At 39.5% G+C, this 144,179-nt stretch overlaps 2 protein-coding genes across 11 annotated transcripts in view; one reads left to right on the forward strand and one right to left on the reverse strand.

Moving 5' to 3' along the window:
* Positions 1-22,737: 22,737 nt before the first annotated feature.
* On the forward strand, positions 22,738-96,463 carry INPP4A (inositol polyphosphate-4-phosphatase type I A). Of its 10 annotated transcripts, none has more exons than XM_042040939.1 (27): positions 22,738-22,779; positions 28,733-28,879; positions 47,367-47,429; positions 49,766-49,984; positions 50,816-50,860; positions 52,324-52,442; positions 52,557-52,673; positions 53,683-53,762; positions 55,192-55,303; positions 56,246-56,336; positions 57,014-57,161; positions 60,001-60,131; positions 60,477-60,581; positions 61,353-61,461; positions 63,104-63,121; positions 65,629-65,812; positions 67,300-67,518; positions 68,633-68,771; positions 71,659-71,691; positions 74,580-74,752; positions 76,490-76,613; positions 77,441-77,567; positions 77,948-78,088; positions 79,426-79,523; positions 83,071-83,183; positions 83,524-83,678; positions 93,496-96,463. In XM_042040939.1, the coding sequence occupies exons 4-27, from the start codon at positions 49,879-49,881 to the stop codon at positions 93,626-93,628; spliced, it is 2,820 nt and encodes a 939-aa protein (XP_041896873.1). In that variant the 5' UTR covers positions 22,738-22,779; positions 28,733-28,879; positions 47,367-47,429; positions 49,766-49,878; the 3' UTR covers positions 93,629-96,463. The 10 variants fall into 10 exon arrangements, with proteins under 10 accessions (XP_041896873.1, XP_041896826.1, XP_041896882.1 ...); XM_042040892.1 differs by having other exon boundaries at positions 63,107-63,121; positions 68,633-68,903; XM_042040948.1 differs by having other exon boundaries at positions 63,107-63,121.
* A 12,244-nt stretch (positions 96,464-108,707) lies between these two features.
* The window catches only part of TMEM131 (transmembrane protein 131), a 94,463-nt gene continuing 58,991 nt past the window's right edge, over positions 108,708-144,179 (reverse strand). The window contains 31 exon segments of the mRNA XM_042040969.1: positions 108,708-109,438; positions 109,440-109,712; positions 113,061-113,224; positions 114,444-114,541; positions 115,659-115,755; positions 115,863-115,984; positions 116,303-116,477; positions 117,151-117,309; positions 117,457-117,581; positions 118,892-119,019; positions 120,227-120,402; positions 123,525-124,120; positions 124,702-124,860; positions 126,816-127,001; positions 128,060-128,246; positions 129,377-129,519; positions 130,813-130,964; positions 131,888-131,954; positions 132,309-132,418; positions 132,511-132,649; positions 134,153-134,270; positions 134,373-134,448; positions 134,602-134,754; positions 137,863-137,949; positions 139,275-139,379; positions 139,818-139,952; positions 140,038-140,148; positions 140,401-140,571; positions 140,673-140,826; positions 141,535-141,643; positions 143,335-143,443. Of these exon segments, the coding sequence (XP_041896903.1) occupies positions 109,358-109,438; positions 109,440-109,712; positions 113,061-113,224; positions 114,444-114,541; positions 115,659-115,755; positions 115,863-115,984; positions 116,303-116,477; positions 117,151-117,309; positions 117,457-117,581; positions 118,892-119,019; positions 120,227-120,402; positions 123,525-124,120; positions 124,702-124,860; positions 126,816-127,001; positions 128,060-128,246; positions 129,377-129,519; positions 130,813-130,964; positions 131,888-131,954; positions 132,309-132,418; positions 132,511-132,649; positions 134,153-134,270; positions 134,373-134,448; positions 134,602-134,754; positions 137,863-137,949; positions 139,275-139,379; positions 139,818-139,952; positions 140,038-140,148; positions 140,401-140,571; positions 140,673-140,826; positions 141,535-141,643; positions 143,335-143,443 (4,665 nt within the window). The 3' untranslated portion in view covers positions 108,708-109,357.

Here is a 144,179-nt window from a genome sequence, read left to right on the forward strand (position 1 = left end):
CTTTATTGCATTAAAGAGGCTAAGCAGACCTTAAATACTTAACGTGAAGTAGCACTTGCTTCGATGTAAGAATTTATTGCCTCATAGTAAATGGTTAGTCCCTTGAACAAGGAAGGAAGTGACTTTCGAAGCCTCTGACTAAAAAGAGCTTTGTTGGTAGTGTCTCACTTGGGTTCCTGACAGTCAGACTCAAACTTTCAGGGAATGATATGTTCATCAGAAAATGCCGTTGGACCTTTTTCCAGACTGAAACCTATAGAGATCTTCATGGCTCTTCAGACAGCTGTGTCAGTGGAAAAGGCCTTGCTACTGTCAAGAAACATACTTAACTACAGCAAAGTTTTATGTACAGCCTTAAAACTCTTCTGCCTAAATTCAAAACGGGAGACTCAGCTGGAAAAGTTTGGGTCTTTTCCCCCAGAGAATTAGCAAACATTGTTTTTGTTGCCAAATAATACTTCTGTGAAACTTCCTAATGATCTCTTCCCAGGTCCTTTTGTCTCCTGTTTCTCCCTTTACTGTCACAGCTTTCCCAGGCATCTCTTTCCTTTTGTTCTGAGCAGCCTGTCAATCAGTCAGCTCACTCTTGCCCGGGGAAACGTATGCCTGTCTCTGCCTGAATTCCTCCTGTCCTGAATCCACCTCTTTGCATCTTTCTTCATCAGCGTTAACTGTGCTGTTTTTCCTGCCCTGCCACACTTTCCCCTAAGATGACTTGCTGTACACTTTTGCCATCGCGTCTCCATTTCCTCTTCTCTAAACGGGATTGCCCCATTAGTGAGCCACCACAGTGCTATTAAGTTCTCTCCTTTCAAGACCATATGCTAAGAACTGCTCTCAGGTTGGTGTTTTAACTGAAACTTGTATCCTGTTGATGGTAACATTGATCTTTGCCTTACTGAGAGTCTTGATTCCCCAGCTAGGACATTTCCTCGGTTTCTTATATTATCTTGTAAAAAATGTCATCAGAGATTCTTCCCATCTATGTTCTATTTTGAGCTCTGCTTCTGCTGGATGGCTGTTTGACTTAAGCCACTGCAGCATTTCTGTATATCTTCTGTGGAATTTTTTATTTGTTTGTAGGCCTGATTGGGGCATATTAGCACCAGCAGACTTCATTGCCTGTGTGGTTTTCAAGGGAAGCAATTGCCTTTATAGAGGTGATTCCTGGTAGAATCTAAGTCAGCAACATATCTCCTGCTTAGCTTGGGTGCTCTGAATTGCACTCTTCCCATCTTCTTGCTGAGAAAGTAGAGAATACAGTGTATTTCCTGACTCTCCTGGACATTCTTGTTAATGTAGTCTATTCATCCTCCACTTTGCATGTAAGAGGTAGTGCGAATTGTAGTAATTTTCAACCTATTAAGATGGTAAGAGGCATTGCAGAATTTTAAGTCATGACTTTTTTAGCTCCTGTTCTTAGATATTCCTTTATTGCTGGTTAGCAGGCTGCATCTGTAGGAGGAATAAATAGATTTGTTTCTTTAATGAAGTACTTTAAGTTCCCACTTTTTATTTTCCTTTTTTTTCCTTAATGGGACATTTGTCAATGAAAAACTTTACCTATTTCATCTTTTTAGTACTTAAATTACAGGAGCTTGCACATTGGAATAATAGACCTGGAAAGGCTTCTCTTAAAAACAAACAAACTAAGAGATCATAAGTAAGGTACCAAAAATATGTTGCTTTCCTGTGTGGAATTATTTTCTATGTGAGTAAAAAATTATTATTTCCTTTTCACTCTCTTATAGGTGCTGATTGCTACCAGTTTCATGCAAAGTTTGTTACTGTCTGTAAAAGGGCTCATGTCTTAGTTATATTTTTAAACCTGCAATCAGTTGTTTTTTGGGAGGAAGGGCTTGGGGGGAAAGAGCAGGTAGAAGAAATATGCCCCATTTTTGTGCAAGAAAAAGGCTTGTGTTGTCTACCTATTATTGTCTATAAAAATAAATTTTAAGCTTATTTATATAAAGATGACAAAGCGTCAAGTCCTTTTGAAATAGTGTTTAGGCAGTATTTGTGTGGTTTTAGCCTATTATTGGAATTCCTAAAAAAGGCAGGTTATTTAGAAACTCTGCCCAAAACAGGTGCTGCTTAAACCTTACCCTATTTTGGACCCACTTCATAAAAAAAGACACCCATACTTTTGAAACTGGTTTAGTGTGAGGATAGCTTTTACTTGTCTTTAATTTTAATGTTTCTGTTTCCTTTTTCATCTTAACTACAGCTGTAATGCTGAATTACTGCCTGTGTATTTTAAGTGCTTCTACAGTTATGGGTGTGGATCACGTCATTTCCATGCTCTGTGGTGGTGTTCTTTGCTCAACTTGCTGTCTCTGTTCACTATTCATATAATCAGCAAATATTAATGTACTGTAGCCTATTTTGGAAGGCTTTAAATGGAGGATTACTAGAATTGTTTTTCCCAAGAAAAATTAACAGAGAATTAGTGCTGTTTTGAAATATATAGCAATTGATGAAGTATTTTTATACTACCTGTCTTTATGGCTCTTGCTGACTTGTACTGGTGGTTTTGTGTTTATAGCCAGGTCTTTCCTGTAAGTCTTCTTTATCTCTAAAATGATTTGATGAGTTTTTGAAATCCTCAACTTGCAAAAGTGAATTTAGTTTGGAGTGCACCTTTCTGGGAATGTGGCTATCATTTGTTAAATAGTCCTTTGAAGAGTTCTGCATTGACTAGAGTCAACCTCACAAGATTTGGATGGGAAATAAATGGATATCTTCCTTCCAAAACTAAGCTTTATCCCAGAATTACTTAATAATACCCTAAAGAAAGCTTGTACAATATTAAGTTCACTAATTAGAGCTTAAGATTCAGTTCCCAAGACTCTTTGCGTAATGTCAGGCAAGTAATGAGTAAAATCATTACCATCTAAATGAGGTGGGCCCTGGAAACTTGTGCCTCTGAGCCTCAGACTCAATCTGCTTCATTTTGTCATTTGAAAAGAAAACCAAAACAACAAAATATAGCCATCCAGGCCCACACCTTCCCCCCCAGAAAAACCCAAAACGAGGTGGGGAAGGAAAACCCGCCTTCCTCTGGTCTGGGTTAAAAGCTCTGAGGTGATCAAGAGAACAGGTAATGAGGATAACCGTGACCTCATCTCCAGGTGCATTCTTTTTCTCTACCCTCGCTTTCTTTCAGATGCAAAATGCCTGCCGACAGACCTGTCCTTTTCACCAAACTAATCTCTGTGTGAAGGAAGCCTTGGTTCTGTGGCCCAGCCAGGCTGGAAAGGACAGCTGCAGCTCCCAGGGGTGCAGTGGCAGGACCTGTGGGCTGTGACCACTGTGACCATCATCAGGCAGGTTCAGGAGCAGCCATCAATTCCAAACAGCTGAAGTACATCACAGAATTAGAAGAAGGTGGAAGTGGGAGAGAGGAGGTTGATAAAAAATACTCGTTTTATTGTCTTTGTAATATAAAAAGACGATGCTAGTAATCTTACCAATTTAGATTGGTGCAGTATAACTATAAACAAGAGGTTGTGTGTTAACATAAAATTCAAGGACTCAAAGTCTTTTCCCTAAACACTGTATGATGCAAACATCTGTAATCAGATGGTCTCACCCTAGTCATCCCAAGCCATCCCATGCCAGAGGCCTTTTACTCTACTAGAAGGTGCAAATAATCTAAACATACAGCAATATATTAATGCATGCTTATGGATTATACATAAACAAGGGAAACTCATTGAAGAGAAAAACAGAAACCCATCACAGCACCTGCTCTTCCAAGAGATACATGGAAAAAGATGTCATAACTGGTGGGTCTCTTTGGGGTCTGTATTTTTATGTACCTGCCAGAAAAGAAAATGGTTTCTTTAATAAGGAGATTCTGAATCTATTCTTTATTTTAGTCATTATTACTTGCCTTCTTTTTCCATCTCTGTAGGCTTCCTGGTTGGAGTTAACTGTTCTTAGAATACGATATGTAGCCTTTGACATGAAGATTTTTTGAAATCCCATTGGAAACACCACAGTGCTACTTTTAGTGAACTTTTTCTGTGACCTAATTTTAGGAAAAATCCCAGATGATCTCAAGTCAATTAAGTTCTGAATGTCAAAATTTAGATTAATCATGAAAGAAACACTTCCATTATCAACACTTTTAATAAGCTTTTCCACCTTGGGCTCCCACTGGATGCACAGTTCAGTGTGTACAGTACCTTAGTCTTTGAGTGGTCCCATTGATTATTGGGTGGAACTAATCTGGAGAATAATTTGCAGTGCACCACAAATACATAATGACTTAAAAGTTGTGAGCTTGCAGATAACTTTATGATTGGATTGTTTTCTAATGTATTTTGAAAGAAGAAATAAAGAATTTTGAGAGAGATGAAAAATCATTTAACTCCATGGCCTTTCATTTTATTAGGTTTCTACTGATCAGCTTACATTTGGGGGTCCTCTTAGCATTTTGTGAAGTGCTGCACTGTACTGAGAGCAGGACTTTTTTTTTTTTTGCACGATGGAGGCAAACAATGCCAAAAGTAGGAATAAGAGAATGAGGCCTGTAAACATGTCTAGATAAGCAGTTACTTTTCATGGCCTTACTAATTAGGAACCTATCGAAAGATGACTTCCCTGCTGAAAATAGGGACCGGTTAACTTGCAAGGGACTACAGATGAGTTGGGAAGACAAGACAAAGCATTAGACATCTGTTGTGCAACCACAGAACTCTCTCATTACAGCTGCTCTTTCTTTGTGGAAATGAGGAGTAAATTTTATAACAAATGCTGCAGGAATAGTCATCAAAAATGTCCAACTTTGCATTCAGTCTTAGAGGGTTTTGATTTGGTTTGCCCAGTGCAGCAGATGGTACTGGGAAAACAATAAGTCTTTGCATCCACTTTCTCCAGCATTGACAATTGTTCTTTCTGAGGCATTTGAAGAACCTACCAGTCATAGGTCACCAGCATGAGACCTGCAAGTCATGCATTGTGAAGACAACAAGAAAAACTTTGGTTTGAAAATGTATAGAGTATGTTGAATGAGCAAAATGAGTGGATTTAGAGAATATCCATGAGAGTGTAGAATTTTGTTTGACAATACGAAGAACCATGATGTATAAGTCAGACATGCTTGCATCAAAATGAGTTTATGCCTGGGTTTGTTTGGGTGTCTCTTTTCTTAGGATTCACAGGATTCAATTGAAGTGATTGTATGAGTGCAGAAAATGGGCATGCTGCTTTGTAACAGAGTTACAAAGGTAGTTGTGCATTGTATAGAAAAACAAAGATTGTTTGGAATAAGAAATTTGTGTCTATATAGATAGAACAAATTTTAATGTTCTTGCAAGCCTGGGGAGACCAGGTATGTTCTGACATGCTTTGTCTGTTATCCAAACTGAACTCTATGGCATATATGTCAGATTTGAGATTACAGATTCTTCTGCACTTGCCCTATATTGGGATTTTTTTAGGAAAAAGCAGAGTTCTGAATATAAGGGGAATCAGAGCGGGCACACAAATTGTAAATGGTGCATTGCTTGATTATCAGGTTTAATGTGTCATTAGGATCTTGCTGACCTTTTCTGTCAATGCAAAACATGGGCAGATGTTAGCATTAGAGAGAAAAAGAGAGCAGAAGCAGATAGATGTGAGCAGGCCGGCTGCCAAAAGATCAGCTGACACTGCTGACATCAAGTGCAATCTGGAGAGTCCTTCTTACCCAAGCAAGCCTTTGCTATGTATTGTCTATATATGCAGTGTCTGTAAACCAGTCTCTCATCTGGTCGGTACATCTTTCTTGCTATGAGATATATTGTCCTTGTCTTGTTTACCTCATTTATCTTAGTCTCTGCAGTTTGTTGTTTCATTTGCTGAGAACAGACAATAAAGAGGAAATGGGCATTTAGGTTGTCTTTTGCATTTTCACTGGATTTGCAGAACTACTTCCCTCCGAGATCTGCATGCAGTGTGTTACTGACAGCTTGTCACTTCGTTGTCTCTTCCCAGTGCAGTCTGTGTAGCTCTGGATTGTTAGGGAGTAATAAAAAATACATTTTACGTGGGTCATAGCTGTAGCAGTAACTTGAGGAGGTGGTCTCGGGGAAGCGATGTACTTGTGTGGTGGAAATGGTTTCCCACAGCCTCTTGTGGGTTGCTTTGCTAACTGCTTTTTAGAGAGGACTGCAAGATGCTACGGAGTGGTGCATGATGTAGTGAAGGTAAAAAGTTCAACTGCTACAATGTGTCCTATTACTTATCTTCAGAAACTTTGAGATAACTGTGGTAAGTGCATCATCCTCTCCCCTCCCCCCATACCAAATCACTAAAGATCTGCTTTCATGTGTGGCTTCCTCTGTTCATTGTCTGTGCACGGTAAAGATTCTGGTTCTGACACTTTTCCCAGCAGGAGTCTTAATTTTCCTGAGAAGCAAACAGTGCTTTTGTCACGGCATATCAAAATACCCAAGAAAGGTAATTAGATAGAAGAAAGGGACCTGCTAGTGAGATGCACCAACAGAGATGCCTGACAGTCCGGTGAGCAAGACACTGAGATCTAGTTTCTGCATTTTGCTTTGCTGTGGACATGTGTCAAGTCAGTTAGCTGTGTTTGTAAGATAATGCAAAAAATATTTATCTTCTCAACTTTTTGCCTATATGTATTTTCAAAATACATGCTCCTTTTGCAGTGGATGTCTTCTACTCTGTGTGTGCATAGTGCTCACTTCCCTGTGCGGCTGCTCACTGGTACTTTGGAAAGAATTGTAATGCCCATATCAATGGTAAAGGGAGTATGAGCCTGTTCAGGAAATTAGCTCTGCTTTTCATCTTTAAAATGTGTGTCCGTGCTTCTCAAAAATTATCATCTCTGAACTCCTACCTTCGCACAGGGGTCAGAAAAACAAGATTATAAAACATTAGGATGCAACAGAGTGTGTAGCTGTTGCAAAGATGACTGGAAAGCTAGGAGGTGAGGGTGGATGGAGGCACTGTGGATATTGGCAGTTGTTCTCAATCTGCTTCTGTTGCTGTACTGCATCAGGAGCCAGGTCTGTCCTTGAAGAAAATGAATGCTTTTTAAAAATGTTTTCCATTCCCTCCCCACCCCCATTCCCAGACAGTATAACCTAAGAAGAATAAGGCTCAGAAACAGCAGCAGAGATTCATGTTCTCAGTAAGGACAATCTTGAGCTTTCATGAGAAAGCAGGTTAATAAGAAATTTGACAATCTGGAATAGGCTGTGGGAAACCATTTCCACCATTGCTGGCTTAATGATGACTTTTAAAAAAATTCCAAACAAATTCCTGGAGACAGGGAGATGAGGAGGAGGAACAAGATTCTTGAGCCTAGTAGCATGTTGAATAGGTACTATGAGAAAAGCCTTTGCTTGCTTGTTACCTAAAAGTGAAAAGGGAAAAAATATTGTCTGTAGACCTTAAAGAATATATAGTAGTTTACCCTGCCTCTTAATGCAGAATCTCTTGCAGCAGTGTTTAGTTCAGCAGGCTGTCCTAAATTTCATCCACATCTGTGTACATTTACTTCTGCTGGGTTAAGAAGCTTCAGGTTTTCCCACTTTTCAGCCCCTGACCCAACCCCTTTCTACTGCAGAAGATCCAGCAAAAAAGACTGATCAATTAAACAACAGGAAACTGCTGCCTACAGCAGCTAAATCACATCTGATTTGTAGATGAGGTCTTTTGCAGCTCAGGCAAGTATATGCATTTTACACAGTGGGTGTTTGCTCTTGGTGTGCTTTATCTCTTTGAGGCCTTTAACAGCTCTTTTCTTTGAGTCAGCTTTGATCCAAATCTATGCTCTTAGCTGGACAGCAGCACAAAATTGAATGTAGATATACAATTGCATGCCATATATTTTAAAGCAGACAAACAGAAAACCACAACTCCCCACCTCCCAAAAGCAAGCAACCATCCTCCAAACCCCCAGACATGAGAAGTATCATTCAGTTTTGTCTTCTTCTCTGCCTGTGTCATAGATGCCATTTGGACCATGTTAGTTTTCCTGATTAAAATCTCAGGGGTCTAGGTTTGTTTTTTTGTTGCTGCTGTTGTGTTTTTTGTTTTTTTCTTTTCCCTGACATGTCATGGTTCTTAGCATTCAGGCATTTAAAACACGAAAATGAAGCCTTGGAATCTTGACAGGAGCAAAGATTCACTGTCATCAGTAAATTGGGGGAAAGGATGGGATTCAACATGGGATTTTCCAAGCGATAGAATACTAGTGGTTTTAGGGGAAAGAGTTCAATTCAGTGTATCTTCGTAGATACCAGTGTTGGGGTTTAGTTTAGTCTTAGGTTTTCCTGTTAAAGGAATTTTCTCCCATATGCATGTTGCTAGGGGACAAATAGCTGTACTTAAGAAAGACAAAAAGGGGAGTGGGGCGGGCCTGGCTACTCCTTTGTCTACACCTGGGTGTGGGGTCAGTTCGCTCTGAGCGTCCGGAGAGAGAAGCTGCAGAGAAAGGAGCTGCTGCATCTTTCTTTTTGGCCGTTCTTTCTTCCTGCTGGAAACAACGCCGGGACCCCAAAAGCCGCTTTCCCTGCCCTGCTGGAGACCGGGCTGTGGCTGCCCTGCTCCGCTGCTGCTTCGAGCTTTCGCTACGCTGTAGCCCTGCTCGCCCTGCCTGCCTGGGCCTCCGTGGGGTTCTCCCATCTGGATACATCTCGCCTGCCACCCGGGATTTGCGTTCGTCCCTACCGCTCTAGCCTGCCGTTCCAGCCTGCTGTTCCTGAGAGCCCGGGATCGGCTGCCCAGGGGTTTGTGAAGCCTTTGTTCCATCCCTTCCCGGGATCCCAGGGCACCGGTGCCGCGTGCTCCCCGAGCTCGCTCCGGAGCGCCCCCTGCAGCCGCGGGGGAACCATCGCACCTGCCCTGCTCACCGGGAGCCGCCAGCGCCCCTGCCGGCTGCGAGCGGAACTGCACCCGAGGGGAAAGGGCCTGACAGCCAAGAAGGCTGGGACTGGGTTTGTGATTGCTGTTACTGCCAGAGTTATTGCTGTTTGTTTGACTGGTTATATATATATAGAGAGAGAGTAAAGAACTGTTATTCCTATTTCCCACATCTTTGCCTAAAGGCCCTTGATTTCAAAATATAATAACTTGGAGGGAAAAGGGGTTATATCTGCCACTTCAAGGGGGGCCTCTGCCTTCCTTAGCAGACACCTGTCTTTCAAAACCGAGACAACCAGCTATTCTTTATCCCCCTTGTTTATGCTGTCTCCATGACCATGTTTCAAGGATTGTTTTATTCAGCTTGGTTCCTTCTCATCTCTTGATCCCTGCCAAGGCAGTGTTCTTGGCTGCTTTGAGATACATGGAGCAATCATTTGCCATCAGTAGTACAGTTTGTTGAGCAGTTTTAACAACAAGATACCATACTGAAGAGTGCTGCACATACTTGGATTGAATGGGCAAGGGTACCTTTCATTTGACTGGGCTTTGAAAAAGAAGGAATTCTTTAAAATGACAAAACACGCAGACCCATGAAAGTCATGCTTTGATATTAGCCTTTCCATGAGAAATCTCAACACAAATCTGTTTATCTGGGTGATAGCCAACTGGACATTTGCTAAGCATGAGGAAAGATGTTCAGCTGTAAATGCTTTGACATAAACCAAGTGTTTTTTCCCCAAACTATCTGGGATGTTTATATGAGTGACTGTTAAGCAGGTCTACGCATTTTAATAGCATTGTTCCTTCAGCCAGCAGCTTCTTTTGACAATACTTGCTTGATTCATCCCACTGTAATTTGTTTCCATGTGCTTAACCTGATGGCTCAGTACTAGTTGGATTCATCTGCCTCTTTTGAAGGTTGGATCTGTTAAACACTGCAACTGCTTGGTATAATATATGAAAGGTATAACCTTTCAGAAATAAGTGGGATCAGTACAGCATTGCATATCAAAAGTGTCCAACATTAAGTGCCTAACTTTGGATTCATGATGCCTGTTCTTGCCTTTTTTGTGGTGGGGAGTCTGGCAGGCCTGGGAATAAATACATGATCAGAATGCTCCTTTGACTAGGTTATCAGTGCCTAGTGAGATGGATAGCTGTGGGGGAGGCTGCCAGATCAACTCAACCCTAAACCCAGATGCACTATTCCTGTTTATAATGCAGCTGTTCTCTTTTCCTATAGGCTCTTTCCCCTGCTAAACTGGTGTTTAGCACAGGTAAACTGGTGTTTACGACTGGTAAAAGGTCCACAGCATTTCTGCTCATGTGCATCCCTTCCTACAGTCATTCCCACAGTTCTTTCATCTCACTGCATTTAAGACCAAATTTGCCTTGCCCAGAGTACTTAATGAAATCAGAGACACTTTGCTATGAAGTCGTCACAAATAAATGGATGTTGCCCAGACTCAATACTTTTATTTTATGGTCTTTCCTGGGTTTTTTGAGTTCTGCCCCTAGTCTTGATGAGATACGTGAGCCCACAGGTATCTTGCAGTAGCACATCACCTGACGTGCCATGGTGTTAACTAGGTCTGCAGAGCAAGCTTTTGCATTCACGATAAATATATTTGCAGTGAAGAAGCAGAATTGCTATTCTGGAGTAAAAAAACCCAAACCCCCAAACAAACAAACAAACCAAAACCACCCAATTCTCCAAGATTATGCAGAGGATAAAATCCAACTTCTGCTGAAAGAACAAGCTGGGGTAGTGTGCAGGTACACAGAGACATGGGCAGGCAGTGAGTGCCTGTGTGACAGGGAGCTGGAGCAAGAGGAAGCCTTGAAACTTAAACTCCTCCTGCAGCTCTGCATCTGCTCTGAGTCACTGGTATGACTCACACTGACAGTATTCACGTTAGCTAGCGTTCAGATGGAGCAGCTCTGGCAACAGAAGAAGCAGGTTATATTATTGATTACCTGCTGCAGCAGACAGTTGCACCAAGATTTTTTTTTACGAGCACAGATGAAACAGAGGAGGCTCTACTGAGCACTGCTATTATTAGTAGTATTGTTTTCTTAAGGTAAGAATGCCTGCTTATTTATATACATACAAAAGGGAATTTGGAGCTTGTGAAGTCTGAATTTCTGTTGCTGTTGTTCTCAGAGGATGCTGATCTTTGGAGCTGTGTTACTGCACAGCTTTGTCTGGACTGTTTGCTGTGCCATATGGAGAATCATATGGCTAATGGGCAGTGCGTGTCCTAGGAAACAAAATAACTTTCTCATTCATTGATGTTATGTAAGGCATGGCAGCCATGTTAAGGACAGAAGACCTCTTTTGAAGAAACAGTGCTGCTAGATGGTAGGGCAAGGAAAACAAGTAGTTTTTAAGCAGCTCTGTTCTTTGGAGAGTGCTGCAGTTCTCTAGTTCTTGCTTACTGAATTCCTGTGTTAATAGAATAAAAAAAGCAGTTGCATTAGAAGTAGCAAAATAATTGTTTACCTTTAGAGTCACTGTGTTGTTTTGCCTTCAGCATTCAGGCTGGGACTGTGCATGTGATCCGTGCAGTGCCTAGATGTAAACAGTTTCTTCAAATACTATAAATGGTATTTTCAGATATTGGGGTGATTTTCATCTTGTGCCACTAAAAACACATAGATGTATATATATGTCCTGTTCTAACAATTAGTTATATGCAAAAAATGAGACGTATTCTAGTTAGTGTTGACATATGCAGAGTCGGTATAACATTTGTTTGTAATGGTTTTACTGCTATTTTACTCACTTTATTGCTATAATTTTAATGTAGGTTAGACTAGTATCACTTGTTAGGTTCACGTAGAATCCATTGAGTCTTGGGCATTTGCTGTATTCCCCACAGGAGATTTTATAAGCTAGGGATTCTGGTTTTGAACTGCAGTAGTGAATTTATCCTAATTTCTTTTTTTTTTCTTTTCTCTTTTTTTTTTCCCATTAATTTTGGATTTGCAAAGCAGTGTCCTTTTAAAGTGCATCTTACAGTGAGGTTGGCAGCTGCTTTCAGTAATAAGGGAGCCAGATCATTTGTGTTTGTTTTGCGAATGAGAGCATCAGGGTATTTTCAAAACCTGATAATTTACTAGGTTGCTTTCAGGTACTTGGAATTGCCACTCATTTCCTTGTAGAATTTACATAAAAGGGACCACTGTCATCTTCTCTTGATGAAATACAGTGCTGTAGTAATAGCATTTAAAAATGACAGCATACTTTAGGTTCTGTCTTGGGGTGACTGCACAGGTTCTTCTGTTTGCTAGTTTATAGCATTTGCTGATGTACAGTGTTTTCATTGCTATGACTTAACCAGATTTGGTGTTACTCTCTCTTTTAAAACAGATTAGTTTTCGTAATAAAATGGAAAGTAAGGTCTCTTAGTGCATTTGTAGTATCTTTTTACTTCTGGTGATATCCAACTTGGAAAACTACAGTGTGAGAGGCGCTTCTAAAACAGTGTCAGTCATGGATGCCCAACTCCCAGAGGAAAAATTTTGTTGACTAATTTTAATAACTTGTGTTTCTGATATTAAGTATTTCTCATGTTGCAGCATTATAAATGCAGTTTATACTATAGTAGTATAGTATAGTTTAAACAGTGTTAGGGTTGGTTTTGGGACTGTTCACTAACAAAGTTCTGGCACATGTCAGTCTCCTCTTCCCAAATCCAAAAAAGTAGAAATAAAACATTCTTTACAGTCTTAATTTTCCCACTGATTTGGATCTGAATTATTGTTTTTTAAGATTGTGTCAGAACTGTGTTTGCCTTCATGATTGCCATTAAGTATGCATTTAGATATGAATTCTGTATCGTCACAACAAATAATTTATTATAGTAAAACTCCATTATCTTCAGTTTAGTTTACATAATTTCTTTATTGTAATGCATTGTGGATGCAGTTAAATAATTAATGTTAAAGTTGATGTTTTCAAAAGACATTTCAAGAACATGCTTAACATCTGAAAACCAGGATGACAGCCCCTGAATCAACACAAACCTGAAGAGGTCCTCTCCATCCTGTTTGTCCATAGACTCTTTGTGTAAGAGCTGACCACCAGAGAGAACTCCCTCTGATTCACATCATCCTTGTGCTGCCTGCTGTGTCCCTCTGTCTGCTACAGGGATGCCACTAAATGAAAAAGAATGTCAGCTGAAAAAAGAACAAAAATTCCAGTCATGCAAGATAGCTAGACAGTTTGCGCTATGTGAATTGGAGAGCTTCTGGGAAGAACTAATGCAATTCTAGCACTGATTGTTGTGATACCATGTCAATAATTCCATGCCTTCTTTGGGATATATTAGCAAGTTACGACTGAAAACATAAATATCAAAGGTAGGAGAGATTTGTGCAGGGAAGTGAACGTATCTGTGTTAAGTGCAAAGGAACCAGCTGCATTTGATCCTTCCATGCAGGGATTTTGTAGTAAGTATAATAGGGTTTGTCAAAGCCTGCTGTCTAGGCACCCTGAAAGTTGGGGTTTATCACCTTAAGTTGGCTTTGCATTAGGCTGCAGAGGTAACAAGTGGCAGAAGTATTGGGATTATTTCACTGGTACTTTTAGCAGGACTTGAATTGTGAGAATTCATTATCTCCTTGGCCTTTCATTTCTGTAAACCCAAACAGAAGATCCCAGCTCTCTGTTCTCCCCTCCTGTTCCTAACCTACAGGATATCACAGCTGTTTTTCTTGTCTTTGCATTGCTACAGAGCCATGCTTTGTTATGTTTACCCTCTTTAAAGCTTTTGTGAATGTCTTGCTGAAATTTAAGCCCCCTTTTTGATTCTCACTTGAGCTGCTCTGGTGTGGATTCTCTCCCCTTGGTAGGTTTTCCGCCTGGGAAAGCCTTGAGTGGCACAAAGCCACAAAGATGATGTAAGTTAGCACTTCCCTTTTGCTCCTTGTGCTGCTTGTGTTGCAAACAACAGGTGGGGGGTGTTCAACTGTCCTTTATCTGTTTCTTCCTTTGTAAAACCTCCTGCTTTTTTTCATGACTTCTTTTGCGGCCATGCTCTGTGTTACTCTGAGCCCTTTGTCAGCCTTCCTGGCCATCAGGGAGCAGTGCTGCTGGATTAAGTCTGATCTCTTGGGTGTTCTGCTCTCTCAGTCCTTGAGCAGAAGTTTCAGAACAGACAGTAGCATCATCCTTGGGCATATTCTACCTCTCCCTGCCATGACAGTGGGAAATGACTGCAGGAAACAGAGCTGTTGCTGTGGGTAGTAGGTGGAGAAATGAGGGCCCTAGAGAAAATAAAGCATTTCTCTGAAATTCTTTAGTGGGAGGAAGCACTCTCCTATTTTATGCAAAAGCTGCTTCAGCAATGATTTATAACTAGCCTCGCCTGAGGGAAATCTGATCCTGTCATTGCAATTAATTTATGTGAGTCATCTTTAATATGAGTGATAGTTTTTTACTGTATTACAGTTTTAATTAATGATCAACCCAGACTGGACCACTGCTGTATCAGAAGCTTTTACACAGAGCAAAAGATGGTTCATGCACTGAATAAGGATTTTTATCTTTTCCCCAGAAAAAATGGTTGCCATATTTTCTATAGCGACATGCTGTTTGACATGAGACTTCCTGAAAAAGGACTCTGCCGTGTATGAAAATGCAGCATATTGGTGTTTGTGTAGTGCATCTTTGTCACAGAACAGCACAGTATTTCTATTTTCAAATAGGAATTTGAAATGGAGGGAGGGAGGGAAGAAGTTTGTATGAGTTGGGGTTTTTTTACAAGTTTTCATTTCTTTTTTTGCATGTTTGAAATAGGCCCATGTAAACTGGAGTTATATTGGAATAAAATCCTTGCATGTGAGCAGTATGAATAGCACCATTTGCAATACTGAAGCATCTTGTTTGTCAGAGAACTCTTCTTTTTATTTGTGTAATTTTTAGAAATGACAATTTTTATGTCAGTTATTTTGGGGGTCTTCTATATGTGTAAGCATCTAGAGGGCATCACCTTGGCCCCTTTTCCTGTTTTCTGAAGAAGTCTTCTTGTAGGGATTAGATTTGTTGCCTTGTTTTTACAGAGGAGGGGGAAAGAGCTGTTAAATCTTTGTTTACAGTGTGTCCTGAAAAGCTCTTCACCTAATCTTGGAGCAGTTCAAGCAGGGGGACACAGAGGGAGGCAGTGAACACGTCCTGTTTGCCCTGGTAGGTCTGAACTGCTAAGAGGGGCTCCACCTCATTGTGTTGCACAAGCTTTTGCATCACACAGAAAAAGTCGCGGTCTCATTTTTTGTCTGCTTAAACCTTTGTGCTAGTTTAAATAAACTGTGAGGGGTACAGCCTATGGGTATATAACAGTGATGGTCCTTTCATTTGCCTTCAGGGTTGGAGTTTCCACTTGGCTTCATGACTACAGTCCCCCTGTCCTGCTCCGGAGTCAGAGCCAGTGTAAGGATGAGGATAGTTCATTTTGCTCTGGTTAAATGAGGTTATGGCCTGGATTACGATGGCATGTTATTTCTGTGCAGAATTCTCCTTGTATTTTATAGGGACGCAGAAATCTGGGATTAGCTCAGTTTTCATTTCAAATTGATGCTTAGCCTTTAAAAGCAGCAGAGTACCTTTGACTGCTGTGTGAGCTTAAATAAACAGCAGCTAATTGGTAGGTTTGATGTCTCGCGTAACTGTGAATTGACCTTCTATGTTCAGGTGAAACACAGTTTAAAGGGAGTGGGTTCATGATCCTTAATTCAAATTTACTTTTTAGATAAATACCTGATAGTGCCAGATGGCAAAGCAGCTACAGGCAGAGGTGAATAACAGAGCATGCAGGTTATTTGGGCAGTAAATATGCTGTTAAAAAAAAAAAAAAAGACAGCACTGCAGTATTTTGGATTGCACTAAACGCCAGTAACTTCATCGGGTTTCCTGTGTGTGATAGATGAATGTATTATAAGTTCCAGATTCCTGAAATACAAACTGCTATAAAAAATTTCTTCTGTTTCATTTCAGAAATAGACACAAGTGGTCTGACTTTACAGCATAAGATTTATTTTTTTTCCTGGCTTCAGTCAAGCCAGGAAAAAAATTTTATTTCTCTCAAGCAATTGGGAGGGCTTCTCCTGAAGACATATGGAACAAAATGATAAAATGTTGATTTGTACAGTACACATACAAGGACATGAAATAAATAGTACCGTGTTGACAGTGTCCTTTGTTGTTTCAGGAAAACTTGGGAGAAGAGCTCTTTTGAGTTCTTTATGATAGTATGGTGGATTGGTATGAAAAGGATTGTGTCACAGGTATTACTATCACTAAATAAATGTTAGTATCATGGCTCTAAATACACGACATAAAAATGCATGCAACTGAGCTGGCTAGAGTGAGCTCTTTCTGTCATAAACTCTCTCAAATGTGGGTGTCTGGGAAAAGTTACTTAAATTATTCTCTGTTCCTGAGAGAAATAAATGGCTTTCAATTGTGTTTTGGTAAATAGGAGGTAGTGAGTAATAGGAAGAATGTGGCCTTTGTAGTTCTGCCTACATAAAGATTTCTCATCATTGTCCCATAGCTTTGTAGATTCTGATGAGAACATGAAATTATAACGCTGATATGTCTACAGGACACTGATTTTACGCAGAAAAGTTGCATGGAAAAGTGACTACTCTTTTGCTGGTACATGGTAAGAGAGGCAGATTTTGCTGGTACGTAGTAAGAGAGGCAGAGTGCATGGGGATAGTGGAAAGAGATGAGCACCTTCAAGGTACAGAGAGCAGTGAGGGGGGGCCCTGGTTGGGCACATGGAAGGATAAACTTCCATTTGCACAGTGGGAGTGTGAAGGAAGCAGCTCCTTTTGTGTGTGGAAGTGAGGGAAGGCTGCCAGTGTCTGTGTGTGTGTGAACTGAGGAAGGGAGGGGTTTGGCTTCAACACCCACATCTCAATTTTGACTTCCTTGTAAATGCTTTGCCTTTTTGTGGGATGCAAATATTTCGTAATAGCTCAAGAAGAACTGCATGTTCTTTCCTGTGCTTGTTAGTGGGATTTATATTTCAGGTATGTAAACATCACCATAGTCTTTAATTTCATGGAAAATCAAAATGTCACAGGGGGCCACCAGTACGGTTTTATTGAGGGCTAGAAAAAATTTGGCACAGGTAAGAATTATCTCTTTAAAAACCAAGGGTGTCTTTAAATAGCAATTTAATGTAAAATTTAGCAGAAAGACAAGTGGAGGACAGAACACTTACCAGTGAAGATCTGCTTAGCTGGTGTTATATTTGTGATAAGCAGGAGACAAGAGCTCTCCTACTCATTTGACTCAATTTGTGTGAAGATTTGATCCCCCTTCCGGTCATGAGCAAGGCATCCAGGATAAATGGGAAGAGCTGTTTCTTCCTAGCACAGTGCATTATTGTCACTAGCAACATTTGCAGACATCTAAAATTGATTGCTGAGAAGGTATGTGTCAAATTTGGGAGGGCTGTGGTACCTGATGAAGGAAGAATGTTATGGTGTGCAGCATTTATTTTTTGAAAGTATGACATCTTTCCCAACTTCCCTAGAACTTGCACTTTTTTCCCCCACTCCTTTGTGATTTATATTTCTGAGAAAAGAGCCTTCACAGTAAACATGACTATTTATCTGAAAAGTTAATAATGCAGCCTAGATTTCTCCATATTGTGCTGCACGTTTCATGGCTGAAGTACCCAATGTTCCCATTTACATGAGCTCTCAAGCTGCATTTGGGGGCTCATAAAATGAACATTACAAGGTCAGTGCGGTAAGGAAAACCCATTTTTATGTCTCAACATCTTGGGAATTTGTGTAAAACTGAACATCTTCAGAAAATGATCAGTTGGTTAAACTGCATGAATATAATTTCCAGCCATTGTTCCTTGGATGTTTAGTTTTACAGTGGAGTATTACCTGGCTTGCAGACATTGCCTCCCATGATAAAAAAAAAAAAAAAAAGAGAGAGAGGCAATGTAGGCATTTGGTAGCTAACTAAAATGTGTTTCACTGTGACAATGATAGAATAAATGAGAGAAGAGAGTAAGAATTTTAGGTACTGGACACCATTCATTTACTGTCAATACTATTACAAAACTGTTCACAGTTGGTGCACCATGGTCCTGGGTGTCACCTCATCTTTTCTGCATAAACACATAGCAGATGGTTGGGTCCTTAATGCTTGCAAAATGGAACTATGTCTTCTCTTTAGTAAATAGAAATATGGAATAGAATATGTAAATTAGAATATGAATAGTAAAATAGAATATGGAATACAGGATCCACTTGTGCAAACTGGTTTGACCTTGAGACTATCTTTTGTAATTTTCTCTTCCTGGCTTCCCATTTTGCAGGACTGCACTCTTTATCTAGACTGTGGAGGTGTGCATTTGACAATGTTGAGGAATGGACCTAATGCTCTGGGTTCTGACTCCATGTGTGTTCAACCTGGGGAGGTATTGCTGTGTGCTGTGATTTTCTTTTAATAAAAATCAGGTGCAGAGCAAGGTAAATTGTACCTGTGTTTCTGCCCAACTCATTCAAATTGTGAAGTTGTGACTCATTCAGGAACATGGCCTAGCATGAGGAATGCTAAAGCACTGCTGCAACCAAGTGATATAGAGTTGCAGATGTGTGTTTTATTTCTTCACAACCAGGAGCTGAGAATAGGTGAAATTTTAATGTTGTGTACATAATGCGCACAGTACAGGTTGCATACATAATGCAAGCAAATCTGAAATAATTCTGGGGAAGTCAATGAAGACAAGGCAAATTTCCTCTTTTTCTGGAGGGTGTATTTTGATGTAATGGTGATGTCTAATTACTGCAAAATGGTGATGTCTAATTACTGCAAAAAGAGGTGCCACATTGATCACAATAATGATTTGCTCAGAATGAAGTGAGTTTATCTTCTTTATGTTCTTATGTTCCTGTAAACTGGTATTTCAAGATGGGGAATGAAGAAAGAGTTCAGGAAATCATATATAATTGCAAAAGAGTTCAGAGAATGCAGTATTTTGTTTGCCACAAAGCAAAGGAGAAGATCAGAGCACAGCAGGACACACTGTATATTCTGCTTTCTCCACTAGGAACGGAACACGCTGCCTGTGTTTGTAGGCTGATTATTGGAACCTTGAGGCTTTAAAATATGTTTACAGGAAATATCTTCTGAGCTACACTGGATCTAACAACTTGCTTTGAATGAGTGTTAGTTTGCAGCTTTGCTGTCATGTGGTTCATCCTCAGCTTCTTGTCCACTGCAGAGGTTCTTGCTCCTTAAATTTGCCAGTATAATCAGCAAACAGTTCTTCCCCGTCTCGATCCTGTCAGCTTTGGTTTTGCATTGTACCTTTCTGTTTTGCTTTTTTTCTGTCCGGTTATTCTGGGGAGAAGTGGGGTAGGGTGATGGAGTCATGTTTTTGTTTTGTTTGCTTTTGATGTGGTGTGCTTGGAGGTTTTTTTAGAAGAAGTTTAGGTTATAACCAACATGTGCCATTTTGCTGACAGATGGAAGGGAAAATTGAGGGCAAGCAATGGGAGACAATAGTTTAGATTGGCAAAACTTTCGAGGGAATATCGCATCTGTTGGACTGTACCTGGATAAAAGCTATCAAGGCTAGCCTCCAGTCAAAGTGGCTGTTTTTCCCTGTTTAACTAATAGACAGAGTTACACCTGGTGTCATGGGTTGCAGGTACCTTCAGAGGTGTTGACACCACATTTAATTGCAAAGGAAAAGTGTTAGTTGTGCCTTCCTTCCTGGAACGATTTAGCGGCTATTCAGTGAGTCAGAAAGAAGGAAGAAGGGAACATGGAGGAGAAAGTGAGGGATTTTCCAGTGGGAGCATGTATACTCCCTGTTATTTTTATGTTATTTTTATCACACTGATGATTTTCTGCAGAAAATAGTGTCATGTGCTTCACTTTCTGCAGTACTTTGGAATAACAGTGTGGCAGATTTATTTGAGAACTGGTGTTCTCAGTTTGTGTAGTAACCCTGGATGCAAGTATAAGTGATTGGGGAGGAAAAAAGCCTCACTGTAGATAATTTCCTTGTAGTGAAGGATCTCAATTGGTTTTAAAATCTGACAGCAAGCTCTCAGGTTTGAATTGCCATCATCAGTCGATTGCAAAACAATTTCTATATGGTTTTAATTAAGTAAAACCATGCTGCAGTCTTTAATAGAATATTTTTTTTTTTCTGTCATGAAGATGTCTTAGTGCAAAAGGCCAGAGGCAGAAGGCAGAACATGTCAAGAAGATGGTCCTATGGTGCGGTCTACAGTAGTACGTTACCACACTCTGCTATGGTTTTACGGATATTATAGGGCAATATAATTAAAAAGCTTTACAGTGTAGGGTGCAAAAGGGTGGCTGGAATTGGTGCACAGTTAGAATCGTTCATCTGCAAGTGCCACTGGCACCTCTGGGAATGTAATACCTGGGCATATGCTGCTGGTCTTCAGTTTAGTTGCTATAGCTAAAGCTGCACTTTGACAATTCTTAATCAGGTACCAAAGTGCAACAGAACTGGAATACAGTGAAAAACTGTGGTTGTGTCAAAGAGGAGAATTTAAAGATGGACTCTAGAAATGTAGTTGAAAATCCAAAGTTCCTTTCAGAAGGGGGTGCAGAGCAGGAGGGCATCTGTGGGAGGTCAGAACTTCCAGAGACATTGGTATGTAGGTCTTGCCTTCTCTGCAGAAGTTGCAATACTTTTTAAAAAATCTCACTGATGGGCTGATTTTAGAACACGTCACTAATCTCAGTGTTGCTTCTCAAGATGGGTGTGACTTCCTGAAGGTAGTGAACAAGTTACAAATATAACTTGGCAGCAGAGAAGCTCGATGTAGTTACATCGTCTCTATTTTACAGATACATGAGCTAAGCCACAAAGTTGAAAAGGATTTTCCTGTCACCATAGAACTAATCTGGTTTTTGTCACAGTGTTGTAAATAGAATTTTTAGATTCCTTTATCATCTCTGCCATTTTAATTCCTTCATTTAAATGAAATGAATAATAACTGACCAGGTTTAAGTATTTATATTAGGTGTCCTGAAGGTGAATGGTGGTACAGTATATTACAGGATTATAATGTAGTAGGTCCATGGTATCAGCCCTTGATCTTGTGACTGTGACTGGCAATGACATGACTTGGGAGTGGCTTTCATGGTATCTGGGAGCTTTCACAGTACTTGGCCTGCTTTTAGAGTGGAAAAAGAAAAAAATAACCATTCTAAATAAATACAGTTGAAGTTATAAAGGGTATTCAATTGGAACTTTGCAACTGAGTTTGATGAAATAAAAATTATTTTAAATAGTGTGTGACTTTTTTTTTCTGAAAACGTGCATATCACACTTACCCTGAAAAGACCTCCAATATAATGTTAGATGTCTGTCCTCATGGAGGACAAAAAGCCAGGGTTACTTAAATGCTTTGTAACTTCTGAACTGACAGTCATAGAAGTGAACCTCGAGTTTGTTCTGCCTTCACCTTGGACAATGAAAAGAGAACAAAACCTAAGGTGCTTTACAGGCCACTTCTGTGAAGAGGTATAATTTTGTAAGAAATATTAGATGCTTTGCTGATGAGTCCATGAAAGCACAGGGCTGGATGGAATTTCCTGAGTTGTTAAGTCTCGTTTTAACAGGGGCGTAACACTCCTATTATATGGGAAACGAGGTTATCCTTGGCTATTAGGCTTATAAATCAGGTTAGGTTTGTTACTTTAACATCCTGTTTATCTTAACACTTTCTTCACCACAGTGGTGTAAGCCCTTGTCTTGTATTTCTGAAGAGCAAATTGTAACTCAGCTGAGCTTCCACTTTGCTGAGTTTAACAGTATTTTTGCAGAAGGTGCCTCTTCCTTGTCTGCACAAACCTTTCTCTACATGTTGCAGACTGAGCTGGACGGTGTTCAGCTTATTGTAGCAAGTGTTCCTGAATTAGGTTCATTGCTGCTTCTTGTAGCAACAAGAGCACACTGCCTGCTACACCCTAGTGCAGCTCTCTCCCTTTTTGTGGCTGTCTTATCTGACTCGAAGGTCTTCTTTCTTCTTGTTTTTTTTTCAACTGATAAGGTCCCAGTTGGTAGCAGAAGTTCTTGTTAGTCTGCAGTGTACTGTTTTATCTTAGTACTCTTTAACGTCTTTCTTTTACTTCAGTCCTCATTCTGCTTTGCTAGTTTTGCTGTAAACTGATGAATTGCATCTTGATTACTGCATCACAAATTTGAACATTGCTTTATGTATGAATCTTCCCTGAATTTAATGTTTTGAGGAGTGCTTTGCTTATGACTGATCAGTGCATTTTTCTGTGAAATGAAGATTTACCTTTCTTAATCTTAGTGTATATATTTCTATGTTTGCTCCATCTGTACATTTTGATAGTGAAGCATCTTCTCCATACTGGAACCTGTTGACTTGCCACAGTTTTGTGGTACCACAGTCAAAGATTTCTAACATGCTCTGTTGAAGCAAAATGGCAGATATTTCAGGTTAAAAATCACACTGGAAAGCATAGTAGTTGAAAAAGCTTGTGTTTTGACCTTAAGATAAATAGTTCGATCCATAGAGTTATTTGCTACCTCCCAGTTATACAGTTAATGGCTTTGTTCTGTAATTCTGAGTGTAAATAGAGAGGTGAAGGTGTGAAACTGAATGAACAATTTTGTTTCAAATGGTAGAGAAGCTATGTTATAAAATGTTAACAGTCTGCATTTTTTCACATGTTTTTAGTGGGGTTTTGTTCCTATATTTATTACTTACCCCCTCCCCCCCCCAAAAAAAAAAAAAAGATTCAGTCAGAAGTAATTTGTCCTTTTTGTGTCTTTCAGACTTCATTAAAAAAAGAACTGGATACACATGCTGAATTTCATTTCTGAAAGGTGGAGTAAGGTAAGATAATTTTAGTGATTACTGCTGTAATGTGTGATGATCTGTTGACACTGAATGCAAGAGTTCAAAGATTCATCATAAATTAGGGGCAGACAAATCTGAAGGAACTTCAGCCTGGGAAATAATGAAGCTGACAAGATCCTGTGTTCTGGTACCAGTGTCATGCTTTTACCCTATGGATTGTATTGGGGGTAGTTCATTATATTGGCCAGAGATTTTCTGTTCTTATTTGGGTGCATTGTCCACAGAAGGTGAGGTAGTTCAGTAGCTAGTGACAGTGTGATATGTTTGTATTTGAACCAATTTGTGTTTCTGGAAGTCTGTGAGATTTCAAGTACAGCCTGTGCTGAAAGGCCAATATTTGTCACCTGTTTCTACCATAGGAACAAACCAGTCATTCTTTAGTTTTCCTCCTTAAACATCCTGAGATGGAAGAAGGCAGGTCTGCCAGTCACTGAGCATTGCTGTGGCATACAGCAGTATCCTTCAGGATGGGGAGTGAACCCTGTTGAGCACTTCACAAACCTTTGTCAAGTATTTACTTCTCCACAGTGAAAGAGCTACTTTATGTCCTGTGGTGTGGCAGGGTGCAGAGGCTGTTGGTCACATTACTAGGACCTGAGAGAGAAATCTGTCCTGGTGGGGTTCCTGTTAGCAGAAGTGAGAAGACTCTTGGCCACTTGTTTCTAACCAAAGTTCAGTCATAGGACTCCTCTTGCTTCCTGTGTGCAGAGCAGCTGTATGTTGAGCTGAACAGCTGCTTCTGGTATTCCTGAGAGTAAGAGAAGTTGGGCCACATGTGCTGATGAGATGGGGGATGTGGCCTGAACTACAAGGCAGTATGAAGCAGACTAATAAAATGAGTCTTCTGGTAGAGGCAGGAGGTTTTTCTGGTCTGGGAGTAGGAGGTAGAGAGAGGTGAAACAGGATGCTCTTGGTCAAATGTGATGCTTATGGTTGCATGCAGAAATTAAGGGTGAACCTCAGTGGCCTTGTCCCTGATGTAGTGCCCTCAGTGCCCTTTTACAGAGTTCAGCAAATAATGAATGGTGGAGTAGAGTCAATGGTGAACAGTATTGACTTCTCAGAGATGTTATTCCCCTGCTCCTGCTAAGGGAGAGCAAATTCGTTCGTAAGATCAAGCAGACAAAGTCAGCAGATGCACTTTCTCCTGCAGCATTGCTTTTCTTGTGTCAAATGTGTGTCTTAATGCAGACTGAGGATCAATTACTGAAAAGTCTAAAGAGGTGTGCTGCCATGATTGTGCCTACATCTGAAATTAAAGCAAATGGTCGATACCATGGACTCGGTTATTTAATTGGGGCAGAATGGAATAGAGTGCACAACAGGATGCTCTAGGGGCTTTTGTGTAATTTTTTTCCTTTCACCATCTTGAACTGTTTAGTGAAGATCAACTTGGGAGTCAGGCATGCACTTAGAGATCTTTCTCCATCCCAAGAAGGCCAGGGTAAAGTTGCCAGCAGCAAATTAGCATTGCCAGCATTGTCTGCATTGGAAAAGAAATGCCTGAGGCAATCCTTCATCTCCATCCAATTCAGTGCAGCTTCTTGCTGAAGAAATTAAAAAAGAATTGTCATTCTGCCCCAAGACAGTTGTGACTTCTCCCATGTGGGGTCTGTCTCCACACTTGCAAAGAAATCCATTACAATAGAGCTAAAAACCAGCATTTGGGGCTGCCCTACAGAGACAGCATATCATCCTAATTAAGTGTTTCTCAAATATGGCCCTGGCTGTGCAACCCGCTCCATATTTTGTCAGATTGCACTACCTGCTTGAAGCTTTGTGTTAGAGTAGGTCTGGAGAGAAAATAGGAGAGAAGGAAAAGAGAACGCCACCGCTTCTGTTTGCCTGCTTGCTTGCTATTTTGGTGCATACTTGCTTTCCACTGATGTAGATTTAGTGGCTTCTTTATTAGGAGTCAAACTCCATGTTGCATATGTAAATCTCCACATAGTTTTTTTGATTGAGGCTCCTTAATATGTGTACGACAGGTATTTGTCACCCTTTTTAAGTAAGAGTCACAGCTTTCTCTTCAGTCAGTTCTCTGGGTGACATCTATAGAAAATGTGCCCTGCTAAATTATATGCTGCTGTAGATAATGAGTGGACAAACAGCATGGGTGACTAAGGAGAGGTGATCATTAATATAAGAACAGCAAGCTGCTTTATGATTCTTGCTGTTAGGTTTTACTGCAAGTTTACTATCTGCTTTTACAGTTTGGGCTTTTTTTTAACAAAAACCACCAGCATTTGCTAGTTTGTTCCTTTTTCCTTCTTGCCAGTTTCTAAAGTATAAATTCAGAGCAGGCCGTGTGTGACTCTGTGGCTGTGTTAAATGTGCAGTGATCCTGTTTCTTAGAGCGTAATATTCATCATCCTCTTGTTCATGCTAGATCAATTCATGCCCCATGCAGACACGGCATGTATAATTGCAGTGACTACATGTGCGGTCATTACATAATGTGTGGCACTTGGCCTTTCTATAATATTCTGTATTCCATTAGGGGGTTTTCTGACTGCTGGCTTTAGTATACAGAGCTAACCATGACTTTTAACAGTGAAGAGAGGGATGGAGAACTGAGTTTGAGTAACATGTTAAACAAAAGCATGATGATATTGAATAGAGCCTGAATGCAGGGAGAGGGAAAGAAAGAAGAGTAAGAGGACATGATGTCACATAGCTAGTGAGAACAGCTGTCGAGGGCACATAGTCAGGGAGAAGGCAGAGGTAGAATTTCAAATGTTTGAAGTATCTGGAAACAACAGTGATCTGTGGGCTGTTACTTTGGTTCTTTCTTATGACTGCTGTCACTTTTTACAGATATTTTATTTATATTATGTTCTGTGCAAGCACAAAAATTAAGCTTTTTCTGGAATTAAATGTTACTCTTACATCAAGCCCTTTAAAGTGTTCAGAACTTTATCCTGTCCAAGCTTGCATTCAATTCGATAACATTAATTTTACTCCTGTGTTTGCATTTTAATTATAAAGCTATTACAATGTTTGAATTACAAAATGTCCAGTACCTATTGTTAATAATCTCAGCATTATCCTTGGGAGATACATAGATGAACTACCACAGAATAATAATGAGGATTTCAGTAATAATTGTTTCACTAAAACATACTGAGAGAATTAACACTTAATGTGAACCATCTAAACCAACTTTCAAAACCAGCTGCCTACCATGCTACTTTCCTTTTTGGAAACTCTGCATATGGATCATTTCCTACTTCCATTCGTATTTTCCATTTAGCTAGGAAGATAAGAGAGAAAGTGAGTGTGTAGGTCCTCAGGTACAGACTTCCATACATCAAAAGGTCTGGACTGTGCAGTACAAACACTTGCAAACGTTCTGTATGGTCCCCATACATACAGACTGCAATAGCTTGAAGCACTGCAATAAAAGACAAAAAACCTGCAGATTGCTTCAGACTGAGGCATTACTAGCATGCTATTCTCTGAAGAATAAGTAGCAGAATAGGCTCATAGTTATTTTTAACTTTAGTGCAGGATTTTTCATAACTTTGGGGAGGGCAGGGAAAATTTTCAAATTAGTATCTTTAATCTGAAGTCAGACATCTCGATAAAAGTCCTTTGTAGACACTGGGGAGCTGCAGCCCTTGGTAAAGTCAGGAGCAGTTGTCAGTGATCTGAGGTCTCCCAAAAAGTCAGGTCAGTCTTAAAATCTACACCAGGAGAAATCTTAAATTTTCTGCTTGCTTTGGTGGAACTGAAGCTTATAGTTATGCATCTGCTCATGTGCTGCCCCTAAGCTGGGTTGCCTTGCGGAACCAGAATTTATTTGATCATAGAATCTCCTGAGTTGGAAGGGACCCACGAGGATCATCAAGTCTAACTCTTGGTCCTGCACAGGGCAGCCCCAAGAATCCCACCATGTGCCTGAGGGTGTTGTCCAAATGCTTCTTGAACTCAGTCAGGCTTGGTGCTGTGACCACTTCCCTGGGGAGCCTGTTCCAGTGCCCAGCCACTCTCTGGGTGAAGAACCTTTTCCTAATATCCAACCTAACCTTACCAACACAGCTTCATGCCATTCCCTTGGAATCCTGTCACTGGTCACCAAAGAGAAGAGATTGGTGCCTGCTCTCCCACTTCTACCCCTCCTATTGGATGCCCCATAGCTATTAATTTAGCACAATTAGACATTTTTAGCCATGATATTCAGAGGAAATCTTAACTGCTTGCCTGTTTTGACTATTGTGTGACATGTGCAGACAGCTGCAAACCTACTTCTAAAGCACCAAGATGCACAACTCACGCTTCTGCTGTTAGAAGAATGAATCAACAAGTAAGTATATTAAAATTCAGGCCAAATTTGTCTGAAGGAGGCGACATATACAAATATCACCTTTTAACAAGATGATTACTTTCAGCTCAAAGCAGAGAAATGCAAATGTGGGTCAGAAGAAGAGCTTAAAATTGCAGACTAAGGAAATGTTTTGTGCTTTTAAGGTTTTTTTTTTGCATTTGTGTGTCAAGCTGCTAGAGATACCAAAACGTTAAAACAAGAAGAGGAAGAAAAACAAAAGACATATTTTTACAGCATGTTGAACCGTTTTCTTGAAATGAGTAGTGTATTTATTCTTTTAAAAAGCCTTTGAATATTACCGAGAAAATCATCTTGCCTTATAGCAGAAACATTTCCAGATGTTGTATGCTTGAGTGACCCAAGTAATTGAAAAGTCCACATGAACATATTCAACAGTTTGTGAATATAAGAAATTGTACTGCATAATGAGAGTTTAAGGTACTGTGCAACTCTTAGAGGCTTGTGTAACGGAATCCCGCAAACATTTCAGATTTGCACTGGGATTTCCCATAGAATCATTAAGACTGGAAAAGATCCCCAAGATCTTTGAGTCCAACGCATATAAAGGTATACAAGGGCTTTAGCTATATCCTGTATTTTTGTGGTCTCAGGAGGTTTCAGAAGGTCTTGGGTGTTTTACTCATGATTTTACATTTCTGAGAAGAAGCATCCAGTTTTTCCATGTCTCATATTTTAAAACCCATTAGACTTTCTGGCTGTCAGAATGACTTTTTAAGTTGCTCCATTTGGAGTTTCCAAATTGGGAATTTTTTAAAGGTACCTTTTTTTATATGTGATTGAAATATAGATCCATTACTAGGATTTTTTAGAGAATTTTTATTCCTCATACTGTTGAATTTTATATATATGGAAAATGTGATCTAGGCAACTTCAGGCTTGTTAATTTGACCCTAATAACCTTAAAATTTTTTTCTAAGGAATGAATAATTAAAGACATGGGAGTTGAGTGGAGGGAGGATGGAACACAATCTATTTCGCTAAGATAGGTCATGTCAAACTGGCCTAGTATCTTTTTTTAATAAGAAAGTAGGTTTTCTAGAAAAATAAATGGGCTAGATCTGGTCTCTCTGGATTCTACTGAGCCATTTAACATGGTGCTGCATCAAAATTATTGTTCAAGGTGGAGGAAGAACAGGTGCATGCATGTAAACGCACCTGAAGAACTGGCACAGGAGAGACAGAAGGAGCTAGATATAAGTGATGAATTACTCTCTGGGAGTTGACTTGTTTAGTTTTCTTGAGGCTTTTTTGTTTGTTTTGTTTTTTCTCTGGTTGATATTGTTGGCATGCTGTATTGAAAGCAAGCTGTTGAAACTTGCAGATGGGAGGAGGATGTTAATTTCTAGTGTGCAGTTTTAGGTGGAATGACTATACAATTAATTGGACAATTAGATAATACTAAAGGGATGGAATTCAACCCAGCAAAGTGTCAGGCCACACATTGTCATGAATTTGCTTACCCAGTTTAACCTTGATGTCAAAATTAGCAGTATGACAGTCTGAGCTCTTATGTAATCAGTGGAAAGAGGCAGATTTTTAATTAGGCACCCAACTCCTGCTTTCTGTCTTGACTGTTAACAGAGCCTGGGCACCTGACTCTGGCATCAGTGCTGAATGCCTGAAACTGGATGGTGCTACAGCCTCAGCTTAGGAAGTAATGCAACAACTTTTCCTATGAAGAGAGAGTTCAGCAATGGAAGACTTTGAAGGAGAAAGGCCTATATGAGGGTAAGTGGGTTCAAGTTTGTCTTTAGTCTGTCAGTTTGACACCATCATGAAAATGATGTATGGGTTACATGGAAGTGTCAAAAGAGGCATTTCCAGTTGAGGGAGGGCATCTCAGCTGGGTGCATCTGGGCTGGGACCTGATCTGGAATAAGTGTGCAACACTTCTTGCAGTATCTGAGAAACTTCACCTCAGTGTGTAGGAGAGGCAGAGAAAACTGGAAGAGGGTAGATTAGATATGAAGAAGTAATTCTTTACATTGTGGGTGGTGAGACATTGGAACAGGTTGCCCAGAGAAACCGTGGATGCCCCATCCCTGGAAGTGTTCAAGGCCAGATTGGATGGGGCTTTGAACAGCCTGATCTACTGGAATGGCAGGGGGGTTGTAACTAGTTGGTCTTTAAGGTCCCTTCCAACCCAAACCATTCTGTGAAAAGCTACAGTGAAGAAGTACTTATGTTACAAGAGGAGTCTGAGACAGCTGTGTTGGATATGTCAGGAACACTGGTAAAATGGGAAATACAATTGCTGCAACTCTGCTTCTGGAGTCATGGGGAGCTTTGAAATGTGGCTGATATCAGCTAGGTGATAGCCAACAAGCAGGATTTCTGCAGACCATTGGAGGACTAGTGCAGGTCTATGTGTAACAGTATGGTATTGTAGGAAGATTATGATACCAAAACAGAAGTGCCTACTTGTGTGATTTAGGGGTGATGTGAACTGAATATATGGCATGTCTTACTGTTTGAATTTGTGTGTGCACCTAGCACATGGATAAAATATTTAACCTATGTAGAATGCATGGCGATAATTGCATAATACATGACAGTAGTCAGTAGGAGAATGCTTGATGTACAGTTAGGGACAAGCTTAAAGATTTATGAAGGGCAATGATTGCTTGGATTCTTTGGATTTAGGCTGTTTGGCAGCTTGTGCTTTTTGATCACTCCTACAGAGTGTGATGCTTACTGTCTGCTGTATTGCCCTGCAGTTGCCCTGCATTACACAGGGAATGCTATGTGATAAATCAGGCTTTGAGTGAATTTGTAGGGCTGGACAAAGGCATGTTAAGTTTAGCCTGTGACAAAGATACATTTAGAAGCTGACTGCTGGATAGCAAACTTACGACCACTGAGAGAAAAGCTTGCTCTGAACTGGAAATTGTGGTTGTAGATCTCTGATGTGCCTGTAGTGACAAATGATGGGTACAGCACTTACAGTCAGTGACAGCCCTTGTCCCAGGTACCTTCTCAGTTTGATAAACACTGAAACTTAAAACTGTACATTAGTGAAGAGCTGTCCTTTGCCTGGATGCTGGTTTGTCCCAATACTGGGTTCAAAAAGGAGCTGAATCCTTTGACCAAGGGTGATTAATGTACATTCTAATGTCTTGCAAATCCTTAGTTGCTCTAATTGACTTTGTCAGCTATTAATATACTGATCAGGTTGCTCTTTACCCGAAATCTTCATAAAATAGCAGGAGGAAAATACCACAGCCAGAAACATTTTTAATGTACTTCTGGCAGCACTATGTTTAGTTCTCTAGTTATTTGTTTATTAATAAGTGCTCAGCCTGGGATTTTGAGGTTTTTAAGTGCCCAGAAGAATATCAGGAGAGAGTAGTATGGCTTCTCTTTTTTTTTTCTTCTTCTTCCTAATTAATTATTGTATAGTAGTACTAAGTTGTTATTGTTCTGTGATAAAAACAATTGTATGATGATCTCATAATCCTTACTTGGAAAGTTGCCACAGTGAAGAAAAACTCTGTTTATGGACTGAATTGTCAGTAGTTTGGAAGGGGGTTGTTCTGTTGGAAACACAGTGCTTTGAGTGACAGTCCAAGAGGAGGGATGACAAGGAGGGGAGGATTCAGAAGATAAGTGTGAAAATGTGTCAGGGCTTTTTCAGGTTTATTTTTTATTAGAGTCATGGTCAACTACCTTAGATTTAGAATCTGTCCCAGTTTAGATATGGCTTTTCTTCCCTCTGTATTCTAGGTTTTATTTAGCTCCAAGTCATGTTTTTCTGGCTAGTAAACTGGGGGTTTATTTTGAAAATCTGTCTAAGCCTCTTCCTGAGAGACAGCACTTGGAGCATCTCAGGCCTGCATGGCTGTCACTTATAAGGATGCCCAGAAAAACTGGAACAACATCACTTGAAGACGTTTCTGTAAAAGATTATAAGGTCTGAGGGAACCCACCTCTAAATTTCAGGAAAAAGACATCTCACAGTCATATTGGGGAAGAAAAAGAAACAGAAAAATTTCCAGCAAACCCAGATTCTTTGTGTGTGGGGAGGGAATGAGGGGTGAGGGGGATGGTGGTGGATCAAATAAGCACAATCTACTGTTGCAGATCATTACTAAACATGAGATGTTGGAATGCAAATTTAATCTTGTTTCATAGTCTCTTAAGATAGCTGTTTACAAGTCAGAAAAAATGACCTTTTGAAGATTCCTATCCCTCCCTATGCAGTTCTATCCAGTTGCCTGTTTTGCTTAACTTCAATACAGTTCAGTGAAGTAAATCCCATCCAAAGACTGTGCACCTTGCTTAACCTTTTCATAGCATGGTGTTTAATCAAGGTAAACACTGTCCTCATGCTTTGTTCACGCAGATTCTTAAACAGTAATAAAAACCTAAATATTTTTATACAATACAACGGGATCTACGTGAACTCTATCTCTGCTGAACTGTGCGCAGTACAAGAGAGAAGGTTGTTCCAACTTATTTGCATATGATGTTTTTAATAGTATGTTTGCTGTTAGGGTAGAATATATGCTATAAGAACTAAAAATAAATTTTGCCAAGGTATTTGGGGGGTTTGTAGTCAAGCATGACAGAGATAATTTATTCTTGAAATGTGTTTATGTTGATTCTGTTTTGAAACAAGGATATATTCCTTGTGGAATATTTATGTTCAAGATCATTCTGTAATTTCTGTATTAGAAAAACCTTACACTTAATGCAGTTCCTGCTAAATTTTAACCCCGGAAATGTCTAGAATGCAAAGATAAGATAGTCTGAAAGTCGTATTATAGCACAGGCCCTTATAAGAGCATAGTCTTTGAAAACGTTTTAGTAATAAGCTGTCTGAAATGGTAGTTTTGCCTTTTGTCAATTTTACATGAGCAAAGAAAGAAAAAGAAGAAAAAAAGTGCTGCTCGGCTTTTAACACCGAGCTATTTTTAGTGGGACTTTTGAACATTGATCTGGTGTTTCTAAGTGAAGGCATTTTCACTTGTGGTTGTGCATGTTCACTCTGGAGACTTTCCTTCAGTCAAATCTGCTGTGGTCTGAGATAAGGTGATTTTTGGAGCTGTCCCAGGCAGCTGCCAAATACCGTCAAACATTCAAACTGCAGGTGTAGAGAAAAAGAGTTGTGTGGAGGAAACTCCAGTTATGTACATATATAATTTTGGCATAGTGTCCTGGAAGCATCTTGGGATAGTGGGGTTTTGACCAAGGCCTAAAGTCTGAGGTTCAACGAGGTGAAGTGCTGCCTGCCTGCACTTGGGTCACAACAACCCCAGGCAGTGCTGCAGGCTGGGAACAGAGTGGCTGGGAAGCTTCCAGTAGAAAAGGATGTGGGGGTGCTGGTCCACAGCAGCTGAACATGAGCCAGGGTGTGACCAGGTGGCCAAGAAGGCCAGTGGCAACCTGGCCTGTATTAGCAATAGTGTGGCCAGCAGGATGAGGGTAGTGATCGTCCTCTGTACTTGGCAGTGGTCAGGCCACACCTCAAATCCTGTGTCTAATTCTGGGCCCCTCAATTCAGGAGGAACATTGAGGTGCTGGATTGGGTCTGGAGAAGGACAATGGAGCTGGTGAGGGGTCTAAAGCACAAGTCCCACGAGAAGCAGCTGACAGAGCTGGAGTTGCTTAGCCTGGAGAAGAGGAGGCTCAGGGGAGACCTTGTTACTCTCTACACCACTTGAAAGGAGGTTGTGGCCAGGTGGGGTTGGCCTCTCCTGCCAAGTAACGAGTGACAGGACAAGAGGAAACAGCCTTGATCAAGTTGTGCCAGGGGAGGTTTATATTGGATATTCGGAAAAATTTCTTCACTGAAAGGATTGTCAAGCACTGGAACAAACAGCCCAGAGAAGTGGTTGAGTCACCATCCCTGAAGGTATTTAAAAGACATGTAGATGTGGCACTTGGGGGACATGGTTTAGTAGTGGACTTGGCACTGCTGGGTTAGTGGTTGGACTTGATCTTAGTAGTCTTTTCCAACCTACTCTTAGTAGTCTTTTTCAACCTATTCCAATGATTCTGTGATTTTTCAGAAACTTGTAGATCTCCACCTTGAGGTGTTTTTCATGTTATTCAGCTGGCACTCTTAATGTTTGTTAATCCCATCCCATAAGGTGACCCACGCTCTACCTAATAAACATGACAGGTCCCTTAGTCTTCAGTGAAGACTGTTAGTACTAGATGAACAAGACCTGACTTTATAAACTAAACCTGTAAGGCACCAACTGTGATTTTTATGGGTGGTGGGAGGCAAAGCAGCCAGTGTGAGCTGCTTTTGATTTTCCTTTTTTTAAGGCTTTCATTTTGGTTTGAAGTGCAGAGTAAAGACTTTGTCTTCAGTTTAGAGAGAAGGGAAACTTTTTCCCTAGCTAAACTGCCACAGAAACTAAAGGAAAACACTCCTTTAAAATATTTTTCAACTGCTTTCTTTCTTAAATAAATAACTGGGAGTCTCCATGTATTCTGGTTTTTTTTAATGCATGAGCCCAGGTTAATACAGGAAGTCTATAATTCTACTGTGAAGGAGATTTAATAACCTTTAAGAACAGAAAAAAAAGTTAACAGCTTCCTCACAGAAATAAAGTAACAGCTTTAGGAAAGAAGATGTGAAAAACAAGTTGAAGGATGTCAAATTAGTGATTGAAATGCCATGGTAGTAATCTGTTGGTAGTAGAAATACAGAAAAGATGGTAAACAATCAGACTGCAATCTGTTTTGTGCAATACCATATTTTGCAGCAAAATCTACTATCCACCGTTATTGGGAAAAAAGGTCTTACTTTCTAATTGTTTATATAAACGTATAAATAGTTTTGTTTGCTGCTTTGAAACATTTTCATTATATATTTGAACATTTTAGCAGAAGAGTTATGAGTATCTTCACATGCCAGTATAGCAAGGTTAAAACTTGGCATAGAATTGCAGTTATTTATCAACATAGTGATTTTGATGTTTCCATTGTTACTGAAAAAAGTTATCACTGCTTTATTTTGTTATTGTTTTGTAGTTCATAGGCCATAGAAATATGAAGTAGGTAAAAACAGAAATTAGTGTTCAAGGGCATTTAAGTCAACAGTGATGCACTATCAAACAGATGAGCTCTTTGCTAGTTCAAGGATGAGTTCTTTAACAGTGTACTTAAATGGCTGTTAAAGATAGATTCTGAAAAAAAGTCTTTTGTAAACATTTAAGATGTGGCACTTATCTATAGCTTGAAAAGTAGCATTTAGTTTCTGAATTACTTTAATAATAATAAAAAACTTCAATAATTTCCTGATATTTCTCCATGAATCATCTTTGAAAAACATATACTACCAGAAGAAAAGCTTTTTCTGTTTTGGACTCAAAGTATGACAAATCAGCATTGTTTTGTGTGGTGCCTGTTGGTGCATTTTATCCTCAAACAAAGGGTTATATGTGTTAACCCGTTTGCTTTGATGGGTTAAGTAATAGTTATGAAGTCAACCCTGCCACACAAGGTCTTCTATTTCGTTGAGTAGGAATGATGGGAGATAAATGCTTTCAGATAGTATTTGGTATGAAAGGAGGAAAAACTTGAAAGAAAAAGTTGTTGAGGACTGTTTTTTTGAGAAAGCTCTGCTGGGAGCAAAAGTGAAGCTGAGGGGCAGTGGTTATGGATACCAAGGACAAAACAGATGCCCAGAGCACTGGGAATGAGTGCTTTTAGTTGATTGTGTTTTACTATGTGTTTGTTGATATTTATTCTTGATTGTACTCCAGCTTGTCTGTAATTGAGTTTGGATATCTTGCTATGCAGTGAAGGGAAGAGGCAAGTGCAGACAAATAATGTCTCATGATTTTTCTTCAAGTCTTAAAGCAGCTTGTAACTGTCCCAGTACAACTCCAGTCATCTGGTGCCGCTCTTGTAGGTCTTGTTTAAAAACTGTCCTTTTTCCCCTTCCCCAGGAGCACCAGTAAGTACCAATAAGTACTTGGCATCCATTACAAAACATCTTTCATTAGACTAGACTAAATCCGTTTGCTAAATAGGAGCCTCACAGAATAGGAAAGATCTTTTCTATGTCCAGCTGCATCCATCACAACAGAGATGACACTGGCATATTGTAACTTAATGTTTTGGCTCTGAAATCATTTAGCACTAAAGGAGTAAGATATCTTTTGTCCTGAGGTCAGTTTCCATATTAGTGATCAAAAAAGAAAATCTGAACATGAGAACTGAAGGGATTTTGGTTTGTAAAAGTGCCTGAAAAACAGAGCAATTACCACATGGTCACTGGTTTCCTAGAACTGAGGAGAAATTCACAGTGTATTTTGCCCAGTTGAATCCTGCCTTCTGAGTTTTAATCTTGGCAGGTTAAGGAGTCCTTGTATAATATGACAGAACACATTAGGAAAATCCATTTGGATAAGTACTTGCAAATTCTATTCTTGCTTATGGAGGATGGGCCTGGGGACTCTCAGTGGGGAGAAAAACTGAATATGTTTTAACTCTAATTATTTGGATGCTGCTGTTGTCCACTCCCAGGCAACCTAATTTTATCTGCAGATAAAAAAGGCAGATATAGCTGCAGTTTCATGATACATGCTTTTATGCAAATGTTAATAAATATGTTAACTTTTGCATCTTCTACCTGACTGTACAGTCAAACTTTTATACCTTCTCAACCCCTCTGGATCTCTGAAAGCATTCATCCATTTGTAAGATTGTAGTTTACAGTACCAATCATTTAAATTAGCTAAACAATTTATGGGGCTTAGGTCATACAATAACTTGTAGAGTGTAAATGAAGTATAGAGGACAGTATTTTAGTGACTTTCACAGTCTTTACTGTGAACTGAGGCTGCATACCTGACGTTCTCTAGCACTCAGATAATTTCATAGCCAAAATAAGGATGCAATTTGGTAGCTTGTTGCCTGTAGAGTTCTTAAAATCTGGTCTGTTACCCCAGAGCCACCCCTCCTAAGGTACTTGGCCACAGAGATATTCAGAGTGGAAGAATTAACAAAGTCCTTGTTGGATGCACACTAATACCACTTTTTCTGCATCATCCTTTAGTAGCTGGGTTTTCACAGGGCTTTGACACTGTTGTTGCTTCAGTATTAAAAGGTCGAGGCTACTCTCCTGCGTTTCAGCCACTGGTCTCTGACTTCTCCCGCGTAGGTAATGCCAGGCTCTGATTTTTTTTCTAACTCACTTTTGTTTGAATTAGCAAATGTACAAATTATTTGTAACTGTATACTTTATAAAGAACTATTTGCTCTGTAGGGTTTCAGTTACACTTTGTTTTTGTTTTCTTGGTCGAAAAAAGTTTACATTATTGAAAAAAGATTGCTTTCTTTTTTTTCTTTCTTCGTTACATAAAGAAAGTTATTAATAGACTTTCCCTTTTCAGAACTGGAAAATACCCAGAAAGACATTTGCTCTCACTTTCCAAATACAAATTTGCTTCTAAATTGAGACCAAGCTTGGAAAAATTTAGAATATTAGGTGAATATTTTGTGTAGTTCTGAGCAGATGGAAACAGCTGTTTATAATGTTTAAGTTGATGGTTTTAAATTGTCCATGAACTATGCAAATAAAATTGGTGGGAAGTGACTGAGGAATACAACCCACGATCAGTAGCTTTAAATTAGCTTGTTCTTCCACTGGAAAATTTTCAGGGCGTTTTCAAATCAGAAAAGATTGAAAGCTATTGATAACTGAGTTTAATAATGTTCCATTTAGTTTTGTCAAGCAGTTCTAGTTTATTTCACTTCTAACAGTTAAAAAGCTGAGCTTTGTGACATTTGCTGTTTTAAAAAAAATTATTTGACAAAGATGTCCATGATTCACAGTAGTGTCTCTGTGGGCAGACAATCATGTTATGTTTTCAGTGGAAGCAAATATATTGTGCTTGTAACTTGGAAGTTATCCAAATGATCACAAACTGTCCTAACTAGCCTCTTATAGCTAGCTCTCATTCTTGCATCTTTATTCTGTAAAAGCTCTGTAAATGAAGCTGTAGAGTGGAGATGAGATCTGCAGGACCTGAAAAGGCTGGAAACAGTAAAATTAGTGCTCCTAACTGTTGAAGAAATTATCTCACAAAGCACGGGACTCCAGCATCTGCTGGTACATGTAAACAGTGAAGAACGGCACAAAATTCCACATAAGTGCTGTTATACTCAGAATCTTTTATTATATAAGTGCAAAGACGAAACCCACATTATATCTAAAGATAAGTAGTTGTTGTTATTATAATTAAAAGTCATTACAGCCTGATCCAGGAATCACTACTTGACTGGATCCAGTAATTACTGAAAAGAAATAATGCTTCTGTATAGGGGAAAGTCTCGACAAGTAACAATGCAGTTAAATTCATTGCACACATAAAGTGTCTACCTTTATCACGCTGTAATGCTCACCTTTTTCCTCCTCCCCTGGACTGTAAGGTGGTTTCATTCTGATGGTGGGTATGTGGAGGTATTTCAGCAGTTGTCAGCATCCGAAGGACTTCAGATACTGAAGGATCTGAATATCTGAGGATTATGATGTTCACGTTGGTAGTTTCTTCTTCTCCACTCTAGGGTCCGCTTGGGATCATTTTTATATTTGCTGACAAGCTTTGAAACTTCGCTCTTTTTTCGTTGGTCTGCAGCTCTGAGTTACATCTAGATTTACTGTATGTGATACCATACATACACTTGATCACTCTAAAACCAATTTTGTGCAGCTTTAAGTGACCATGAGTGAGCTATAGCCACAGTGCCTCCAAGTGCCAGCTCCGTACCCTCTCTCTTTTTATCCCATGCTTCTACTCCATGCTGTGTCTCCAAGTCTGAAGGCCTCTGCTATCATACCAGGCCTGTATTTTTCTACACTACGTCATTGTGTTGAGTTGTAAAATGGTGATGGTACCATGCAAGTATAAACAAAAATAAAAACAAATCAGCCACAGACATCCGTGCAGTTGGAAAAATTGTTGTCACAGCTGAACCAAGTTTAATTGCAGGCTAAAACAAAGTTGCAAGCAGGTCAACAAAAGTTCAAACAAAGCAAGCCTGAAAAGCCTAAGTGCTCAGCATTTGCAAGCCCCACTGCAATGCTTCTGGCCAGTCACTGGTGATGGCAGTGTGGTATCTACAGGGCTACAGGGTAACAGCTGCAAGGGCCAGCGAGAGACGCTGGTGACACATTGTCTGTCATGTTACCTCCAGACCTTGAATACGGAGGTCTGGGTGTGATGCCTGGCTCAGAAGTTCTCAGGATGCTTGTCAGCTGAATATGGGAGTGCCACACAGAATACCAGTGCTTCTCATTATACTGTTTTTCTCAGTCTCTAGTATTGCCTGCTCTCAGAAAAGACTCCAGGCTTGATTAAGCTTTTGCTCTGACCCAGTCTTTATATCCAGCTTTTGGTCCCACTCTTTGGCCAGAAGGTACTGCTTCTCCAGCAGAAAGAGTGGATGTAGGACCATGTGCCCACACTGTGACACAGTTCAGTATCTTAGTTTAACCTCTTGCTGAAAGTGGCTTTGATGAGGTGATGGACTGTAAATGCAGTGTGGCTGAAATGCAGCTGCTCTCACCAGGGCCTGAAGAGCAAGACAGGTAGCTGTGGGCAAAATTATCATTTCTGCTGTCTTGGTGTGGAGGTTTCACTGCTGAGATAGGCAGCATGCTTATGAATTTCTGATAAAGTGTGGTGGGAGGCAGCAGAAGTTAGCAAAAGTCAGCATCACTGTGGCTTGCCTTAACATGAAAAAATTGGAAGTCAAATATATCAGTCATGAGAGTGAGTTAGTCATGAACTTAAGAAAGGAAAGTAATTTGGGATACATCCTTCATATTTTCAGGCTTTTTTGTATTCATGCAAAATTTGCTTTTAAAATAAGTGAGATTCAGGTAAACTTGGCCTGTAGTATACCAGTTTTAGAATTCATGTAAGTGCTTAGAAAACTGATGAAACTCTGACATTTAAGTTCATATTTTTAAGCACTGAGTGCTGCAAGGAGCTCAGCATTAATATACTCTCTTTGGTCTTTGCATACCATTTATATATTTTTTGTGATTGTTGCTATCATCCCTGCAGCACTTGTTATTTTTTTAAATAAATTTTTGAAGGCCACTAAACTGCGCCAGTTCTAAACATTGATCAGTACTAGCTGCTGAAAACAAACCAGTAGATTGTGGTTACAGTTACTCGAAAATTGTTTTTAAAAGCCCTGTACTTCAGAAATCCATGGCCATACTCTGTAGGAGTCTTAATTTTCTTTGAATTCTTGGAATTTTGGGCTGAAATGTTTATTACATCTGGTCTGTTAGTAGCTGAGAGTGAAAGAAAAGAATGTTATAGTGGAATAAAGTGTTGCACAACACATACTGCAGTTGCACAAGTACTTGCTACCTTCTCTGTATGAATGGAGCATTTTAATCCATAATATGTTGGAGTGAGGAGACACGAACCTCTGAAATAAGTACCTGCAACATTTTTATTTATCCTCAGGTGTTCATATGTTTGCTCATTTTGCACATGCAAACCGTCGGAGCAGTAGAAATACCTTTTGTTACTCTTACCAAACTTTACTTTTTGTCTTTTCTGTCTCAGAGCTAACATCATAACATCCAGCTGTTATTTTCTATAATCGCTCTTTTGCTCAATCATACCTCAACAATGAATGTAGTATTTTGGTAAGGCTGAAAGTCAAAACTGGGAAACCTTACAGGAATTTTCACAAGTAGGGAACAATTGTTGAAATACAGTATTCTGATAGAAAGCTGTCGATCTTAGATACTGATTTGTAATAAAATTCATAGAAATATGTCAGTGACATTTGGTCTGATTTCCTCTTATGATGATGCTTCAAAGACAGGCACTTATCTATTCTCTTTGTAGGTTGTGTTCTTTATTCCAGTTCTGTGCTGCTGATTTAGGCTTTTTTAATTTAGCAGCCAAATACAGCCAATTTCAATATATTCCAGATATTATTCCAGTATGTTTTAAAGTGATTGATGATCACCAATGTCATGATTGGGAGCTCTACATGATTGGGTTTCTGTTGCTCTGCTACAAGTTAATCACAGAGTCACAGAATGGATCAGGTTGGAAGGGACCACACTGGGTCACCTGGTCCAACCTCCTGCTCAAGCAAGATCATCCCAGAGCACGCGGCACAGGATTGTGTCCAGATGGTTCTTGAATATCCCCGCTGAGGGAGACTCCACAACCTCTCTGGACAATCTGTTCCAGTGCCCAGTCACCTGAACAGTAAACAAGTTCTTCCTCATATTCAAGTGGGACTTCCTGTGCATCAGTTTCTGCCTGTTGTGTCTTGTTCTATTGCTTGGCACCACTGAGAAGGGCCTGGTTCTTCACACCCTCTCTTCAGATACTTGTATACACTGATGAGGTCCCCTCTCAGTCTCTTCTCGAGGCTGAACAGGTCCAGCCTTCTCAGCCTTTCCTCGTAAGAGAGATGCTTCAGTCTCTTAATCACCTTTATTGGCCTCCCTGGGCCTTCTCCAGGAGCTCCATGTCTCTCTGGCACTGAGGAACCCAGAACTGGGCACAGCACTCCAGATGTGACCTCACCAGGGCTGAGCAGAGAGGCAGGATCACCTCCCTCCCTCACCTCCCTGCTGCCAATCCTCTTCCTAATGCATCCCAGGACACCATTGGCCTTCTTGGCCCCAAGGGCACACTGCTTTCTTATGGACAGCTTGTTGTCCACTAGGACCCCCTGGTCCTTCTCTGCAGAGCTTCTTTCCAGCAGGTCAGCCTTCAACCTTCAACTTCAACTCACTAGGTGCAGGACTCTGCACTTGCTTTTGTTAAATTTCGGGTGATTTCTCTGCCCATCTCTCCAACCTGTTGAGGTCTTTTCAAAGGGCTGCACAGCACTCTGTGGTATCAGCCACTTCTCCCAGCTTTGTGTCACTAAAACTTGCTAAGGAGGCATCTGCCCCTTCATCCAAGTCCTCGATGAATAGGTTGTACAGTAGTGGGCCCAGTTGAACCTTGGGGGACACCACTAGTGGCAGGCCTCCTGTAACTTTTCAAGGAAACTATTTTGAGAAATTGGCAGGAAACCAAACCAGCATACCTCCTCCATTCTATGTTACAGGGTGATCTTACTGTTTACCCACAGGGCAGTACTGGCATTAAAAAGGATTCCTTTCACTGGGACAGCTGTTCCACTGAGGCGTTGAAATGGGAACAGTGGTGGGAAGCATAGACTGTTGTTGGCCTCAGTGGAGTTAGATGCTTATGCTTGCAAACTGCCAGCATCCCACCACTTGTTCACATGACTTGAGAAAGAAATGCAGGAAAGAGCCATGCAGTCAGGAGCTTGGCCTGCAGCAACCCTCTCTCCCATTGACTTAGAAAGGTCAGTGTAAGCAAACAAATAATTTTATTTTCCAGGAAGATGAAATAGAAGAAATGAAAGTAGCACAAAGGAATCAGATACTGGAACAACATAAAATTATTTGAAAGGATATCCAGTACTGGAGCCACGAGGCATAGTCTAGGCATGCACTGTGTAAGAAAAAGAGTTACATCTGTCAGAAATACATGCACAAAACACAGTTCAAGAGTACAAAACAATGTTGATGGAGAACATCAGATTTGAATTAGTAGCTTAAGACTAATTGAGACGGTTTTGCTGTGCTGCCTAAATCTTAGTAATAACCTTTGTGGAATACAACTCCTACACTAACATTTCTTTTTAATTTTCTAAATACTTGATACTGTTTCAAATCCTGAGTCAATTAGTTATGTCTTATTGAAAACCCATATATTAGAGAAAGAATTCATGCATTGCTGGTTTGTCTTTGGGTGCTGTTGTTTATTTTTCATTTATATAAATGTTTAAAACAGTAAGTGTAGGAATCACAGTGAGTCAGAACAATGCCATGTGGAAAGGAAGAGTGCTTGGAAGATTTTTTTGTTGTGCCTGTGACCTAATGGGTCACTCCTTCCATGTGGGAAAATGCGGTGTCAGGAAAATAAAGTTTCGGCTGTGACTCTGAGGTGCAGTCCCATTGCACAGGTGAAGCTCAGTGATGGCAGTGCAGGCAATCAGGTCCCATCACACACATAGAGGACAGTGCTGTCAGTACACTGTGATTCCTGGGCTGTTTTGACCAGTATACACTAACTTTAATTAGTGCTATGTTAGTCTGTGGAATGGATGAATATTATAGGCAGAAAGGTCAGATAGTTCCCTAGACATTTGGTTGTAATCCAGACTTAACTAAAACTTCTGCTGACAGATAAGTTTCAGTGCTTTTATCCCTCTTTTTTTGTGTGTGGTACCCTTCTCACTGCCTGTATGAGGGAGAATATGTTAATGCCCATTGATCTGTTGTCAACAGCAGTATGAAATCTTTAGCAAATGTTATGTGTGTCTGGTTCATCTCCATTTCAGGTCATAAAGTGTTGGGGTTTGGATTTGGTTTTGGTTTTTGTTTTGTTGGAGTTTTTTTAGAGTTATTTGGGGGGTTTTTTGTTTTGGTTTTTTGTTTGTTTGCTTTGTTTTAGGTTTTTTGTTTGGTTTTTTGGGGTTTTATTTTGGTTCATTGGTTTTTTTTTTTTTTTTTTCTTTTTTTTTTGTGTGTTTTGGGGAGGTGGTTGGGTTTTTTTGTGGGTTTGTTTGGTTTTTGTTTGTTTGTCTTGTTTCATTGGGTTTTTTCCCTGCCTTTGTTCCCCTGCCTCATTCTTTCTTGCAGCAGGAGAAGCTCAGAGAGGGAGTCAAGCTCTTTGTTTTTTTCCAGCTGGAGCAGTGCATTTCTTCATTGTTAGCTTCATGGTTATGATGAAAGGCTGCTCTAGGAGAGGCAGGTGTTGGGAGAGCCATCAGATTCAGGGAAGTGTTTCCAGTCCAAAGTCCTCAACAGAAAAAGTGCCCCCTGTTCTCATGGGCTTTTCCATGTCTCTGTAGGCAGTGTGAGAACCCCAGGTCATGAGGAGAGAAGTCATCCCGTGCACAGGAAACTTTACCACAAAGTGTCCAGCATGTTTCTTGTGAAGAGGATAAAGGTTAATTTGGGGTAAAGACCATTTGTAAGCTGTTTCAGTTTCTGCTGGTAAAGTGACAGAGGAGACTGAGAGGGTTGGACTTCAAACAGCCCTGTAGCAAAACTCAGCATTTTCCATCGCATTGGGCTGTGTTCAACTTGGTAAAAGCTGTTCTGCAAAGTGAAACAGAGCTGTGCTTTTTCCTTTTTGGCTAACAGACGTGTGTTACAAATGCCTGCTTCCACCTCTGGGTTTGCGTATTTTTGTGCTCACAGAAACACTAAAGGAATAAAAATACTGCAATGACAATTGAAATTAAAACAATATCTTGTTAAGAAAAATGCTAATTGTATTTCTATTGTGAAATAGACAAGTAGTTTTAATTTGCACAAAGAACTAAGTGGCTTAAATTGCAGTTTCCTATAAAAAGTACTCAAATATATTAAAGAGGTAAAATTAGATTTTTAGATTATTTGAGTTTGCTGAAGTTTCATAGTGGGGAAGGATTAAGAAGAAATTTTGTGACTTACAAATGTACCTGCAACTAAGTTGGATCTGTGGACAGGAGAGCAAAAAGAAAGAAAGCCACTTCCTGGTGCTGAAATGTCCTTTTATCTAAATATCACTGAAAGGTTGCATTCGGGGATTTCCACATTGCACAAATATATTTGTTGTATCTTGTGTTAGTTGATTTCATTTTGTCATGGAAGACTTTTCCCTGTTCACATTGCAGTTACTCACTTACTCAGAATCCTCAGGTGAGCTTCAGAGAGTGACAAGAAGGTTCTTCAGGCCAAACATAATATTTTTGTCTTTTTTAATCAAGATTCTGGTGTGTGGGAGAAGGGGGCATTTAACCAGCTTGTGCGAGAAACCTAGGCTTAGGAAGCAGACTGAGGGGGGGAGATAGAGCCTCTTTGTGGAGCTGACAGATTAGCACCTGCTGAGTATGGATTTGTGGGGAAGTAGTGTCAGTGGGAGGCAAAGGTTCATACTGGATGCTGGCATCACTTGCAGTCTTTTGCCTTCCCAAGGCCTAGACCATGGAATGAGTGGACTGAAACTGTCGTCAGCCTATGGATCTGCAGTAGACATACTCTGTGTTGCTGCCCCCATGAGTTTGGCTGGAACAATATGACTCAAGGTGCCAAATTCATGGCTTTGACTTGTCCTGGTTTGATCTGTGCGAGATTCAGGACATTCAGTCTCATTAAATGAGACAGAAGAGTGAAATGCATTTCAGACTGTAAAGAAAATAGCTCTTAATTGAGTTTAGCAGGGTTTAGGTGGGAGCTGCTGTCCTTTGAGCTGATGTTCTGCTCTTGGGCTGCCTCTGCAGCCATGAGTGACAAGGTTGGTCCAGACCTTCGCCTCAGATCTTTGCATGGTTAATAAAGTTCCTTGTATCATCTTTGAAACAGCTGTTGGAGGTGGGTTGCTGGAATTGCTGAAAGATTTGGTTTGAGCCAACATGGCAAATCTTGTTTCACTACCAAGGTTTTCTATTGTTGGAGGTAATTAATAAATAATGAGGCACTCCCTGCATGCTAGTTATACTAGAGATGGTGCTCTTACACAAAAGGCAACATATTCATAACTTAGCATAATCTGGCATTTCATCCTTTCCATTATTTTGTCCATATTGATATAGTTAATAGAATGTTAGTTGGAAACCAGGCCATGCTGCAGATCCAAAATATAATCAGGCAATATTCACTTTCATAATTTTGTGTATTGTTAAAACATTTTCAATCGGAGAAACTATTTATGAAGATGATGTTTGAAGAATGCAGTTGGCTGAAGGAGCCATCTTGATGTTTCAAAATGTATTTTTTAGGAACAGGGAGCCTAATTTGTAAGGTTCGGGGAATGGTTCTTTACAGTCTGGAGAGCCTTGAGACTCTAAAACTAATTGCAGTTCAGTAAGTAACCCACACCTACTTTGTCACACCCTCTTGGAGATGATGGTAAACTTTCAGTAGGATTACATCTGCTTTTTTTTTTTTTTAAAGCATTAAGGAAACTGTCACAGTCTCCTATTTTGTCTATTATTCTCTTCGTGTAGATGTATCAGTAACATTTAGCCTTCTACTGCTGTTGCATTTTTTGCTTTGGTATGCCTCTTTACCTGATCAAATACCATAAGCCCAGAGCACTACGGCTGTAGCAAAGTACAGTCTCAAAGTAGACTTTGATTCAGTCAGTAATTGGAGTATCCTCTTTCTCCTGCTTATTGATGTGTGAATTGGAAAAATCCTGTTTCCTGCAGTTGTGTAAGAAGTGTCAAAAAAGTAGATGTTAGGCTGAAATAAGGTTTGATCTTACCTCACACGTTTGTTTCAAGGGGTACTTTAGTAGGAGATTTTTTTTTCAAGAAGGCAACAGACCAAAGCACTTTGCCAAACAATTGGTGAGATAAGGAGAGTGTTAGCTTGTAGTTGTACAAACTAATCATCAGGGGTTTATTCTAGGGCTGAGATGATTGATCATCATTTTTGCTTGAGATCTTGCAAGCAGAGTGAGACCAAATGTCCCAAAGTTTCAGTCCCAGAAGACATGAGGCCATGTAGCTGAGCAGGATGGCATTTGCTTTTCACAGCTGACTGACAGGACTGAGGGTAGCAGGGCAGAAGTGGCATCAGATGAAGACCTTTTCTTCTGGTCATATGCTTTTGTACCAATAGAGTGCCAAATAAATATTCACATAACAGAAGGGAGGCTTGTTCAGAAGCCTCTTCTGAACTGTGGACGTGGCCGTTACTGATACTGGAGGTGAAAACAGTTTCTCATGTGTCTGTTGGAAACTGGGCTTGCAGCAAAGCTTCATGAAGTGCAAAGCTGCACATCTTGCCAACATCCACTGTCTGCAGTATTAGTAAGAGCAAAGCCAAAGACTAATGTGTAGATAAATCGTGCCGTCTTCAGGAGAGGTTGCCTCGACATGAATTACATTGCCCTTTGGCATTGCTGTCTGCTTGAGTGGTACCAGTCTTTGGAAACTATCCATTTAAGGATAGGTACCATCTAAGGAAACGATGTGATCTATTAATACTACCTTTAATTTGGTAAGAATGCTACCTCCGTTGGTTTTTATCAAAAACATGATTGTAAGGTTGAAATTGTTGAAACAATTGTCATTCAGGAGAGGAATCAGAGCAACTGTTGTTTGGCTATGAATTGAGTAGAGGGAACTCACCCCTGCCTGAGCTAGCACAACTGTGGGAGGAATCCAGTTTGCCCAGCTGCAGCATCAGGACTAAGCTAGTAATCTAAATAATTTTTATAATTAGAGAGCAGTATCTCCATGGGGTGACTCATCCCACCTACCTTGGAAAATAGTGACTCGTTCTCCAAAAGTCCCTGTGTCTCACCATTGACTATACAGCGAACCTGAGCAGTGAGCTGAGATCAGATACCTGCCTCCTCTATTATTTAGGCGAGATAAAATCTTTCTGTAAGTGATAAGAGCTCATATTAAATTCCTAAGCAGTCTTGGGTAATTGGTAGGGCTGGTGATTAAATCAAGAAACTGAGACTGGAATTCCGTGTTTCTTTTACTGTAATATGGGATAGATGGGAGGTCTTAAAACACATAGCTTTTTAATATAAATGTACTTGAATGAGATGGTAGCATTATCAAATCTTCATTTAACCTGTAGTAAGCTTAAAAATAATTCACTTTTACTGTATGCTTATTGCTAGCTGTTCATAGAAGCCTCCCTCACATAGTATTTTCACACAATGGAGTAAGAGACATACACCCTGATCTTTTGAACTTCTGTGTTTTGACACAGGATCTTTTCTTCTGACAGTAGCAGTTATAACTCTTCCAAACAACAACATTTTAAAAGTTTAGCTGTAGAAAAGCAAGTGTAGTAACAAATGCTGTCTTATTCTCAACATATCATATATATTCCTTTATCTTAATAGCACCAAACCTTTTGGTAAACATGTTAACATATGTTTCTTACAGCTGTTCTACCCACTCACCAAATGCTGACTTGCAGTCAGTTCTTTTCAGCATAAGCTAATTTCTTTGTGCTCCTACTCTGACTGGGTATTGCCATGACTAGTGCTGGGTGAGGTCCAGTAGAAGATGATACAGTTTTTCTATTTTCAGTCAACTTTATTGTGAGCACTGGTAATCAGAAGTGAAATTTACAGTTAATCTGAGAATGGTACCTGCCCACTGGTTGTGATTTATGCAGTATATAATGATTGTGCATTTATGATGATTATTTTCCTAATTCTTTTAGATGTGGATTTAACTGATATTATGATATACAAAATCCCTCCCCACATGAGGAAAAGAGCCCTCTGTAAGTATGATACTTGTAAGTAATGTAAAGATGTATCATTAGATGGTAAATTAATATTGCAATTTAAATGAATAGTTGAGATCTTAGCGAGCCTTGGAAAATTACTACATTCAGTAATATTTAAATAGGAATAGGTTCAAAACAAATTAGATACATGGCCCTCTTTTAACTTATCAAGGATTGACCGTTTTTAATGATGTCATCAACTGCAGAGATTTTAGCTGAAAAGCAGCTGGGCTGACCTGTACCTTGGTGAACATGATAGTTATTCTCTGATATATTATTTGTAGATTTTGGGGGAAGGGACTATGGGATCCTGTCTAAATCTCTGCAAGTACATTTTGTACATCTTTTCATCAGGCAGGTAGGTTTAGGAGACTTACAGACTGTTAAACATCACATTATATAAAGAACAAACCAAGGAAAGCCTATTGCTGAAAGAAGGGAAAAAATAGGAGAATGGAAAGCCTTGGAAACTGTCAAAGAGTTTTGATGGAAGTTTTATTTGACTAAATACTAGGACATTCAGTACTATTTGAGAAAGGTTGGTTGTTCACTAGCCACTTAAACACTAATAAATACAACAAAGCTTTTTTACTGTGTGTGATCAAACCTTGGAACAAGCAGGTTGGCCAGAGAAATACATTCTTGTCCAAAACCAACTGGATGCAGTCCTGAAAAGCTTCCTTTGAACAAGGGGATTGGATTAGATAAACTCCACAATTTATCCTACCTCAACTATTAAATATGAATTGGAAAACTGCCTGCTTTTATTTTTGGCTGTCTGAAATTGTATCTATAGGCAGAGTGTTGTTTTCTATGCTGTCACTGAGTTTCAGAGCTTTTGGGGATGGGATGTTCAGAGATCTCAATTTCTGCTTCTTCCGTTCAAGAATTTATTTATTTTTCCTATGTGGAATTGACTTGTGACATGTTATATAAACCTGACTTGAATAAAATTCTTAGTTCTGAGTGGCAACAGACTGGCCTGTCTTGGAGATACAGCCTGAATTCCTTCCTCCCTAGAATGAGGTACTAATTTAAAATCTAATTCCTAAGCTGATGTAGATGGCCAGGGCTGCGTTCAATTCAGTTGTCTTAGATGCTTAAATTGCATCTTAGATGCTTAATTTGAATTTTTGATGTCCAGTGAAGCAGTGGTAGTTAAGAAGAAGCTTGGGTACCCCGTGGAGAGAGGAAGATTCTTTTGAAATCCTGCAGAAGGAGATGCTGATTAGTTAAATTCAGAGACTTAAGCAGGTTGAACATTCCTTTGGAGGCCTTCAGACAGGTTTAAAGTGGCATTTTAGAACAGAATATAAGCTAGGTGTTTTGTTTAATTAGAATGCATCTTGCTCATTGTTAGGTCCATCAACCTAAAAGGAAAATAAATATTCTTCCATTTTTTGCAATGTGGTTCAAATGTTTTGTAGAATGAACAAGGGGCTGCTGTGAAGGTGTTAGTCACTCTATTAGTACCTTTCAGGTTTATCAGATTTTACTCCTCACTTCCTAAATTAATGGATTTTGTCACAATAGTCTGAAACAAATACAGAAGTTCCATAACTGCAGTGCTAGCACGGCTGAGTGAAGGAACATCCATATTTAAAATCATAACCAAATTTTCTGTAGGCTTTCTTTCCTACTGTAATTTTTCACTTCATAGGCATTGTGAAGGGAAGAACTGTCATGGATATCTGTAGTTCAAAAAAGTGTAGGGCAGAGGAAAAGCACCTGATGCCACACCACATCAGCAGGCATCCTTTTTTGCTTTTTCTTTCCACCACCATCCCAGAGTTTCAACCTCTCTCTGACCCAGTAGGCTTTATTTATAGTTTTCATTATCCCTTTCTCATGGCAGTAGAGCCTAGAACAACACAGTGTGCTGACACTAACAACATTTCCTGCCCTTTTGTTCTGCACTCTGCAGACCTGTTGTCCCTTTGTCCTTATCCCTAGTCCTTCCTCTGCAGACAGAGGCCCCATCTGACAAATTTACTTGTGCTTACCAGGGATTACGAAAACGAGGAAACTTCATGGTTTAATAACTTAGACAAAGGAGAAGAGCAGCTGGTCTGTTAACATGTCTCTCTCAAGCCCCATTCTCTGACAGAAAAGCTTTCTTGCATGTGGTCCAGTTTTCTACAATTTGCTGTAAAATGCTATAGATGTACGGTTCATGCAAATGGAGTTACTGTGCATTGGATCTGCCTTGAGCATTTTATTTGAATGACCTGCGGTGATTGTATGGCAGTAGGTTTGCTGCTGTTGAAAAGAACATTAGCTGATAGTGGCCTAAAATGTTGGTGTCTGTTTTTGCTTTCTCTGTTGCTTAGCATGGTAATGTTAGAGGAATAGCAGTTGGAGACAACCTGCTGCACTCTGCTACTCTGTGAGACAAACATCAGTAAAGGCAAGCAGCAAGAAAAGAAGGGCTCTTCATGAGAAAATGACAGCAAGAGAACACAGTCCCCGCCATGGTGCCAAATCCCGCACTGTGCAGAGGGCCTCCACCATTGATGTCACCTCTGACATGGTTGGCCTTTCTCTAACAGGTTTGTACCTTCCTATCATCTACTGCTCTGTTGCTGCTCCTTTCAGAATCTGCCTTGTACTAATGTGGGTTTTTTTCTTTTAATTGCTCGGAGATTTAGACGTGTCTGGTTATCTGGAGGTAATGAGATAAAGGAATTATACTAAAAAATTTTTAAAATCTTGAATTTACTACTTTTAAAATAGACAAATCATTAAAATCAGAGAAGGATTAAAAAAATAAGCTAGATTTTGTGTAGTTATGTTTATCATTTAAAAAAAAGCAATGGGGAGAAAATAACAAAATAATGTCAAGGTCTAGGAAGAGTCTTGGCAACCTCCTTGTTTGACATTGTATAAAATTTTCAAGAGAGTTCAGGGAGCTGAGGTTTATCTCCCTTATCTTTTATGGTTAGTAAATTAGGACTGTAACCCTCAGAGACTTTATTTCGTTAGTGAGAGAGACAGGTACTTTCAAACTTCGTCCTATTAATTGCTAGCGAGTAGACATACCTGATTTAATAATTTGGAGTTAATAGTGGCTCAGGCTTTAATCCTATTGTTTTCTATTGAGATTAAGCATTTAATATTCCCATATTGCATATAATCTCACATTGCTTTACATATTTTAGTATGTTTTATAAACTGAGATCATCCCAGGTTTTCCAAATAATTATTAGATACCAAGGATTACCAGATAAATTTTTTAGATACCAGCCATGGCTCACTTAATTAAAGAAAAATATTTTTTTGTATTAAATGTAATTTCTTTCTCTGCGTGATTGCAACTTCAGGAAAGAATTCACGTGGCAGTGATGTTTGGCTAATCTTGTGTTAATTTTTCTGATTTACAGGAAACATTCAGGATCCAGATGAGCCGATTTTAGAGTTCAGTTTAGGTAGGCTTAGTGATTTTTATGCTAGCTTTAATGATGCATGATGTTGAATGTGTGTGGGGTTTTTTAAGTGTTGATTTTGAAGTGCATTTCATATAGGAAGGTTTGCAACTTTGCTCTGATTTTTATGGAGATGTGGTACAGTTTTCACACTGCCTGTACAGTATCTTTTGATAAGCAGCCAGCAGTTTCATTTCGTGGAGTTTCTAGGAGTCTATAAGTAAAACATAGGTCTTATAAAATTTTAAATGTTTACTATGTGAATATTGTTATTAAATGTTTACTTTCTTTATGTGAAGATGCAGTGAAACTGTCTTCAGTGTCAGTATGTCAGCAGTTCAGGTCTTCAAGCAGACTGAAGATTTGCTGGAAACACCATTTTAGGGCAGAATGTTTTCTAAGAATTGTGAATTATGCATACCTTCTTTCTGGGGTCTTTGCTGTCAAGTGATAATGCAAGACACAAGTGACCTGAATCCTGAGATGGTTGAATTTGGACAAGAAGCTTGTGCATTGACTCACCTCACTTGAAGAACAAGTGAAAAATATTTTCTTCATGAAAATTCAGTCCACATTTTCAACTGCAGGATGGTTTTCTTGGCTTAATAGTGGACTAGTATTTGGAAGGTTATGCTCATAACAGTGTGCTAATGAAAAGTTAGAAAATTTCTGTAGATGTGTGTAATTGCATTATGAATAATAATCTTAACAAGCACTCTCAGAGCTGAATGAGGTACTTCAATTATTTTCAGATAAATCAAAAATATCTAGAATTACAAAGCTGCTTAGGTAAATTTCAGAACTAACTTCCTGCACATAGCTGAAGCAGAGTTGGACCACACTGTAGTTAACTGTATCTATCTAGATAGAATTTGGCTCTGAAGTTTAATGTAATTGTGTAGAGTCACTCACTGAAATTTTTCAAAGTTCTTTCCTACTCACCACAGTCCTTTCCCAGCAATTAAACTCACAGTAACATTTCAGAGGAAATAAATTGCTGTCATTTTACAATTACAAGCTGGTTTTCCTCAGTAGTGCTTGCTGCTTGATCAGTGTTCAGGCGCTTCTGTTGGTTCTCCCTGGGCAAATGCCATTTGATAATGGGCTTAATGGAGCGTGACTTCGAATCAAATGCAGCCACGCTCATGAGATTCCCAGGGGAAAACCTATGCATGTAGGCTGTTAGAATGAGCTTGCCAGGGAGTGGATAGGCATGTATTAGAAGAGAACAAGTTTAAATTGCAGCTCTAGAGCTTGGAGCCAGACTGATCTGATTGCATGTTTACTGTTTGCATGCACAAAGGTGAGTCATGTCTGCTTTTACAGTGTGGTGGTAGAATGAATTTTAAGCCCTTTGTGGCTTGATTGCTCAGGGTATATAATGTAGTTTTATAAAAATGTAGAGTCTTACAGCAATGTGAAAAAGATCCTGAATCTAAATTTATTTATCTGTTGCATACCTAAAGCTTGCAGTGAGCTGCTAACTCCATCGCTAGATCGAAAACCAAATAGTTTTGTAGCAGTGAGTGTAACTACACCTCCCCAGGCATTCTGGACGAAGCATGCACAGACAGAAATTATTGAGGTAAGTGCTGAGGTACTTCTAGATTAGATTTAAAATTGAAGCTAGCACAGGAATCATTTCTTCCTAACAAACATCACCTTACATTAACTTTTGGCTTTTTGTTTATGATTACAGGGAACAAGTAATCCTATCTTTCTAAGCAGCATTGCCTTTTTCCAAGACTCTCTTATCAATCAAATGACACAAATCAAACTCTCCGTGTATGATGTCAAAGACAGATCTCAGGGAACAGTAAGTTTTCTTTATTCTGTTGCCTGCCTAGTCAGTGTGGAGCAAGGAAATGAGAGGCAAAGAGATAAAATTAGTAACTTCTGCAGAAGTAAACAAAGGGATAGCAGCACTGATCATACAGAAAACAAGATGGGTAGGAAAAGGAGGAACAAATGAGATTGATTTGGCAGAGTGAGAAGCATTGCCAGTTTTCTCAAATAAGGCTTGTCTGCAGCAAGTTTGGAAACCATGGATTTAAGTTAAAAAGGTCCTGTCACTTGTGCTCTTACATTGTGGACATCTTTAGTGAACTAAGTCATGAATAGGATTCAACGCCCCTAACCGAGGCTTCTAGCCTGTGCCAAAATGCCATAATGAAACTGTCCTTTGGAACGCAGCAGCTAAATTTCAGAAATCACCCTGCCCTGATACATTAGATTTTGTTCAGGTGTATGGTTTGTTCCTGTACTGAAAAAAATTTCAGTGTCAGCGCTCCCATGTTGCTACTTGGATCTGTTGGCAATACAGGCCATTTATTCTCAGACTGTTGTCCAGAATACTGTTACAGGCCCCATGTGTCTTCTCTTCCATGGGTCCCTCAGGGGCAGCAGAGCTGTCCCTCTCTCTTCAGTGCTTCATAGGGAAGCTCTAGGGAAAAATGAATACCTCCAGAGGAGGTAAGTTCTTCAGGAGGAGACAAGTTTGGGTCAAGGATCCAGTGTCAGCCCTGTTCAGTCATTGCTTCCAATGTTCCTGTATTGCTTGGCCTAAGCTCATATATACTGATGTGCCTCCACTCATATCCTAGAGAAACAAAAATGCATATTGTCCTCCAGAAAAAAAAAAAAATTATAGATTACCAAATATATTAAATTTTAAGAGGTTTTAATTAGTTATGTATGGCATATTTAGTTATGCTTTTGCTCCTGGACTTTTATGCATAATAATTATATTTTAGACTTCAGTGCTGTGGTCAGAGCCTTTGCTCACTGTAAAGGTAAATACAGTTCTGGAACTCATTTTCTTTCAGATGTATTTGTTGGGTTCTGGGACGTTCACCGTAAAGGATCTTCTTCAGGAGAAGTACCACAGATTGCACATAACACTAAGGTTTGTAATATTTTCCTTCATTTAAGTGTTAGTTCTTCAAAACATGCTTAAGATGTGATGAAAACCTCTTATTTCATGACTAAGTTGAAAATGGACTTAATTAAACTCTCTTGTTTTGGTATCAAGTATATTCTGGTTATCAAAGTGTGTGAATACATGTGTTTGTTCTCATCGTCATGTAACCTTTAACTATATGTAAGCTGAGAACAGAGCACTGTCTATAAGTATACTCTATGATTTTTAAACCTTTTCTTGTTGTCACCTTGTGTGCATATTTCTTTTGCCTCCCCAGCAGCCTGTTCCAGCAACTTTTTTTTTTTGTCTTAGTTGTCTCAGCGTATTTTTACATGTAAACAGCTATCTTAAAATACCATTTAGACTCCATCTTAAAATAATAACATGATGTCTCTGCCAAAATTACTATGTCACGGATGAGACAGAATAAATGACACTCATGATAGATCTGGGTACCTGTGTGTATTTTAAACCCAGCAGGAGAGTGGCTTTTGCCCTACTTTTCTCTGTCTCTGACTCACTCACTTTATTTGCTACCCTTTCTGTCATGTGTGCATACGGTGCTGGCTTCCCTCCCCAGCAGGGAGATAGCTGCTGCTCTGGGAAGGTGGGGCAGAAAGTTGTGTTGGTTCCTGCTGTCCAGCTGCCCAGCTGTTCGTGTCCTGTCTCAGGTGCTGGTGCCCGGATTCCTGAAGATCTCTTGTAATTGCACGCAACTCTCTTATGTCCAGGATTTTTCTCTGCCTCAGGGGTCTTACCTCCATTGAAAGTGTTGATCTTCTTCTTTTCTAGACCACTTCTTTTCAGGATCCTTCTTTTTAGCATCAGTTTTTCTTTATGGAATGTCAGGTCCCCAGTTTTCCCAATCTAAATAGTCTGTCTGCAGAAGCACAAGGTGTGATCAGCTTGATAACTGGTGACCTTGACTGACTTCTCTGTTGAGAAGATTTGGTGGTACTTCTGCTTGGTCCACATATTATCAAAATCTGCTAGTTGCAACTGTGCCAGTTGGAGTTAAACTGCCCCAATGAGAGTTAAAAGTTTGGTTTCAGACACTGAAATGCACAGGCAGCCCACACACATGTGCATGTACATTCAAATATCTCCCCCAATAATGTTCACAATGTAAGTTGCTTTTGCCTAATTGTAAAATGTGGACTCTTTCTGGTTTTACAGAAGCATGGAAACAATGTGTGGTTTTAGGCTGCCTTCAATTCCGTACAGCATCCCTACAGAATAAGGGGAATGTTCTCCTGTTGGACTAAGCTGTAATAAAATTATTCCAAATGAAGTTGAAAAGCTTCCTATTTAAAATGTTCTTTAAGTTTGAAGATCAATAGCCTTTTATAAGTGTTTCCTTGTTGATGAACAGGTCCTCCTCCAAAAAAATCTCAACGCAGAGTATTTGTTGCAGGTCGGCTGAAAGTGACCGTGTAGGTAACATCACAGTTATAGGATGGCAGATGGAGGAAAAATCTGACCAAAGGCCTCCAGTCACAAGGTCACCTGATACAATTAATGGAAGGGTGAGTATGAACATTATATCAAATTTAGAAGGGTGCAGACTTATTGCCAGCATTGAAACAAGCTAGGTTGACATCTGCAGGCAACTTCCCTGTCCATCTTGATATTTAGTAGTGCTTTACATTTTCAAAATGCTGTAAGGAGCAGCCTAATGGTGATGAAGCCATTTTGAGTTTTGTAGAGCTCTTGGTGCTCATGTGTGGGGTTAAAAGTCTTGGGAAAAATTTTAATATCAAGTGATTAAGCTTTGGTATCAAGTAGTCATGTTCTTCATTGGAAGAGGCTTCTGATACTAGTAATTGGTGTACATTGTGCATGGATAACCAGTTTCAGAGAGATGTGGTATTTCATTTCACACTGTGAATTGGAAAGTGCTATTAAGCAAAACTGTGATGAGGTTGCTAGGGAATTCCCAGAATTTTAGTAAAACTGAAGAGGTTACTTTACTACTGGATTTTTTTTTCCCGATCCCCAAATAATTGTTTGAGAGCAGATGTTTGCAGCACTTTGTCAGCCTAGACATATATTTAATTCTGTAAACCTTATGTTTTGAATATCTTGGTGATCATTGCACTTTTATATGTGTATTAGATTCACAGTGTGCATTAGAATCCCTTTTTATCCTCCAGATCTGTTCATGCCTATTGATGCAGTACCTGTAAGGACTCTGGAACTGTGCTAACATAAGTAATTGACAGGCTGGATGAAAATTTTTGTGGCATTTTGAACTGTGCAGTAGATGTTAATAGAAATGCTTAGGATTTATTATTTCAGCCTGCAATACTTTTTGTCCACAGTTAAAATATTTGAAATATTTATTTAAAGCATGTGTTGAGTTGAATATTTCTTTGAAGTCTGTGTGATAGGTCATCACTGCATATTGCTCGGGCACTGAGGTTTCATTCTTTACTGTTTCTGTTTTTTTTTTTTTTGTTTTTGTTCAGACTGTGTTGCCAGTTGATGAAAGTTTAACAGAGTCTTTAGGAATCAGATCCAAATATGCTTCATTGCGGAAGGATGCACTGCTGAAATCTGGTAAGCTGTCCTGGGCTGTAACAAGTAAGCTTTAGGCATCAATAAAAGCTAATCTCTCCCTGTGTGCCTGTGGCCCCAGGGCATTTCAGCAGATGTTTCACTTGAATAGGGACAGGCTGCTGACTGAGCAGTCCTTTGAGGGTCATACCAGAATAAATCATTTTATCATATGCACTATTTTGTATTGTAAAAACAGCAGAAGCAGACTTTTGCCATTAAGTTGACTGTAATATAACATTTTCTATGCAATTTCATGGTCTGTTCCTAAGCAATTGTTGCAGGCTGAGGAGAGGGACAAGTTGCTTTAAAAAAAGAATCTTGCAGAAAGGTTAGTTTTCCAGGAAAAGATTGCATGAGAGGAAAATGCACAGTACATAGACAAAAAAAAAAAAAGAAAAGAAAAAGCATTTTAAAAGTTAAATATGTATTCCATTTAATTTCCTTAGTAGCGTTTTAAGTGATTTGGGGTGGAGTCGTTTCCCACAAACACTTGAAGAATAGTCCTTGCAGAATGACCATGCTTGGAAAAGGTAGACTGATGCCTGGTTAAACCAGATCTTTACAGCAGGGTGTTTCAGCATGTTAATGAACTGAAGCCATTTACTTTAAGAAAGAAGACACTTTGTATACTTTTAAATCAAACCCTAGTCTTAAATAATATGGTTTTAATTCTCTAGTGTTTGGTGGTGCGATTTGCCGAATGTATCGTTTCCCAACCACTGATGGAAACCACTTGAGAATCTTGGAGCAGATGGCAGAGAGCATCCTGTCACTGCACATCCCCAGACAATTTGTGAAGCTGCTTCTAGAAGAAGATGCAGCAAGGTGAGTTTTGGGAAGGTTTACATGTGCAGTAGTACAGCAGTGATGTGGCTGTTATTGAGTTACAAAGGAATGAATATATTTGTGTTAATGCACTGACTACTCAGTGAGATAAGAAATGGCTTCAAGAGTCAGAAGAGTAGTTTTGAATGGAAAACAAAGCAGAATAAAAGCAAGTAAAATGAAGTGCTGTAGTACAGTAATGACGTTGTCTCATTTTAGAAGGTGGGAGGGAGAAGGAAATCTGTTAAGCAATTTGTAGGTTTGTTATGAATTTGCGTCTTTCTAAAGCAATTAACTCTCTTCCAGGCAACATACTCCTTTATGAGTGTTTCTTCCCTACATTTGTAGGCTGTGTTTTGCCAATCTAATGGTTTATGTATTCTTTATAAAGGCCAAGATTGGAATGTTAAAGAATTTTAGCTGTGTTTTTGAGTATTGGGCTTTTATTTTATTTTGACTCTGTTTGAATTCAATCCTATAGACTTTAACTAAATCTGACCTTAATTAAAAGTAAAACTAACTAGTGCTCTTACTATTGTATATTAGGACATTTCAGTTCCTTTGGGATATTGTGGAATAAAATAATGGGTTAATCCATTCATTTTCATATTTTGTGAAAATGATAAATTCTCACAGGAAGATGCAGACTTGTTATAATGCATGGGAAAACTAATTGAGGTTCTGAACTTCACATTGATTCTTTTTTCTGATGTTATGTTTTTAGTGATGTGCACTTAGATTCTAGAGATTGAATGCTGTATCTTGTTCAGGTATCCTGCTACAACCTTGATGGAGCAGGCTAAGGATATGCCATTGCACATTTAGTCAAGGGTTATTTTTTTTTTTTGTCTTTGTTTCTCTACAGCTTTCTCACAGTAGGTTTAAAAGCACCTATTCATTATGAGGTACAACCATAATAATAAAGAGTTGCCAAGCTTATCCATTAGGTACCGTGTATGATGGATGTAGTCTAAGGACTTGAAGATAGGAGAATTTAGGGCGAATGAGGGAAAAGATGTGTCTTTCTGTAAGATTGTAGACAGTGAAGTTGGAGGCTTAGCCTTGAAATATGACTGTTCAGAGGCTCTTGCTAAAATCATGCAGAGATCAGTGGATGCCTGTTGTAAACAGGTACAGGTTAATAACAGCCCAGGTGATTATTAATATGACCTTGTGTATGTACACTGGGTGGTGTGGCTCAAAGGTAAATAGGCCTTTGTGTAATTACTGAGAAAGGCTGCCTTGTCTCTGTTCTGTTGAGGTGACCCTCAGTAACGTGCACAATCACACTTTGTATTCAGAGTCACTCAGATTTGACCAAGCGCTCTGTTCTCCATTCTCAGTGCTGCAGCCCAGAGGAATGACAGACAGCTACAAAAGCACAGCTGCTTCTGTCTTCACATCCTGGTGACTTTTAAAATGTCCTTGGATAATCACAACTGCTGTCTCTTAGATAAAACTCCTCTGGGCCAGAGCCCTTTGAAAGGAAACATGTAACTGAGGGGTGTGATATTTTGACTGCCTCATTATTTATGGCATACATATTCCTTGCTGTCTTGGCTCTATGGGACAAACAAGTAAACTTGAAGTGTTAAGCTGTGAATTTATTTCAGGAAGACCAGGGCTCAGGTGCATGGCTGGTTTGGAGCAGGGAGTTTGACGAGGTAATCATAATAGCATCTTATGGAGAAAGCATGTTTCAAGATGAAACTGGGAGTGTCTTTATGCAGGTCACTAATACATATACTATATGCTGTTGCCTGTTGGCAAATCAATCGGATGTTTTTCTTGGAAATTTAGTTCTTTTTGATAATATCCTAAGTACCGTGGAGTGGGAATTGCTCTGTGAAATGATGTCTTAAATTATACATACACAATTGGTTAAAACGATCGAATTAGAGATATTGAGAGAACTGCAAATAGAACTGCTGGATCCTTTTGACAGATGATTATTCTACCTTTCTGGGACAATGTGCTGTTGAATTGTGTCTGGTGTTGACTTGTTTATTTTTTACCCTTCTTTCTTTATTCCGAATAATGTATTAATCCAAGAAGACAGTAATACAAACGTGACATGAGTGTTTTCTCAGCAGCACTGCTGGGAAACAGTATGTAACACAGGATTGCCATGTGTGACTGGAAACCTGGCAGTCAGGGTACAAGGGGAAAGCCAGGGGTTCTCCTGTTTGTATTTGGGGATATCCAGTCATCCTTTATTCTACCCTGAGTGCCCAAAATCCTGGATCTCAGATGAAGGTTTTGTTGGCTCATCTTCAGTCTCCAAACCCTTATTAATGCTTATACTTCTTAGGCTTTCCCTGGCCTTGCAAACTGTTGTCTACGTACCTTACTGGTGAATTGAATCCTTGTACCCAACATCTGATAGGTGCTAATATCCCACCTAATCTGTGTCATAGTTCTTATTTAAAGAGCCACCACAATTCAGTAAGGTGTCCTTACAAGGTCCCCATTGTCCCGAGTCACCTGACATGATGACAGTTCCCATCATTTACAAATCCTCATATAGTTTGAGAGCTGCAGAAAGGTGGGAAGCTCTGCTTTTGACCAACACCTGAGGCTCCTGGGGGGAGCACAGTGTATTCTGCCTGTGAGGAAGCAATGTATCTCGGACTAGAGCTCAACCTGTGCTCTGGGCTGTGCTTTGGTATGTGTTTGGAAGCATTTCCAGTCTGGTGAGTAGCTCAGACCACCGTATGTTGAGAATGTGTCAGCTGAGGATGGTGCTCCATTGCTGCAATGTGAAAGCCATTCTTGGTCAAGTGGACTATGGATATAAACACCTGTCTTTCCCCCCTGTTTTCTTTTTTTTTTGCCCCAGGGTTTGTGAACTAGAAGAGTTGGGAGAACTGTCTCCTTGTTGGGAAAGCCTTCGTCGACAAATAGTTACACAGTACCAAACGATTATTTTAACTTACCAGGAAAATCTAACTGACCTGCACCAGTATAAAGGTGATTTTTTTTGATAAAAATGATAAAAATTCTTCTCTGCCTTATTATTAGTGCTTCTCTGAAATTGGGCACCCAGAATGTTTTATGATGAGTAAAAAATGCTATTATATTTCTTGTCTTTATTAATATTTATTGTGAGTTTGCTAATTACATGGGAATATTTACCTGCTTTATTCATTCTCTTATCTTACTCTGAAAGTAGAGGACAAGTGTGAACAGTAACAGAGAGATTTTGTTTCGTTTTTTTTTTTAATTTTCTCTGCTTTACTTTCAGCACATAGCAAATGTTTTAGTATAGGCACAAGGAGAAGGGTTTTATGCTTACTTTTGTCTTGCATTTCTCAGGTCCTTCATTTAAAGCCAGTAGCTTGAAAGCTGATAAAAAATTGGAATTCGTTCCTACAAATTTACATATACAGAGGATGAGAGTCCAGGATGATGGAGGATCAGGTATCTGTTTCCCTTTCTTTGCTTATCTTACTACTTTTCTCTCCATTTTTTAAAATTTCCATCCTCAACCATACAGCCAAGTTTCTACAAATTACTTTAGTAGTGCTACTTGGCATTTTTATAGCACCTTCTATTCTCAGATTCCAAATCTCTTTGCAAAAGAAGAGATGTAAGTATAATTACTGCTGTTCTACAGGTGGCAAAACTAGATTCTGGAGTTAACGAATTCTAGGTGGCACAAGTTAGCCTTTGTACTAGGGTTGGGTTAAGTTGCTGTGTCCCTTCCAGACATTTTGTATTGCAGCAGAATAACAAAGGTTCTGACTGTTGTTTCTGATTAAGCTTGTGTGCTTTTTCTCTGGAATCATCATGTACAGTTATGCAAAGTAACATTTGTTCACATCAAGCTTGTTTCTTCATAAATAACCTGGGTTTTCCTTTCTTTTAACAGTAATTCTCCATGACACACTTGTGTCCATGTGAGGGATTCCAATAATGTCAGGCTTTGTATAAAGACCAGTGTTCAAGACTTCTTTTTCACTGTCAATAGATTAAGAAACAGAGGACCTGCATTCATGTATGGGTCTTTCACCTCAAAAAGTACTTGATGGATTTCCAGGGCCTCTAGAACAACTCAGTTTTCCATGTCTTTCAAAACACCAGCAAAGTTTTCCAAAAATTACTTTCAGAAAAGTTTTTGAACTTACACAATTGTTTGCCCACATTAAAGATGACAAGTTTTCATTTGTAAGTCCTTTTTGTCCATCCCAGATCAGAACTACGACATAGTCACCATAGGAGCACCAGCAGCTCATTGTCAAGGCTTTAAATCAGGTGGCTTGAGGAAAAAGCTGCATAAATTTGAAGAGGCAAAGAAACAGTAAGTAGAAATGCTATTGTGTCAGCTATTATTGTGCCTTTTTTTCCTGGTCCATGCTCAGTTATTTGGAAAATCACTCCATTCTATGTTTTTATTTCATTCAATAGTACTACTATACAATATTTTGTATTGAAGATTTTTCTGTGGGGTTTTTTTTCCAAGGAAAGGAAGGGAAGTAAGTTTCCTCCTTATATTACTGTATTTATTTGTTTAGTGATGGGCGCTTTCTAAGAGCCTTTCTATGAAAACTTCGATTTTTCTGAATGCTTGTTGATTCATTTAATTTAGTTATTTTAGGTGCTGGGTTTGGGTTCTGCCTATTTGTGGGTCAGAACATTTGTCTGCTGAACCTCCTCAGCTGCACTACATCATGCTTTCAACCCATTATTTTCAGGAGACTTTCACCCCTCTCATAGCTTCAAGGTCCTGTTGCTGAGCTCTCTTTAGTAGAAACCTGCTGTACCTGATTGGTAAATTCCTTGTTGACAGAATGGTTTTAGTTCTGAAACTATTGCTGGAGGTCTTCCTGCATTGCCTAAAGTTTATGCATAGTTTAGGCTTCTGAATCTGGCCTCTGCTGTATAGATGGGATACCTGACCCCCATGTTTTGTCTTCAGGGACTGCCTAGTGACCTCTGTAGAAGTGTAACTGTGTGAGCTAGAGGAAGGTGCAGAAGTTGGGAAGGTCACATCTGCTAACATGGCACCCACTCCAGCTCCCAGAGGAACCAGAGTGCTGCAGGGTCTGCATTGCTTCTGCTGCTGTATGGAGCATTGGAGAGAAAACAAGAGCAGCAGGACAAGGAGTCGTAGTCAGGGGAAAGGAGACCTTGACAATGCCCTTCCAAAGAAAGGACTAGTAGGATTTGGAGCTGATAGAGAGGAGGGAATGACGTGGGAACCAACTGCAGAATTAATTTTGGCAGTAGAGAAATGAATAGCAGCATCCTGTGAACATCAGTCAGATATGTACTGATACAAAGATTGGTGCAAAAATACCTGGTGTAATTATTCAGTCTTAGAGAGTGCACTGGGATAGGCATAGAGGAAAATGTAAACCTGGGAACACTGGTATGCCAGGCTCACCCTTTCTGTTTGTTTGATACTACTATGGCTTTTTGAAATAGCCTCCTTCTGTCAGAGTAGCCACTGAAGTGGTCCTTACTTCTGCAATAGCTAATTTCCCATGTGGATTTGTTATTTTTCCCCTCACCCAATAATTAAGTTGATTGGAGAGTTTAATTTCTATCCGGTACTTTTCCTCTAAGCTTTTCAGAACTGTTCCTTCTGGGTCCATGAAAACTGCAGGTTCAACATTTGAAGAACAACTTTCATTTTAAGTACTCCTATGTTATCAAAAAAACCAGTGTAGTAGAACTGAGATCCATCTCCTCAGTTTCATTGTTACATTCAGTTCCTTCTCCTTTCATTGGCATAACTGTGCTTGGTACATTCACAGCATTTCCCCAGATCATCCCATGGTCATCTGGCAATCTGTGGGTTTTTGCTTCCAAGTTCATGTACCCACCTTGTTGAAAAAATGACTCAAATAAGTTATTTCCCCAAACATACTTTGTTTTGTTTCTGCTTTTGGTATTTGCTAACAATCTGCTAATTTTATTTTGGTTTTTTGTTTTTTTAGCAGTTATGAGGAGTGTTGGTGAGTTTTCTGTTTCTGAGGGTTCTATAGAGGGTTTCTGTTCTCTGGGTTGTTTTATTTTTCTTTTCTTTGGCAGAGATCTGGTGTGTTTTAGAGTGTGCAGGGCTTTTTAATGTCAAGCATCATGGCATCCCTAATTGTGCTCTAAGTAATTGTAGCTGCTTTGTAGAACATGATGTGTGAATGAATTTCATTTCATCTGCAATGTTTGTTTGCAATGAACAGCTAGTTTCCTGGCTCTCTCTGATCATAAGTTAAAAAACTGAAAATCAGAAGACAAGGATTTTATATCTTTTCCTTTGTTATTTCCAGTGAAAACTATCTGGAATGAGAAACTTTTCTGCCAGTGATGGCAGATAATTAAGATAATTCTATGTATTTTAAAATCTTAATAGTGATAGATTGGGCATGGTTTATATTTTTGTAATCCATGTCTTTATTTAAAACATTTTCACATAACTGTTGTTTATTTTTTCTCATGTTGTGGTGTTCAGTGCTATCAAAAGCAGACATTACTGGATAGTTCAAAAATGCAGAAGTTCTGCTCTAAATTACTCTTATTAAGGTTGAACCCCTAATTCACTGAGAATTTAAGTCTGTGTTACAGTTTGCTGTTATAATACAATGAGAGCTGTTCATTTGAAAAAGCAATTGCAGGTTGGAAAGTAAGTATACGTGAACTTCACACCATAAATTTTTTCCCCCAATCATCCTAGCAAATGTTTATGATTAAAAATATAATAATTCTAAATCAAATCTCAATATGCTGCATGGCCTTTTCTGCCAAATATGTCTTTATGCATGTTAACCACACTGTCGTGGAAAGAAATTGCTCAGAGGAATTGTCACTAAGATCACCAGTCACTAGAAAGCACAAATCAAGTACAGGGAAAGTCCTAAAAGCTGAGATTAATTTGCTGCATGGCATAGCAGTACTGGGGAGTGGTTGTTCTCTGCCGCACTTGGGTGGGCGACCAGAGCACAAACAGGGAAATTCTTTCAAGAATCAGTTCTGAGTTACGTCCTTTCAAAACAAATCCCTCATCTTTCTTTTGTAATGGAGCTCAGGCAGATACTGGCATTAAGCTTCTGCCTTGCCTTAATATCCTTTAAGGGACAAGAATTGGAGTTGTGGCATGATTTTAAAGTGTGCCCCACGCAACCCTCCTGTCCTACCTCACAGATACGTTGCAGAAATTAACAGCATTGCTCTAAGGGTAGCAGAGGAGTTCACACTCCTTGGAGGTTGTGATCTGTGGTATCTGTGCCTGGAAAAGAAACTTCTCTCCATGTAGCTTCTCAGCATGGCTGTCTCCATTTAACAGTGCTGAGATTGGTGCAAACAGTAGGTTCTTCTGTGCTGTTACTATGCTGAAGCCATTCATGACTGTAAAAAAAAAAATAAAATTAAGATAATACACAATTGGTGTCACCTCATGCTTGATGCCATGTCATGAATCATACTTGTCACAGCTGGAGATGATGTAAAGGCCTGGTCTTTGGGTACCTTTCCTACTGGGAAGGAAAACCCCAGCATTTTGCCTGACAAAGGGAGTAGTGGTCAGTTGGTTCCAAATAGTTCATACTTAATAAGAGCACAGCTTCAGCTTTGAGTAACTTTCTAAGCTAAAAGGCAGCTTTTGTGAATGACTTTTTCAGGTGGGATTAAATCAACCTTTGGAAGTGCTGTTCTCTTTCCAGCAGTTATAGAGCGTCTGTTGAGGATTGGATAAGCAACTTCTGCAGACAGTTAAACTTAAAAGGGCATAAACTATTCTCCACTGTCTAATAAGCAGTCTTAGTGTAGCTGCATTATCCCCATATAAAGATAGGTTTGTCCCTAGTTTAGTAAATTAAGTGTGTGTGAACAGACACTACACAAAGGACAGTGTCCTTGGATTAGCCTGAAGATGTGTGTTGGTTTTTTACGTATCACAAAATTGCTTGTGCTGGTGTAACTTGATCCTGGTCTGCAATAGAGGAAATTATATACTAGCAAAAGGACTTTTTTGTTAATACCACAGTGTTTGTATTATGGATCTGGGTGGCATTTCACTGTTAGAAGGAGCACAGATTTTCTTTTCATGGTGTTAGTAGATACGTGATAAAGCATGTTTGTAAACCAGGCCTCAGTGAAGGCCTCAGTGAAGTATCTGTGTTGTAAGGAGAGGGAGAATGGAGCAAGATGTCTCTGCAAACAGTGGGTCTGTATCTGATGGCAAAATCTGTCACCCACGTTCTCCTCAGCAAAACTGTCCCTCTGGTGTACAAACTCTGCCCACAGCCCCTTGGTATTAGGGATTAGTAAATCTGCATCTGAATGCTTTCAGTAAAGGCAGAGAAGTCTCTAGGATCATGTTCCTGCTGTGCAATTGCCCACTGGACTTTCACTGTTGATCACTAGTTTAGGTAAATTTTTGTTGTCTGACATTAATTCCCCAGCATGCCACTGTAATGTGTGTACCTCTAGATCAATTTCCCCCCTAAAATCAGTCTTTCTTTTTCAGCACTTCAACAAGTTCCCAGTCTATAATATACATCCCACAGGACATCGTTAGAGCAAAGGAAATTATTGCACAAATCAACACCCTGAAAACACAAGTCAGTTACTATGCAGAAAGGCTCTCAAGAGCTGCCAAGGATAGATCAGCTAATGGCCTTGAAAGAACACTTGCCATCCTAGCAGATAAGGTAGGAGAATAATTCATTTCCCTGCTGAAGCACAGTGTAGTTTTTTTTCTGTCTGTGCTTTTAGTAGGTTTTCTTGAAACATCTATTTTACCTTTTTCAGTAGTGTGTTGTAACATGCACAGTCCTAAAAAAAAAATTGTATCAGCCTTTAAAAGTTCCTGGTTTTATTTAGATTGTCTCCTACTTTCCACACCCTTGCCTTCACCTCCTGTTGAAAGTGCAGTGGAGAGCAATATCCTCTGATTCCCTCCATTAATCATATTGCAGTAATGTGCATTCTTCACTTTCTTTTATATCCTTTTCTCCATAATCACCTGGGATTTTTTAATGTTCTGAGTCATCTGTCAAGCAGCAGCAACTGTGTGAGAGTTAATGAAACAATTCTGTATTTTTCCACTGGTGAAATAAGGAATAATGGTGACACAGCCTTTGCTTGAATTATAGTGATGTAAACCAGTTATTTCTTGATGTGTGCTAACAAAAACCAGACTGGACCCACAGCTGAACACAACCTTAGAGGGAGAAAAAAACCCAAATACAGTTTTACTGACCCCTTCTGTCCTTGAAGCCAGTCTGAAGGTTCTAAACAGCAGTAGTGGCAAATCAGCTTGCTGTAAATTGTCCCAGTGGAAGGGATATGCATACAGTTTTATATAATGCGACCTTGTGTAAATGTATTATTTATTATAATACTCTAAATGAGTACAGTGTATAACTGAGCTGTGGGATTTTCTACAACTGGATTATGTGTATATATAACATACTAATGTCTTGTTTGTTGGTTTTTTAGTAGACACATAGGCCACATAGTTTTCATATTCATATGGCTTACAGAAATCCTATAATACAGCATGGCTAAATAAGACAGGGAACAAATTGCATTGATAGTGGGTTATACCTTCAGCCCTCCTCTTAAGTCTTGTTCTGATTTCGGACAGGATGATTGGGGTGAAGCTTGATCCTTCTGGTGTGGCAGCTGTTGTGTGGGGTAAAAGAACTATGTAATCATAGAATACAGTGAGTTGGAAGGGACCAGTCAGGATCATCCTGGTCCTGCACCCCCAGACTCACACCATGTGCCCGAGAGCATTGTCCACACACTTCTTGAACTTTGTCAGGCTTGGTGCTGCCACCGCTTCCCTGGGGAGCCCATTCCAGTGCTCAAGCACTGCACATGTGTCTGCACATTGTTCTAATCTTTCATCAAATGGAGAATGAAGTGCAAATAAAGATGAATTGCACATTCCTTAGTGAAATTTTCAACAATTGCAAGTCTAATGTGGTAGTACAGGCTTTGGAAATGTATCATTTGTGTTCTGGGATCCTATACTATTTTTTAAGGTCATTCTGTAAAGGTATTCTAAAGGCGCCTTAAAGCAATAGTTTCTTTTACAGAATACTACTTCTTTCTTCCTTGAAAAACTACAGTATAAATTGTGTATGGAATAATGAAACTTTTTAAAATGTGGGGCCTTATTGCTTTTTAGACCCGGCAACTTGTCACAGTCTGTGACTGCAAGCTGTTGGCAAATTCAATACATGGACTGAACGCTGCAAGGCCAGACTATATAGCTTCAAAAGCATCTCCAACCTCTGGAGAAGGAGAACAAGTGATGCTAAGGAATGACCAAGATACACTTGTGGCCAGATGGACGGGAAGAAATAGCCGATCTTCTCTGCAGGTGGACTGGCATGAAGAGGAATGGGTATGTTTGTGTAGTGGAGTGATGAATACTTTCTTCTTTTTACTTTCTTTTTTTAATAATGCATAGGATGAGTATGTAGGAGGTATTGGTCAGCTAGCAAAGATGTTGTCTCTATCCTGCTGGCAGTTACTCCTTGGCATGGGAATACAAGCAGTCTTTAATAAATATTTCTGGGTCTCCTAAACAGTGGAAATTGTTACAGTAGGTGCATAGCATTTTTAAGGTGAGGTCCAAGAGAAAGTAAATAGCTTTTAAAGTGAAAAACTGACCGTACTACAATGGGCTTTTGCACTTCTCCCAGATAAAGTGTATTTTGTGTGTGCTAGCTATGCAATTTAGCCTTCCTCTTATAAAAATTCCCCTGTAACCATTTAGAACTTGCAGTTGATCACTGCTTTGATTATGAACAGCATTTTAAAACTGTTTGCACCATGTATTTAAATGATTTTCCTTACCACACTGCCAATCAAAATGAGAATTGGACTGTGTAAATTCTGTCACTGTGTTAAATAAACAGAAGTTAACTAAATCTCGCAAATAGTCAACATTAATTAAAGCAATTATTAACATTGTGAAATACCAATTTTTAAAAGAGATTCAATTCATTTTGGAAATGGACCCTTGCTAGTTGTAATTATTTTGGCATACTTTGACTTACAGTCAAAGTCACAGTAATAAGATACAAATAAAGCTAATTCAGTATTTAGACAGTGTTATAATACAGTAATTTTATCTGTTGTTCACTGAGTTACAGAGAAAAAAAAGATGTGTGATTGTATACAATTATGTCAAACATTTCAAGAGTAAACAATAGTGCCATCTAGAAATTGGAATAATAGTGCAGGAAGAGGAACTTAAAATTGTTTGGCAAACGTACACAGAAAATAGCTTTGCTATTTACCACACAAGTCATGTCACTACATATTGTTGACATCCTGGTGTACATTACTTATATATCCATAATTTGTGTGTGCACACCTGTAACCACAATAGCCCAGAGGAAGCTTTGCAGAGGAGTTATGACTAGAATCCCAGGAGGAAATATATTGCCAAGGGATTTGTTACCCAACGTCTCTTTTGGTTTTAAACTGAAAAAGAAATGTTTTCTTTTAAGGAGAAAGTTTGGTTGAACGTCGACAAAAGTCTGGAGTGTATCATACAGAGAGTGGACAAACTTCTCCAGAAGGAGCGCTTGCAAAGTGACAGCTGTGAAGATGTTTTCCAGTGTGACGTCAGCAGTACTAGTAAGAAAGGTAATCGGGACAGTCGTGCCTACTGGATAAATCCAGAAGATTTAAATGAGACCTCATCATCCTCACCACCTTCATCATCCTCACCACCATCTTCATCCACACCATCCTGTGCATGCCATTCTCTCAAGACAAGTGCGTATGCCAGACACTGCTTCTCACTGCTGCTCTCTTCCTGTGTGCTGGCATCATTCCTAAGCCTCCCTTACAGCCCTCTGTGTGTTTTTAATTCAGTGGTGGTGTTAAGCAGTGATGTCAGGCAGAGGGAGCTGTTGGTGTACTGGGAGCTGCTAAGCCCATTACTTATTTTGAAATGCTGGTCCCACTGAAATCATTGCCAAATCCATTGATGACAGTGGCTCTTGGTTTTCACGCTGTGTGTTTTAAGCTGGTAAAGCAGTTGTATGGGTTATCACATGACACACCACCTCTGGTAGCTTTTCTGTTGGCTTCAGCTTCTTTGCAGCAATCAAAGCTTATTACAGATAATTAAATCATGAGACAAGTTCAGGCACTACTGAAAAACTGATGGTCCCAGCTGGACTGCTAAAGCACGGGAGAGGAGCCCAAGCAGTCCCATTAGATTGAGCTGAATTCAGATGAACCTAATGGAGTTCAAAGCAAATTTTAACCCAAATTGTGGTGCTGAGGCATTCCATTATTTAGACTTCTTGTAGCTGGAAGGTAGTAATTGGCAGTGCAAGCTCTTAGTTGAATAATCCATTCAAAATTTAGGGTCAACTGGATGTTGTATTGAACCCAGTGTAAAGTTGTGAGCATGTGAATGAAATATATCCTTATCAGTTTAGATTGACAGTTTGGCAGCTGTGCATTAAATTTCAGAATTATTTCATTTACTTATGTACTTATTTGACATATTCTCACATTCTTTACATGTGGTCACTATGATTTGGCCACTTAATAGCGCAGGTGTGCGAAGTGAAGCTCTAAAAAGACTGATCTGTGTTCTCATTTCCTTTGTCCTGTTCTGTCTTATCATTTGATGGCCCTTTGTCCCTTACGTGTGTCTGTGACTTCATGTCCATCACATTGTTAGTGTTGCAGTGGAAGGCAGTGCCTTAAGAAAAAAAAAAGCAAAAAGGACATGAAAATAAATGTTAGTATTTTTTTGTGTAGCTTTGCATGTTACATGTAGTTTACTTAGTATCTTAGACAACCATGTTCTAGATTAGACTGATATTTTTGTGTATTATTGAAAAATAGGAGAGTAGGTTCTTGTTTCAGAATATGTACGCTATTAATCTTTGACTAAATTTCTTCTACCACTTTGATACCTATAAATATTTTTTTTGCTAGCTAGTTTACATGAAGTTTTATATGTATTTACATGTAAGTTTAATCAGTAACCTTCAATGCACATTCACATGAATGATTAAATGTTGTGGATTTTTAATACTAGAAAGCCCAGGAAATATGTGTGATGAGTGATATCAGAAGCTTTTCCCAAGACAATTTTATGCTGAAAACACCTTAGAACAATATTTTTCTTCCATTTTCAGTGGATCTTTTAAATCTGCTCTGTATCTTGACACTTATGCCATGTAAAAGTGGAATTGGCTGCGTGACCTTACCAAAGATTTTGTTAGTGCAAAGAATTTTTGTAACTTTTCCCTGTTCTTCCTCCAAAGTAGGAAAAAAAAAAATCTTTCTATTTAACTGACAGAACCTGGGGCAGAATTGAAGGTTCTCTAAGTTCAGAATCACAACTTTTTTTGTTGTTGTGTATTCAAAGAATTAATGTTTTTCCTGTTAGTAATTATGAATTTTGAATAAATGAGTAGAGAGCAGACAGAAATTATTTTGAAAGCAATGTCAAAACCAGCCAAGCAAGATAGTTCCAGAACTGGTAAGAGAGAGACAGTAAAATTTTATTGAAGGGCTTTAGAGGATCTCTCTAGAAATGAATGTTTGTGAAAGAAAATACTGCCTGAAATAGTAGAAAGGAAACTTAAAAAATATATTTTCAAATGTACATATGCTATAGGCTTAGATATTCATTACTAAAATCACATGGGGACATATCATTTCTTTAGTGAACATGATGAATTTTAATTTACTGAGAAGTTTTTTCTGATTATCTCGCTGAGATGATTGTCCTGATGCACACTAGTTGAATTTTATATTTTATGTTGTTATGTTCAGATTTGTAATTCATTGACTAGTGACTCTAGATATAAACAACAGAAGCTTAAATCCTATTAGCTTAGTAAACTACTTTTCATTGATGCAAGACTTGCTATAACAGGGTATACATTATTTTTTTACTGTTGGCATTGTATATTTTCATCTGACAGCTTGATCCTCCCTCTGAAGTGAGTATGGAATACTCAGAGACTTCACTGGTGGGGTTTCAGCCCTTAATATACATTCTAATGTTTCTGTTAATTATCTCAGAAATTGTTAACAGATTTGACTAAGGTAGCAAGGTACTGGTTTTTTACCACTCTTGCATTGTGGGTGCCTTAATGTCATTTTCTGTTAAGTGCATTGAACTTACTGCTGGTCTTTTCTGTTTAGCAGCCTTACTGCCAGCATACTCTATAATTGCAGTAAACCAGTGGTTCTCAAATTGTGCCCTGTGGATCACTGGGGATTGACAGTGCACTTGCTGGTAATCCACAGCAAGCCTCTGAGCTAGCAGGTACTGGCTTTCCTCCAAGTCCCCATCCAGGTGTTCCTCTGATCAGAACAATGGAGTGGAGGAGATGCCCATGCCCTCGGTACCTATGGGCAACAGAGTATTTCTGCTGAGCTCCTCTTCACTCAGTGAAAATGTTTGAGAACCCTGGCATTGAGCATTTGAGTTGCTTGTGTTTAGACTGTGTTGCTGCTCCTTAATCATGCATGTTGCCCCTCCATTTCTGTGCAGATTGCAGCCCTACTCCGGAAGAATCTGCCCCAGGTATGTGCATTCATGGCTTCTGCTTCTTCTGAAAACTGCAGGGGTTTGTTCATAGTTAACTGAACAAGTGCCTTGCTTTAAGATGGACCATTTTGAAATGGCAGTGCTTTGCAACACCACGTGAGTTACCTAAGCTGTTGAGAAGTTATTATTTCCTAAGAGTGCAGGGGGTATCTGGTCATTTTGTATGTCCAGATATGGGAGAGCGAATGTTCATGGCCTCTTTGATTTCTCCAGCTGATGTGTTTTAGCAAACTGATGTAGGTGACAGTGGTTTGAGGCCTATTCCAAATGTCATTGAAGTCTGTGGGAGTGTGGCATTTCAGACATGCCCTTTCACACGGGCTGTTGAGCTGGTCTTTCTGGATGAGAAGTTGAGCAGAACATGGAGGAGTCAACAAGGCTGATGGAAAATTTCTGTTGGGGGTGCACACCAAGTAGTATTTGGGATTGCAAGTCTCATGTTTCAGGATACAGAATTTAGGAGTCTCATCCCAGTGTTAACCTTCTTCCTTCTGTACTTAATATGAAAAGACTAAAAATATCTTTTTAAGGCCCTGGAGGGTAGCTGTTTTAATAATATTTTTATTGCTCTGGAGAAGAGAGACCCTTAGGGTGAAAAATGCAAGAACTTTTCCCACCTGACATTATGTCCTACAAGCTTTATGTATTTGGTTCTCTTAATAAGACATTATTTTTTTATTAAATAATCAGTAGTATATAGTCAGCAAAAGTTTGCTATGCAAACTTGTAGGCCTTCCCAACATCCCTACCTTGTTCCAGCCTAATTTGAGACTGGGAGTGCAATTCCTTTTATTCCAGTTTGCTGTTGATAACAACTACCATTGACTAAAAAATAAAAGAACACAGGTGACACCTCTGTGAAGTAAGTAGCAAAAATAATTTAGAACTTTGCAGACTGACAAGGGTTTGTTCTTTCATGGCAAGAATTTTAAACCAAGAGAATACAAAGCACAGAGGATTTTTGCTCACCACCCCAGATGAGCCTCTGCATTGTATGTGAATGTTGGGAGAAGAAACCCCATCTGCTAATTGCATTATCTTCAGCAGTGTACTTTTTGATTACCAGAGATAAACATATCTTTCAAATGAGGTGCTGTCAGACACACTACAGTTTTAAATCCTCACTGAGTTAGTAACTATATACATGTGTGTACAACCAGACAATGAGATGATGTGCTGGAAGATACTTTCAGTTCTCTTTCTCATTCTCATTTGTTTATGGAAAAGCTCTTAAATGCAGTAAGAGAAACACTGTTAGTGTCATCTGTGTTTTGCTTTCTAAGTGTTCACAAGGCCATGTTATGGCATCGACTAATATTGAGATAAAATATTGAATAGAATTTAAGCTGTGAATCCTTGCCTGTTCTTTTGACATTTCCTGCTTTTTTTTAAGGCAATGGAACAGAGTCAAACAACTTCCCCTTTGTGTAGTTTGTTAGGTTATCTATCTACTGCATAGAACAAAAGCCAAAAGGATAGTTCTGTTAATCTTGCCAGATATGTTTCTGTTAGCAGACTTCCAGAGCTCCCCTCTTTGGCTGGTTATCAAAGGAACACTTATTATTACTGACTCTTAGTTCTGCCTTTGAGTCAAAATCCCAAACAATTTCCTTTCAGGGGCTTCAAGTGTCTCATTCATGCAGGTTCTGGTTTGTATGTTGCCTTGTTCCTGCAGCCAGCTGGGGTGGGAGTTGTGTGTGAGCTGTTTGTGAGCTCTGGTGCTTCTAAAAAATAAAACATATTGTCCTTCCCTTTAAAAAGAGAAGTGTTCTTCTGTTTCAACCTTACATTAAGGAGGGCAAAACCAAAGCCCTGCTCTGTATTCTTTTTATGTTGCAGAGAGAATGAGTTTTGGTATGGCATCTGAATAATTTTTTGTAAACTCATGGAAATGCTTTTTTTTTTTAATTGGTGATTGATTAAGATGAAAGATGAAATAAGGAAAGAAAAGGAACTGAGCATGTGGGATATTTTAAGGCTGAGTAGTCTCTTAAGGAAAAGGAATGGCACAATATTTGGGGTACCAAAATAGGACTTGGACAATTCAGTTTCATTTCTGTGCTTCCTGTGCAGGACCTTGAACAGAATCCCTCTAGGTCATATCTTCTGTATTTCAGTGGAAGAAAAGCTCCAAACTACTTCCAAGAATCTATGACTCCCATCTAAATCACTATGTTTAGTATTTCTTGTTAGCTAGCTTAAAGCCTTTAAAACCACTCAGGAGACAGAAAACACTTAAAAGAGTACCTACATTAATTTCTCACCTCTCCGCCTTATTAATCTTAGCTGCAAATAGGAGATGAGCATCATCTTGCCTCACTGAGGTGCAATAAGGATCAATAAGGTGGTGGGGCAGTTGAATGATACACTTACGAGCCTAGAGATTCAAAAGGCAAGATATTTGGGAGAATCTCATTGACAGAAATGGTTAAGCAGATGGTCCCTATTTCTGTAGTACAATAGGCTCCTTACTGTCTGTCCATGTGCGTGCAGTGAAAGGGTTTGTTTGAACATGAACATGCAGTTATATACACTTCTGTATATAGTTATTCATGTTTCTGTTATGATTTCCTAATCAGCTATTGTACAGCTTGTTGTGTGGGCACAAATTCTGCTAACTTTTACATGGAAAGTCATAACAGCCTTACAGATTACAGACTCTCCATATTTTCCTCATGCAATAACTACACTGTAAGATTACTTAATTATTACAAAGCAGGGAGTAACAATCCTGCCAAAATAAAGCGAGTTCTAAATGGGAATTATCAACAACTTTGACTTGAAACAGGAAGTTTCTTCTTAATGTGTGTTTGTTTCAAATAAAGTGCTTCCACTGCTGCTAATTCTTTTTTTCTTTTAACCAGGTGAATGGAGCGAAGCTCTTTATCCCTTGCTGACCACACTCACTGACTGCGTAGCCATGATGAGTGACAAGGCAAAGAAAGCCATGGTCTTTTTATTAATGCAGGACAGTGCCCCGACAATAGGGCTCTGCCTGAGCCTTCAGTATCGCAGGGATGTTGTCTTCTGCCAGACTGTAAGCAAGCAAATATGCATGATTTGATTTCACTTCCACGTTTGGTGGGGTTTCTATGAAATATGAAAGATTACTCTTTCCAGAATTTATCAGAACTCTTCCCAGGTTTGACACTGATTTCTCCTCACAAGCTGTGCTATCCTGTCTTTACTGGTTACTTACATGCATTTGACAATACATAAATTAGGTGTCCCCTTGGATACACATTTGCTATTGAAAACAAAAATTATCCCAGAACTAGTGAAAATATACTGCTGTATACAGAAACAACCTTTGCCTTCCAATGTCTCCAAGCTAAAGCAGAAGTAAGATGTGAAAGAGGGGAGCAAAAAGGTCTGTGAGTAGCAAGTGTACTCCCTCAGTTACCTTTTGTTGTTTTCTGCATTGAGAAACCCAACAAGACATATGGTATCTAAGGAGAGAAGCCCAGCTATGGGAAGAGAAATTAGTTCTGGGGTTTTTTTCTTAGAAGTTCTGTTTCTGCACCTGCTGGCATCTCTTGTGTCGGACACTGTGCAGACACTGCACTAAAAAAATTTCCACTGCCCAGAGAAAAAAATTTCTTCTGCCCTCTATACTTCTATAGTGTGAAATCACTTTCCTGTGAAATCACTATCCTGTTCATTTATTTCAAACAGTTTATTTCCTGGACATCATTTGGCAGGGCTTTTGTCCCAAAATGTAATATCAAAAATGTAAAACAAGTGACAGGATGAGAGGAAATGTCCTCAAGTTGTGCCAGGGGAGATTTACATTAGATACTAGGAAAAACTTCTCATGGATGGGGTTGTTAAGTTCTGGAGTGGTCTGCCCAGGAAAGTAGTGGAGTCACATCCCTGGAAGTGTTTAAAAAATGTGTGGATATGGCAGTTGTGGACATGGTTTAGCAGTGTACATGGTGGTGGTGCTGGGTTGGGCTTGGTGACCTTAGAGGTCTTTTCCAACCTTAATGATTCTTTGAATCTGTGATCTCATCAGGATAAAATGAGGGAATTTTCCTATATAAAACCCACCTCATATTGCAGATAATTTTTAAACTCAATACTTTGAGTATGTTTACCTATCATGATCAGAACTTTATTCTCTTCTGTTTAATTCTATAACAAAGTCATACACCTGTGTACATAGTGTAGGGCAATAACCTGGGAAATACCTTTGCTGACAGTGAATTAAGACTAGAATTAATCTTAGATCATAGTACTGCCCTTAGTACTAGATGTTCAGGATCTTGTGCTGAATATCTTGTAACACCAGAGTTTGAATCTGCATAATGCAAACAGATACTGCATTTTTAAGCTTTCTCAAATGCCATTTTTGAAAAGCAGTAATTTATTCATACCAAATATCAAAATTCTTGGCTTGGAACTAGCTGTGTTGCTTTTCTGTCTAAAACTAAAACAATTCTCTAAGGAGAAATTTTTGTAATTCCTAAGTTGTAGACCCTACCACAAGTGATCGTGTTCAGAAAACAAAAAGGTGTGAGATCCACAGCAGCCCCATTTTGAGACAGCTTGCCAGATGAAGGCAGCATGCCCTGAGTCTGATTTTTTTAATGTTTTGGGTTTTCATTGGTTGGTTGTCTCTCTTCAGCTGCAAGGAAGAGTGATGTTTAAGGGAAAAGAGCATCTGTTTGACAGATTTCATGGCACCTCTTATACATGCTATCATTTTTGTTTGGGGCTGAAGAACCTCTTTTATCTTGAATCATTTCATTCTTGTCTGTTTCCTCTCTCACAGCTGACAGCACTCATTTGTGGTTTCATTATCAAGCTGAGGAACTGCCTGCATGATGACGGATTTCTAAGACAACTCTACACCATTGGCTTGCTGGCACAGTTTGAGAGCCTGCTGAGCACTTATGGTAAAGGCACGAGTCCAGTGGGTGGGATTAGCTGTTGAGTCAGCAAATTCTGCATTTGATTGGCTACAATGGAATCTGAGTGTTTTGCAGCTCAGCTATAAAATTATTTTGAAAACTAAAATGCAAAGATAGATTATAGCTGAAGTACTTAATATCTAACAACTCTGAATTTATTTGCTCTTACTTGAATATCTAAAAGATAAAGTGTATTTGTTTTATAATAGAATGTCAAAGGTTTAAGAAAGGCTAAAACGTATCACAGTGGTCTTTGGGTTTTTTCAGAAAATAAATGGATTAAAGTTTTGGTAAGCTGGGAGAAACTTTGCCCAAAATTCACTTTTTGAATTTTCTTGAAACTTGTGTAGTATTGCAGCACAATGTGTGATTGAAGAGAGAATATAAAAAGGGAAAGTACTTCACTCAGGAGTGTTTCACTCCTGTGTCTCAAAAGCTGTCTGGATGCTGGTTAGGGAATGCTTTTCCAGACAAATCCAGAATACCTTGTAGCTTCCCCAGTACAAAGGGTATCATGGCTCTGACAATGCTGAAAAGTACTTACTAGCATCATCTAACTTGGAAAATCAGCATATAAACTACTTGAAGGACAGTAGTCTGGACTGTTCTAGATAAATGGTATTTTCTAAACTTGCTGAACTCAAAAAATCAGTCATGGCATTGTCTCTAGGTCAAAGGGGAGGCCTGAGCTGCAGGACCTCTTCATCTGTGGAACTTCTTCATGGAGCGATGATCTACTATTGTCATCAAATTGACAAAGGAAAGTTGTGCATAACAAGTAATTACAATTCACTTTTTCCTCTTGGATTTAGGTGAGGAGTTGGCAATGCTGGAGGACATGAGTTTGGGAATCATGGACTTGAGGAATGTAACCTTTAAAGTAACTCAGGCTACATCAAACACATCTACTGACATGCTGCCAGTCATCACTGGAAATCGGTAAAAAACAATAAATATACTTTATTCTTGATGAGATGGGGACATGCCAAAACTTTGCTTTTTCTACCCAAGTTGTAGAAGAACTGCAGTACTAATGAGCAGAGCAAAATCAGCTATTGTCAGGATACTGGCAGATCTTATTTGAATGTCCATGAGGATATAAATGCAACATTACAGGTTGCTGCGGGTTTGTTTTTGAACTAGAATAGATTTTCTGACTAGAAGCAAGTTGTGGCAGTTCTTTAAAGTCAGTTTTGACTGATAGTTGCTTTTTAATGGTTATGTTATATTCTAGGTGTTATCCCTCTTTAGATAAATAACATATTCTTGGAATGTAGCTTTTTGATCCCCATGTCTAACAGCTGTTTATCTGTTCTCAGTGATGGATTTAATGTGAGGATCCCCCTGCCAAGCGCCTTGTTTGATTTGTTGCCGCGTGAGATTCAAAGTGGAATGTTACTGAGGGTTCAGCCTGTTCTTTTCAACGTGGGAATCAATGAGCAGCAAACCCTAGCAGAGAAGTAGGTATCCAGTCAGTCAAGCTCAGCCTTACTGGCAGTTCAGCAGTGGAACTACGTTGCTGTGGAATTGCACTCTTGCATAACTAACAGCGATTCAGTTTCTCCAGTACACAAACAAGAGTACTCTGTTCTAAATGAATCCGTCAAATGCCAAACAAAAGGAGGTCCTTTATATACCACGTAACTGTGAAGCTCCTTACCTCATGGGTTTGAGACTAGTGCGGGTTTATGTGGTTCGGAAGTGAATTTACACTGAGGAGATCTATCAAAGGCTATTTAGCACACAGGTGCTCTTTGTGACTTAAGACCTCTCTGAGTGACAGATCGCTAGAGGCTGAGAGGTCATTCTGAGTATTGCTGCGTATTTGCTGTCTTGGTTTTGCACTCTCCCTGAGACTCCCTCTCCTGGTCACTGTCAAAATCCAGGATAATTGGCAAGGTGTACGTCTGTTTTAACATAGCCTTGCAGTATTTATGTAATGCAACAATGCTATTGTAAAGCTGAAAAGCATAATTACGTAATTATATTTTCTAGTGAAACTGTTTGGTTCTGGAAGAGCTAGCAGATTCCCTCTATTGTGGCCATATCCTGTAAAGAGTACATTGACAGAGCACTGCTCTAATGGAGAACTCCAGCAATGTCAGGCACATGCGTGTTGTGACAACAGCCTCGGTACCAGGCTGCAGTGTGCACTGTGGTGGTGGACAGCAAGAAAAAGTCTAACAAAAGCATTCCAGAAATTACTGTTGTCCTCTGTTTCCTACAAAGCAAGCCCAAGATGACTAGCACAGTTATAGATGTCAGCACTCTGTGTGTACATCTGTGTATGTAGATATTTAGATGAGATAAATCAGGGCATTGTTGACAATATTTATTCATGGTTTATTACTCCTGGATCCATATTTTTCATTTACATACATGAAGTCAACATTCTCAGTCCTACCTACTGATGTTGTGGTTGTTATTATTGGTTTATGAACTAACTAGTAAATTCATTATTAAAAGTTTAAATTTAGGTAAAACAATTTGCCAGGTAGGAATTTAATATTGAAAGAGAGACATGAAAGCCAAAGAATTTAAAATACTATTTTCCACAAGATTTTTCGTATACCTTCCTTCCCTTTTTCCCCCTCACATTCATATATTTCCTTTCTCTGTAATGAGTCATTACAACAGTTCTCTGTTACATTTCACCTGGCATTTGAATGGTTAGGGAACTCCTGGGATTGATCTTTAAACTGTTTTTTGGTTTACATATTACCAAGAGCAGTTGTTTCAAAGAAGAAGAGAAACATTTTACCCTGGGCTTAATTGTTCCTTCCTTCTCCTTTTACAGGTTTGGAGACACCTCACTGCAAGAAATAATTAACATGGAAAGCTTAGTGCGGTTGAATTCATATTTTGAGCAGTTCAAGGAAGTTTTGCCTGATGATTGTAAGTATTTTGTAATTAATGATAAATTTGGTTGAACAGCACAATTCAGGCTGATTTTTTCATTTGTTTGCTTTACGTTGGTTTTGTAAGTGTCGATGATACACCAGCATTAGTAACCTCCAAGAAATGATGCAACTCTTTTTAAATACTTTAGTACTAAGTAGAGCGAATTCAAGAGGTTTAAAGGTCAGACTGATTAACTTTCCTTTTTAAGGTTACTTTTACATCTTTTTCTAAGTGGCAGTGTGTACTGTGTAATCATCCAGCTAGGCAGTGAGATTGTTGTAAGGTAAAGGTGTAAAAGTGACAGGTTCTAGCAGCAGCAGCACTTTTATGTGCAGTTTTTGGTGATGTTCCCTGCACTTAAGATAAAACCTGCACAGAGAGCAACTGCCAGTTTTTAGGAAATCAGTGGCTTTCCCTCTGTTTTTCCTTTGGCACTTTCCTATAATTGTTGCATCCGCAGCCAACAGCAGAGAGCCTGGAAGAGAGACAATAGCTACAAGCTTTGATTTTACTGGTTTTTTTTTTTACTGGTTAATTTGCTTGTTACTGCTTGGGGTTTTTTTGAGAAGGTGGTGGCATAAGTGTTATTTACATGTGACCACAAAAAACGGTGAAAATTCATCAATTCATTATTATTGCTATCAAATCTCTTGTAAGGTTATTTCATGTGTCCTACAATTTGTTGCAATTTTATTCCAGAAATTCAAATGCAACAGCATGCAACAGGATAGTTAAGAATTTTATCTGTAGAGTGTGTTATTGCACGTCCAGTTACTCTGAATGTTCTTGATATGGCTGAGAGCAGAACCTGCTTCCCTCCATCCAGGCATTCATAATCCTGCATAATTAATAGTCTGGATTGTTAGCTGCAAAATTTAATTTTTTTATTGTATAAAAGTCTAGGATCAGATTTTCTTGTAAGATTCAAAAATTAATCAGTTTAAAATGAATTTTGTTCATGTCTCTGCCTAGTCTTTCATAATAATAATTCCCATTCAGCTCCTTCCTCTCCTCTTTAATTTTGCTTGTCTCTTCCCCAAACCTCTTATGTTTGATCCAGTCATCTTTTAGCTTTTGCCTTTTTTTTTTCTCCTGAAAGTTGTGGTGATATTGAGGATATACAAAGTGATATCTACTTTTCTCTGAACCCTTGTCAACAGAGAATAGCATTTACATTTAACTGCAAACCAGGTGATTATGCCCAGTGATGCAGTCTGTGGTAGGCAAAAGGAAAACCCTACAGATCATTCTAGGGGACAAAGGGCCCAGTGAGGTATCTGTTGGCAGATTGTAGGAAATGTTCCCTTCAAGAACAGTCCACAAGAAAAGTTGATTCTTTATTCACTGTCCTTGTCCCTGTGTTCTTAATTCTAAGATCTGCAGAATTTCTAAGAAATTAATTAGTCTTTGCTTCACTAGCTCCTTGTCCTTGTTGTATTAGCTCTCCTTGTCTTTAGAAAGAGGAGATGGCCTGTACCCTCTTTTTGTTTACAGGTATTACTTACTTTCTAGGTGTAGAGTTTAAGCAGACAAGACCAGGACAGATACAAAATTGTTAATTATAGAATATAAATGTAGAATTTTTAGGTTGGAAAAGATCTTTAAGATAATGAAGTCCAACTGTTTCCCCAGCACTGCCGAGTCCACCCCTAAACTGTCTCCCCAGCTGCCACATCTACACATTTTTTAAATACCTTCAGGGATGGTGACTCAGCCACTTACCTGAGCAGCCTATTCCAGTGCTTGACCACTCTTTCAGTGAAGAAATTTTTCCCAACATCCAATCTAAAACTCCCTGGTGCAGCTTAGGCTATTTTCTCTTGTCCTGTTGCTGATTGCCGGGAGAAGAGCCCCCCTGGCTTTCATGTGGTTGTAGGGAACAATAAGGTCCCCTCTGAGCCTCCTTTTCTCCAGGCTAAACAGCCCCAGCTCCCTCAGTTGCTTCTCATAAGACTTGTGCTCCACACCCTTCACCAGTTCAGTTTCCCTTCTCTGAACACCACTGAGGTTCCAGCACCTCAGTGCCCTTCTTACAGGGAGAGGCCCAGAACTGGACACAGGATTTGAGGTGCAGCCTCACCAGTGCTGAGTACAGGGGAACAATCCCTGCCCTGGTCCTGCTGGCCACACTATTGCTGACACAGGCCAGGGTGCCACTGGACTTCTTGGCCACCTGGGCACACACTGGCTCATATTCAGATGCTGTGGACCAGCACCCCCAGGTCCTTTTCCACCAGGCAGCTTCCCAGCCACTCTGTCCCCAGCCTGTAGCGCTGCCTGGGGTTGTTGTGACCCAAGTGCAGGACCTGACACTTGGTCATGCTAAACTCTATAAAAGTGGCCTTGGCTTATTGATCCATCCTGTCCAGATCCCTCTGTAGAGCCTTCCTGCCCTCCAGCAGATCAGCATTCCTGCCCAGCTTGGTGCCATCTGCCACTGACTGAGGGTGCATTTGATTCCCTCCTCCAGATCATTGATAAAGATATTAAACAGGACTGGCTGCAGAACTGAGCCCTGGGGACCCACACCAGCTGGATGTAGCACCATTCACCAGCACTCTGTGGGCCTGGCCATCCAGGTGGTGGTTTTTACCCAGTGAACAGTATGTCCTACCAAGCCATGAGCAGCCACTTAGTCCAGGAGACTGCTGTGGAAAGCAGTGTTAAACACTTTGCTGAAGTCCAGGTAAACAATGTCCACAGCCTTCCCTCATCTACTCACCGCGTCACCTTCTTGTAGGAGGAGGTCAGGTTAGTCTAACATACTATTTGCTGTGAGAAGTAGGCCTAAAATAAAACATCATTTGTCACTCAGGTAGGATTTTTTTTTGTCACAATGTCATCTCTTGCAGTGCATACCTCCTTATTTATTCAGTCACAGCTTTAGTTGGTGTTCTCTGTGGTTACGCCTTTAAAAAAAAAGAAACAATAAAAAAGACATCCTGTTGAATACTTGTAACTGATTGTCTGGAGTATCTTGCTACATATGTAAGAGATGGTGTGCAACAATTCAAACACAGAAGATGAGTACTGAAAGTGCTCTGAAAAATTTCCACTACTTTATTTCCACTTAGTGAAATATTAATAAACAGATCATGAAAATGAGGCGTCCTGTCAAAGAGGGTGTTCCTTGTAACTGAAAGCTGACCAGCTTGCAAATTTAAAATAAAAAATGTGAGCAGTATATACAATAGCTTCAGAGTTTCTCTGAAGACATGCATGTTCTGCTGTCACCTCTGTGACACACAAACCAAAATACTATACCAATCTTACTCCCTTTGTTCATTCTCTTATTATATTGCTATTAGATTCTGAGTTCCTGAAGTTTTAAATAACTGGGGTTTATATTTCCAATTAAGTTTAATTAAGCTTGAATTTGTTTTGTTGATGGTACTAAGTAATTCAGAACTTGAATAATTGTTCTAAGCTTTGATAGTTTCAAGAAAACGCAAGTGTGTTTGCAACAGGCATATATAAACACTTTGTAAAAGATCTGTTGAATACAGAAGAATAAGTGGCATCGGTTTTATTTGTTTTATAGGTCTACCTCGATCTCGTAGTCAGACGTGCCTGCCTGAACTGTTAAGATTTCTGGGACAAAATGTACATGCAAGGAAAAACAAGAATGTTGATATCCTTTGGCAAGCTGCTGAGGTATTTATTCATCTAAGTGTCTGAATAGTTCAGCTGTATGCATATGTATTTTCCACTTTTTTATTACTGATATGTTTGAATTTCTTCATTTGCTGGCATGTAGCTTGGAAATGCTGCCAGGCTAGACCTCCTCTAGAATGGGACATGGGGAGATAAAATGTATTTTCCATATCAGAATTTTCCCTTCAATGCAGTGAAGTTCTGCTCTCTGAAAGATGACTAACTTTGACATCAAAGCCCTACACAACATTTGTGTCTCTCTAAGGGGAAGTACAGGTGTTCTCTCTGACAGAAGGTTATGCATGTAGAAGAAGTGATGGACTGTATATCCCATTTCTAGATATGCCGCAGACTTAATGGTGTTCGATTTACGAGCTGTAAAAGTGCCAAGGATAGGACTGCCATGTCGGTCACCCTGGAGCAGTGTTTGATCCTACAGCATGAACATGGAATGGCTCCACAGGTCTTCACTCAGGCTCTGGAGTGTATGAGGAGGTAAGAGTTTGACCGCATCACTTATTCCTAAATAAGGAACCATGCAAACTGCAGAGGAGTGGTGGTCTCTGTTTCCATCAAAAGAAAAAAAAAAGTAAACTGAAGTCAGGAAACTGTAGAACTGACTGCTAGAATTCATCCCTCCTGTGCATGTGAGTTGCATATGCTAAAGCTGGTTCTTACCAGATTTGTATCAGATGGGCTTGAGTTTTCAGTAGAAAATGAGGACTTTTCAGACGAGCATGTGAAAACATGTTTTCCATTTATGCTGAGCTTACAGAACAGGAAACTGGTGCTTCTTTGAAAGTTGTTTAATGATGACTTTACCTGAACTGTCATAGCACTATGTTTCTTAGTTCTAGATCAGGGAGATTACTCAGGGATGACCTGTCTTTTGTTCTTTGAAACACAGACACCTGCAGTTTGCACTGGTTTGCCACATGTATTCTTTAGCAGTGAAACACTGCTCACTGGGTGAAATGTCAGTATGAGTGTTTCACACTACAGCAACCAAATTTCATCACAACGTGTCAGTGTGCTGTTGTCATATCAATATAATGATGTTCTGTATTCTGAAGCAGCAGAGGTGTTTGCAGAATTAAGTACTGTACTTAAAAAAAAATAATAAAATCTGTTTACTGTTGTTCAATGCCTTGTTTCAAGCACTGCTGGAAAACTCCGTAAGTCACATACCAAAAGAAAGGATAAGAAATCTAGCTTTAGTCTTTATCAATGTAGTTCAACAATGCTGTTCAGTCCTGTTTTTCAACATTCACTCTTACCGAATGTGCTGTACTGTGTGTCTTTTCACCAAATTCTCTAGAGTGTTCAATTCTCTTATCCTTTCTGTATGTTTTTGCTGTTTGACCCTTTCTTACTCTTCAGTTACCTTGAAGAAAAGTGTCTCATATAATAACACTTGCAGCCTCTTGCCCTAGTAATTTGGGGATTTATAGCTACATCTAATTGGGTGGCACTGGACTTCTTTATTTTCAGGTTTTTGCTGCACTTTTTGCTACATTGTCACAGAATTAGGACAGTACATGAAGACTGCACTCAAGAACTAATTAAACTTTGATATTAGAAACAAAACTTGAAACAGCTTTGTGAGGGAGAAGTTACTAACTTAAAATGGACTAAGTGGTTTTCAAACATTTTTATTTAAATTATGCAGCTTGCTGACATAGACATCTGAAACTGTTACACAGTTTCACAGTTGTGTATTTAATAAGAATAAAACCAACTAGGAAAAATAGTGGGCATCTTGTTACTTTCTTCAAATTCTTTACTGGGTCACTGGGTTTTTTTAATGCAGTCATGGACACGAGAGAGAAAGGTTAATAATAACATTGTTTTGGTCCTTCAGTCGACCAATTTAATATAACAGGATCAGATAAAGTATTGACCTAAGAAAAATACTGCTTTGTGTTGACCTACACAGGGATATTGAAAGAGGGCCAATTTAATCAAAACCTATGGCTTGAGTGTTCTACCAACATCAGGGACTTCCTCTGGCAGGTGAGGTACATGACTTTCTCTTCTGTTAAATCTTGGACTAGGAGAGATTTTGCAGAACAAATACTGACTAGTCCTGAAGGAAAACCAAGATTAGAGCATTCTTCAAGCCTATCACTCTTTCTCACATCTCATTGCTCTTTGGGATAGGTGGTTGTGTTTTTAAAATCATTTGTCAACTCTACTCAGGAACAATGGCACAGAATTAATTAAAAGATTAATGGGAGATATAGGATTATGGAACAAATAGGTCGGAGTTCCACTCCACCAAATCCCATTCCAGCCTGGACAGGTTGACCTGACCTAGATGACAGATACAGGATAAGAAAGGGTAGCAAATTGCTTCCAGAGTATTCAGAAAACATGGGTTTTGTTCTTTTACCTTGGATCTTTTATTTGTGTAACTGTACTGGAAAAGGAAGGTTTGGTTCGTTCTTAAAGACTTTTGAAGTTTCTGAGGCAGTTTGAAGGACAAGGAAGAAGTACTAGTAATTTGTGAGACTCAAAGTATTTCATCTCTTCCCTACTGACAACTTCCCAGAGAAGAAAAGCATCCTTGCTTACACCGTTCTTGAAAAAATTAAGAAAGCATAATCTTCTTCTATGTGATGTTGATCTTCAGAGGTGTTAATTCCCAGTTACTTGTCCTCAAGGTCTTCCCTTCATTCCTAGTCTTATGATAATTATGTATCTGTGATAATTGTGTTCAGTGAGCAGGGACATCAGGGAGAGAACATGGAGAGTTCTTGTAGATTCTTGTAGAAATTCACTGATACAAGTTCGTGGCTGTCACCTTAGAAACAAATATCCTAGTAGAGTAAACTCATTTTCTGTAAAAAAGTTACAGCTTTTCCAGTCCTAAATCAAACACACAGTAAATCCCGGCCCACAAAATGTAAAATCATGATGATATGTCTGGAAGTTCAGGCTACAGAGGAAATAGCTACATCACCAGTAAAGGCAGAACAGGAGTGAAAGTCCAACTATAGCCTCTTCTATCTGCAGCCCACACTCCCCATCTTTGACTCCCTGCCCTCCTTCCCCCTACCAGGTTTCTGTCCTGTCAGAAATGCCAGTGGAGCTGTTCGTGGGAATGTGCTCTAAGGCAGTTTCAGTCAAAATCATCCTGGGCAGCAAAATCCTTTACATGTTTCAGGTAGCCCATAATTAAATGAATTAGGAAGTTGCAACACAAGCAGTTTAGCCAACGGAGAAGAGCTGTCTCTGCCAGGGGCTCTTAAAAAGCAGCTGGAAATGAGGTGAGGAAAATCATGTCTTCTAGCTGCCATGATGGTGCTGACTAAAAGGATTACATAACAAAGTCCTAGGAGTCATGTTTGGGTATGACCACTCACTGCAATGAAACAGCTATGATTAAACCAGGCTTGGTTGGATTTTTTCACTGATTGACCTGCTTTAAGAATAAAATCATGTTGAGTTGAGCTAGACCACTTGCCAGATGCCCACCCAGCTGCTCACTACCTCCCCTCAACAGGACAGGGGGAACAAATACGTGAAAAAGCTCATGAGTTGAGGTAAAGACAGGGAGATCCCTTGCCAGTTACTGGTACAGGCAAAACAGACTCAGAGAAAAAGTTTTTATTAATTGCCAATGGATTGGGGGTGTTAAGAAATAAAGACAAAAATTAAAAACGTTACCTCCACCACCCTTCTTGTCCCAGGCCAAAGTATTCCACTGCTTCTTTCTCAGCTCCTCTACCTCCTCCCCATGCTGAGCAATGCACAGAGGATGTGGAACAGGGATTTGCAATCAGTCCATAACAGCTCTCCTCTGCTCCTTCCCCCTTGCACTTCCTCCACTCCAGTGTGGGTCCTTTCCATGGGCTGCGGTCCTTCAGGATGAACCTACTCCTGCATGGGCTCTCCATGGTCTCCAGTTTCCTTCAGTAAATATTCATCTGCTGCACTGTGGGTCCTCCATGGGCTGCAGTGTGGATAGTTCCTCTCCACAGCTGTGGGAGAAACTGCTTCAGCTCTTTCTCCTCTCCTTCCCTGACTTTGGTCCTCACAGGGCTCTTTCTCAGGTCTTTTCCCATCACTCTTCACTGCCATGCAGGGCTTTGCCTTTTCTCACACACTCTTTCCCTGAGGCACCAGCATGGCCGAGGGCTCAGCTGTGGCTTCAGTGGGTCACTGAAGCTGGCTGGGACCAGCAGTGTCCAGCATGGGGCAGCCCCAGCCTCTCCTAACAGATAGGATTCCTATATGCAAGCTAAATTAGAAGGGAAATTGCTGTGTCTTAACCCCAGTCCTCTCCTAGAGGTAGTCTGCTGATGAATGTTTTGATTTAAGACACCGTACAATTTGGTATATTTGATATTTCCAAAAGCTGACTTTTCACCCCTCAGGGGGAAGCATCTACATGGGCCAACAGTGACAAGAAAAGCACTTTCCAGCTCTTGCCTCCATTCCCACCATATGTGTCTGTGTATACGTCTTTGTGTAAATTTGAGTAGCTTGATACTGATTTTTAATGGTGGAGATGTGGCATGTGATGTTCATAATGCCATCTTGTCATTTTTAACCTTCCTTCTTGCCCTCTCCCATTGTTTTACATTTTATCTATATTCTAAAACACTTTTCTTCCTCCAGGCTATTTGTTGAGCCTTTGTTGGCTGCTTTCCAGTAAGCACTAGGTTTCCACTGGCTGATTCTCCTGATCACACACACACACACACCCCCCTCCCCACTGCTACAAAGGTAGTTGGGATTTGTAGGCGTCACAGACTCAATCTGCCCTTGCCCAGTGTAGGCAGCAGGAGTGAAAACATATCTTGATCACCAATTTGGATCAAATCCAGATCAGAAATACAGTTGTTTTAGTTCCCTGCCCACCTAATTCCATTTGACTTGATGTGTCACCAGCATCTGAATGCTCTTTTTCACCACCTCCAGGGTATGTCTGATTTCTTGCAGGCCACTGTCTGATGCTTACATAACCCCGCTACACAACCATCAAGGTTATGGATGGCTTGTTATGGATGGAGCAAGTGCACAAGTTCTAACAGCATCAGGCTTACAGGTTGCATCATAGAATTGTTTGAGTTGGAAGGAACCTTGAATGTGATCTAGTTCCAACATCCCTGCCACGGACAGGGACACATTCAACTAGATCAGGTTTCTCAAAGCCCCATCCGGCCTGGCCTTGAATGCTCCCAGGGATGAGCATCCATGGCTGCCTCACCACCCTCAGAGTAAAGAATTTTTTCCTAGTATCTAATCTAACCTCTCTTTCCCTTTGAACCTATTCCCCCTTGTCCTGTCACTACATGCTCTTGTAAATAGTCTCTCTCCCTCTGTCTTGTTTGCTCCCTTCACGTGCTGGGAGGCTGCAATTCAGTCAGCCCTAAGCCATCTCATTTCTAGGCTGAACAAACCCAGTTCTCTGAGCCTTTCCTTGTAGGAGAGGTGCTCCATCCTTCTGTTCATTTTGGTTATTTAGTTGTTGCTTTGTAAACTAAAAATAAGAGTTGGACTGCTCAGGGTATAAGAGTGATCCAAAATTAAAGACCACACAACAAAGCCTCAGGTTATCTGAAGAGTTGTTCTCCACTGTAGCCTTCGGTGCTCAATGTAAGAAGTGGGTGCACACAGCATGTCTTCAGAAAAATGCCTATTGATATACGCTTAAATTCATATCCAAGCAGAAAAATAGGTGGGTGGTTTGGTTTAATTACTGTGTTGGACAGGTAGTTAAGAGGTTCAATTAAATCACTGCAGCCCCCATGGAAAGATGTTTGAAAGGGTCAAATACTACAATGGTTATTCATGTTCAGCTTGCTTTTCAGAGCTCCACTTCTTTGCAGCATGCCAAAGCATGGCAGAGCAGCATGGGGTATTATTGCTTGGTAATCTGAAAGAATGAACATGGAAAACCATTAATGTTCAACCTACATGTGTTTATTTTCACTGGACTACAGTACTTCTTTCTTATTTTTCTCTTTTATTCTCTTTCCCTCTCCTTATTTCTATAATTGTACTGGTACATATTTTTGAGATGTTTTTCCACTCTTTCTTTACTTCATCTTCTGGTTCTGTTGTGCGTTCTTCCATTTTTTTCATTTTCTTGACCACCTTGTGTTGCCATCTCTTGTTATCCATTCATTTGCATGTCCGTCTTCCTTTCTGTTTTATTTTCCCTCTTCCCAACCTTCTTCCTTTTCACAGCATTGGAACACGGGAGATAGTCACCCAGAAGAACTTGAGTGGCTTGGTGCCCATCCGAGATTTCAGACTAGATCCCAGCCTCCTCTACTCCATTCCTTTACTAGCTCTCAGCCCCAATTTACTGATTGTGTGGCTGTTTCTGAGCATAGCATACCTGGTGGCCAGATTACGTTGCAAGTGAAAATAGAGTTTAAAAACAAAAAAGAAAAAAAAAACCAACAAAACAAAAAACACAAAAACAAAAAAGTGCTTGAATGTGTATTGCCACTTGGTACCTGCTGGACAAAGGAATGTGTCATAGCATTGTCTGCCAAGAATTATTATTATGCCTTACAATTTTCCGTTTCTATTGTACTAAACTGTAAATATACATCAAATTATTTTATCGAAAAGAATTGTATTGAAACTTTAAATTATTGTTCTGCTTTCAGTGCTTGTAACATAGTCTGACATTGGCCTGTTACCTCGTTACTTTACCCGGCCTGGAGATCTCTTACCAAATACAGTTTTGTGTTATTTGTTTCATGTATTCCAGAGAAAGGAACTCTGTCTGAAAAAAATTTGTATCTTTTTGTATATTTAAGGTGTATGCTAATCTTGCCTTTCATTTTTATGAGGTATGAAGAGAAAAATAAAAACATGGGTGGGGTTTATAAGAAATTGTAAGAAATTTATTTAAAGAAGTAACAAATTTATACCTTAATTTCAAAGCATAATATCCAAATTACATTACTGAACAGTTTGTAGAACCATAGTCTTGTTCCTTTCTCATGGTTAAATATATTCTAATAGACTAGAAAACACTCAGAAAACAACTTGCAGTGTGCTGCATGCAGAATTATTTCATTCTATTTGTAGATCTGCATTTTGCAATGTATTAAAGACATGAGGAGAATGACTTGTGGTTAGGAAGGGGATGTGACTGGCATTAGCCTGCTAATGATCCATTATCTATTTTAGGTACTCTGTTATAGAACTTATTGTAAAATAGGGTCATCCTAGAAGTTAAAGATAATGGTCTTTAATTTTCAGGTAAGAAGAGGGAGGTATCAGTTAACTCCTTTTGTAGGTGGGTTTCAGGTTTTCCACTCGGCTTTATTTTAATTACATTAGACTAAATATTAGTGTTACTTCCATTTTTAAGCGTTGCACAGCTTTAATAAATTATGATGCTGATAGGGACTTAGTGATAAGTGAGCAATGGTAAGTTAACATTTATTTAAGTGGTGAGACGAAAGTGGCTTCCTAGTTTAGTGATGGAGAGTAATTGCAGATGAAATTAGATTGTCATTTATATATAACGTCAAACTAAGGGAGGCCTGTTTAAACTGAAAGATTTTGTTGCTGCTGTGGTCTGGCAGAGCTTGTCAATAGCAATAGCTGATAAAAAAACTAACCTCATTTAATGTAGTTTGATAAATTCATAAAGAGTTTTACTTCGCTTGGTGCCTGAGATGACATTGGGCTTCTGAGGAGAACTAGTACTGTGATTTGTATTTTCTACTATTATTAACTTGCTCAAAAGACATAGGTAGCTTTAGCTTTTATTATCAATTTTAATGGAATTGAGAGCTGCTGAGAGAAGTATGCTGAAATAAAAAACCAAAAAAGTACAGTTAGAATAAAAATCAGAATTAAATCCTAAATTTGGATTTAATAATTCTAACTTAAAAAAAAGCGTGTGGTTGTATTTGTGTCTTCATGAAATCAGACTGTACAGTACACTATCTCTTAATAATTTTCCTCACTATTCTTCCAATTTTGTTTTTAAAAGAAAAAACAAAACAAAACAAAAAAAAAACCCCACAAAGACTTATATGTTTATATATCTATATATATAAAGCACGTATCCTATTTATTTTTAGCTGCAATTAGTTTTGGTACATCCTTACTGCTGTTGAGGTTTATCAGGTTTTGGACATATCCCTGTGCTGTGCTGATGCCTGATACTGCTGTGTCTCCATACCCATCATCTCTTCTTTCTGTTTAGCACTGGTTTGTTTGCTCTGGGTGCCCCAGGCTACCTGTTTACAAAGTGAGCAGTTGTCAGGTTGGACTGCGGCCTTGACCTTGCAATGTGGAGAGTGTCCTGGGTTCAGCCTAACCAGATGTGAAAGTAACTTTAGTAGAATCACAGAATATCCTGAGCTGGAAGGGACCCACGAGGATCAACGGTCAGTTCCTGGCCTGGCTCAGCCATCCCTGCATGTGCCTGAGAGCGTTGTCCAAACACTTCTTGCACTCTGGCAGACTTGGGGCCATGACCACTTCCCTGGGCAGCCTGTTCCAGTGTCCAGCCACCCTCTGGTAGTAAGGTGGCAGGTATATCCACTGAACTCCCTGAGATTGTTAATCTGTTTGAAGGTGCTGCTTGTGATTACCACTAGCGTTGCAGTAAGACCACCTTAAAACCATTTGGAATGAAAGCCTAGGCTTTGTGAAAACAATGTAGGTTTTTTATTTTTTTCTTGAACGTAGGTGGGGACAAGTTTGGGGTTTTTTTCCTTTTGGAGCCTGGTCTGTGCTTTTGTTAAGGCATCCAGATTTCAGATGCAGTAGTGCATCCTGCTTATGTGCCTCCAAGAGAAGGAAGATGGCATGTGAAATGTGTGAAATACATCTTTGTCACTGCTCCATGAGGGACACGTGCAATAACCAGATGCTGTGAAATGTGTTATAAAGAGAATGATTCACTTTGGAGTCAAAATGCTCACCTAGCATCCCATATTTGCCAGTTAAACTTACTGCTTTTATTAGTACTCCGAAGTATGACTTGTGCAAACTTTTGATGTATCTCTTTGGCTGCAACAGCCGTCGGGGGAGCTTTGAAACACAAACCAGTGCCAGAAAAATAGTGTCATCACAGATGATCCATTCTATAAAAGGCAAGCACAGAATGTGCTCTGGAGACAAATTTCAAACTTAGTTAAACTGTTCCTTAAAGCAAAAAGAAAAAAAAAATTTACTATATTTTATGAAGCCAAACTAGGTGTTACATACAGAACAGTTACAGCCAGTTCCATGAACCAAAATTAGAAGAACGGTGAGGTCTGTAAGAGCACGAGAGCTTTCAAACTGAACCAGAATCCAAACCCTTCTTTTGAATCAGATGATCTCACCTTACCTGGTAGATGCTGCAGCCATCTCCAAGACAGGACTAATGTGTCATTTCCACCATAAGATGCTGTATTGTACACTTTGCCATGAAGGTCTAGTATTCATTGTTTAGGTTCCAGTCCTCAATCAGGGAAAGACATTCTCCTGCAAGCCTAAATTGATTTATAATATGTGTTTAAAACATAGTGCTTCCTCTTTGTATGTCTGTTTTTTGGATATAATCAAAGGAACTCTGAATTAGATTTACAAGTGTAAAGAAGCCTTATAACTGGAGTAGTTTTCTATTGTAGCACAGAACCTCTTTGTAATGTGGGGCAGTTGCACCAAAACGTTGGGGGAAAATTAAATTCTGCACAGCTTTGTTTCTTTGGGGTGATGACTGTCAATGCAGCCAGTCTTTTTTGCACTGCTATTTCATGATTAGGACTTCTTTTTAGACTGTTGGTTTTCAAGTCCATTTATGCATGCAGAGATAACTGGAAAGTCATACATTATTTTTGTATCAGCTCTAATCTTGAAGTAAGTACTTACAATACTGATATACAGGGAACAATAAAATTACTTTAAAGCTCTTACAGAGAGATCAGCAGGTTTTGGTTTTCAGCTTTATGTGTTAGTAAGTTAGCAGAACTGCTTATAAGCAATCCCTTGGGATCCCTTGTGCAGTGAATGGCATGTGAACTCCACAACAGTGTACCTTGAAATACATGAAACCGGCACGAAAGAACCTTTTTGGTAGATGTGCTGCTGCTTTCTAGAAATGCAAAACTAGCGATCAGACATAGCTTGTGTCCATTCTGTGTGCTTCTTACCAGCATTGTATGATGAGTCATTTTTTTAATATTTGCAGTGGCAAATTAATTAAACGCTCATTAAATAGAACCGACTTTATTTTAATGCTATAAAATAACCAGTTCATTTCATCTTAGTTTAAGTCTTTTTTCTTTTTTTTCCCCTTTTACTGCTGTCATTTTTTGTGCTTGTTTTTTTTCCCCAGTGAGGGTTGTCGCCGAGAAAATACAATGAAGAATGTTGGATGTCGCAAGTATGCATTTAATTCCCTGCAACTGAAGGCTTTCCCAAAGTATTACAGGCCTCCAGAAGGAACTTATGGAAAAGTTGAAACATAAGCATACTATGTCCTTTAATTACTGTTCCATTAAAACATGTGGGTACACTCTAGATTAACACATGATTTCGTCATCCAGAAGACATAAATAACCTTTTTGTACGTTTCGCTAGGTCATACAGAGCATGTTACCAAATTGGAATCTATAGTAACAATTATTCTGACACCTTAGCTCGAGAATAGTGTGATGACTCTCTGCCCATTTAAATAGCCTTCAGTGTATGTAAGATGAGCAGATATTGTGCTACTTAATAATTACCTATATGCAAATAGCTAGGTACCTCCTGGATGGGCAAGGACTCTAGGAACGGCATTTAGGCAGCTGTTCCACAGAACATCTTTTTATACTGAGTTGATTTGAGATTGAGCTTTTCCTAAACTTTTTAAAACTGAGAGTAAAACTCAGAAGCTGTAAATAAAAAGGATCCTAGACAGTTTAGTAACTGTAGAATGCATTGTTACAATCGATAAAAGGGGGTTTAATTAAAAAAAAAATCGGCACAATAAGGGCCAGGAGAAATAATTGTTTTATTGTACATAGGATGCCATCTTCATGTGTCAAATTAACAACATATAAAAGGCCAGACATGTGAGGTCTGGTTTATAATTCTGTTCAAATAAAACAAATTCCTGTCACCTTTGGCAGATAAGGCCTTGGGCACACAACTCATTTTAAAAAGTATTTCAGAAACATCATGACGCTTAACTATTAATGTCAGCAACAGTTCCCCATGCCCTTCCCCACTCTAAGGCAAGTGCAACAAGCAAGTTGTTGATGTTGCACATGACATGTTCAGTATATTCCATGGTGTTGTATATTAATTAGCACATTTTTACCCATGGTTTTTTTATATCACTTCTGGATTGTAAGCATTAGTATCTTGGGGTGTTACATTATTTTGGTCAGCGTACGATTTTTCTGTATTGCTTTTGTATGTCATTACAAAAATGCCCAAAGTGCCCAATGCATTCCTCTTGCTCCAAAACCAAAATTGGTTTCTGTTTACCTTCGCATTTCACCTGTTGAGAATCCTGGTGGGGGGAAGTGTGACTGGTGTCAGGGTATTTCTGAGGAATGTAGCAATGCCCTGTGTTGATAGAAAGGAGCTGCTCAGTGCTACTGCTTGTGCCTGAGAACCACAGGTGGGTTCTAGCTTATGAAAAAGGTGGTCAGTTAGATAGCATTTGATAAAAAATGTTCAACAGATCTCTTCAGAAATTATCTCCCAAAGAATGCCTTCGAAGCTAAGATAGCATTTTATAAAGCAGCTAAACATTCATTTCCAAATTTTAACAGGATCAAATAATTTCTAGCTAGTTTCATTCAGCACACCGTCCTTTCCTTCTTGGTTTCTAAGGATCTAAGTTTTAGAATAGAAAAAATCTGCCCATTTATTCTTGTGGGAGTAGCAACAGCCAGGTAAGTATATGGCTGTTTTCTGATTTCTTTCTCCCTCTCACTGATGTTTGTCTGTGCTGTCACTGCTCTATCAATCAGCCATGTTCATTCTGCTCCCATGTAGTTTTGGGGGTTACAGGTCCAGCAGTTTTTGCATTTTGCTTTTTGCAGTTTATCACTGAGCAGCATGTCACAAAGCCAGGTCAGAGAGTTCTGCTGAACTAGGCTGTTACCATTATTTCAGACTCTCTAGGACAGCAAAACATGGAATTCTGTGCAAAAGCAATGTATTGTACCTACCCCAGGTCTGAACAAATCATCTACAGTAGAGCAGTCCCTTGGAAATGTTGCAAATCCTGTTTGCCAATTAATAAATGATAATTTTGTTTCATTTTTTGCTAATAAGTAAACAAATGTAGGATAAAAAAAATTTCAATGGGATCTCTTTAGACATGTTATTCCATTAGTTCTGCTCAGCCTTCAGTCCCTGGCCCATTATTAAATGCTACTTTATTTTTGTATAAACTGTGCTCTTTGTATCCCTTAGTTTTTATGAGTTGTTGATTTTTTTTTGTGTACTTCAAACATGGTTAATTTTAAGTCCTGTATTGTTACACTAAAAATCTTCCGATGTTCAGCTTCAGAAGGAAATAACAAGATGTCTCTTGTAACCATTAGCAGCGCCACTCTCTTAGGTGGTGGCCAACAATCATTAGACCTGCTCTAGAGCTTAGCAATCCTTTATTTATTTTGTATGCTTATGTAATCTGAAAAAGTTGCTGAATTTTGTCTGCGTGTGGTGGAGGTGCAGCCCCAGGTGCCGCGGGGCTGTGCTCGGGGAGCTGTGCTGCCTGTGCCGACGCGCCGAGCGCGGTGGCCCCGTGGCGCATCCTGGACACGGCGCTGCCGGGATGCACAGCTCGGGGTCCTCCCAAGGGCAGCACCGACAGCGAGGGCTCCCGCAGTTCCTCCAGGAAAGCTGTGACTCATGAAATCCACATGGGACCTTCACAAGGGGGAAGGGAGCTTTTCTGTTGCACAGGAGAGGCGAATCTAAGGATTACTGTAAAATGAAGTTCTATCTAATGTTCCTTTTTTGAGTACATTTTTTAAATTATAAAACATACAAAGGTAAAAGAAGAAAACTGTTGCCAAGTATGTTCTGTGTATGTTCTGTGAAAGTACCTACAGCACAGTTGCCTTTCGTTTCATTTATACGTGTAAAATTATTGTATAATATGACACAGTTTTGTCCCAACACGACTGTATTTGCCAAGCTTTGTGCATTGAAATATTTTTATTTATTTGGTTTTGGGCAGTATTAATATATCATAAACATATGGCTACTGTTTTATATATTCTAGTTCATCCAATCCATGTATGCTGTAAATGTGCTAGTCTTTAGGATGAAAACCAATAAAGAACTGACAAGAATAACAGTGGTTTGCTTTTAATGTGTTCATGGTAAGTGAAAATAAACACTTTCAGGCTCTTTGACTTGATACACTTTTACCTGTTGGAGAGTATATAAAGCCAAGTTGTGTAGGGAGACATTTCACACAGATGTGAAGTCCGGAAGTAGTTACTTCTAACCCCTGCTAAAGAACAGCTGCTACCAATTTTCTGTAGTTAAGTGAGACACCAGCTTGTCCCACATGCCACACGTTGTGCAGCAGCAGTTAAATGAAGAAGTTCTGTAAGAACTTCCTGAGTTTTGTTCTCGGTTCTTTCACTTTTCCTTCCATTAGAATTTTTTCTCTACTGTTGCTTCCCATTGAGCCAACTCATCCTTCCAGCAGCTTGAGCAGTTGGGCTGCTTTTCAGCAGGGATAGGTTGTCCTTGTTGATTGTCATTTTGATTTCAAATTAAATAAAGTCTCTGTCCCTCTCTCTCTCTCTCTCTCTCTAAATTTCAAAATTTCTAATTGGTGTCAAAAAAGTATCTACCAGTATTATTCTTAAATTAAAAAGGTGGGGTGTTTAAAAAATGGTTGAAAATCTAACATCTTTAAAAGGCATTCTGAGCTATGAGAAGATGTTGTGTGTTTGAAGGTGGTGAATGTGCCTCCATAATGATTGCTCTGTGCGGAACCCGTGGTGACCATGAGTCTGGGTTGCCTGTGGACCTGTGGCTGTGTGAAGGGCCTGTGTGTGCCCATGGGCTGTGAATGATCCCACAGGGAGCTGCTGGGAGCAGCAATGACCAAGTGCTTTGCTGTGGAGCAGAACTCCCATCTTTTTCCCATGACTTTTGCTGAAGTCTTCAGGCAGGGCTTGAAGTGCTGATACAGGCATCTGTGTAGAGGCACCAACAGCACTTCAGAAGGGATTACCTGATGCCACAAATAGCCTAAAGTCTGAAATGTGTACTCTGACAAAGGAGAGGAAATACTAATAGATGAAACACAAAAATGCAACAGAGAATAGAAAACCAAGAAGGGTACAACAAAAAATAGCAAACCATGTTTAAAACAGAGAAAGAGTCCTCATCAGAAGAAACTGTAGGCAATTTTGGTGACCACGGGTGAACTTTTTCAGCCTTCTTCAGTTTATGAATTCCTAAATATTTCTAAGACCCACCTCAGAAACTCTGGATCTGTATATTGTTGCTGACTGCATGTGGGTTTGTTTAAAATAGCTCTTCCCAATGAACTACAAGACTTATCGGCAGTGAAGGGGAAAACATAACAGTAACCTCTTTTTCTCACATTGCTTTAAATGTCAGGCACACTTTCTCTCCCAATTCATAAAATATTTTACCCTTCACAATTCGGGATGGATGCAGTTTATCCATTTATTCACAACGTGATTTGATGAGGGGTAAGCAAATAACGGGTAAGTAACGAGAATGACCAACATGGACACAGGGGTCACCTGGGACTGGAGGCCTTTCAGCCTGTGCCCCAGGACCAGACATCAGGAATGGCCATAACCTTGGTTACCACAGGAAACTCCCAGGAGCGTGGTGTCAATAACACCAAGGTTGTGGGCTTGATCCCTGTATGGGCCATTCACTGAAGAGTTGGACTCGATGGTCTTTGTGGGTGCCTTCTAACTCAGAATGCTCTGATTCTGTGTGACAGGCGCATGGGGGAGGTTTGGGAGCACCATGGCGTGGCCAGGATTCCTACTCGCCCTCTTCCACCTGCAGCCACCTCCATATTCCCACCTACACTGGGTGTGCTGGCCAGCCAGAGTGGCCCCACAGCAGTGGCCACTGCCTTCCTCTGGGCAGAGAGAGTGGTGGGAGGGAGGGAGGGAAGGAAGGAGGGAAGGAGGCCGCTGTGGAAGCGAGGCTGGCCTGGTGGTGTGGTGCTCACACACGTTCCCTCAAACATTGCTCCTCGTGGGCAAGGGCTGCTTGGCAGCACGGACCATCTGCTTTCCCACTGTGCAGCATCTCTTGTGGAAATGTGCTGGGAATGTAGCATCCTTTAATCTGGCAAGATTGAGAGTCCTGTTGTAGTGTTTGTTAGGTCCCGCACTTAGTGAAACATCCTAAAGACCGTACTCCGGTGGCTGCTTATCTTTTAGTTTTCCATTGGCTCAGAACATTGGTGGCACCTGCAATTTCCATTTTGAAACAGAAGCAAGTTGATCTTTGGAGTTCATAAAATAACAGCAGTAAAACATTACATTAAGGCAAGATAGCTTTTAAGTGCTCTTAATAGTTGTCTACATATTGCTTAAATTGTAGCCATGTCTCAAAATGCTGCTGTAAGCATACAGTAGAGATTTGAGAAGTCCTGAAAAGCAGATTGAAATAACCCACTTTTTTTTAGGTATATCAAGATGTTGACAGAATTGCCACCAACTGATGTTGGTATCAGGCAGATGATGGCGCTAGAACCTAGCATTGAAATCATTGAGACTAACTGCTGCTATAGCAATGCTCTGAAAATGTTGGTAAAATAGGTTTGTAACAAACATGAGGTGATCCTGCCTAGGTGTTTGAGAGACATCTGTCGGGTCTGGAAAAGCATTCGTTAGCTGCAATAGGATACAGTTCTTCTGATGGGTTTTTCTGTATTTTTTTCTGACATCAGAACTCTCTCATTCGGGGGTATTCCTGCCCCATTCTGTTCCTCTTACCGTGGTGTTTCATTCCATGTTCTTCATGTTATGTTTTGACCAAATTTCCCTTGAGTGTGTCAGGCCTTGGATTCACAGCACACAAATATATATTTTGAATCAGCTTTAGTTTCACGTTGTGTGAGTGAGTGGGTGTTCCCTTGAAATGCTGTGGCCGTATCCACAACCTCAAGGTCTGTAGGCAAATGGCTGAAGAGGAGTCTCTGACTTTTCTCAGTTCCTTGCTAGATTTAGAATTCTTTCGTGACACTTCTAGTTCTTCAAAAAAAGGTGAACTTTCTGTGTGGAAAATACAGCTTTACAATACCTCTGTGGGATTAGTCTCTGGAAGTGGATCACTTTGGAACACCTGTGTGACGTGGCTGATGGCAGGAGCTAGAGTAAAGCTTATTAAGAAATATCAGCCAGTAGAGTGCTTATTTACTGAGGAAATGGGCAATGTTTGTGTTTATCATGTGTATCTATGTATCATATGTATCTATCTGTGATTGGTCCTGTGGGGTAACGTGAGCTGACTCAGCACACAAAATCCACCTTTCATCCTTGGCTGTGTTGCTGGATCTGGAGTGAGTTGCACACTCCAGATTCTGTCTCCACTGCTGCCATCAGCAAAGCTTTGCAAGAGCCACTTTGACTAAATCTACAAAGGACACTTGCAACCTATAGCTTGCCCAACTTGTAGGTGTCTTGGTTGCCTGATGATCTTCCTGAGGCTTTCTGTATTGGGAATTGCTAATAAGGAAGTTTGTCAGTGAGACTCACCTCAGCCTGGGCTTCCTTCTCTCACCCCAGTGCTGGGAGACCGGGATTTGTCTCTGGCCCTGCAGGCACTGCTACAGCCTTACCCCAGCCACGTCTGTCACACCTGGTTGAGTAACATGGCTTGTGGACAAGGTCCTCAAGAGCTGCCTGTTCCAGTCTCTCTGATGCTTTGCAGTCCTCAGAAATCCATCAGCAGCAGGCATGGTCCTTCCTCTCCAAACTCTTGTTGCAGCTTCACTGCATGAGCTGTTGCACAGGATGCAGGAAACTGGGCTCTTCTTTTTCTGTTCTTTGCTTCTCTGCCTTTCCCTCAGTCATCCTCAGAAGGCAACTCCAGGTAGCTTTTTCAGTAAGGCAGTGAGGTGCTCCTGGTTTAGGTTGTGGGAACTCAGTGAGGATTTTTCTGAGTGGAGAGATGGGAAAGTGACGTCTAATTTTGCCAGGAGGTATTGTCAGTAAGGCAGGCAGGAAATGCCGTGAGGCATTTCCAGGGACAAACGGTTTCTTGGGCTTATCCTAGGTTAGCTACCTGTTTTTCACAGTTTGGGGTGAAGGCAAGAAACAGCCTCTTGTTTGTAATTCTGTGGCCTAAATGTTCCCTCCATGAACAGGGTTCTTGGAGTGGGGCTTGCATTTTGTGAGCATTGCTGTTTGGCTGGTGAGGCTACCCAGAGGCCAGAGAAACTCATTTTCTGGGTCCTGCTTGGACAGGCACAGAAGTGAGAATTACTTAATCAAACAGGCAGTTATTAGGTAAGATTGAGCAACCAGATAGATTCAAGCCTTACCAACCTGAATTAGAAGCCTCAATATATCTGTACTTAGTGATAGGAAAACCCAGCCCTATCTCACATCCTGTCTCAACAGTGGCTTCTACCTTATATCTGTGAAAGGGCAGCGTAAACATAGCACGAAATTTCCACATGCATTTGCACAATTTTTTTTAATGATTTGCATTTTTGGAAGTGTGTTTGTCAGAAGTGTTAGCTCTGAGTTGATTTATTTAGTGCCCTTATGGTGTTTTCCATTGTGTCACATCTCTACTTCCCCTTCTCTGAGTATTCACTTCTTTATTTCTTCTTGGGCTCTCATCATTTGAGTCCTCAGAAGATGAGGATTATGATGTTTATGCAGATTGTGCACAGAGTACTTGAACTAACTTCTGAGTTTGTCTCTGTGGTGGAAGTAGTTAACCTGAAAGACAATGGCTCATCAATAAACTGTAGCTGTTTTCTTTGGATTTTTTTATTACTGATTTTGTTTTATTGATACATTCCTGTCTACTGTCAGGCTGTGGATGTAGATAGACAGCAATATGATTACTTTTCTTGTTTTCATAGATCAAGACTGATAGTTAGTTAGAGAATACAAAACTGGTGAATTGTGCTACTAAAAAGGTGGGCAGCTTTTCTAAGGAAGGAATTGCAGGGATTGAGAATGACCATGTGTGGGCGTGTGGGGGTGGTTCAGGGTCATCCCCTGTATTGGTACTCAAGTGCCACTGCAGTGTTCTGCAGGTGCAGGGACTGTGCTGATGCTGCCAGTTGGTTGTTGAAAAGCTGACCCACGAGTCAGGGCTAAAATCCAATAGAAAAGTGGTACTGAGAGGGGCGGAAGCTTTGAAGGCACTTAGACCTAGGCTGGGTTTTTCTTTAAAGAATATGGTCTTTCCTTTAATCATAGAATAATCATAGAATCATCAAACCATCAAGGTTGGAAGAGACCTACAAGGTGATCCAGTCTAACTGCCCACCTGGCACTATCACTGCAACCCCTAAACCACTGAATCACATCACCCAGCGCCAGATCCACACACCTCTTGCACACCTCCAGGGATGGTGACTCCACCACCTCCCTGGGCAACCAATTCCAATGCCTGACCACCTGAACAGTGAATTTTTTTTAATGTCTAATCTGAATCTCCCCTGTCTCAGTTTAAGGCCATTTCCTCTGGTCCTCTCACTGAAGGCACAGCAGAGAAGATCAGCCCCCGCCTTATCACAGCCTCCTCTCAGGCAGTTGTAGAGAGCAATGAGGTTCCCCCTGAGCCTCCTCTTCTTGAGCCTAAACAACCCCAGCTCCCTCAGCTGTGTCTCATAAAACATGTTCTCTACACCCTTCATGAGTCTGGTTGCCCTTCTCTGTACAACCAATATTTATTCATGAATCTTGGTATGTAGGTGACCTCAGTCCTGCACGGGACAGTCATGGGGCTCCTTTGGGTCTCAGGAAAAAAGACACAGCAGCACACAGTGCAATAACATTTCCATTTTAATAAGGTAGAGTAAGAGAAGGAATATAGATGGTGAGTAAATCATTTGCCCTGTCAGGTGCTGGGAGTTGGAACTAGTTAGTGGGACAGCACGAAGAGTAAGAACTGAAATGCTCTAAGGGGAGAGGATGCAGAGCCCTGGAAAAAAAAATCTCAGCAAAGGCCTTTCACAAGGATAAAGAGGATGGAAAGATAGCGGGGGAGAGCCGAAACCAACGTGTGTGTTTGGAGATTTGAACAAAAGTACAAAATAACTGCATAAAATTTCTCAAATAGGGGTGGAGAAATGAGTTTTAAAAATGTTCCATGTGATTTGGAGGAGCTGTCTTGAACATACAGAATCCTTTCAATTATTCTGTATTGGGAAAATAATTTTGTGAGATGAGCAGATCTAGAAAAAGAGATACTGAACATATGAATGCAGAAGAGGAAAGAAAGAAAAGTTGTTCCTTTTAGTTTGATGAAAGAAATACCAGAATAAATACAGGAAATAAATAGTTTGATTGCATTAGGCTTGTCTGGCGCATTGTGATTCTATGCTTGAAGAGAAGTAAAAGCCTGGTATGACTGGTTTTTGCCCTGGTTTGTGGACTTTCCCTACTGAACTGCAAGAACTTTCCAGTTCCTCTTTCTTCAGGACTCCTGGCACATCACTATTGAGGAACAGTAGCTGTGTAGCCTGACAGTGGGAAAAGGAGTGTTTATTTTCCCAATGCACAACTAATTAAAGTAAAATGATACTACTGAAGTTGAACTGCTTTTTTCAGGAAAAAGTGTAAGGAAAAGCTTTAGAGGAAATCCCAAAGCCACTGGCACTGCTGTGGTGTCCGGATTGCTGTTTGCAGCCACAGAGGGGGGCTGTTGTTCCAATAGTGGAACTCATTCTTCACTCTGCAAAGGGAGGAAACGGCATTACTCAAATTTATTGAGTTTGGGGAAGTGTTTTCCAGTGTGCCGATTTAATCAGAGTTCCTAAAAGCCTTTTTTTCCCCCCATGAATTATTGCTGTACAGACTAAATCAGTCTTTTCACAAGGAGGCTCCATTAAATTGCTAAGTCAGGACAAATATTGTCCGTTCCTGAAGTTCTCTGGTGCTGAACCAGCTGACTTGAGCAATATTCAGTTTTTATTGTTCTAATAACTGCACCATATGGATTTTTCATGCAGTTGATCAATGCAAGGGCACTAAGTCAGCTCACAATGCACCTCATTCTCATTCCACATACCTGGAACTGTGGGTTCAACTGACAGCCAGTGCCCAGCTCCCACATTTTCACATCTGAAATTAATTTCTGAATAACCATGAGATATTCTGTGTGCTGATAGTTGTAGTGTGGGTGTTTGCTTTCTGTTTGAGCTGTCATGAATTTTCCTTTTGGAGCATTTCTTTAAAATGTTGAGTTCAGCTGCTTCAAAGAAAAGACCATCTTTTATAGAAACAGAACCATAGAACCATTTAGGTTGGAAAAGACTCCTCAAATCATCAGGTCCAGCTGTTGACCTAACTCTGCCAAGTCCATCACTAAAGTATGTCCCCAAGTGCCACATGTATTTTAAATACCCCCAGGGATGGTGACTCCACCATTTCCTTGAGCAGCCTGTTCCAATACTTGACAACTCTTTGTGAAGAAGTTTTCTCTGCCAATCTAAACCTCTTTTTTCCAACCTCCCTTCCTCACATGCACATGAAATCTGAATTTCTCACTAACTTGCTAAATGCAGCTGAACTATTTTATTCCTTGTGTGCCTCCCCATTATTTCAAAGCATTAATATAATATTTTCTGCCATGGCCTTTGTATAGTTTACTATACAAACTATACAAACTATACAAACTGAAGCATTAAGATACTATTGATGTGTTCTTAAGATCTGTTGATTTTTACCCCACCCCTCCCTTGAACTGGAGATCCAGTCTTCAGCCACAGAACAGAATTTGGCAGATGAGCAAATGTGGGCTAGGTTTGGCAGCTAGACCTGCATCAGAAGCTCATAGGAATAAACTCCTGGTTTGGGATAAGACATAAATGAATATTCCTTAAAATTACTGTTGTCCAAATAGATTTCTAGCACATCAGGAATTCCCCTGTGAGCTGTAAGCTGAGTCATACCCATTTAATGAAGAATGTTGTGTAGTTTTTAGGGACCTGCTTCATTCTTTGTTGTCAGACTCTTCAGCATTGGCAGGATTTTGCTGGTAATTGACTGATAAGGACAGGCTAGAGCAGGAAGACAGGCAATGGAAAGCCAAAGGGGATAAAAGTCCTTCCCCCTTCCAGAAAGCCAGCAATAGCCACTTGAAGGAGTGTTTCAGTCTCTCCTCTGATTACAGCTTCTGCATATTTCCCTCTTGACAGGCAGTGGGCCGTCCTCACTGGCTTCTCTTGTGTCCTACATTGCCATAAAGCAAGTTAATGTTCTCTCTCCGGTGAGCAGTGTCTTCCCTGACAGTAACTCCAGAGTGCGCCAGGGAGTGACAGTGGGTGAGGCGGAAGCTTGTCCAGGTGTTGCTTTCCTGGTACACTTGTTTCCCAGCAAGATCCTTGTAACTAAGCTGAAACACAAGTGATTTCATCCTGCCATGGACTCATACTAAAAACACTCAGGAAACTTTCCAGAATAGCTAATTGGTTTTGTGTTGTGGGTTTTGGTTTTTTTTTTTTCCCTTTGGGAAAATTTTATTAACCCCTTAACTATAAAATGGTAAGCCTGTATCTATTTGATTGTCTCTCCACCCACCCCCACTCCCTTGGTGCCCTCCCCCAGCCAATACCTTTTTTCTCTCTTATGGATGCTACACTCCAGATCCTCTGGCTTGTTTAGGGCAAGTAATTGAGCTGTGATTTTTCACAGCTTGCAAGAGAGTCCCATGTGAAGCCTGTTACTGCAGTGTGAGAACAACCCACTCACTTCCTGCTGCCACTCAAGGACTACTTGAGTGTTATCTTGTAAAATTTCAGGAGAGTCAGTGTACCTCCTGAAGATCCCACTTTATCCAGTGCTAATGACACTCTGACTCAAACATTTGCTTCACAATAGGCAAATAGAGAGCACAGTAAATTTTCAGATATAGGGTCCTTTCTGGAGGACTACTGTTTGAGATCCCAGCTTGACAGAAACATCTCAAGGGGATTTTCTTATAAAGAGGACATAAAATCTGTACTGACACTTCCCTCTGCTTTCTGCACTTCTCTTGGTACAATGTAATCTGCTGTTTAAGATCAACTGATCCAACTGATGTCCTCGGATCTGAGCAGTCACTGGTACACAGTTCTGCTCAAAACCAAAAAAAGGTAAAAAAGTTAAATTTTGTTCAGGACAGTTCTCATGTTCCATATATATATATATATATATATACTCACAAATAAAAAAGTCATGCCCTGCTTGCTGCTGGATTACACAGCATGAAGCAACACACTAGGAGCCGCAAGCATGGTTAGAAGTTGTGTTCAGAGGACTGCTGAACAGCATGCTGATCCCATCATCTTGAAGACTGCTTTAGGATGTACGTGACTAAAGCACAGCTGAACATTAGGTCCATCAGTGAGTGGCATTAGACAAAAACAGGTTCTGGGCAAAAGACTGTTTTGAAGCAGAACCTGTTTAACACAAGGTGACTGAATGCTCTTCCAGTTGCACCAGCCACACAGTAGAAGCTGGGTTATTTTCAATCCCTCTTCTAACAAACTGACTCATTGAGAGCTGCAGTTATTTCATAAGGCCAAAACACCAGAACTCAGAAAACTTGCTCATAATTACAGGTTGGGAAAACAGACAAAGCCCGGTTAAAGCTGTACTTTGTGTTAAAACATCTGGGTGAAATAGTGTCAGCGAAAGACAGCTTCATACTTTGTGTACTCCTCTTTTTACCTCTCATTCAGTCAGGCACAGCTCATTGTCAGCTGAAGTGCAGAGCACAACTTCTGTACAATTTCACTGCGGTGCTCCAGTGTTGGCAGTCTGCTGTTCACTCACATTCTCATCCTACATTGCCCTGGAGCTTCCCCCAGTTCCGTGTTTCTCTCACAGGGCAGTGGCCCAGCCACATCCTGCACTGCTGCTGACAGAGCTGGGCCCAGAGTGTCTCTATCTGTTAAATAAACACTCACTGTCCCTTGACTGGAATTGTAGATCCTGTTCTGATACAGCCTTACACTTTAATGAAGTGTCCAGTACCTCTCAAGAGCTTTTGGAAATAGAGCTCATGATAATTAAACTGATTTCACATGTTAGGGCCATACTTCCCACCTCAGGCTTCCTGATTTTAGTAACAGGCCAGAACTGCCCTTTAGGAGCACTGAACTAATTACCAAAATTAATAGTAATTGTTTCTCTTGTTTCTTTTCCTTGCTGGGAACTTTGCACTCCCATTAGTTTCCAGGTCTGGAAGAGCAGAGGTGACTCATGGCAGATTGGCCCTGATTCTGCTCCAAAGAAATGTTTCAAATGATCCAAAGCTGTGAGCTCCATGGTTTCTAGGACAGCCTGTCTTCTGAGGACTTAAAGATATTTTTCCTCTGGTCTTTTTACTTCAGACAGAACTTCCCTCATGTCTGAGCTTCAGTCTCGTTCATGCTGCTTTTGCAGTCACCTTGCTGCTGAGCTTTTGACCCTGCATCTCCCCATGCTCAGGTTGTCCTCCCAGCACGCTGCAATGTTTTCAACCCCATCTAGATTTTCATCCAAGACTGCATGTGCTTTGTCAAAATTTCATTCCCTTTTATTTTTACCTCATCATAAGATCACAAGAGGTCTGTCCTCTCCATTACTCTGTGATTGTGGATGCTTCTGTCATATTACCACCTCACCTGCTGCTTAAGAGTCTTCAACGCATGTCAAGAGTAACTGTACCATAGAAGCTGGCAAGTAAGGACCTCAGCAGGAGGCAGCAAAAGCTGCCTTGTACTTGTACTTACCATACACAGAGGTTTCTTTAGTTATACCAGACTTTTGCCTAGATTTTATTTCACCCAAATTCTTGTCCATTGCAATTATGACTCTCTTTAAGGCAGCTCTTTTGCCTTCTTTAAGTCAGCAAAACAAAGTGAAGGTGCTCTCCAAAATTACATTGGAGAAACAAGATAGGACTCTCAGGGAGTGTTTAGGCCTTGGATATTTCCTTTGGGAGAAAGACATGATTTTTCCCCTCTTAGGAAACTGAAAACTGTGTGTCAAAAATCTCCACAGTTCAGGTCATTTCACTGGAACTTATGTTTAACTGGTGCTCAAGAGGAAGCTCTTCCAAAACAAGAACTAAGAGTATTTTAACAGTGGCCAAGGTTATTTGCATTATCACAAGGGAATGCCTCACAATTTTGGGGGGAAGGGGAGGGGACAGAGAAAGGCATCTAAATTACTTGTGTTTTGCCTTGTCTTGTTCAAAAGGAAATGTTATTAAACCAGATTTTTTTATTCCTGTCCTCACTGATTAAACCACTGCAGACTATTAGCATCTCAGAATTAATTTCTGCTTCTATCCTCCATGGAATCAATTCCAATGTAAACACCTGCTGGGTAAAAGAGGTGGCATATGACCTTAAGCAGCTCCTTTCACCTTGAAGTTACTGCTAGTTATCTTCCCAAGCACCATTTGCAGAGAAGCAGGCCCTGGCACGTCAGGAGCTTAATTGCTTATTCTTTATTTCCATGCAGTAAGAGACTTGTTTGCTCAGTTTCTCAGAAGGAAATTGCATACAAATCCAAGTTGAACATTTCATGACCTTGCATGGCTCTAAAAGTACTCAAATTTTAAGAACAAAGGAGTTCCAGCAGGTTCCTATTTGAGAGATCTGTATCTTTGAGCTTCTGCTGGTGGCACCAGGAAGGCAGCAGCCTCACACTTGGAGAGTTTGTTCACATAATGCAAGCTGGAAAGGGGCTCACTTGGTTAAATAAATGGGACACTCATATTTTGTTGCATACAAAACCTTCATGCTAGAAGGAATATTAACTAAAATATACAGTTCTTACTCTTTTACAGAATGGATTCTGATAAACATCTGCTGCTGTAAATTTGTAGCAGTGCCACTGAGTCATAAGTAAATTTACAGTGCTAGTGTCTGTTAATGCTTTCTGGCAATGGAAGGGTTCATCTCTACTTGGCTTCAGCTCAGAGGCATATATGTAGTCAGTGGGGCTTGCCTTACTGTTAATGAATGGAAACTTCAAGGGACAGATAAATAGTATCTAAGAACAGTAACATTCTTGTTCAGACCCATGCAAGAACAGTGTTACAAAGGTATGGGCGTAGCATAAACAGCAGCTGCTCTTATGCCTGATACCTGGAAACTCAAGAATGTAGTTATTTCTCCAGCTTTTTGCTATCCAGTGAATTTTCAAGTGGGTGGCACTGCATAACCCTGAGAACAGTTTCTATTCTCTGCTGCAATACAAACCCACGCTGTTGAGAAGCCAGGTTTCATCTGCAGTGAAGTTTCTGGTAACACAGGCTCTGTGTGCAGTAGATTTTGGCCCAAAGGTTGTGCCAAGTGGAGTCATGCATACACAAGTTCAGAAAATAATAAAATAAGGGGAACAGAACTACAGAAGACAAATCTTGAAAAAAGCGTATTTATTTTAAAGTACAACTCAAAGTTGTATCTGTAAGAAATGCACATGGTATCTTGTTTCTTGCACAAGTCTTGGCTGTGTGCATTTCAGTTCAACTTAAAAATGCATTCAGGTTTACAAATGTACAAACAGCACAAAGTGTATTACAGTCTCAACAGAATGCTCTTACATTCAGCCACTTTGCTCTTAAGGTTTTGTGTTGGTTTTGTTGGTATTTTTTGTTGATTTTTTTCCTTTTTTACATTCTTACAACCTGTGTTAACAAAGACAGCCTTATTTTAAAAAAATACTCTGCATTTTAGCACAAAGTGCCTTTTGATTTTAAATTAGAACTTGGAGGATAACACTGGAAAAAATTTAAAAACCCAAACTTTTCATGAAAGTATTGCATGCCAGGACCATTTTAGAGTTCAAATTGTTTCCTAAATAAAGATGGCAGATGGTAAAATGTGAAACTGTTCATATTTACAGGCTTCAGCTGTAGTTGGGATTTGTGACCACACCCAGACATTTCCAGGCTTATCTGCAATCTCACACTACCATACTGCAGGACAGACTTCAAAAAGGAGCGAGTGATGAAAGCATGACCGACATGGGGAGTGCGGCAGGGGGAAGCAATGGCCTGAAAATGACATTTCAAAAATTTGCATTCAGAATTGTATCATGACCTGGATAAGAGTTCTTTCTTTTTGCTTTAGTTTTCGTGAGGATAGTGTGAATTTGACCAAGGATCTGAACTTCTTCTTCCAATCGTTGGGCTCCAAATTCTCCAAGGATTGTAGGTCTGTCCCATGTCTTCAGCAGGATTGGCAACGGTGGCAGCAGCGGGTGGCGGTGGAGCAGCGGCGGAGTTTTCACTACCCATGAGATCGATGCCTGACAAGGCGTTTGTTGGAGTGGTGAAGGGAAGGCCACTGTTGAGATTACTTGACCAAATGGAACTGCTGAATGGAGTGGTGGACCACAGGCCACTGGGGTTGCCCAGGATCGACTGCAGTAAAGACAGAACAAGGTAAGTGGCAGTTTGGTAGCCTCAGTTTTCACCTTGTTTACAGCCCCCCAAAAAGAAAATTGTCTGAGCAGCAGCAACAAGAAGCCTGCTCTGGAACCCCTTTCATCCTCACTGCAACATGGAGCTCTGAGCTCCCTTTACAAGAGCGTGCCCAGAGGAACCACGCTGCTCCTGCAGCCAAACACTCCGGGAGCTGCACGGGCTGCAGAGTGCAGTCCATTACAGGCTTTCAAGCTGTTTTCATTTGAGCTGAGACATCCCCACACCACTGCTAAATTAAGCACTATGAGTATTCAACACACAAGGGCCAGAACATTTAAGCTTAAACAAACCAGTTAGAATGAGGCAGATAAACATGGTTTAAGTATCAAAAAACCAACAAAATTCAAGATGCAATGGAAGGGAACAGCAAAGTTGTTTTTTGATCTTTTTGGCTGTTTGCAAATTTATCTCCCTGTAGTCAGACCTGTCTGTTTTGGATGAATCTACCTGTGTTCAGTCCCACTGTACCTAACCCATATTCCCAGTATATACTTTTTCCCCATCCAAATTTTCTCCAGATGAAGGGAGAGGGGATAGGAGAATTGGCCACTTATCATTGAATTCCAGAAAGTCTGTCCTTGACACTTGGAAATCTCTGACAAATGGTCATGGTGCCGATGCAGGTGAGTTCCAGCACATCACAAATGCATCTGGGATATATAGGACAGGTACAGCAAGCCTAGAGAACACATGCAGGAACACAAGGCCCAGGTTCTGTCAACTGTATTTTACTAAAGGCCAAACAGTAGCAAACAGCAAGCAGAGGAACCTGACCTGTGGTGTGGTGGAAAGTGATACCCGGAAGCAGCCAAAGATGGAGATGAGAAAGGTTAGCATAACTTTCTGCTAATATTAGCACAGAACCTGCTACATGTGGGCTTATGGCACTACATACCCCAGTGTCAACAGATTTAATGTACATATCCTGTAAATTCAATCTGCAAATATATTGGAAACTTGATACACCCAAAAGGCAGTGGACTTGTTGAGTAAGTGCTGTAAGGTACAAACATCCTTATGTTTGGATTTAGTGGCTGGAGATAGGGCACCCCTTTCCCACGATCTCTGCCCTTAGATAACACACACTAAAGGTTAACCAGTATCAGGGTACCCTGCATCTGAAGATTTAAATAAAAATCCCTTTAGGAAAGAAAACAAGGTAGAATCTGAGAATTTCTTCCTTTCAGGTTTTTATTCTCTGCTCTGGAATGAAGAAGATAGGCTCAAGACTAATCATACCCAAAACTGGCTGGATGCTAACACACCACAGAATTTGCTACCAAGGGCTTGACAGGAGTTTTGAGCATTACTTGGGGGTTAAGCAGGCCAACATCATCAGGACCCTCCAATGTCACTGAGAAACTGAGCCAGACCAGGGTCACAGTTATTACTGTTACAAAAATAAATGTTATGTTTAAGCTATACAAGCATTAGACTACTAAGCAGGAAACACTCACTCTGCTGCTCGGGCACCAGCCCTAACACACTAAAAGTCCACCCTATTTCCTGCTGCAGGCAAGAGCCAGGAACTATTTGTTCCTACTTGTCCCGAAAGTGTTTGGGAGGTCCTGATAGAAAGGCACTTGCTCATATATCAGAAGCAACCAGGAAAGGAGCAGCAGAGAAGCACCTGCTATGCCCTTTCAAAGCTGGCGGAAGGAGGTACAAAGTGGCTGGCAGGCAGAACTACACACAGAGAAATAGAGGAACAGGGAGTAGGGGAATGTGGTCAGAAAGAAACTTGGGGAGAAGTGCTAGCAAGGCAGCAAGGCTGAGGGGAGATGGGATCCAGAAAGCAAATGCTACTTAGCACAGAAGCAGAGTTGTGCATAAAAGGAGAAAGCAAGAGGAATAAGGAAGGAGAACAATCAAAATCAACTCTCCAGAAACCTTCCTAGAAAAAAAGGGTAACACAGAAGCCACTGCCTAAGTGCTGTTTGCAACAATGGCTTTGGCTCTTGTCCCAGAAGAGAGGAAAGGGCAGGGCCCTGGCCTGGTACCTGCTCTCTTATCAGGCACCTAGAGCAAGGAGGCTCAGTGACAGGAAAAGCCAAGCTTTCCTGTTCCAGCTTGACATAAGCACTTGAAAATATCACTATCATTTATAACAGCTTTGAATATTTCAGTCAGTTTGCTGCTTGCTTCTTGTTTATTAAGTGATCTTCTCCTTGAGTTAGCTCCTAAAATGTCTCCTCCCAAATCAAAGTACTTAAATGGAGTAGCTGACACTTCATCTATACCATTTGTCTGGCTTCCATCTTGATGCTTCTTGAAGCACACTGCTAAATTTTTCAGAAGCAGCTGGGAAATAGGAGCTAGAGAGCTTGTTCTGGTTGTCCTCAAGCCCTCCCTCTATCAAATGCTGAGAAACCTGCCCTCCATGTGACCAAAATCCAAACATCTTTCCTTACATGGTTTCAGTGAGGTTCCAGCTCTGGTTGTAGCCACATGACAAGCCACATGATCAGCAAGCCTGTGTCTATAAGAAGCTGTGTGACATTCTCTGGCTTCCCCTGTCCCTACCTTCCCCCACTCCATCTGAACTGCTCCCAGGTGAAGTAAACACTGCCTCTTACTCACTACAAAAACATTTTCAGAAGTCAACATGAAGAAGGATTTCAGCTGGCAGTGAAGACAGCTGTTGCAGCGTAAGTTTTAGTCTGACACAAGGATGACAGTGCAGCACTACAATCTGTAAAGCTGGAGGTTTTCTTCTTCTTCTTTTGCTATACTCAAAACCTTCATTGAAATTAGCAGTCAATTTAAAGACTTCACCTTATGTTCAGTCCTTTAGTGTTTCTGAATACTGAAAAGAATATATTTAAGGTCTTTTAATAGCTTTTTTGGGACCTTTTTTAATTTACAAACAGGTGCAATACTGGATTCAGAAAGCAGAATCAAAGTGTGGAAGTTACCATATTGGCTATTTTGCAACTGCCTATCAAACTGGAAGTGACATATGCAGTGTCCAGCTAAGGCACAGGAGCAAACCTGAAGGATGTGGGAGCAGATCACACTTTTCTAAGTGCTGCAAGGTGCTCTTGTGAGAAATATTTTTATGGGAAACAGTGTACATGGATTCATCATCCGCAAGTGAGGGACTAATAACTCTTTGTCCAACAGCCATGTCAACTTAACTACACCAAGATGAATATGTGTAAATTCCCTCTTCCTTTATTCTTCAGTTGATGTCTTTTCACCCTCAATTCTTCTGAATTAAATTAGATGGCACATACAGAACAGGTTGGTAACAGTAATAAACCACTATTTGGACTGAATACTTACTGCAGTTGTATGAGTTGGGGAACTCGAGCTTGTTGGCCAGGAGGGTACAGAATCTGTAGCTGAAGGATCCCAGATGGATGATGGAACATTATTGAATTCATTCCAGTTTCTCTGAACATCCTGCCCATAAGCAGATCGAGCTAAACCAAGCTTGCTAAAAACCTCTAAAAATAAAATGAAATAAAACTGAGTACATTACTCTTCCTCTTTTTCCAAGAACAATACTTTTCACACTTATTCCTCATATTTTTCTAGCAGGTTCTGCTACAGGGAGATTAGAAGAGGTCACACAATACAGACCTCATCTCATGTGACCAGCCTCAGACAGGGCTACAAAGTTAGTCATGATTATAGTGGGGAAAGAGAGTTGGACATTTGCTGTGGGAAACTCAGTGCCAGCCTAAGCACAGCAATCAATACTCAGAGTCCTGGCAGCTCTCCGTAACTGCAGCACTCACTTGCTTTGTAGCACTCCCTTCCCAGGTGACTCCTGGTAGGAGCCCCAGCCCCGACCCCATCTCTGCTATGAGAAGGAAAAGGGAGCACCAGCAGTTGTGGATCGCCCACTTCCCACACGGAACTGATCCCGGGTATTTTACTGGTGTCCCTCAGAGCCACGGGTGCAAAGTGTTGCTGAGTAAGAAAAAAGAAGCCCACAGCAGCAGCTGCCACTGTTTGCATTTCCAGCAGACATCAAACTGTTGCAGTAGATAGCATTTTTTCAGCAGACACTGATGCCACATGCAGTTTGCTTTGCTTATCAGCCACCTCAAAACACACCCCACATGCCCAAGTATGGTACACAAATCTTCCTAAGTACACAGATTATCCATGCCCTGCAATCCCAAGGCCTGCCCATCTCAATTTCATTTACGGAAATTTACCCAAATATTTAAATACAGTAATTAATTGCTGGGTTTAGCATGCATCAGTTCATTCTGCAGCTATACAAATACTGCAGGAAAACATGAAAGGAAAGCAACACGAGGGTTGGGCCACTGCCTCACTTAACAGAGCCATGGTTTTAGGCAGGTGTTTATGCTCAGGAAACCACAGGCCTTGTGGCACATTTGTGGGACTGTAAAGTTTAGAGGGAGGAATGGAGAGGAAGAAGACTAAGAAAAATCCCCAAAATCAAGAATTTTTACTGAAACAGAGGAACTCCAAACCCAAGCATTCTCAGCCCACACACTATGTGAGATTCCACTGACTTTCTGTGGAGTGAAACAGAATATACCACCAAATTTTTAACACACTTTCCTACATAGTCTTCCCTTTTGGGAGTGAAGATGGAAACACTGTCTGTACTTAGACCAGTGGAATGAAGACACATTTCTCTACCTGTATTTGAATACAGAAAAATACTTGAACAGAAAAACTCACCTCCAGTTAAGTTAAAAGAGTGTCCAAATGCAGAGAAGGAGTTGAGAGGTGTGAAATCGGGACTGCTGGGATTGCTGATAGGACTCCACAAGCCCGAACTACATTTTATAGAGAAACAGGAAGGCAATACACAACTTATTAACACAGTACTCTTGACAGTATTAACTTACTAATCTGTATACAAATGTATGTGTGCATGCATGTTTAACTATATCTTTTTATATATAGCTATATAAAAAGATATAGTTAAACATTTACTAAATATATGTTTAATGGCAATCATGAGTTAGGAAATCAGTTTGGTTTTGTTTTAACAAAATATTTTGGTGAAATACCATTTTCCTGTGTATACACTCACCTTGGAGTAACACAGTAATACAGACACAATGCTCTTTAATCTGTAGAATGAGCATCAAATATGAGCATAGCTCTTTTGATCAGTTTTTCAGAAAACTCATGGAGTCCAAGCCATAGTACAGTTTTTTTTCTCAAGCAGATAAAATTTACAGTCACTTGGAAACAATACAAATACACTCATGGACAAGCTTCTTAAAAGTAACAGATGAGTTAACTGGAACCAGTGTTAAACATCCACCAAAACAAACAAAAACTTCAACGCACAAACTTCACTCAGAAAGCAATTCCTTTGCATATGGAAACTTGAATTCAAGTCTCTTTCCTACTCCAGAAAGGTTACTGCTTTTTACAACTGAGACAGGGGCTCACTGCCAAAATATCAGAAGGGATATGCCTTGGGGAATGTGACTGAGTGCAGCCCTATCCTGCTCCTACTGAAAACACAAAGCCCACTGACAGTTCTGGTCTCGGTGTTAAAATGGGGAGTGGAAGGTATTGCTGTACAGAGAGGAACTCTGCCTGTGAACCTTCAAGTGACCTTGGTACACACTCCTCCTCAGTACTGAGAGAGCCAAGCTGATTCCTCATTGTTTGGATGCCCAGGAACACAAGATGGTTGAGTTACTTGGAATGAGGAGGAGAAAGTTCCCATCACATCCAGAACATCCTCTCTACTTTTGAGTCACTTGCAACTTCTAAACTTTTCTGCAAGGTGAGAGATGCTGTGCCTAGACTTTAAAAAATAGTTGCAAAAAAAACTAAGCAGAATGAATTCTGTCACTCCCTTCAAAATGCCATTAATAGCTCAATCTTCTTTTCTAGGGGTCCAGGTATTTGCCTAGAGAATATAAAAATTACCTGTCAGAGCCATCACTGTCAACAACTGTGTGGGAAATGCTGATATTGCTGGAAACATCAGTCTTGCTTGGAGAAACCTTTGGTAAACCACTGCCACCTGCAAGAATACGAATGCAAAAAAAGGAGTAAAATAAACCCCAGCAAAATAACAGACTATTCAGGAAATATTTAGAATTATTAAGAACTCCAAACTGGTTCTAGTACCTGGACTTTTGTCATAACCCGCAGCTACAGCAGCAAAAGTGGGGTTTCCATTCCTGCCTGGAAGAGAAGCTGCCTTTGCCAGTTTATGTTTGGTACCATTGGGCTGCTTGCTTTTTGTTTCACTAAAAAGAGAAACAAACAAAAAATAGAGAGAAAAAAGAGTAAGGTTTTGGACTTCAGCAGTTTGATTAAAAACCCAGCAATTAAAGCTAGCATTCAAGAAAATGTTTATAACAGCTCAACAGTTCATGTCATTGCACATTTTTCTGATCTACCAAGCTGTACAGCAAGGCAAAATATGCACAGCGGTGTATCTGCAGAAAAGCAGTTTCCATGGGAAGAGGAAATGGGTCTGGGAATAGGGAGATGCCCTCTGTTAAGCACAGTTCCACAAGTGCTTGGTGCCTGGGAAATCAGTAGGAGGTAGGATCTGGACTCACTTGCTGCAGCTGCTGTTCACGATGCTGCTGTAAGTGCCTCCTCGTGGCCCAAAAGCAAAGGATGTGGGAGGAGGAGGGGGAGATGGAGAGGCGGGTGTTGGAGAGGGCTGGCGCTGCTTCAGGAAAGCGTCTGCATTCAGGGTTTGCAGAGAGAGCTTATAGAGGTTGTCTGTAGCTATAAAGAGAAACACAGAACATCTTCCTGTAGTATTTACATTACAGCAAAGGCTTCTCAAACTTCTGCTATCCCTTCTGTTCAAATGGAGGAATTCTGAAAGGCTGTTTGCTCCCAGTGATGGAAGCAGCAGCTCCTTCTCTATGTTCACCTGTGGTTATTCAGGTTTACTGTTTATTTTCAGAGAGACTATTTTGCAACACAACCAACCAGGAGGAAGATGAGTTGTTTCCCACACAAGGGATTTACAATGCAACCAAAAAGATTCTAACAGTGTCCCAAGCTAACCACTGCATTAAGGTGTTTTCAGTGTTCCCTCTCAAGGACAAATAATCTCATTAGTTCCAAATTTGGCTGGAGCAGACCTGATGGGCAAAACCCCATCTACTGTAGAAAATACATATTTTTTGAGCAGTAATTCTCATTTTCTCAATTTCCCCAGCAGCTTCTGAATCCTGTTCATCACTGGAGAGCTGCAGAGTGACCCATGTTCTGCCCACACCATTTTCAAACCTCCCAAATCATACCAGATGCTATCAATATGGGGGCCTACAGCAGAAAAACTGAGTTCAGCTATGCAGTGAAAAGACAGGAAGATCTATAAACAGATCAAGCCTATCTACAGATATTAATTGCAGAACACTCATTCTGCCATTGTCTAGTGATTACTTACAGCTGCCAGCTTTGTGGAGAGGCACAGAGTCCCACTCTGGTGGTGGAGAATCCTTTTCCCCTTCTGAGCTGCTGGTGTTTCCTAACTCCTGTCCAGAACCACTGGGGAGAAATTTTGCTAATACTGATGGTCTGTTCTCCATTAACTTACTGCTTGGACCTATTAAAACAAAACAAAAACCAAGCGTGTGGATAATAAACTGATTAGCTTTCTTCTCATACCAGACTTAGAATTAAGCACTCAAGAGGGGTTACAGACAATGATATAAAATCATTGAGGCATTTACAAAAAACACCTTCACACTACCTCTCGTTTTGGGGAGGTTTCTTGATTTAGAGCCACTTGACAAAAGGTGTGGTGTAGAGATCTTGGATGGAAAGGTTTTGCGCTGCTTGTTTTCCAGTGGGGGAGTATAAGACAATTCCAAGGGACTGAAAGAAAAAAGAATTATTTTATTTTAAAGCATTGAAGTACTGAAAAGCACTTTTTAAAAAGAAAAAAAAATATATACAGGCCATACTGTCTCACAAAATATTGGTCTCCTTTGGCTTTCTTATGAATAATCAGAGTTTTGTATTTCTTCTATATGCAACTCCACCCTTCATAGCCCTGGCTCATTTTCTACCCACACTGCTCCACACATGTATTAGGCTCACTCACATTCCAGCAGCAGATCTCACCCGGGAGCTCCAGGATCGCAAAACCCATTTGATTATACAGAGACAACAAGAAATGGCAACTGCCCTTTTTCTACTCTGTTAGATCCCATGCTCCTAATATTCTATTGCCCTAAATGTACAGGATTGTTTCTTAACCAATAATATAAAACTGCTCAAATGCACCACCAAATTCAATTGGCTGTATATTGCTCTTTTTCTCCAGGTATTTGATTCTGTCTCTCAAACATTTTAGGGAGGAACAGTTTTCTCCGTTTCTTGCAGAATTCCAAGCCAGCTTTCATTGTGGACTTTGAAAACTGTCATATGTAATAAACACATGAGTTGTAAGATAAAGCAAAGTACACAACTGTAAGAATAAATAAGGAGGAGACTTTGCCAGGCAATGTTTTCAGAAATACTTTGAAGAAAACTGATTTCTTCTAACTACAAACTCAGTCTACTATTAATTACAACAGGAAAAACACAGCTGATATACCATACCTCTGTTTGGTAAAGTTTACTTTTGTGGCACTTGGACACCAATCTGATTTCATAATACTATTTTGGAATGAACTAGCTATAATAAGATTAAGATTCTTCATGTTTCCTCTTATTTCTACTCTGCAATCAACCACATGCCAGTAAGGAACAGGGACTGGCAGTGGCCGCATCCTCCTTTAATAATGTATCCAAAACTGACCTTACTCTATGATGAAAAAGGAAACCATGGCTGCAGTTTCACCAAGGGCAGCTGAAGGCACTCACGTTAACGTGGGCTCAGTGTGCTGCCCCTAGAAACATTAACCCCACTTTTTGTATGCAGTACCTGTTATAAAAACCTTAACATTGCTTTGCCTGATTTTCATTGCTGGATTTAGCTCTCACTTACGTGCTGTATTTCCATTAAGTAATTTATTATTTGCAAGTTTCAGATATTCCTCCCTGATATCAGGAAGGAAGATGAAGCTACTTAAAGGTACCTGTTGGCATGTGCCAAACTAGTCAAATACAGTTATTCTTATCAATCCATCTTCCCTTTAAACATGATACTTTCCCTACTAAAAAGCCTTCATTATGCTTACCTGGTTTTCACATCTACAGGGATTTCTTTCTTGATACTTGTAAGCACTTTTTTGGTTTTCTGTTTTACTGGGACTGTTTCATTTTCAGGTTTTTCTGCTACAACTTTTCCCTTTTGTTTCTCAGGTTCCTGTAAAAGACATAATGACATGTTAATAATCATGAAAAGCAAGCCGCCCTCTTGCATCAGAACACGCATAACAAAGAAGGTTAAGAAAAGAATGCTGTTGGAAAACGTGCATTTTTTGCAGTATTGAAGGTCTCTTTTTATGACTTAGAGTTTACCCATAAAATATGGTTTGTATTTTTTCTATTTTGAGAAGCAGAAATCAAAATAGCAAATTAATGAGCTTCGAGCAGATCTGATGTTTGCAAATACACAGCTCCCCTGGCCACAGCCTCTGAGTCTACTGAGTAAGATGCTAGCTCTGTACTGAGACCTTTACTGCATCTGCTGCATGCAGTCCAGGCCACCTAAAATAGACTCTTCAACAAAGCAAATAATATGATCAACTTCACCATTCAATTTATTATTTTCTTTAACCACACTTCTAAGACTTTCTAAATACAAGTATATCCTCAAATAGCTACCCTGAAAAAATCAACAGTAATTTTCAAGTGACAACTTACTAAACTATAACCTTTAAAATATATCACACGGATTTCCTTTTTTTTCCCCCACAGCTATAATCCCTGTCTTTTACAAAGTTCAAATTTAAGACATCAAAATTTAGGCTTGGTTTTCTTCCCTTTGCCATTACCTCTGCTTTGTTTAGTCAGAGTTTGCTTTAGGACAAAATATTTATGGCAATCCAACCACTACAGAAATTGTAGACTTTAGTTTATTACCTTGGAGCATGTGAGCTAAGTAAGTTAAATAAAGGTAGGGGTATTGTATAAGGTAATTAAGTTACCTATGTGCTGACAAGTTAGCACCATTGATCTGAGCCTTTGTAATTGACAAAAGGCATGGATTTAGCATGAACCTCAATTATTGAATGAAATTAGTGTCCACACTTTGGTGTTTTATTCTGCAAATAGAACAGGCCAGGAGACAATTACCACAATGCTGCTGATAGCTGCTGGCTTATTCAAGCCACAGTCACCTGGGAATTTTTAGTCCTGAGACTACAGGACTCAAGCATGTTCACACTCAGAGGTGCAGATTTGATACAGAGTGAAGGCAAGAATCGGGAAAAGTGATTTTTAATTAACATTCTTCCTTTGTTAGGTATTATATGAAAGCTGAGGATGGTGTGGGGGAAAGAGACTGTGTTCCCACTCCAACAGGTGACACATGGCTACACAAGGGCCTCCTTTTCTCAGCAGTGCCATACCTCTTTGAGAAGTGGTTCTGTATCTGGGTTGGAGGTTTCTGTTGTGGTTGAAGAACTGTCATCATCTGCCAAGGAATCCTTCAGCTCATCCTCCTGCTGCTTTCCTTTCCCTCTTCTGTCCTTTTCTTCCCGCTTCTTCTGTGGCTTAGCCTTGCGCTGAATTGTTTTCCCTTTTCCTAGAAAGATAAAGGTGCTTCAGATTCTCAGCAGCAGTACTCTGAGATGGGCTAGTTCCCTTCATTTTGGAGGCCATCCCATGTGATTAAGCCTCTGAAGTTTGTTGCCTGTTATGACACACCAACCTCTTTTACCCCTTTGCACCAAATGTGAGCAAAAGAAGAACCTTGAACTCCACTATCACATTTACACTCCTGAGCCGTGTCCCCATTGCCTGTGGATGTGGGCACCTGGTTGCCTATAAGTCCTCTCTGCTCTGTTCCTGGCATTCCTTTTAAACACCATAGAATCCAATTTGACAGTTTAACCACGTAACATTAAGCATAAACTTCTGAGGATGGCCATGTTCTTCATGGCAAACAAATGAAGAACAGAAATGATCAGCACACTTGTCAGTTGAAAAAAAATCCAACAAAACACAAACTTGAAATAAGGTTAGTGTGGATGAGAAAAACCACTAACAGTATTTGTCTAGCAAAGAGGTAAAAAACCCAAACTACCAATACCTGAAAATCTCACACCAATTATACTTTCTCCTCCTGACGTATTTTATTCCTACAGCGTGTACTGTTCTCAACACAGAGCAACTGTGCACGTGTGTGTGTGGAGTCTTCATGAGCATCGCCTGCTGCTACGCTCTCACAGGATATGAGCTTTCACAACATTCTTATGTCTTACTAGCTGTAGTATGTGCCTTTACTCATAGGATCTTTCTTAAGATACTACTCTACAGAATAAGCACTCTCATTTATGAGCCACACAGTGCCTGCATACAACCTCCTCAATGGATTTAACTGTTCTCTCAAATAAAGACTCAAGTAACCTGTGCTGTTGCTGTACTCAAGTAACTGGATTCTGCCTCTTCTGGAATATGTAATAGATTGAGCTGGAATTGAGACTGGAAGCACCATGACAGCTGTTATACTTTATATGGCAAAATGGTAAAGTTTGTACCAAACCAGAAACTTGCCTTCAGTATTTTAGCCAATACCAGATACATATCAGTGCCTTCAAACTTTGTTTTTTAAGACATAAGTATCAGTGTTTTCAGTACCTAGAACAACAAAAATATTGGAGATAAAAATATTCTTTTTAGCGTGAATGCAAATAGATATGTAAATACAAGTAAATCTTCCTATGAAAATTTTTTCAAGGTTGGCTTCCAGCATATTGGGGGCATTTTGGCTGTGCCTCAGAAGGCCTCATTCCAAAATTTGCTTAAAATGTAATCTACACTCAGGATTGCTAAACAGCTCAATGTTCATAATTAGAAAATCTATATAAAATGTTATCATGACATTAAAATGTAACATAAAGCAGCTGTTTAACAAAACTCTAATGCAGCCTCCGCAGCAGTCTGCTAGGACCCAAGTATTTGGAAGCTGAAACAGAAGACTATAAAGACAGGAATTCTGCACAGGGTCTTATGACAGTTTTAGTCCAGAAGCTGCTGCTTCTGCAAATGTTTGTGATTAGCTCTAAATACTTATCTAAAGATGAATACCCATGTGTGTATGTAGGTGCTGATAGATTATGGAACTCCCCCTATGGTTTTACATTTTTACATTTTAAAGAGGACAGATGGAAATGGGCACACTACATTATATGGAGCGGGAATTCGCTTTTGAAACCAAGCGTGGTGGTCTTCATGTACTGTGTGCAGCTGCATCACAAAAAGCTCTCAAGTGCAAGGGCTGCTTCTTAAGGGGAGCTAGAAATGGAAGATGTGCTCCAAAAGTGCCTTCAGGCATTCAGTACATAGACTGGATCAGTCCACTGCACACCCGCTCATATGTAACCCATGAGGATGTAGCATCCTCACTACCAGACACTTTGCTTTCCAGAGCTCCAACACTGCACTGTTTGCCAACACGGACACTGTCCATAAAACCTCCCTACCATCACATCACATCACATTCTGGAGTCCCATTTAGCCTTTACGGAATGAACACCTGACAAACTGATGGCAGTTCTCTTAATTCTCCCAGCCACCTCCCGCTGTGAAAACTAAAAACAAAACAGCCCAGAAACAGAGTAGTATTATTTCAGCAAGACACCAAAACGTCTCATCACTTCAGAGTCTCCACTTTGAAAGTCCAAATGCATCCTAGCATCCACTCTGAACTAATTACGAACTTTCTACTCATTACCACCTAACAGAGTGAAGCCTTCCTCTTTGGTGGTGCATGATCTCACAGATGGTGCAGTGTTTATACGCCTTCCCACGACTAAGTTTCTTAACTTTATCTCTAATAAGCAACACAGTACCAGTGCCAATTCTGTACAAGTGTTGGTAGCAAAAAGTGAAAAATAATTTAGAAATAAACACATTAAGATTAAATAATCAAGTAACTCTGAGATGCAACTGAAATTGCTAATACAAAAATCATAATTAGAAATCCTACTCTAACAAAGTGTTCATAAGAAGGAAATAATTGACATAATTTCAAAAGTCTAAACATATCTAATGTATGAAATTCAGTACATTATTTTAAGCACTACATAACCGGAAAGACTGATAAACAAGTCCAACTCAACTCTAGCCTCATCCAAAAATGAATGCAATATATAGACACAGGTGCCTTATATTAATTTGCTGACCACCTGACATTAAGGATTTTCTACAACTGCAAGTCTGGACATGAAGAATTCCATTCCCAAACAATACCAGATGGGTTTATTTATCCATCTCTCTCTCTACCCCTCCTCCCTGCCTCACTTTTCACAATACACTAGGACAACTTCCTTTTCCCTTCCTTAGCCCTGAGCCCCAAGTCCAAACGATGGAGGTGGGAGGGACAGCTGCCAACCCAAAGGCAAAGAAGTGGCAACAAAAAGCATTTTTCTTTTTCATAGAATCAGGTGTCTAGATATTCACACCTGCTTTCATCAAAACATGCCACTGTTTTTGCAGGAAGAATGACAAGCTAGCACCACACAGTGAACTTCACTGCCATAAGGTAACACAAGTGTTCAAGACACAGGGACACAGCGCAGGGCAGGGAAGTGCAGAGAAACGCTGCTCCCTTTCCACACTATGAAAACACGACCTTTACAGCTGACTAAATCTTGTCCTGTGGCTTACACAGTGAATCATTCCATTAAAGCAGAATTGTATTACCTTTGTTTTTTGCTAGTGGAGATGGGGGCTGTTCTGTAAACACATCAGGGGAAGGGGATTCTGGGTGGTCAAAGTCTTTTTCCATAGTTTCTATGAGCCCAGTGAGATCTGAATCCTCCGAGCTGTGCCTTCTGCTGCTGGCACATTCGCCATGAGATGGGCTGAGAAGCGGAAGCTGTGGCAAAGCACTTTCAGTCTGTTGCTCTTGCTGCTGGGGCCCGGATGCTGGGGGTTGCTGGAGGGGCTGCTCTGCCAAAGGTGGTGTCTGCTGCTGCATCAGCTGCTGGTTCTGCCTTGTTCCCTTGGCTCTTTTGCCTGCGGCATGAGTCTGAGCTGTGGCACCTGAATCCAAGGTAAAGGGGCCTGTTCTGTTCACTGACTGCATGGAAGCTGCTTGTGCTGAAGTCCTGTTAGGTATAGTTGAATTGGTTTTGAATTTGATGTTTTCAACATCAGGTGCATTTCTATTGCTGTGAAGGTGTGCTGTTGCATTGCATTGCTTATGATTCCCTGCACTGGATCGTGATGACGAACTGCCTGCTCCATAAATTCCTCTGGATGAACTGTGATTAGAATCCGATCCAAGTGTATTCAAGCTGGAAGAATAACACATGTTGAAACATACTCAACAATGTTTCCATTCTTCACCATGAAAAGAGAATCACTATATCCAAAAGAAGCCTTGAACTACACTATTCTAGGCTTACGACCAGCAAAAATGCCTAAAACTGGTTTGGAAAATCAGTAGCTTTACCATTTCCTGTTCCCTTGCCCGCTGTACATAGGAATGAAAACACAGTAAAATAACTGTTGGTATAAATGATGAAGGGAACACTGAAAGGAGACAATCTTTACTTAAGACACCTAAGGTAGGAACTTCTGGCCTGAAATTTTTTTTGCAGTCTATACATTTCATTTTTGAAAATATTAACAGGAAACTTGGCAGGGTTTGGGTTTTGGTGGATTTCTTTTTTTTCTTTCCTTTTTTTTTCCAAAAGAAGAATATTCCTCACAATCACAAAATTAATCTTTTCATTCGAGTCTTTTTATAAGCAACTGTGAGGATCTGCTTATTCATTCACCTGTTCTACAGAGCAGTATTACTTTCTTACTGGCCTGATAACTAAAGAAGAAATAAATTGGAAAAGTACCACAAGAAGCCCGAACATTTACTTACTTTCCGTCAGATGAAATTCCAACTATTCTCCTGAGATCAAGTGGCCTTCCCATATCAAAGGGAGGGTTTGAGGCCTCAAAGGACAAGCGTCTTCTAAATGGCTCCCAAATTCCTTGAGCTTCTAGATAGGCTGTTCCAATTACCAAGAGAAAGAGTACACTGCAGAGAAGAAAGGCAGTCATCTAAGGATTTATTTCTTAGTTTTGAGCATTTAAAAACTAACGACTCCAATCACACAGGACAGAAAGTTTGTGTCTTGTACTGAAAACACTGAAAATTGCATCCAAACCACAATTTCGTCTGATAGAAATATAACATACACAAGATTGGCATGATATGCAAATCACCAGCACTGAGAATGGAAGCTAGATGCCCAGTGTATAAATCCGAAAGAAAGCAAGCTGGACTTCAAAACTTGGAGCCACAGGCATGTAACTATTCAAACCAATAGTGATTTACGGTAGGCCAAAATAAACAACACCTTATCAAGATAAAAAACACAGACTATATAAACTCCTAGTGCTCACTCCTAGAAATTAAGGATAACTTCGCAATGATATGGAAGAGTTATTCTAGAGGCAACTAGCAAACACATACATGATGGCATCCTAAAAGTTAGAGGCAGTTTATGCACAGAAATCTTGGACTATTACGAAATATATTAGAAATCTTCTCTAATTTGCTGCTAAGATGTATTTTTGTATTTTTTAGAAAAAGGTACAGTAAGGGAAGGGGTTAGTATTCTCTATTCTTTGTGAAGTCTAATTAACAAATACAGCACATATAAAATTATCCAAGCAAACTACACTTAGGAGCTGACAAACATCACTTACTCTGTCAAAGAACTAAAAACAAACTCAGCCTATACATTTCTAGCACATATATAGAAGGAGACCACACAAGTACTCACTCAGCACTTTAAGTAATGCAGTGTTAGCGATGACACAAAATTTCCTAAATAACAGAAATTTTCCTCTTACTTTGGGAAATGCACTTTACTCACTAAACACTGCATTACTTAGGAAAGTGCTGAAGAGTCAAAAAAGAAAATGAAGTGGGCTGTAACTTTATCTTCTCTATTTCTTTTGTTAATCCCTACAAGGAAAGACAACCTAAGTGAACATTTGCAAAATGGAAGAGCCAGTAACTTACTGTGGGGGGGGAAAAAAAAAGGAATGTGACATGTATGTGATAATGCTTTGGATTTGCAGCACACAGAAAGAACACTTTTTCTTCAGAGGCATCTACAGCGCCAATACATTTCACACTAAGATATAAACTTAACACTAATGAAAAGAAAACCAGCATTTGTTGCTACTGATAGGTAAAAACTCATACTGGTAAGTTTCCATGCTAGGGTTTTCTCTGCACAAAAGCAGTGGGGTAAGGTGTTTCATATCCAAGAGGTGAGAAGGGACACAGGGTTTACAACTTCTAATTTCAAATAAAGGTAAGTAGAGGTTAAGGCTATGAAAATGGTGGCATTTTCAATTCCTAATTCAACAAGGTATAATTGACACATCTGTTTGCTGAAGAAAAACATGCATTGATATCCTATTACATAACCTGTGAGTGTGCAGTGTTGCAAACAATGTCCTTCAGGTTCTTAGAAATCCCATTATTAGTATCACCAGTTGTCTGTCACATAACAAGTGGCAGCGAAGTTAAATTCATCCAAGGCATCTGCTAAGCTCATTACAGTCACTGCCTCATATCTCTCTAAAGCACAATACTCCAGAAGGATGCTTACATTTCTACAAGAATTCACTGCCAACAGTGCTTTAATACCTAATATGCTTCAAGTTTGCCTTATTTATCAAAACCCCTACAGATTACCAAGACTAACAGGAGTATGTATCTCACTTAAGAAAATCGGTTCAAGCAAGAAGTGTATTATTTTGTCCGTGGTTTGAGCAGAAAGTCAGTAGTCCTCTGCCTTAAACAGTTCAGGCTCAATCTATAGGAGTGTTTATTAATTTGATCTCCTTTTAGCCTATTTTATTTTACAACAATTACTGCATGTGCTGAATACACATGTGCTTCTCCGTAACCCGTGCTCGAGCAGCGGTAGTTCGTGCCTGTACCACGGTAAGAAAAACACACACACACACTACCTCATTATTCCTGAGATGATTATGTACAGTGCCAGCTCCCAGTTGGGCCTGGGCAGTGCTTCTGCACACGTTGCCAACATGTGATATGGAAGCGATGCATTCAAGATAAATACAAATTCAGAGCCTCCCGCAGTGATGAATTTTAATTCACGTATAACTCTGGAAGCAGTGAAATCTGGTGTAAACCTGGAAACAGCATAAAGCACATTAGAACTTTCCATATGAACAGTGCAAAGGTTTGAGGCAATTTTTATAACATAAATTACAAATTAAAAAACCTGTAACTCAACCAATTACCACACAGCCTAAAAATACTTGTGTATCTTTCAAATCTCCGTGATGTAATTGACTATGTTCATTAACACCTATGCTTAACACATCTGATACTAGATTACTCCTGAGGTACCATACAAAGTTATAATAACTGAAAATAAGGTTTTACCACCATTTAATAAAAGCTGTGAATGCAGTAAAAATTTAACAGCAGATCTAAGTAAGTAATGGAACCAACTACTATGTGAGCTATAAATATTTTAAACACTTCACCTTTAAGTCACAAACGTGACTTTTCAAAAGCATCACCACTACGTCACAGTCTCATCACAAACTAAAATTGTGCAGAAATACTAGTGAAATACTATTTCACTGCAGCAATATTTCATACATCCACTTGCAGAACAGAAGCAGCTTCTGAACTTTTTAGATACCATTTTCTGAATAGTTAACTTTACAAAAAAGCACTGTTAAAAGATCAGTGTTTGGTGCAGAGATTTTTTTACAATAAAAACAGACAGAATTACACAAACATTATCATTAAGGCAGCAGACAAAATATTCAAGACTAAAATGCTGTGCATTACAATAACAATCCTTATACCAAAGGCTCTTTTCTACATACTGCAATGCACCAAAGCGATACATAGGTCTAGGTCCCATGTGCATTCACAAGTCAAAAGAGGGAAATTAATATAACCCCATATAGTAACATATTCCAGCACAGCAAGTTATACTTACTGGATAGTAATAGAAGTAATACTATAGCCAGTCACAAAAACATGGTATGAAAAATCAAATAGTGTTTGCAAGAAGAGAGAAAATGTCATAGTTGTGTAATGCTGTATAAATCCCCCATACACTCAAACTTCAGTAAAAAGCCCTCAGAATTTAACCAAGGGACTTTTTCTCTGAAACAAAATTAAAATTCCAAATGCAACACTCCATTTAGATTTAAGAAAAAACACTTACAATATGACAATGTCTTTAGAGGCATTGGCACTTAGTGCAAATTCCTGACAGTTAACTACTTTAAATCCATATCCTTCACATGTGTAGCCACTGATTTCCATAGTTTTCACATTAATCTGCAGCTGCCCTGTATTTTCCACTTTAAATGTTCTTCTCAGTGTGAAATTCGGCTCCTTGTATTTCATTTCTAGAAGCAAACAGCAGTGGTTAGTGTTATGCTAAGCAGATATCCTTCACTATATTCATATTCTACAGCAGAAGAGAGTTCTGTCAGTATTACAGCATAAGGGGGACTAGCAAGGTCCTTGGAAACTTTAACTTGTAGGAAACATATCTGCAGCCAGATTCCCATCACTGTCAAGGTAGGGCACTTGTACAATTCCAGAGCCCTCTAACTCATGAGGGAAAAAACCAAAAACCCCCTAACTTCCGACAGCACTGAGACCCCACAAAGATATCACCTAAGTTGCAAAGTTCTTTGATGTACTGCCTAATGTTGTGGTATTATGTGAATAGTCCCAGCAAGAGAAGAATTAAAACAGGTTGTTCCTTTTTCTTTGTGTGTCTTAAAAATAAAAATACATGGCTTAACAACACGTCTTATTAGCAAAAAAATCCCTAATCACAACAGGTAAAAGGTAATGACTAAGTTTTATTTCAAGTTTTCTTACTCACCCCTCAAAAAAAGCAGAATAATCTCAGATAATAATTAACATAGCACCTTAGAAATGTCTGGAAGACTGCAAAGTAGCACAACAGATTTTAATGCCAGGTACAACTAAAAAACTCTTTTACCAGTTTGTTAGGTAATATATGTACTCTCAGCTCTCCTCTCAGAAGTAAGCCTGAGGCCACAGAGCAGAAAACCTCTCTCTGATCTCAGAGTAGAATCTGCCTGGAATTTAATTTTTCATCAAGGAACATACCCAATCTTTCTTCCCCAATGGCTATGAAGGTGTGAGGAAAGACTATGAAGGTGTGGGGAAAAGAAGTACACAAAGTTGCACCCATGATCCAATTTGTATTAAATTTAGGAGCTAGAGATTTTGCTAGTAAATATGCCCAGATCTTTACCTCCTCTGTCTTGAATTTTACTAGACAAAGAGCTTCTGTTTTATCTTTCCTAGTTTTCATGTTAAAATGAAAAACGTAATACATTTTGTATTCTGCCTAAATAAAGTAGCAATTTTAATGCATTTAAAGGAATTGAATTTCTGGGGCACTAGAAGAGGGGAAAAGTATTTCCACACATTTCAAGTTTTACACATAAAATAAGATTTCTTTTCTGTTCAGCATATTAGCTCAAGAAGTACTCACTTTCTGAACAGTCTTTTAATAATGCTTCTGTGATTTTAAAGCGTAAAGAACTTCCTGGACCAGGAGGTTTGCCTGCAACCTTCAAGCTCTCAGTTGTTCCTTGTCCTTGTACCATTATGGCATCTACTACAGTCAAATTATTTCTGTGTAAAAAAGAAAAGGGCAGGGGGAAACATTCATAAAAGCTTCTCTATAGACTATGAGTCTATATCCCAAATCTGGAGAACAAATACATAATCTGTTCCACAAATAAGTCCCCACATTATGGAAGTAAACACCAGGGGTCTCAAACATAGTGTTTCCAAGACAAAACTCTTAAGAAATCACATCATAGCATACAAATACAAACCCCAATGGAATAGTAGTTAAAATTTGTATCTCTCTTACTAAGGCATCACACCTGATATGTAAGTGAAATAGTTATTCAATGTTCTTTACTAGAAAGACTGAACTTGCATTGTAGCTTGATCTTGCAAAGGGCATCTCTAACTAGAGACCCTTTTTTCAAGAGATGTAGGATGTACTTCAGAAATCAACTCTCCAGGTACTGGCGGGTGAAAAGCTGGACATGACCCAGCAATGTGCACTCACAACCCAGAAAGCCAATCATACCCTGGGCTGTGTCAAAAGCAGCATGGCCAGCAGGGTGAGGGAGGAGATTCTGCCACTCTGCTCTGCTCTGCTAAGACCCCACCTGGAGTGCTGCATCCAGCTCTGGGGTCCTGAGCACAGGAAAGACACAGGGCTGTTGCAGCAAGTCCAGACAAGAGGCACCAAGGTGATCAGAGGGATGGAGCACCTCTCCTATGAGGAAGGGCTGAGAGAATGGGGATTATTCAGTCTAGAAAGGAGAAAGCCTCCTGGTGACCACACAGGAGCTCCAGTACTTAAAGGGAGTCCATAAGAAAGATGGGGACAAACTTGTTAATAGGCCCTGTAGTGACAGGACAAGGAGGGATGGATTTAAAACTAAAAGAGGGTAGATTCAGATTAGATAAAGGGAAAATGATTTTTTACAATGAGGGTGCTAAAGCACTGGAACAGGTCGCCCAGAGAGGTGGTAGATGCCCCATCCCTGGAAACATTCAAGATCAGCTTTGACAGGGCTTTGAGAAACCTGAAGGTGTCCCTGTTCATTGCAGGGGGTTTGGACTAATGACTTTTAAAGGCCCCTTCCAAACCAAGCCCTTCTGTGATTCTGTGGTAAGTATAATAGTGGATTATGTATTTGCATTACTGAGTATGTACTGAATACAGTTAAAATACTGTAAAACATGTCACAATTACATTTAAATTAAATCTTTCTGCAGACATGTGATTCTACGATTATTCTTGTAAAAGCAATAGTTTCTTGACAGCTGATCGCACGTATGATCTTACATATAAATAGAAAAACACAGAAAAACCCACACTTACTTCAGAAATATCTCTCTTACCTGATAACAATCAATGATGAAACAGTTTTATTAAGAACTGGAGAGAACTTTACTTTGACAGACTTTCTCTCACCAGGTTTTAATATTAGACTTAAAATGAAATGATGAGCCAGGCCCTTTGTAAGTCCCACAGTCATCTGTAGTGGTTGGACCTTAAGAGGGTGGGGAAAACAAAGCAATGCTTTAAAAAATAGGACATTTTTTACATGTATTTGATAGAAATGGTATTATTTTAGCTAGAAAAGTGGTCTTGTCGTAAACAAAGGATACTACTCAATGACATATTCTGTTTTTTCAACCAGAAACTCTGATAGCACAAAAATTTCCCTACTTATTAGTAAACTGCTTATGTTAATGGAGAAGCAGAACAACACAGAGAGAACAACAGAACAGAACTGAGGTAAACTTCACCCATGTAGATTCATAAAGTGCTAGTGGAAGAAAGGTATCAGAAGTTCTTGCATATATATTTCAAACACTAAATTAGCATCAAACCATTATGGAATATTTTTTTCTCAGAATTTTCCACTGTTAAGCAAACAAAATAGAACAACTGCACAAAAAAGTGTATTTTGCTAAGTTTGCCATTTGTCTTCAGACACTGAACAAGCATTGAATGTTAATCTAAAACAAACTGCAAATGAAGGGGAAAAGTCAGATAGAAAAAGAAGTGCTTAGGATGTGGCATGCTCTATATGAAAAAGCACACGCTTAAAAGTAGTCCATAATACTCAAATCACTTAAAAGAACCAACAAAGCAATGGAAAAATAAATTCGTTCCTAATTTTAGAACTAGTAACCACTATGCTGAGGAAAATAATCCTGTTAGTAAGAGAATGAGTAAATGCAGTCTTCCTCTAACTTCAACAGTTGTATTATGATGTAAGTATATAGAAAAAGTGACACTTCATTAGTCACATTTAAGGAAATATTTCTTTTCCCAATTTCCTGATATCCAATAGATATCCCATTTTCCATACTAATACCTAAACTTGAAGGCATGTATGGCTGAACTATTATTAAAACATTAAAATACCTGAATTTAAAATTACCAAGAATGTACTGAAATACTTACACAATTTCTGAAGACCTGGAACTCTAGAGTCCTCTGATTGAAATTAGCTGGTCTACTCAAATTAAACCTGAAATGAAATTGCAATTTTTTCTTTCTCACAGGTCTCACAGGTATATACAATACACACTTGTATTTATGGATTTGAGCACAAATCAAGTACCTATGGTAGCCCAACACACAGCTGAAAGCCTAACTTGATTTTTTCTTATTTCCCCCCCCCTTACATCAAGTTAAGGAAGTAATGTAAACACATTTTAGCTCAGTAAAAAATACTGAGTGTGTTCAACGGCAATAGAATTCAAATTCTACAGGTGGCCAACACTAACCACCAACACAACTGCCATATCACGCATTCATTCCATGTAAAATGCATTTCTTCCACCGAGTGAGAACACCCCAAGGATTCCACAACACCACTTACCGTTCTAACAGCTTGTCAACGAAAGTGGATGGGTTAGAATACAGAGCTACTGGAAGAAACTGAATATACACAGGAACATCAGCTGGATTTTCTAGAAAAATTTCTTCTTCCTATTCAGAAAGACAATTTTTTAGAAGTTTACATTACCATTAATGCAATCAGAAACACCTGTTAAAATGGTATTATCACAAAAAGAACTTACTGATGAGCTGTTTGTGTTGGTTAGAGGGAAGTTTAGATGGCGTGGTGAACTAAGGATGGAAGGCCAGGACATTTCTGCTGTAATTTTCAACTGGACATCCTTCTGAAGATCTGTGTCTACTTCAAATACAGCATTCAGTCTGGAGGAACAGTTATAAAACTTACTTTTACATTTTGCAGGAACAAATTTTGAGAGTGTAACTGAGATTCAGATCACTAAGAAAAATAACCCAAAATATATTTGATAATTAGAAAAGGTACAAACAGTAGAAAGGGAAAAACTCCAATATAGCATCCACAATCCAGAAAATGGATTTTGCCTGCACATGTACAGTAAATCAGTACATCTACTCTAACTGCAATGGGTACACAGACTGTGTGCCTGCACACCTATCTAATAAACCTAAAGCAAATCTGAACAAGTCCCACTTGGTGCTAGCCACTATTTCCATCGGTGAATGAAGTTCTTTGCTATTAACCAACCTCCACACCAGATTTGGGTTCCATTTTCCTACAGGCTCTCCAGCATGAACTGAAACAACACTAACAGTATTGAGTTCTCCAGTCAGCAAAACAGACAAAATACTAGACTTCAAACGCAGAGAAGTATTTTGGAGAGACTCCAAATGTGCAAGTCACAACCCCTCTGTTTTCAGAAGTTATCTGTCCTTTCCCTGAATGATGCCTTGGACAGCTGGGTAATTTTAACTCTCTTTAAAAGTATTAAATACTCTAGAATATATAATAATAAATAATATTAAAGCATTGTATATTCAAGCTAGAACTACTGCTTATTCAGAACTAATGTTTAGTAGCATTCTCCTTTACTGTTCTCTTACTGTAGGGGATAGGACATTCTTGAAAGTTACTGGTGTGGCTAAATAGAGGATTCTGTTTAGATCAAATTTTCTCCGGAGTTATTAATATATCACCATTATAACACAGAAGTGATAAAGGGGGAATGCTTTTGTTATTCTATTTGGTTGCATACAGACATTTTGTTTCTTCACATACCTGTTTTGAAAGGGTAACCTGGATGCTATCAACACAAAAGACACACACTTGCTGTTAATGTTAACTCGTGTCTCCTGGAGATTAAACCAACTTTATGTGTGAGAAGGCAGATGTAAAAGGTATGTAGCAGTCTACAGAGTTTGACTTTTTCTAAATATTAAGTAGCGACCATTGATCATCTCAAGGTAAAATATAAGAAAATTTTTGTAATTCACTGAAATGCAATAATCCTGGTATGGTAACAACAGAAAACCTTATGAAATGTTAAAAGCAATATTGAGGATACTATTTTAAAACAGCTTAAGCAGGGATACTGAACAAACACTATAATCTGTTTTTGGAGATTTTTGTAGAGTAGAGACTGCCTTGCTGTTACAATCCTTTCAAGAACTCCAGCAACTCAGTGAATAGTAACTTTCAGTGTTTTCTTTAATTTGAGGAAATTATTACTGTTTTTAACTTTTAGAATGCTCTCTTTAAAGGTTTTGCAGAGTAGGCCAAGCAATTCCTTCTCGGCCCCCTCTCAAAGAGCACAGCTTTTAAGAAGCTTTGTATTCAATAAGAGCACACATATCACAGAATTATTACTGATTTAAGGCCTGAGCAAACAACAGGAATAAAATACTTACCTATGGCTTGCATTCTCTTTTATTTCTGTCCATTCTCTGAATAAATTCTCATGCAAATCCCAGTCAGAATCCCATGAATCTTCTTGCATTGCTGTGCTGTGCTGAACTTTAGATTCCGCTGTAACAAATACTGTGGTTTTAAAAATCTCCACGTAAAATCATTACTTAAGTAGAAAACTTATTTTAAATGATTTTCATTATAAAGTTGAACATTACTTACATTTAGATAGAAAGGGCAATCCTACATAACAATGATCTCCACATTGTAAACCAGGATCAAAATAAATATTTGCAATCTGCAAAACATGTAAGAGCTGATCAGTTAACCAGCACAGTAAATCTGATGACCAAAGAAAAAAGAAAGAAGATTTCTCTTGAACACAGAAACTTAACATATGCTATAAAGAAAAGATAACTTACAAAGATTTAGAAATAAGGCATAAACAAACCTTTGATTTTTTTCCTGGCTCTAAATCTTCTTTATTACTTCTTAGCCTCTTATAATAAAACCTTACGTCTTCTGACAGGGACCGTATGTGTTGTATTTTCACCTTCTGAGAAAAGGAGTTCATAATGTTCAGGCTCTGGTGAACTACTTTCCCCTAAAAAAATAAAAGGAAGTAAGTCTGCAGGATATGCATTTTTTCCTAGCATATGTATCTATTTATGCAGGCTGGCAAAGACCACAGCACTGCTGAAATGCTAAACTGAGATTTTTAATTACACTATCTTAAAGAAATGCCATTTGCAACACTTCAAGATAGTAAGTTTCTGTGAAGTTGTATTCTTTCCTTCATCTGCTTTCAAACACAGTTCATCCTTCTTTGAAAATTAAGAACACGTGAAGTATCTTGGAAGAGCTAGGATAACAGCTCTCCTTAATCAAATCATGATAAAAGAAGTATCAGAAGAGGAGAGGCAAGAGAAAAGTTCAGTTTTCTGAGCCTCCTATTACTAAAGGGAAACAATATTTTCATAAGAGATCACTGCTAGCAATTAGAAATAGTAATTAGTTGCTATTAATTAGAAATAATCTAAAAGGAAGAGTAAAGGGAAGCTAAGATTACAAACACTACAGGTGACGGAGGCCATTTAAAAACCTCCTTCCTGCTCCCAAATGCAATTAACACACCAAAACTACATTTAAGAAGAAAACAGGAAGTTTTTTCCCCACACCCTTAAACCCTGCCTCCTTTTCTGAGTCAAACATTATTTTACCTTTTAAGCATAGAAAATGCATTTTAATTGTCATGATCAAAATCCTTACAATGCTCAAGCTTTACCCCTGCCCTCAGTTGTAAATCAATGATTTATGTAAATCAATGCTCATGTTTCACACCTTACCTCAACACCCAACTCTGACATGTATAGAGGAAACAATTAATAAAAACAAAAGCAGAAGAAAAGTGCAACTCAGGACTGGCGGTGAGACTTCAGTATGAGCAAAAAAATCAGTAGGAGCAAATATAAATACCCAAGACTATCTTTTAATGAACGTTTTTCTTGTTCCCCTTAAATCAATACTTTAGACTTCAAAAAAAAATTCTCTAAGTTTAAGTGGAGACATGGGCGAGGTCTTTTTCAGGTTCAAAATTTGACTGTGGCCTCGGGAAACAGTCACATATTGCAACAGTGTCAATAGTAGTAATTGCAGAGGGAAAGAAACTACAAGAATAAATCCTTAATGATACAGTCCTGTTAAACTGAATAGAAGGTATGTCAGAGCTTCATCTGTGGATTCCTATGAGTAACAAACAGTCATCAACTGGACAAGACACAGGTTTGTTAAAGTGTCTACAACAAATAAATAGTATTTTACTAAGACCTTCACATAGCATTTAGACATGAAACAACAGACAATGGGAAAAAAAATTGTTCATCAGTAATAATAGAAACAGAACAATGCCATTCAGCATAGAGGTCCTCAAAGATGAGCTTTGATCAGGGAAGAATTGAGAGGTGGCACTGTGAGGTAAAGATGACACTATGAAGCAGAAGTCAACACAGCTAAGATTTGTTTACATCAAGACACTGACCTTTACAAGGTTTGTATACACTGTCAGTGTATTGCCAACAACCTTCAACAGAATACCAGAAATCACACTTAGGTACAAATACGCTAAAATTATAAACAGACAGACAGCTCTGGCAACCAGGCAGCTGCAGGAGAATTACATCCTAAGTATGAACTGAAAAGCATGTGTTACTAAAATAGTAGCACCTAGTTATTCCTGGATGGTGTAACTGTCAAGTTTCTCTACCAAACACTGAAACAAAAAGAACTGATGCTATTTTAGACTTATTTTCATAAGTAATAGAGGCATTACAGAAGAACTAAATGCAAGAGTAGCATGAATTCAGTGAGCATGAGTTTAGTTTGAAATGAATCCAAGAAAAAGTAAAAGTAAGTCTGCTGTTAATATTCTCAAATACAAGAAGAGCTAAGTGATCAACTAATGGAAGTAGTAAGTGAAGCTGACTGCTCTGAAAAACTTGGGGCTTGAACACAGTAAATAGCCTATAATCTTGTCAAAGGTGATAATTGTATCTTAATCTATACTCCCAAACAAAATTCAGGAGGCCAAAGGTCCCCTGAATGAAAAATTGTCTGAAAACATTACTAGAAAAAGCATGAAGACAATAAAAATCACAACAATCTGGGGAAGAGAAAGAATAATGACATCAAGGAAGCTATGCCTGAGAAACACAGATGCTACAAGAAGTAGTATCTGCCTAAACAAAGTAAAGCAAAAGCAAACAAACCAACCAAACAAAACTCCCCAAATCCAAACAAACAAAAACCCCCCACCAAAACTGCAAAGCCAAAACAAAAAGCCACAAACAACAAACAAACAAGACAGAGCCCCCCCAAAAATCAAGCTGACCAAGACTGTGAGCTTATTACTATGAATTACTGAGAAGTTCTTTAGCCATTTCAGCTAAAACAAACTCAAAGGAGATTAAAAAAATATTACTACTTTAAGGTCCAACATGGAACAAAATATTTGAACGTGGCACTCAAAAGGGGCATTCTTCACAGGAATTCTTCTTCTTCATAATAGTAATAATAATAATTTCTAATAGGTTCAGATACAGAATATAGAAACTGCTTTATCTCCAGTGAAAGCAAGGGAAGTGGATCTTTAAGCTGTTTTAGCTTATCAAAAGCTTATGAAGCAGTTCATAAGGAAGTTCTAGGTGTGGTACTCAGTGTAGTAAGTATCCATATAATGGTGAGGCTATATAGTAAAAAAAAAAAAGACCAACCAGATCTTAAAGATAAAAAACAACTAGTTATCTTTGCAACTGTAGCCATGACAGTTTGACCTCAAGAGTAGCAAAAGACTTCAGAAGAATTTGTGACACAGGAGATCAGAAGGAAGATGGAATTAGTGGCAATTGCAGCAAACACTCAATGAAGTCCTGCTCACTAACCTATCTTTCTCTGATAAGATCTATTCCATTACATGAGTATTCCAAGATCCCATTCAAGTGGGCTATTGAGGAGATGTAGGGACAACTCATGCTTGGAACACGTGGCAGAAAAACTCCAAACATCCCCCAAAATAATGACAAACTGATCATAACAGTTCAGTAGCACAATCTCTCCAGCAATTTGACACAGAACTCAGGACAGTGGTCTCCCTTGAAAAGGGCATATGAAGGAAAAACACAGCAAGTAAACATTTAATCCTCCCCAACTCTCTTACCGGAAAAGAGGGTGGAAGAAAAACATGTTTTGGGGAGCAGGTCAGTGAGCCTACAGCAATCACGGCCTTCACTGGTATAGTTAAAATCTGGACAAAAAAAAAACCCCAAGAAAAATTTAGAAAAAAACCTCTTACATTTCCAGCCTTTAAATGTCTCTTCCACTTTTAAATTGCATAGAATAACAAAACCCTGAAATTCTACAATTAATGTACTCTAGGATTATACAGACATTTAAAACATGGAGACATGAATTAAGATTTCAACCCATCATCATATTCTGAACAGTCACTCCATACTGTCAGGAAGCTCTCCTTCACTCAGCCATCCTCAGTTCTATTCTACAAGGAACAGAAAAGCATACTGAAAACATAAGCTCCCCAATGGGGTATTATATAGGTGTCATTTGAATGGGGCTTACTTTGTTGGAAAACAGGAGGGTAACATCTTTAAAGTAAATGAGGGAAAAAGATACACCTAACTTCTCAAAACATCGTAAGGTGTCATTGTAATACCTCAAGACACACCCAAAAAGTAGTGTGGAAGGGATGTCAATGAGATTCAAGTACCAATATAAGTAGAATAACTTGTAACAGGCAAGAAAATTAAATGCTTCAGAATCCGTAACTGAAGGGTCACATACATGTGTGGATACATTACAAAAAAGCTTAAAATCTCTGTCAACTGGCAGAAATGGGAATTTCCCATTTTCTGTAGCACCATGAGAACCATGCAATCAGTGACATGATTTCCTGACTTCATAAGCACAGAGTCCCATTTGAGGTTTTTTTCCATATATCACACAAAGATATTAAATACCGATTGCATTATTCATTAGACTGTCTCCTGCAAAAATAAGGCACATGAAGTTGAGGCAACTGGCTGTTCCCTCCCCTAATAATCAGTGTAAGGATTCTGTTTCATCAGCTGCCAGCAAATTGTGGCAAACTGCAGTATGGTTTAGAGGGCATGGTGGTATCTTGTCTCTTCAAATCTTAATGATTCTATGACTCTCCAAAACAGCTTTCACATTGCGTTTTGACAAAAAAGTCTGATATTACAGCTCAGTTTCAGTAACTGATAATGTATGGAGAAGCACATTGTGAGCACATGATACGCCCCAAGATCCATGCATTGATGCTTTCAGGATGTGTCATGTCACTGAAGAACCCAAACTGCAAAGCATTAGGTCAGATTTAAATGGATATTTCTGAAAGGCGGATGAAAATCATAACAGAAGCATAATTAGCACTACTGTTGTATGATGCAGGGTTAACTTGCAAAGATAACCTGACCTCCAGAGTTCCCTTCCAACCTCAACTTCTCCCTCATGCTACAGTCTGTCCACTAATACAACACTTAAAGACTGAACATATCTTTTGGGCAACACCCATTTATTATACAATAAATATACCTCATAATCTGTTGTGATTTGTACAGCTCCATCATGAATTCCTTCAAGTTCCTTCGCTATTAGACTTACTCTGAACACTGCATAATAGCCTGATGCTAGGATCACCTGTAAATGGTAGAAAAAGTCACCAATGTATTCCATTAAACAAAACGAAACCTCACTAAGAACAGACTCAAAACCATTTAAAACCTCTGTCAGTGATAAACAAAAAATTCTCATAGATAAGTGACTAACACAAAAATTATCTATTCCTTGTGGTGATGAATTCCCACTCATCCCAGATTTATGATGAGCATCATCTGAGGGTATGGAGATTGGTTAGATTTTGAAAGGGTAAACATCATAAACAGCAATTTGAATACAATGCTGCTCCTTAGAATAAATTTAGGAAGTCTATATGCTTTATCATACTCAAGTTCAGACAAAAATTCAGAATTCTTATCTCTCCTCTGCCAAAATGAAACTGAAAGAAGTTGCAGAGGTTTGTCTCTTTGCTCCCCTCCTAAATCTAGCTTCGAGCAATGGATTCAAAGGATTACTTACTGAAGACTGATCAGAAGCAGTAGCATTTTGTAGTTCATGGTGGTTTGCAATTATTGTTGTTCTGTTTCCCTTTTCAGTTGTTAGAAGTTCTACAGCCAAGCCATCTCCTATAATATGCCAACTTTTTATAGCCAGCTTAAAAAGAACAAAAGGCACTGTTTTCAGCAACCACACTGATGTAATTTTTTTAAAAGATAAACTAAAAATAATGCATCCTTACCTCTATTGGATTGCTGTTGATGACTGCAAATAAAATGCTGGTAGCTTCTGTTGCACTCAATATGCCAAAATCTATAAATCGCTCTTCAGTTTTTGGAGACAGTACAAAGTACTAGAAAGATTGATAAAAGTATTTTAGCATAAGTGAAATATAAAGTGTGCTCAAACTCTATGCTCATAAAAAAATGCATTAGTAACTTTAACACAACTAAATTTCCTATGTAAAACTAAAGCTTTTAAAGGGAACAAAAAAATTTTTCAGCAGACACAAAAGTAGAATAAAGAATTAAAGAGTCCTATGAAGTCTGCCTCTAATGAGACAGAAGATAAAAAAAAAAAAAAGAAATGGAAAAAAAATACTTACATCTAGAAATCCTGTGTATGCTCGGACAGGTAGGTGAAATTTAGAAGCATTGGTGATAAGTAGAATATTGTTATCTATGTGAACAGATGATGTGGAAGGCATAAAATTAAGTGTAAAAATGTATCTGGATTCATTAGGTGGAATTAAGACTGGTTTACTGAAGTTCTGGACCTAGATCAGTGAACAATGAAGACCAAGGTTACAATTGAACAAAGTGCATCACATTTAAGCATTTACTACTAGGTAAAAGCATTCACTGAAATGGGACTTACTTTAAACATTGGTTTTGCTTCTTCTGGTAACACAACATCATGTATAAGGACTGCGAAACTGAACGTGTTTGATAGATAGATCAGTCTTTCCACAGAATCAGCAGCACTGTCACGGATGTGAAAGAGTGTGGCAGCATGATCAAATCCTAAATATCTATTAAAAGAAAACAGTGTAAAGAAAATAAAGATTGTCCTCAAAGTATTTTCCTTACACATAGACTAGAATTCATCAAACAGCAGAAAAGGTACATACCCCACTGCATGCTGAAACTATATTATTAGCACTACAGGGACATTAATAACTAAGTAAATCAAATAAGATAAGAAAACATGCAAATCAGAATAATAGGAGGACTAAAAGGAAGTGTTGAAGTATTGAGACAATTTGTAAAACATGCATATTTCTTATTAACCAAATCATGCATCTGCAGCAGAAAAATTCTGATAGGTAAGGTTTAGTTTGTTTGCCTTCAAAATACTCTGCCAGTTGTGTTGATAAAGCAGCACCTCATTCAAAAATGTTTTTAAAGTCAACTTAGCCATACTTTGTAAATAAGTAACAAAACCCAAGGAACACAGAGTTCTTCCAAAATTTTGCTTAAAACTAGAAGTATTTTCTCTACCTGTATTTCATATAGAAGTAGAACAGCAAATGCAAAACCAGAAATATTTCCAATGTCTCATCTGCAGTCTTCAGCTGCTCCGAAAAACAACTCACTAAGGACAATTTTAACTCAAGCCTTGAAACCAACTTATGAATGGCTAAGACTACCTGCCTCCTCCATTTGTTTAAAAACAGGAATATTCCCTTCTAATTTAGAGCATTTAGTTTTTGAGCTATGTTCAGTTACTGGAAGCTTACCCATCCAACACTTCTGCTTGATACGGTATTTCAAGTTTGGAATAGCTCTTCTCTTTTGCTTTAACAGTTATTTTCCCAGAAGACTGTGATGCTTTTTTAGCTTTTGATGCTGTACACACAAGAATATAGGAAGTTTGTTAAAGCTGACAAAAATTGATCCATTAAACTAGACTAGAATGAATGGAAGAATAAAACCACAGAGCTAGCCCACAAATTAATTACCATGGAAGGAAAAAAGTGGAGTTTAAGGAAATTTAATTTCAATAAGCAAACTGACATGGTGTAAAGTCTATGAAACGAGATCCCAATTCTGAATTCTTCCCATTTAACAACAGTTAGATGACCTGCCTGATTTAGCAAGCTTATCTACAATGGGGAAGCCTGATTGTTTCTGTCATATAAATAACTTGAACATGTCCAGAAGATAATTTGGACCCCAGATGAACTGAACTGCCCACTAAGAGTATGGACTATACAGATATATATACCTCCCCTAACCCTACATATATATCCCTCCCCAACAGAATAGAAGCCTGAGATTGCTGGGTCCCCTCACTAAGAGCTACCAGTTGAAAGGAACTTTGGACCAGAAACATAACAACTTCTTAATAATGAAGAAATGAAAGACAAAAATAGAAGTAGAATCCATGTAAGAACCCAAACTACACAAAGCACCAAGAGTGATGCTCACAGGTCTGCTCCAAGATCACAGAACAAGCGATGTTAGCTGGGTAGCAGTAGTGCCAAAAAAATCAAGGGGATTCAAATACTAATTAAGAGAAACCACCAAGCCCCCAAAGCCCCTGCATGTAATTAGGACAGCTGACATTGCAAATATTTAGGGCTGGCTGCTTCACTGATAAGAATTTGTCAAGTCAATTTCTTAAACACGTAAAGCAGCTTAACTGGGTATTTTTCCCAGGAACCACCATTCCTTCTAAGATGCACCATACATTAGCCAGTAGGTCCTCATATAACAATTCCCACCAGCTTCAAAATCTGAATATATTATCACCTCAAGTTGACAGAATTTATCTATTTCAGAATTTATAAGCTAAAACATACTTCGCTTGTCTTAGAAACCATGAGCTAATAAATTTCTAAAGTGCTAATCCATAAATGATAATAAAAATCAATCCTCTCCTCTTTATCCATGCTACTTCTAAAATTATGTCTACCACAAGCATTGCATCTATAAGATTCCATTTTTAAGCAATCCAGGCAGAAAGAGTTACAGCACCAACTACCATCTTAAAGCAGTAACATCTGAGTAGTTACCACCATTCTAACAGTTGATTAAAATCTCTATAAAAACAGAGGCGCCTTTCTGCAAAGTGTCAGCATAGTATTTAAAGTCACACTATATAGGAGAAAAATCATAGAATACCAGGTTGGAAGCAGACCTCAAGGATCACTCGGTCCAACCTTTCCTGGCAGAATTACAGTTTAAACAAGATGTCTCAGTACCCTGTTTAAAATGCCTGTTTAAAATAAAAATACATTTAAATAATCAGTGCCTTAACATAAGAATACTGCTATGTTTATTAGAAAAATCAAGAATACCTTCTCTTCTCATCTGTATTTACCAGTCTAAGATACTTGCTGATCATGAACAAAGACAATCCTTTCAGAAATAACTAAAGTTCAGAAGAACTATAAGCCTTTTCCGGGTAGGAAAATTCCATTTCCTTCTCAAAATTATAAATAGCATTTTGTTAAGAGAGTGAAAATAATCAATGAAACTTCAGTAAGTTTTCAGAAGCACTTGACAAGTTATAAGAAGAGAGGAGTGGTACTTACCATCAAAGCTAATACTTGCAACTTTGGTATATTTACTTTCAGAGGCTTTTAACGTAACGGGCTTGAAATGTACTGTTATAGCTTCGTTCTGTGGTGTAGGTCTAACACTCTGCAAACAATCAAAATAAGAAGCACCTGTAAATTTATCATTGCTAACATGCTGTGAAGCCTTCATGTGTCTTTCACAGTGATACAACTGCAACTAGTTTTGGCCAAGCTCTTACAGGTCTGTCTTTCCCATGACAAAGCAGCATTACAAGTGGTTTTAGAATTTTTTTTCAGGTCCTACAAATTACTCAGTCAATATACAAGAAAGTGGGTAACAGTGAGTTCTCCTTGGGGATGTTGAATTAAGTGACAGTATGGCCAGAAAATATTAATAAAATAGAAAACAAACCTTATTTAAATTAAGATTTAATTTTTATTCTTAATGCTGCAGGGTTACAATAGCTAGGCTATTTGTTCCTGGTACACTCATTAACAAAGCTGTTGACTGAGTTGTGAAACTACCAGAGAGGATGCAGATATCTCCCTTGTTTCCAATCCCATGCTAAGTCTGCAGAGAAAAAAACAACTAACTGTATAGAGAAACATTTTGTAGATCTGCAATGACACTTTTTCTACACTAACACTTTACAAGGTCACTTTTTTCATCTGAGGATTACTGTTTTAAACTAAATGGAAAAGGTAAATGAGCTATTGTGTCAGTTATTAGCCAGAGCTGATTTGTAGAGGTACTCATAGTACCATGCCGTAGGATAAGGGATTCCACGTCATCTGAAGACTATAAAGATTGCTAGCAAGCTCTCTATCTAGATTCCACAGAGAAACTGGGCATGAAGCAC

The sequence above is a fragment of the Corvus kubaryi genome, unplaced genomic scaffold (assembly GCF_017639235.1).
Source record: "Corvus kubaryi isolate FWS band 111438036 unplaced genomic scaffold, C.kubaryi_AGA036_p1.0 133, whole genome shotgun sequence".
Classification (NCBI taxonomy): Eukaryota; Metazoa; Chordata; class Aves; order Passeriformes; family Corvidae; genus Corvus; species Corvus kubaryi.

Coding starts and splice junctions, on each gene's coding strand:
- INPP4A (XM_042040873.1), top strand. CDS start 49,879: ATGACAGCAAGAGAACACAGTCCCCGCCATGGTGCCAAATCCCGCACT. Junction 49,985..50,815: donor GGTTGGCCTTTCTCTAACAG/GTTTGTACCTTC, acceptor TCTGATTTACAG/GAAACATTCAGGATCCAGAT. Junction 52,443..52,556: donor CACAGACAGAAATTATTGAG/GTAAGTGCTGAG, acceptor TTATGATTACAG/GGAACAAGTAATCCTATCTT.